The sequence below is a fragment of the Micromys minutus genome, assembly GCF_963924665.1.
Source record: "Micromys minutus genome assembly, chromosome: 11".
NCBI classification, from domain to species: Eukaryota; Metazoa; Chordata; class Mammalia; order Rodentia; family Muridae; genus Micromys; species Micromys minutus.
Genome location: NC_137980.1, coordinates 59,744,218 through 59,888,396, shown reverse-complemented (window position 1 = coordinate 59,888,396; position 144,179 = coordinate 59,744,218). Strand labels below are relative to the sequence as shown.

General features: G+C 40.0%; 3 protein-coding genes and 2 pseudogenes across 5 annotated transcripts; 4 read left to right on the top strand and 1 right to left on the bottom strand.

The window, feature by feature from the left end:
• Positions 1–35,244: 35,244 nt before the first annotated feature.
• LOC308427482 (PRAME family member 12-like) lies at positions 35,245–37,612 on the bottom strand (the record flags this gene model as incomplete). Its single annotated transcript, XM_080925594.1, has 2 exons — positions 35,245–35,611; positions 37,326–37,612. 2 exons carry the CDS (start codon positions 37,610–37,612, stop codon positions 35,245–35,247), a joined length of 654 nt encoding a protein of 217 aa, XP_080781720.1.
• Positions 37,613–47,239: 9,627 nt separating this feature from the next.
• Positions 47,240–49,180, top strand: LOC308427481 (PRAME family member 12-like; annotated as a pseudogene). Its single transcript has 2 exons — positions 47,240–47,829; positions 48,617–49,180. The product of its transcript is annotated as a PRAME family member 12-like (transcript).
• A 3,773-nt stretch (positions 49,181–52,953) lies between these two features.
• On the top strand, positions 52,954–118,301 carry LOC308427480 (exosome complex component MTR3-like; annotated as a pseudogene). Its single transcript has 3 exons — positions 52,954–53,196; positions 98,601–98,712; positions 117,662–118,301. The product of its transcript is annotated as an exosome complex component MTR3-like (transcript).
• A 16,004-nt stretch (positions 118,302–134,305) lies between these two features.
• LOC308427612 (mRNA decay activator protein ZFP36L1-like) lies at positions 134,306–135,727 on the top strand. Its single transcript, XM_080925760.1, has one exon. The coding sequence runs from the start codon at positions 134,432–134,434 to the stop codon at positions 135,446–135,448; it is 1,017 nt and encodes a 338-aa protein (XP_080781886.1). The 5' UTR covers positions 134,306–134,431; the 3' UTR covers positions 135,449–135,727.
• Positions 135,728–138,016: 2,289 nt separating this feature from the next.
• Positions 138,017–139,312, top strand: LOC308427546 (putative protein FAM47D; the record flags this gene model as incomplete). Its single annotated transcript, XM_080925692.1, has 1 exon — positions 138,017–139,312. The coding sequence occupies one exon, from the start codon at positions 138,017–138,019 to the stop codon at positions 139,310–139,312; it is 1,296 nt and encodes a 431-aa protein (XP_080781818.1).
• Positions 139,313–144,179: the final 4,867 nt, after the last annotated feature.

The window sequence follows — 144,179 nt, the reverse complement described above, 5'->3', positions numbered from 1 at the left end:
CTTTCAATGTATACAGACATGAGTTTTTATGAAATATCTCTTTCAGAATCCCATTCTTTTGCAATGAAAACTTCCAAGGACTTGACACCATAGTTCTCCAGGTAAAAGGTACATATCAGTTGAAAAGTTAGTTCCTTTTTCAAAATATAAAATTTCATAGTCTCCATTTCTCCAATACAAGTAATTAAGTAAATATTTGTGAGCAAATGTCATCAGGGCTATTGGAATGTAGCTCTATAGTCCAATTAGCTATCACTTCTCCATTCTCTACCATCCTGAGTTCTCAGGTCCACTCCTGAGGGTGTTGGGAGTTTGGAATATGATACTGTATTTAAGATACATAGGACACAATAGGATGGGTAAGGAATGGAAAGGCCACAAATCTTGTGAAACTTCAATGTTAGTGGATGCATATATTCAGGAGACTTCTTCCTTCTTGACATGGGTGTTCTGAATCCATGGTTAAATACCACCTAATCTCTAAGGTATAAGAGTGGGAAAAAATCATGTAAATTCAAGAGCTTTTTTCGAACTCAGAAGTCCCCTCAGTCTTTCAAATAGTGAGATGACTTGCCTTTATAAAGAAATGTATGACCGGGTAATGTGAAAAGAAATAGAGAATTGATATCTATCTGTTGATATCTGAACCTGGGAAACAGTGAGGAAGCAATCTAAACAAATATATAGGGATGAACCTGTTCCTGTATTGGGTACAGCAGGCACAAAGCAAGCAGGAGACACGACCACCATTCTCTAGACTGTACTGAGAGATCTGCAGTGTTTCTTTCCTTCAATGTCCCTTTCTTTATTTTCATGTGTTCAGGTCTCAGAGATCTGCATTCAGAATCAAGGTTCCCCGATATACCTAAATCATTCCCTGTTAATTGACAAGTTTTGGCTTCTCCAAATTGGTTTTTGGGATCATTTACATGGAAAAGTATTTTACAACACTTTACTCTGGAGTCTTGTCTTTCTTTATCAACAGGGTGTGTTTCTTCTATGCAGCAAAAGGCAGGATTCTTTTTGTTTCCAGTTGGTTAGGCTGTGTCTTGTATTGTGAATTGAGTCCATTGATATTGAGAGATATTAAAACCCAATGGTTTTTAGTTTCACATATTTTTGTTTTTCAAATTAGTATTTTGTGTGTGAGAGATTTTCTTATTTGATGTTCTTTTTTATTGAAAAACTTTATTTTAAAAAATGATGAATGTACAAATTTTCAGCATTTTTGCATAAAAATATACAAATACATTTTAAGGTTGTAATTAAGTACTTGTGGGTATGTATACATAAACATATGTATATATGTAACAATAATATAGGAAAAAGGGCTACTAATTTGAGGGGATAGGTTAGAAAGTGAAAGGTTCTGTAGAAAGAACAGGGGGATGTGATACAGAGCGAATTAATTAAAATATATTCTTTTTTTCCTTAAACTTCATACAGTCTGTGAGTTGTTTCTGGGGTGTTCAGATCTTTCTGTGGTTAGTATCCCAATATCAGTGACTGCATATTATGTCTGTTCTTTTGTGACTGGGTTATCTCACTCAGGATAATATTCTCTAGATGCATCCATTTTCTTAAGAATTTTGTTAAGCCATTGTGTCTGATAGCTGAGTAGTTCTCCATTGTGTAAATGTACCACAATTCTTGTATCCATTCATCTACTGAAGGACATCTGGGTTCTTTCCAGCTTCTGGTTATTATAAATAGAGCTGAAATGATCATTGTGGTGCATGTATGTTTGTACTATGTTGGAGTGTCTTTGGGTCTCTAGGGTAAATGCCCAGAAGTGGAATAACTGGGTCTTCAGGTAGTACTATGTACAATTTTCTGAGGAATCGCCAGACTGATATCAAGAGTGGTTGTATCAGTTTACAACCTCACCAACAGTGGAGAAGTGTTCCTCTTTCTCCACATCCTTGCCAGCATCTGTTGTCATCTGAGTTTTGGACATTGGCCATTCTGACTAGTGTGAGGTGGAATCTCAGGGTTGTTTTGATCTGCATTTCCCTGATGGCTAAGGATGTTGAGCACTTCCTTAGATGTTTCTAGTCATTTGATATTCTTTGATTGAGAACTTTTGGTTCTTCCTGATTTCTGTCATCTCTGGTGAGCAGTCTGATGTAATTCTCACAGATCAGCCTTTGTATATGACTTGACCATTTTTCATGAACCTTTTAATATTCCTTTGTTCTTCTATGCATCTTTTCTTTTGATTAATATGTGATTGGATGATTTTCTACTCTAATCCAATTTATTGGTGTTTTGTGGGCATCATGCACATCTATGGTCCTTTCTTTCTATAGAGCTAAGGAAGTTTTCTACTATGATATGTTTAAGATGTTTTCTGACCTTTTGAACTGGTAACCTTCACCCTCTTCTAGGTCTATTATTCTTAGCATTGATCTTTTCATTGTGTCCTGAATTTACTGGATGTTTTGGTTTAGGAGCTTTTCAAACATTATATTTTCTTTGATTGACTTGTCAGTAACTTCTGTGTTATGTCTTACACCTGAGAGTCTTTTTTGCTCTTCTGTATCATGTGATGATAGCATCTGTACCTCCTGATCACTTTAGTGGGTAATCTACAAGTTTCCCCCAACTTGTGATTTCTTTGTATCTATTTTGCTATATAGATCTTAGAAAGTTTTATTCAATTCCTTTAAGTACTTGAATGAATATACCTGAATTTCTTTAAGGGATTTGATTTCTCTTTAAAGGCTACTACCAGTTTGCTTGTGTTTCCTTGTGATTTTAAATGGAGTTTTTTTTTATATCCTCTTTAAAGGACTTTATTATTAGAATAAAGTGAGATTTTTTTTTCTTGGTTATAATTTTGATTTTCATTTGTGTTAGGCTTGCTGTGATGGGAGAACTGTGTTCTGATACCAAATTACATGGGGACTGTTGCTTATGTTCTTCTGTTTTTTTTGTTTTTGTTTTGTTTTGGGTTTTTTTTTTTTTTTTTTTTTTTGTAGTGTAGAAATCTTTCCACACAGAGAATAATCTCTAACAAATGATTATGAGTTTCTCAGGAATCATTTGAAATATGACATTTATAAATCTAAACATAATGAACAGTATTTTTTACCTGCTTACAGTTTTGGAATATTCTCTTTTTAAATTCTTCTCCTTCTCCTCCTCCTCCTCTTTTTCCTCTTCCTGCTTCTCTTTCTTTTACTTTTTCTTCTTTTTTACCATTTCCTGAGAAATGTTGAAGAATGAGTTCATAGTAGGTATGGGCCACAAGGTAAACAACATTATACCAGTTGTAGCCTTCTTCACTCAGAACCATGTCAGGTTGTGCTGTGCTAACCATTCTGCTTTGTTGGAGAATATAAAATGTTCCATTTCACTAATACTGTTTTCAGAGATTGAACAAATAAAACAATCCACTCTAGCATAGTCTGAGAAATGTCTATTGGATATTTCAAAAGTTCATTGTTTGTATAAATATTGGAATAATCATCCCAACTCTCAGCATCTGCTTGAGGTTAGCTTCACTGCCTGCTTGCATGCCTTGACCCTGGGAGAGATACACACCCCCCTTTGTTATGCAATTTCGTCCAGTCACACTCCACACCTGGCCTTCCTGTTCCCAGTTGCTAAAAGATAATTACAGACTTCCACCCCAGGGGGTGACTCTTACACCCAGCAGCTAGGGAATTTACATACCTCCCCTGTAATTACCTGAGGGTATAATACTGGGACCACTGTCTATATGGGCAGTTCAATATGAAGTAAACTTTCTGGTAACATGAATAATGGACTTGTGTGTTTCTTTCAAACCCTTAGGCCTTCGCCTGGTTTGAAGTAGCTGTTATTGGTACAGGCACCACAAATGGAGGTCCACAATTCCACCCGAAAATGGAGATTCCACCAAGATATGGGAAGGAAGAAACGACCCGTAGGGTTTGCCCCATGGAACTAGCCAGCAAAATAAGTAAGGATAGTGGGGTGGATTGGAGATGGAAACCACTAGTTCTATTTTATGGTTGTTAGATCAGTTGCTGAATTTGCTTAAACAGTAGGGGAACTAGAATCAAGGTAGAAGACTGCAGTAGAATTCACTTGGGCAGCCTAAGTAAATCTTATTGATAGTTAGTAAGAATAGACTTGTGACAAGGATTAAGGAAAGAAGAATTGACTGCTCCTCTCACCATGGCCACATTCTTAGAAATCAAATCCACTGCTGGTAGGTGTGGTGTTTGTGCTTAAGCAAGAAACTTAAAGAGCTAATAGAAAAAGGATATTTCCCATTAGTGTTTCTAAGTCTTTGTAAACAGATTAGAGGTAGTTTATTTGGAAGAGAGAGAAAATCGATCTCGGAAAAGCATGCCTTTCTTTTGTCTTGGACAGTATGGGAGGAGAGGAGGAAAATTATTGTAAACTGTTTCAGAGTTCTTCCAGCAGGAACAGGGGAACAGGAGAATTCCTGACTCTTCGGATCCCACTGGAGAAATGTCCAGTTCTGGTTCTGGGTTCCTAAGGAAGGATATCAGGGTCCTGTTGACAAATCTAGTTCTTGTCTCTCTGTATTGTTGTTCCTTGGTGCCAAGCTGTCCATGTGTGTCAATTTGTGTCCATGTTTCTGTGTCTGAATGTTGCTCGTGCTTCATGTTCAAAAATAAAATGGTTGCTTACCTCTTGACTTATTCTTAACTTGTGTCTAAAAGGGAAACAATAGAAGGTAAAAAAGAAGAAAAAGAAAAAGAAAAAAAAGAAAGGAGGCTTCAGACTCTACCCCTTAAGTCAGCTCAACTGGAGACCCAATGGGAGTTAGATGTCTTCCCAGGCCACTGGTAAAGGGTGCTGGCTGTGTCTCAGCTTAAAGCAGATGATTGTTTTTCCTAGAAAAATCTCTGACTGTGTTTATTGAGCTCTGCAAGTGACAAGGTGCTCATTTCTTGAATTTACTGATAGAGAAAATGAGAATTTTATATGGTTTAAATATATAAGATGTGTGGTCAGTTCATGTTTGCTTAACTAGTTTTAATTGGAATAAATGTGCTCTGAATGTCTTGGTCTTAGATTATTGGCTTATAAGCATTGGGTATGTTTAAAATTTTGTAACTTTGGCAACAAAAGTTTGTTTAAAACTAGTAACTTGGACAGAGTCATCCTAAAGTGCAACAAGTGGCATGAGCCACATGTTTTCTATATATAAGGAAAGGGATTTCTGTGGATACCCCAAACTTGGGACAATATTTGAATAATTCTTCTTCTAGAAAACAGACTTAAAGGATACAACTTAAAGTAATGAGGTATTAAAAGATGCATAAATATATATGAACTTGCAGCCACTTTGTGGCATGAAAGTAGGAAACTTAGGAGAGAGTTATGGTTATGGCCTGGTTTACAGCTTCAAAAATTATCCGTAGATTTAAAAGATTGTTTTTATACCATTCTGTTGCATCCTCGTGATTGCAAAGGGGTTGCTTTTGGCTTGTCTGAGGTTTTAAAGAGCCCTTGAAACAATGGGTATCACTGAATATCTTTGCCTCAGGGAATGGCTGATGGTCTGTTGTTATTTTGCTGCTGCCTGGATGGCAGGAAGCTGAAACTTAAAATCCTCAGTGTTTACTGTTGTAAATGCTTTGTTAGCTAACCACTCCCTAGTCAGACTGTGGCATAGGAGATTCATAAAGTTAATTTACTTGTTTAATGTGATTTTCAAAAATCATCAGATGTTAGCTGGCAAAAACCTCGCCTTAAGCTCACCATAGAATGTCTCAAACCTCTTTCTGCTGTTCTTAAGAGATGCAAATCCTCTGCAGTTAACTGAGAGGCTCTGCAGTGAATATAGAGGAAACAATTAGTTAACAGCAGATATTATATTTGATCAACTGTTGGCTATATGTATTTGTTCTTTTGGCAAAAGGAACCATTAATTTGAATTCATCTTATTTCCTTTTTAAATAAAGTTTTAACATTCTTTGCTATGTTTATGCAGAATTGTATGATAGGTTTTTTTTTTTTTTTTTTTTTTTTTTTTAAGGAGAATGTTTTAACCTGATGAAATATTTGTTCCTTATTCTGAGCAGCAATTAAATTGGTTATGGCTAGATACTGATGTTTGGCTTTTTCAGGCAAAATTCAAAATTGATAAATCATTATCTGAAAGACAAGTTGTTAAGGTTCCTTCCTCTGTGCATGCTTTTTTATTTCCTGTAAATTTATGCATGCAGCCCATTGATAATGCAATTGCTGTATTTATAGATGGTTCATCTATGGAAAAGCAGTATATACAATTAAATCACACATGTTCATTATCTTGAATTTGCCTGCTGCAGCATAGATTATAAAATTTATATACTGGTAGCCACTGTTTTTAGATGTTAAAAAAAAATCAGTTAAACTCTGAATTTATATACTGATAGCATATATATATATATATATATATATAGCTAAAAGCCTGCACCAATATATAATTAATTAATAGTTTATAATTGCTTAAATTTGTTCTGTTTTTAGATATTGCTAATTCTTGAGTTTTGCAATTGTTTATGCAAATACAACTTAATTTAAGAGAGCGTATTATCCCATATTTCATAGGGTATTTAAGAGATACTGGATTGCCTGGATCACATAGAAAAGGCAATGAATGCCACAGCAGATTTGTATACCAGGCAGATTATAATCTCATTTATAGCTTGAAAGACCTCCGAAGGGAGACCCTCACTCAAATCTCAGGAGAGGCGGGCACCCAGTGAGGCACCGAGACCAGACTTGCTGCAATCGCATGAGGAAGTTTATTGAAAGTGAAAGAGTGAGATCTCAGGCCAGCATGCTGGGGTCGAGACTCATACACCACGCAGGGGTAGAGGAGTTCGACCCCGGCCTGAACTTGTAACAGGCTTATAAAGGCAAAAATCACAAAGGAGGGGGAGGACAGGGGGAATGAGGAAATTCATAAGGGGAAGAATCATACATTTTTTTTTATCAGTACACCCCCAGGCACACCTAGGGCGTTGGAACATTCCACAGAGGTCATCCGGACCTTCTGTGGTATTTTGGGAACTCAAATCTCAAGAAAGTGGGATTTCCTGGAAGCGGCAGAGGAAATCCCTAGGGCAAGGAATCAGTGTCCTTTGACAACCTTTTACTCTTCAGCTACCAAAATAGTAATGGCCTGAGACAAAAATTTGAAATTTCTAGAGAATGTGCATGTCAAATTGTAAAGATTTGTTCTGAATGTCCTCAGTTTCTTATACTACATGATGTTGTTAACCCTCAAGGACTTGTACCTAACCCATTATGACATATAAATATTCCTTATATTTCTGGTTTTAGAGAATTAAAATATGTATTTAAATATTAACACCTTTTCAGGCTGTCTAGTTGTAATCACTTTAACTTGAGAAGCAACTAAATGTGTATAGCCTCTGGACAATTGTGTTCTTAAGAGTAATTCTGATCCCATGATTTGGCAAAGAAGTTTTCCATATTTGTAGGGCACATTAGAGCCCATACTGCCCTTCCAAGACCACTATGGAGAGGGAATCGTCTTGCACATGTATACACTTGCCCTTATGCATTGGCTATAAAAGAATCTAATGTGGATAAGGCTATGCAGGTGCATACTAAATTTCATTTGAATGCAGGATCCTTAAGATTTCATTGTAAAATTATAAAAGAACAAGTTCTAGAAACATGTCCCATGTGTGCAGAGTTCATTTCTGCTCCTAATTTAGGAGTCATTCCTAGGGGACTGAATCCCAATGATATTTGGCAAATGGATCTCACACATGTCCCTTCTTTTGGGAATTTATAATTTGTGTATGTTTTAATTGATACTCATTCAAGAATTATATATATATATATGCACATAGTAGAAAATATTAAAAGATGTCAAAAATCACTGCTTACAAGCTTTTGCATATATCAATGCTCCCAAAAAGATTAAAAAAAATATGGTCCTGCCTATTCCAGTAAAAGGTTTAAACAATTTTGTTCATATTATGCTATAATTTATAAGACTGGAATTCCTTATAATCCTCAAGGACAAGCAATCATTGAATGTGCTCACCGCACCATAAAGATGTATTTGTCTAAAACAAAAAAGGGGGAGCATATCTCCCCTCATGTGCATCTATCCTTAATTTTATATATTCTAATTTTTTTAACTGTAAATTCTGAAGGCTGCTCTACAGCTGCTAGACACTGGAGGGCATGCTCAGTCCAGCAAGGAATGGTGCAATGGAAGGACCTTGCATTGTGGCGGGGACCAGACCTCGTTTTGAATAGTGCTCGGGCCTCTGTTTGTGTTTTCCCTCAGGATTCTGAGTCACCTGTCTGGGCCCCTGAGTTCTGTATATGTTCTCTGAAAACTGCAGATTAGCACTATTGTTATTAACAAGGGGGAGGGTTTCATTTGTTCTCAACAGGTATGAAGCCGATGTAGGCAGCCGGTATATGAAGCCAGTGTGTGAAGCCAGTGTGTGCAGCTGATGTGAAGCCAGTGTATGAAGGAGGTGTGTGAAGCCAGTGTGTGAAGCCAGTGTATGAAGCCAGTGTGTGAAGCCAGTGTGTGAAGCCGGTGTGAGAAGCCAGTGTGAGAAGGCGGTGTAAGAAGCCTGTGTGAAGCTGATGTGAAGGCGGTATGTGAAGCCAGTGTGAGAAGCTGGTGAGAAGCCAGTGTGAAGCCGAAGTGAGAAGCTGGAGTGAAGCCAGTGTGAAGCTGATGTGAAGGCGGTATGTGAAGGCAGTGTGAGAAGCTGTTGAGAACCCACTAGAGGAGTTAAAACGTGTAGCGGTGACAAGAACCCCAGAATCTGTACCCATACCTGTGCCCATGGAACGTACCAGAGAGAATCAAGAAAATTTTGGCTGCAGCCCTATTAGTGCTGTTTCAGCAGCAATCTTTGTAGCTGTGATCCTCTTCTCCCCACCTTATTGCCATAGCTGCCCCGTGGAATTTTTAGGAAAAGTGGCTGAGGCCCTCTCAACTTAGGTTAATCTATAATCTTTCATTAACTTGGATATACATTCAATTAGGAATGTTAATTTTGAATTAACTCCACACTGTTAACAGGAACAATTCTGTGTGGTTTCTGAGACTATTAAAACTGAGATAGTATTAGCTTTAGGTGCGCACCCCTTAGAGCACTTTGGGTGAGTATCCTCTCTAATATCCCTCAGGCAAGACAAGCCTGGAGCCAAGCTGTCAGCTGGCAGACTAGCAGTAAGCAACCCTATAGCCCAAGAATGGTAGAGTATGTATAAATTAGGTGACCAATGACGAGAAAACCCACGGGGTGCTGCTCAACCTAAGACCAAAAATCCACGGGGGCCCATGAGGATATTTCCAAGACAGGTAAGAGCAAGTGTTGAGGTCTAAGCCAGTTCTCTAATTTAAAAAAATAATATTGGGGGAGATGTTGCAATAATCACCCCAACTCTCCTCATCCCCTTGGGATAGAAGCCCCCCTTTTGTTATGGTATTTGGCCTAGTCACAAGCCACTCCACACCTGACCTTCCTGTTCCCAGTTGCTAAAAGATAATTACAGACTACCACCCTAGGGGGTGACTCTTACACCCAGCAGGTGAGAACTTACATTCCTCCCCTGTAATTATCTGGGTGTATAATACTGGGACCACTGTCTATGTGACTGTGACTGCAAGGTGTCCTGAGAGACAGCAGTTCAATATGGAGTAAACTTTCTGGTAACACAGATAATGGACTTGTGTCTTTCTTTCAAACCCTTAGGCCTTCGCCCAGTTCAGAGTTGCTGTTTGTGGTGCAGGCACAACAAATGGAGGCCCACAAAGCCTCCTCCATATAATATTGTTATATATACCAATTTCTCCATTGTGGTGTGCAAAAAAGACAGATCCCATGAAAGAAGCCAAGGCTGAAATCTCTTTCGTTGATCACATCTCATTTTGCATTTGTGATCCAGATTCTCTGTGCACATAAATATCCCCATCTTCTAACACTGACTTCTACAGTAGAGTTCATTTTACCATAAATGTAAACAACCTTTGCTATTTGTGCCATAATTTTTTGTCATATATCTTAGTCCTTGCCATGTGTGAGTGAGTGTATGTGTGTGTATGTGTGTTTATACATGTGGGTGTGTATAAATGTTTTCTGGTAACACATTCACAAAAAACCAAACTGATCCCATATCTTTGCATTTGTTTCTGTTGAGTCTGAGAGAAACTGAATACCCAGGTCATCATCTGAGGTGACCAATCTGATCCAGGTTCACCTACATGGAAGGATCACATTTGGGATATTTTAGGACCACATTCCTCTAACCAAAATGATGGTCAGTCCTATCACAATAATACCACAGTTTCTAACACCAAGTTCTGTCTTTGTTAAGATTTTACTGCTGTGAAAAGACAGCATTAAAAAGGAAACAGTTATAAAGACAACATTAACTTTGGGACTGGACTAAATGTTCAGAGGTTCAGACCAATACTGTCAAGGAGATAGCATGGCAACATCCAGGAATGCATGGTAGAGGCTGAGCTGAGTGTTCTGCATCTTCATCTGAAATCCACTAAGAAAAGACTGGCTCCCATGTGGTTAGGAAGAGGGAGGGTCTCATTGGCAGCCTCAAACCCCATAGTGACACAATAGTGTCAATAGGCCACGCCTACTCCAAAAAGACCATAACTTGTAGTACTATCACTCCCTGAACCAAGCATACTAAAACCACCATTGTTCAAATCATAAAATTTTCTATTCATTTGCAGTAAAGTTTGTACTACAAGACATGGCAAATTTCTGTGTAAACGCTGCCTTTTCTGAAGTAAGCTTGGGAATTTAGAGATAGTTAGAGTCGAATACAATTTCAAATAATAAACAGGAAACTCTGATATGATAATTTTTATATTTGTGTAAATCCATGAGGTTTTATTTCTGAAAGCGATGCATGAACTAGATTATAGGCATCAAGAATAGGACTGTTATACAATAATCTGGGAGTTCTGTTTCCACAGCAACATAAAAAAAAAATCAAGGAAACAAAAAACCTATCTTGAACCATTTATGAAATCCATAAATTATTCTTCTTATAATGTTTTATTATTTGAAATTTCTTTTATGTGTCAATTATCTTAATTATATTGATAATTTTAAGAATCAAATAATACATTAACATATTTCATCTATCTTCTCTATTAATACCTTTTATTACCCAAAAATATCATTAACAGATTTTGAGTGATACCCATAGCTCAAGATCCCACTTCTATTGCTTGAGTACTAACTTATGTTTCATAGCATACAAAATAATATTTGGAAATTACACTTAGTAAAAGAACATAAAATATTAAAAATAGAATCATTGAGAAACATATATGATAGCCCATGACATAAAGTGAGAGTATACAAAATGCATTACATGTCTCTATAAATTGTCTAATAATCATTTACTTATTAAAATAACCACATTATTATGAGAAAGTTTATTTAATCTTTAATAATTTTACAAAAATTAAAGTAGGAGAAGTTTTTTGAAATCAGACATTAAGAAAATGCTAATTTTGTTATTGTTGATGGACAACCTAAGTAGTGAGAGCATCCAATTGGTGACCCCAGCACATGTATATTGGAACAAATTTTTCTGGCCTCAGTGGGAAAAGGTATATCTAATCCTGTTGAAAGTTGGTGTTCCAGGGAAAAAGAATGCTGTTGGCCTAGGTGATGGGAGGTTTGGTGGAGATGTTGTGGTGGTGAGGTAATGGCAGTGTGTGGTGTGGGAAGATCAAGATCTCAGATGATAAAAGGAGGGGTAACGGTGTGAAGATCTCTGGGAGCATAGACTGGGAGGGGATCAATGTAAATAAATAAAATAATTTCTAAAGTGCTAACTACATAGAGAATCAGAAATTACTACTAATAATAGTTGAATGATATTCGTAAAATATGCTAATATTTATGTTTTTGGTTTTGTTATTGGTTATTTTATGTATTTAAAGTTCAAAAGTTATACCTCTTACCCAATTCTCCTCTGCAAGCATCCCATCTCATCCCCACTCTCCCTTGCTTCAGCTTCTATGAGAGTACTATGCCACCCACCCACTGGCATCTCACTGCCCGGCTTTCCCCTATTGGGTAAGTCAGGGTTTCTATTCCTGCACAAAATATCAAGACCAAGAAGCAAGTTCGAGAGGAAAGGGTTTATTCAGTTTATACTTTTATATCGCTGTTCATCACCAGAGGAAGTCAGGACTAGAACTCAAGCAGGTCAGGAAGCAGGAGCTGATGGAGGGATGTCACTTACTGGCTTGCTTCCCATGGCTTGCTCAGCCCACTTTTATTAGAACCCAGGTCTACCAGCCCAGGGATGTGACTACCCACAGTGGATTGGGCCCTCCCCCTCTTGATCACTAGTTGAGAATTTGCCTTACAGCTGGATCTCATGGAGATATTTCCTCAACTGTGATAACTCCAGCTTGTGTCAAGTTGACACAAAACCAGCCAGTACAATTGACCAGCCCTTTGTCAACTTGACATGCAAGCAAATCAATATTTAGCTTCCACCCTTACTTTCATGTACATTCCCAAGACCTTGATAAGTTTAAGAGTCCCACAGCCTTTGCCAATTCTTACATTTTAAAATTGCAATACCTTTAAAATATTCTGTCTCTTTTAAAAATCAAGGTCTTTTTACAATTCAAAGTCTCTAAACTGTGGGCTCTTCTTCTTTCTTCAAGAGGGAAAGATATCAGGACAAAGTCACAGTGAAAGCAAAATCAACCTCTAACCATCCAGTGTCTGGAAATCCACTTACAAAATTCTGTCTTGGTTGTGGTTTTATTGCTGTGAACAGACACCATAACCAAGGCGAGTCTTATAAATAACAACATTTAACTGTGATTGGCTTACAGGTTCAGAGGTGCAGTCCATTTTCATCAAGATAAGCACATGGCAGCATCCAGGCAGGCATGATACAGCAGAAGCTGAGAGTTCCACATCTTCCTACAAAGGAAGCCAGGAACAGACTAAGCATCCTCTGGCAGCTAGGAGGAGTGTCTCCAAGCATCACCTCAAAGTGACACACTCCTTCAACAAGACCACACCTTCTAATAGTGCCACTACCTGGGTCAAGCTTATACAAACCATCACAGTGTTGCAAACCCTTTGGGCTCCTTGATTCTTTCCTTTAACTCCTCCATTGGGTTCCATGTCTTAGTTATGATTTTACTGTTTTGAACAGATATAAATGACCTAGGCAACTCTTAGAAGAATAACATTTAATTGGACTGGCTTACAGTTTTAGAGGTTCAATCTATTATCATCAAGGCAGAAACATGGCAGCATCCTGGCAGGCATAGTATAGAATATGAGAATTCTACATCTTCTTCTGAAGGCTGCTAGCAGAAGACTGACTTCCAGGCAGTGAGGAGTGAAGTCTTCAAGCCCATGCCTACAGTGACACATCTACTTAACAAGGCCATAACTCCACACACTGCCACTCCCTGGGCCAAGCATATATAAATAATCACAATCTACTCCATGACCCACATTGGCTTGCTCAAAAACATGAGTCTATAGGAGCTATATCTAAACATAGCATAATACAAAATACATTCAGTTATTCAAAATGACTCCCAAAGTCCTCATAGTCTATAGTTGTCTCAAATGAATACCTCTATGTTGGATGTCAAAGTGGTCTTTAGATCTCTAACTCCATTTTTCACCTTTGTTAACTGCAACAAATTTCTTTCTCCTGGCATGTTTCCACTCATTGTTAGCCAATTCCCTTAGCAGAAATCTCACAGCTCTGGCTTCCTGAATATCTTTGGGCCTCCAAGGCAACTTCAACATTACAGCTTCTTGTCCCAATGTCTGGAATCCACACATGATCTTCTGGACTTCTCTAAATGGATTCATTCACTTATCCAGCTCTGCCCTTTGTAGTATTCTAAGCACAAAATGATCATGTTAGACACTATAACCTTGGGCCTCCCTTTCTCCCCTCACTGAGCCTTTTCACCTGCGGTGGTCCAAACCTGTTTATGCCCTTCAAAGCTGCTTTCTGCCCCATTTGGGGGCTGGGACTTCCCAAATTCAGCTGTTGTTTCTTGGTTTCTCATTAGGTACTTTCCACCTGAGCAACCCTGTGACCTCTGAGATGCACCTAGCACTTTTCCATGGCCTTATACTTGCTTAGTTGCTGCTCCATTTCTGCTTAAGTGACGCATAACCTATAATGGTACTGCTTCTTGGAATCCATCAGAGTCAGCTAAGGAATCTGTATACTTTTATTCAGTTAAGGAGTGGGAATTTTAACATGCTGTCTTCACCATGCATGTTGGCACCCCTTTCTCTTCTTGGAATGCAATGAGACAGAGGCATCGTCTGGGGAGGAGGTTCTCAATTGTTCTAGGAATTTCCTGTTGACCAACTGTTGGGAGATGGAGGATTTTGCTCAGGTTGTTCGAGTTCCTGGTGTGATCCCTGTAGCCCTGGAGGATGATGGCTGCTTCTTATTGTGCTCTACAGACACAAAAGAGACTTTGGCATCACTGCTGCTATTATCACCACCATTGCCATCTCTGCCACCACCACCACAGAGACTGTGGTAGACTTCTCTAAATATGCAGCCAGTACTAGAACTGAGGACAAATTTTCTGGGGAGTTGCTTCAATGTTGTCTGTGCAGAATAATATTAACTCTCAAATTCAGCTGGGCATTCTCAATCTCAACCAGTCACCTGCAGATACTCTAACTGACTTTCATGAGCCACAGGCCTTGTCTACTTTGCTTGTTCTCCCACAATCTGAGATGCCAGAGCTCTGACATTCAGAGCTTGTCCTCTTGTACTCTGGCACTTTTCACATCTGCATATTGAGATCCTCTCTTGTGCTTAACCCCAGTACCTATTATTTACCGTTGGCTAAGTGAAACCCTTCCAGTCTACAACCCAGGCTAGACTCAAACTAGATATGGTCCTGTTTCTGCCTCCATGTGTAGTATGAGCCTTAACCCTGACTTGCTCTCATTCTTGGTGGTGTACCATCTGTAGAAAATGTGCCAAGATGATTCTTTCTGCTTTTCTTCTTAAGATTCATAGAATAAGTGCAGGAAAGAAGTTTAATCAGTCATTAGCATCGGCTATACTTCCAGTGAACTTGGGTTCATTCCCATAACACATATGATGGCTAACAACTGTCTGTGCTTCCAGTTCCATGGGACCCAACACCTTCACAGAAATATACATTCAGGTAACATTCTAGTGCATGTAAAATAAATGATAAATCATAGAAAAACTCAAATGCATATTTATATAATATTTAACTTATTTATTTTATTTTTTAATCTTTGAACCATGGAGTACTGTGTATGTCTAATGGGCATCAGAAGTTATGCTATAAAGTGGGGTTATAGACCTTTGGGAGCTTCTTTGTGGATGCTGGCAAATGACCTTTGTGCTCTTAACTGCTTAATCATTTCCAAACTTTGCCCTTCTTTGTGTTTTTTGTTTATTGAAAATAGATTTTTCCTAAACAACAAATAGGCAGCTAGAAATGTAGTGGATCATTTCTTTAATCCTAGTACTTAAGAGGAAGAGGCAGGTAGATTCTCTGTGAGCTGGTCCAGTATTATTTACAAAGTGAGTTAAAGGTCAAACAATTACACAGAGAAGTCATGTCTTAAGAAACAAACAATCAATTAAACAAACAGAAATGAAAGCTAACAAAGGATCATATGAAATAGAACAAAAAGAAACATATTGGAATATAACAAAATAAAAAAATAGAGGGAAAAGTGACAAAGAAAATACAAAAAAAATACATAGAGATGCAGGACAGGATCACACTCACAAGAATGTAATAAAAACTCAAAATTGGTAGCAATAAGAGACAAACAAAGAAAGGGGTAAGGTCCCTGTAGGAAGTCCAACGGAGTCAATTTACATGGACACTTGGGGCTCTCAGAGATGGAACCACAACCTAAAGAACATACATTGGCTGGACCTAGGTCTCCCCACTCAGATGTAGGAGATGGGGATCATGGTCATGATGTGGATCCCCTAACTTCAAAAGTTATTGCCTCTTTGTGGGATATGTTGTTCTAGCTGGGCTGCTTTGTCTGAACTCAGTGAGAGAGGATATGCCCAGCTTGAAAAATACTTAAAGTACTAGGGTGAGGGATAGCCAGGGAATCTACTCACTTAGATGAGAAAGAAAAGAGATATGGGAAATGGGATGTGAGAGGGTGTGACCTGAGGAGAGCTTTGAGTGTATACAAGCCATCCTCCTGCATCAGCCTTCAGAGTGTTGTCATATTAAAAGATTGTCAAAGCATCAAGTTCATCTCTTTATTCCAGAAGAGTGAAGTGATTGTGTAAACTGGAAGGAAGCCTGCTCAGTCAGTCAACAGGGTCTCAAGGGAAAGAATGAAGATTGAAAAGAAAAAGACAATTAGACAACACTATAACATGATTCCAGACAGTGCAAGGCTGAAGCGAATTTAATTTTCTCCAGACTGCTTACATACCGTTTTACGTACTTGCAAAGAATAAAGTCAGTTTTAGGACAAGAAATAAACAAGGAAAATGCAAAGTCTCCTGATTAATGTTTTACGGACATATCAGGAAGACCAACATAAAAGGAGTACCACACATCTCTCTGCCGAGTTTTCCTTGAGCTTTGTATTAGCCTCCCCTCCCCCAAAAATTCTTATCTGAACCTACTTCACTGTCCTAGCCCAATATTGAATTCCTGCCAAATTCCTACAAGGAGGTCCCCAAAAGCTCTCCACAAAGGGATTTGTCATGTCCTTTTACCATGCCAATTGATGGTTTGTGGATGTATTTACAAGAACAGGTTATGGCCCCAGGTGATTTTCCCTCTGAAACATGCTGCTCACAAATGAAAAAAAAAAAAAAAACACAATCATGTGACTTGTTCCACTTAGTAATCCTTCAGAAGGAAGCCATAGACAAGAGGATCCCTGTGTGATAGAATTCTAAATTATCTCTAGCTATAGAACAAGGCAGTTGTCTAGGAATACAATCCAAATCAAGAATCTCAAGACCATAAAAAGAAAATCAATTATTACCATCTGAATGAGGAAGAAGCATGCTTATTGCACTGGGCTCAGCAGAGAAAAGACTTCATACATTTCTGCTGTGTGGAGATGAAGATCTAGGCTCTGCCTGTTTATGGTATCCAAAAAATTTTGGAGGTTTTCTATCCAAAGCACATAGAGGATTTGGAACTCAACATGACATTGACTGAGTACACAGTGTCACATTTTGCTCCTTTCTTCCGGCAGATGAGGAAACTTCATACATTTTTCATGGCACGCACCTCCATGGAAACTTTTACGAATGGCTGGAACACATATGCTAGAGAACAGATGTATGTCAATGAGTTCATTTCCCAGTTTTCCCATCTCAAGGGACTTCAGCATCTCTCCATGAATGGCATGTGCTTTCTAAGCCATGTGGCAGGTGTTCAGGTAAGGATGGTGAGCTAGGTGAGCTCCCAGAGTAAATAATTCCCTTTTATTTTTAGGACTCATGGTCCATGAGGGAGACATTAGAATGTGGAAGGTATATGTAGCATGAATTAAGGTCTCAAATGGCCATTTATGAAGCAGCTGACTTAAGTGAGTTAAGGAGTAGGGCAAAATAGGATGTAATTCTTGGTATCATGTCAACCCAATCAATACAAAAGGAAAGGAGGGAGAATGTAGTTAGGAGCCTCAGGACTCACCCACACAGAAAACAGGCCCGCAGTTGTGCTGAGGTCAGTGATAGCAGTCTACAGTCTGCACCTGTTTTGTTATGGAAAAAAATGTTTGAGACCCAGCAGGTTTGAGAACATGAAACAAGGGAGGAAACTTTGAGTCTGTATATGATAAAAGTAAATGTGCAGAGTTCCTGATTTAATGTATTTTCTGCTTGAGATGTATGCCAGGAAATGAACTATAGGACTGACTTGTCTCAGCATGATACATACATACATCATACCTTGAGTATCTGGTCAAATTTCTGTTGCGGCAACTACCTAATTTTATTATTTCTACTCTCTATCACCATGTGCTAGAACTAACACTCTGGTTTTCTCTAGTCCCTGATGATGCCCTTGGAGACCCTCTCCATCACACACTACCAAATTTCACAGTCAGACTTGGATTCCTTTTCTTTTTCTCCAAGGATCTGTCAGCTAAAGTATCTGAACATGAGAGGCATAGTCTTATTGTGTTTGGATATTGTGCCCCTCTGAGTTCTCCGAGAAAATGTGGAAGACTCTTGGCAGTCCCTGGATGTAAAGGCTTGTAGGATGAATGACTCTCAACTTACTCTCCTGATAGCGGCCCTCTGCCACTGTTCTGAGCTCACCAAGGTCAGCTTCTATGACAATAATATCTCTGTTCCTGTGCTGAGGGACCTCTTGAAGTACACAGCTGACTTGAGCTGACTTAATGTGTGAGAGAACCCTGCTCCTTTACAGTGCTATGATGACTTGGGTGTTCCCACCAAAGAACAATTTTTCAGCTTTGTGCTGTGGTCATGGTTACCCTCAGGCCATAAGACAACCCAAGAGCATCTCCTTTGCAACAGAAATGTGTCATTCATGTGGTAGTCATTGTCTTTGATGGCTGTAAATGATCTTGGGTTTCAGAAAGAGCTACAAACCACACAGAGAGTAGTACCAGTCAGATACCAGATATTTTGAACATAAACCTGAAGACTTATCTATTAGGGTTGCAGATCAGAAGGTGGACCTAACCTGGACATTGAACATTTCACAGCATAATCTAATCCAGGAGAAAACAGATTTGCTGCTCTATATTGGGCTCTGACTGAAGATATTTTCACAAAATATACTAAATAGTTCTAACTGACCTTCATTCTGATTGGTTGTATTGGGAAATTATAGATGTGTAACTCCATATTAGCAAACCTCAGAACATACTCAATATAACTAGGCATGTACTGAGCTTTATCCTGCCCTTAGAAAGCATGTACAGAAGAAAGAAAGGAATATGAGAGACAGAATGGTTGTTTTAATGTCTTTCTATGCACCCCACATTTACCCAGATGTCTAGATGTGTCAAACAATGGTTGTGTTCCTTTTTTCCCCTCTCAATAATATGAAATATCTGACATACATGAAACAAAATAACTACAGTTTTGGTATAAAAGAAGGCCTCACCAAATGGGAAACTATGACTTTTGAATGTGAAGAAATGGATGGCTTCAGACCGGTTTTAAACTGGGTCTCTCAGAGATGGTGACTTCACATACTGCTCAGAGGGTTGGAAACAAAAGAATGTCCAGTGACTAGGATCTTGGATGCTGAGTTTTACACAGGGAACAGTCAGATGGACTCTGGGAAGAGGGTACTTGTGGAAATAGAAGCACACCTTGGCAATTTTGATTGGATTCTGACAAGATTGTTTAACTGGATGATCTTTCAACAATGTGTAAACTTTTTGTCCTTCCTTGAGGTATTTAGTGAATAAATCATTGATACTTTGTTTAGATGTCATTACTGTTTTCTGAGTGGAATAAACTAACGAATCTGTACCAACTGACCTCTTGAGGAGTCAAAATGTAAACATTGGTTCTGGGCATGTTACCATTGAAAATCATGGGTAGGTGGGTAAAGTTATCAGCTAAGATGGTTCACATGTGGACATCTAGGTTGGCCTATGGTACAAAAGAATAATAGAAACCACCTCTATGTATCTCTCACTCCTTGTTTCTTTCTTTCCTGCCCCTACACTCTCTCCCTGTCGGCCTGTCAGCTTTGCAGGCATTGATGCTTGGAACCTATGGATCTCCTAGAGGTTTGCTCACAATAAACTTCTTTCATGCTCAGCAGAGAATCAAACAAACAAACAAACAAACAAAAGCCCAGGAACTGATAGATGAAGTGAGATTACTCATGTTTTGAGCGCACATGTTTCTTTAAAGGAAAACCAGAGTTTGGTTGCAGAAGTAATATCAAGTGGCTCTCAGCTGGATCTCTGGCTTCAGGTTGTAGGCCCATGTATGTAGATCGTTGTGGTTATCAGGTTTTACAGGCACCATATGCACAACACCTATGTATTCACCTAATTGATAATATCTTGGAAAAAAAATGTTTCACAAACACTTCAAAAAACCAACTAATTAATTAAAATGGTGATGTTCACTAGCAAGGTGTTTGCCAGACTTGGTGTGGCTCCAATATTACTCCAATACACCACAAAGAAGAGAGTTTGTGGTGTTTCATGTGTGTGCTTTGAGCTCAATTGGTGAACAATTGTCTAGACTATACTGGGTTCCAGTTTGTGGTCTGCACTATGGAGGAACAAAAGAGTACAAAGAGTTTATATAAGAAAACTGGGTGTCTGTCTGTTTATCCAAGTCTGTATCTATCCATCTGTGTCTCTGTCTATATGTTTATCCATGTTTGTATATATCCATCTGTCTGCCTGTCTGTTTATCTATCTATTCGGTGAGATCACACTCATGTAGACACCTAGATCACACAACCATGACCCAACAGACAAATTTAAATTTCAGACCAATTTTCCATATAAATATTGACACACAATATTAACTAAAATACTAGGAATCTACATTCAAGGACACTTCAAAAACATGAACTATCCTGATTCAATAGGCTTCATCCCAAGAATGCAGGGATGGGTCAACACAGTAAAATAAACACAGCAGTGTAATCCACCATAGAAACAAACAGAAAAAAGGCCACATTCCATCACATAAGATGCTAAAAAAGCCTTTGACAAAATCCAGCAACGCTTTGTGATAAAAATACTGTAGGGTAAAAGCCATATACACAACCACAAGAAATTAAATATACAGAAATTTGATAACCAACATAAAATTAAATGGAGAGAAAGGTAAAACAATGCCACAAAAACCAGAGATAAGAAAAGACAGTGTACTATCTCCCTATCAATCCAATATAGAATTTTTTATTCTAGCTAGAGCTATAAAAGAATTAAAGGGATTAAGGAGTAACAAGTTGGAAAGGAAGAAGACACAGTATATCTATTCACAGATGATATGTTAGTATAAAGATCCTAGAATTTCTTTTTTTTGTTTTGTTTTTCTTTTTCTTTTAAACTTTATTTTCAAAATCAAAGATAACAGAAAAATATTTTAAACATTTTTGCATAAATGTATACAAATACATTTTTATCAGTGCTAGGCATTTTTTTTTTAAGGTTTGATACTCGGCATTAAGGACATACTAGTTACAATGAGCAAAATGTACATGTAAATCAAGATGTAACCTGGAATTAGTCAACTTTTCCTTGGTGTGTAAGGATTGAGCATAATAGTTTTTTTGTTTGTATGTTTGTTTGTTAGTTTTCTTTCCTTTTCTTTTCTTTTTTTCTTGAAATTTACACAGTCTGTGAGTTGTTTCTGGGGCAGTCTGAGCCTCTGGGGTTAGCATCCCACTATCAGTGACTGCATATTATGTCTGTTCTTTTGTGACTGGGTTATCTCACTCAGGATGATATTCTCTAGATGCAACCATTTTCTTAAGAATTTGGTTAAGTCATTGTTTCTGATAGCTGAGCAGTACTCTATTGTGTAAATGTACCACAATTTTTGTATCCATTCATCTACTGAAGGACATCTGGGACCTTGCCAGCTTCTGGCTACTATAAATAGAGATGCTATGAACGTTGTGGTGCATGTATCTTTGTTGTATATTGGAGTGTCTCTGGGCTATATGCCCAGAAGTGGAATAGCTGGATCTTCAGGTAGTACTATGTCCATTTTTCTGAGGAATCACCAGACTGATTTCCAGAGTGGCTGTATCTGTTTACAACCCCACCAACAGTGGAGAAGTGTTCCTGTTTCTCCACAACCTCTCCAGCATCTGCTGTCATCTGAGTTTTGGATCTTGCCCATTCTGACTGGTGTGAGGTAAACTCTCAGGGTTCTTTTTTTTGCATTTCCCGATGGCTAAGGATGTTCAGCAATCCTTAGATGTTTCTCAGCCATTCCATATTCCTCAAATGAGAACATTTTGTTTAGCTCTGTACCCCATTTTTTAATAGGGTTTTTTGATTCTCTGGTGTGTAGTTTTTTGAGTTCTTTGTATACCTTGGGTATTAGGCCTCTATCTGATGTGGAGTTGGTAAAGTTTTTTTCCCATTCTGTTGACTGCCATTTTGTTTTCTTGACAATGTCCTTAGCCTTACAGAAACTTTGCAATCTCATTAAGTCCCATTTGTTAATCTTTGACCTTAGAGCTTGAGCCATTCACGTTTTGTTCAGAAAATTTTCTCCTGAGCATATGTGTTCAAAGGTTTTCCCTACTTTCTCATCTAATAGTATCTGTGTATCTGGTTTAATGTGGAGATATTTGATCCACTTTCACTTGATTTTTTAACAAGGAGATAAGAAAGGGTCTATTTTCATTCTTCTGCATGCTGAGTGCCAGTTGGACCGACACTATTTGTTGAATAGGCTGTCCTTTTTCCATTGAATGTTTATGGCTCCTTTGTCAAAAATCAGGTGACCATATACATGAGGGGTCATTTCTGGATCTTCTGTTCTATTCCATTGATCCACATGCCTATTTCTGTACCAGTATCATGCAGTTTTCAGCACAATTGCCTTGTAATATAGCTTGAGGTCAGGGATAGTTATTCCCGCAGATGTTTTCTTGTTGTTGAGGTTGGATTTCACTACTCTACTATGTCTTTTATTATTCCAGATGAAATTGCACATTGATCTTTCCAACTCTATGAAGAACTGGGTTGGAATTTTGATGGGGATTGCATTGAATCTGTAGATTGCTTTTCGTAGGATGGCCATTTTTAAAATTTTTATCCTTCCAATCCATGAGCATGGGAGATCTTTCCATTTTCTGAGATCTTCCACAATTTCCTTTTTTAGAGGTTTGAAGTTCTTGTCCTACAGGTCTTTCACTTGCTTAGTTAGAGTCACACCAAGGTATTTCATAGATTTTGTAACTATTATGAAGGGCATCTTTTCCCTAATTTCTTTCTCTACATGTTTGTCCTTTGAATATAGGAAGGCTACTGAATTGTTTGAGTTAATTTTATATCTAGCCACTGTGCTGAACTTATCAGATGTAGGAGTTCTCTGGTGGAATTTTTGGGGTCACTTAAGTACACTATCATGTCATCTGCAAAGAGTGATGTTTTTCCTTCTTCATTTTCAATTTATATCCCCTTGATCTCCTTTGGCTGTCTAATTGCCCCAATCAGGATTCCAGTGCTATGTTGAATAGGTAGGGGGAGAGTGGGCAGCCTTGTCGAGTCCCTGATTTTAGTGGGATTGCTTCAAGTTTTTCACCATTAAGTTTGATGTTGGCTGTTGGTTTGCTGTATATTGCTTTTATTATGTTTAGGTATGGACCTTAGATTCCTGTTCTTTCCAAGACTTTTAACATGAATGGGTGCTGAATTTTGTCAAATGCTTTCTCAGCATCTAGTGATATGACCATGTGATTTTGTTCTTTGTGTTTGTTTATATGGTGGATTACATTGATGGATTTCCTTATGTTAAACCATCCCTGCATCCCAGGGATGAAGCCTACTTAGTCATGCTGAATGATTGTTTAAATGTGTTCTTGGATTCGGTTTGCAAGGATTTTGTTGAATATTTTTGCATCAATGTTCATAAGTGAGATTGGTCTGGAGTTCTCTTTCCTTGTAGGGTCTTTGTGTGGTTTAGGAACGAGGGTTATTGTAGCCTTAAAAAATGAGTTAGGTAGTATTCCATCTGATTCCACTTTGTGGAATAGTTTGTAGAGTATTGGTGTTATGTCCGCAATAAATGTCTGATAAAATTCTGCACTGAACCCATCTGGACCTGGGCTTATTTGGTTGGGAGGTTTTTGATGACTTCTTCTATTTAATTAGGTGTTATAGGGTTATTTAGATGGTTTACTTGGTCCTGGTTTAACTTTAGGATCTTGTATCTGTCTAGGAATTCATCCATTTCCTCCAGATTTTCCAACTTTGTGGAGTATAGACTTTTGTAGTAGGATCTGATGATTTCTTGAATTTCCCCAGTTTCAGTTGTTATGTCTCCACTTTCCTTTCTTATTTTGTTAATTTGGATACTCTCTCTATGCCCTCTAGTTAGTCTGGCTAAGGGTTTATCAATCTTGTTGATTTTCTCAAAGAACCAGCTCTTGGTTTTGTTGATTTTTTCGATGGTTCTTTATGTTTCTATTTGGTCTATTTCTGCCCTAAGTTTGATTATTTCTTGCTGTCCACTCCTCTTGGGTGTATCTGCTTCCTTTTGTTCTAGAGCTTTCAGCAGTGCTGTCAGGTTGCTATTGTATGCTCTCTCCAGTTTCTTTTTGGAAGCACTCAGGGCTATGAGTTTTCCTCTCAGTACTGCTTTCATTGCATCCCATAGGTTTGGGTATGTTGTATTTTCGTTTTCGATGAATTCTAGAAAATCCTTAATTCCTTTCTTTATTTCTTCTTTGACCCTGCTATCCTTTAACAGAGAGTTGTTTAGTTTCCATGTGTATGTGGGCTTTTTGTTGTCTTTGTTGTTGTTAAAGACCAGCCGTAGACCATGGTGATCTGAGAGGATGCATGGGAGTATTTCAATCTTCTTATATGGATTGAGGCTCGTTCTGTGTCCAATTATGTGGTCAATTTTCGAAAATGTGCCATGGGGTGCTGAGAAGAAAGTGTATTCTTTCACTTTAGGATGATATGTCTGTAGATATCTATTAATTCTAGTTGGTTCAAAGTCTCTGCTAGTTATATAGCGTCCTTGTTCATTTTCTGTTTCCATGATCTGTCCATTGGAGAGAGTGGGGTATTAAAGTCTCCCACTATTATTGTGTGGGATGAAATGTATTTTTTGAGCTTTAGTAGGGTTTCTTTTATGAATGTGGGTGCTTTTGTATTTGGAGCATATATGTTAAGGATTGAGAGTTCCTCTTGACAGATTTCCCCGGTAATGAGTAAAAACTGTCCTTCTTTATAGTTTTTGATAACTTTTTGTTGGAAATTTACTTTATTTGATATTAGAATAGCAACTCCAGATTGCTTCTTGGGGCTGCTTGCTTGGAAGGTTTCTTCCCAACCTTTATTCTGAGATAGTGTCTGTCTTTGTCTCTGATATGAGTTTCATGTATACAGCAAAATGCTGGATTTTGTTTATGTGTCCAGTCTGATAGCCTATGTCTCTTTACTGGGGAGTTGAGACCATTTATGTTAATAGATACCAAGAAATAGTGGTTTCTCTTTCCTGCTATTATTGCTTTTGTAAGTTGAGTTGTGTCTGTGTCTCTTTCTTCATTTGGTTTTCTTGCTTAGGGGTTTTCTGGTTTTTACTAGGATGTACTACCCTCATTGTATTGGGTTTTCCACCTATAATTCATTGCAGTGCTGGGTTTGTACTCAGATATTGTGTAAATTTAGATTTGTCTTGAAATATCTTCATCTCTCCATCTATGGTGATTGATAGTTTTGCTGGGTATAGCAGCTTGGGCTGGCACTTGTGCTCTTTAGGGTGTGCATGATGTCTGTCCAGGCTCTTCTAGCTTTCATAGTCTCTGTTGAGAAATCGGGTGAGATCATGATTGGTCTGCCTTTATATGTTACCTGACCTTTTTCCCTTACTGCTTTTAGTATTCTTTCTTTGCTTTGGGCACTTGGTGTTTTGACTATTATGTGTCAGGAGGAATTTCTTTTCTGGTCCAACCTATTTGGATTTCTGAAGGTTTCTTTTATGCTCATGGCCATCTCATTCTTAAGGGTAGGGAAGTTTTCTTCTACAATTTTGTTGAAGATATTTACTGTGCCTCTTAGTTGATATTCTTCTCCCTCTTCTATTCCTATTATCCTGAGGTTTGGTCTTCTCACTGTGTCTTGCATCTGCTGGACATTTTTGTTTTTGCATCTTCTCTGACTGTTTTGTCTATGTTTTTAATGTTGTCTTCTGCCCCCGAGATTCTATCTTCCATCTCTTGTAGTCTATTGGAAATGCTTGCATCTGTGACTCCTGATTTCTTTTTTAGGAGTTCTACCTCTAGGGTTATCTCTTTTAGTGTTTTGTTTATTGTGTCAATTTCCGTTTTAAATTACTTCTTCCATTCCTTCATCTCTTTGGTTCTGTTTTCCTCTAGTTCTTTGAGTTCTTTGTTTTTCTTGTTTCCTCTTTAAAAGCTTCTGATTCTTTTTGCTTTTCTTCCCGTTCTTGTTTAAGGATCTCTATCATCGTCTTGAGGTATGATTTTAGCTCTGCGTCTTCTTTTTCTGGAGTGTTTGGCATTCTGCTGTTTGCTGTGATGAGAGAGCTGGGTACTGGTGTTGCCAGGTTGTCGTGGTTTCCTTGGGATATGCTCTTTCGCTTTCCTCTTGCCATCTCGTTGTCAGTGATATGTTCTTGCCTTTCCCTTGTTTCAGGTCTGTGTTCTGGATCTCTGCTAGTCTAGATGGAAGATGGTCTGAGCCCTGTTCTGGGCCCCAAAGCCGCCGGGTGGGAATGCTGGGTTCCTGGATCAGGCAGGGCAGGGGCGTGCTTTCCGTGTGCACTCGGCAGAGATCTCTCTGCCCCCTGGCAAATCAGATCTCATTCTCAGCAGGCCTTTGTCTCTGGGAATTGACCCTAGAATTTCTAACCATAGAACTGCTGCAGCTGATAAAGCCCTTCAACAAAGTAGCTAGAAAGAAAGTTAATTCAAATAATTCAAAGGCCCTGTTTATCATAAAAAATAAATAGGTTAAGAAAGAAATTAGTAAAACAACCCCTTACAAAAGAGCAAAACTATATATTTATAGGTGTAACTCTATCTGAGCAAGCAAACTACCTATGAAAAAGTCAAATTTCTGAAGAAATAAATTGAAGAAGCCACTAGAAGATGCACAGGTCACATATGCTCCTGCATTCAGAGGATTAATGCAGTACAAAATGCTATCTTACCAACAGCATTCTACTGATTCAATGCAAAACCCATTAAATCCCAACCCAATTCTTAAAGATCTTAAAGGAGCAATTCTCCCTATGGAAAACTAAAAACACCATAAAAGCTAAAACAATCCTCCACAATAAAAGATTTTTTTAGAAGTGTCACCACCATCCATTGGTTTGCCATGATTGCCAGAAGAATGACAATCCATCCTTACCAGATCTGACCGATTCCTTACCTCACTTCAGTCCTCTGATTCAGGAGTGCTTATTTGAGACTTTGAAATAAGATGCCAAAATTTTCAATTTCAGAGTCCATTTTAGTGAACCTGACGTAATTTAAATTCAGATAAACTAAGAGGGTGTTACATAGCTATAGTCTCTAGGCTAATTCTCATCACCACCAGCATTTAAAGTATTACACTCTCAATAAGACCACTGCTTCCAGGTTATTCACAAATCAAAACTGTAGCCCCAGGTTATAAGCCTGCCCCCTGCTTAAGGAGTAGGAGAGCAGGAATAAAGTTAATGTTATGACCAATTTTGATTGGTATCATCCCAATACCAATGAATTATATTAAAGGCCACAGTTATTTTCCAATTAAGTGCTTGCACACATACTCCCTGTTTTTTGCTTACTATACAGCTTTGCCCTGATAGACATTCAGGATCAAACACCATCAAAATCTTCCCACAGGGTGGTGGTGCACTGTGGCAGTGGAGGGACCAAGGCTTGCTAGAATGGTAAAATGACCCTGCAGTGAGTTGTATTATATTTGCTCATTTCTGTTTTGGGGATCACAAGTACTTCCCTGTCACAACATTTTGGTGGGTTGGCCATAAAGTTCTTCATAACATACAAAAAAATACTGATCTGGAGGGCCTTGAAATCACCAAAATTAGGCTAGGAATTTGTGTTTTAATATTTTTAACAATGTGCTAAACTTTCTTCTTCTTTGTGTGAGTTATGAGTTATATGAACTTTCTCTGTGAGATCTGCAGAGCAGAAAAGAAGCAACCTTGTATAGATATAAATGTGGAACCCTCCAGCCACGCTAAGTTGATTTATCTGTGTGGATACTTCGGGCTGGTGTTGCCAGGGTAATCTGTCTATGTATGAGTCATGCTGAAGTATCTGTCAGAGTGTCATAAGCTTTCAATGTGAGGAGGTGAGTGAGTTCTTGGACATTGGTACAGAAGCGTGTGATTGGTTGTCCGTTAAATTGTCTGAATATTTGAAACGTTTTGTGAGACCCTCAGAATGCAAGGGAAAGTAATGTAAAGATGAATGACTTATGTTTCCACAGCGTTTCTCCCAGGTCTGAGTAAGCCTTTGTGCAGTACTGAGTTTGTTATTTGTGTGTAAGCACCGACTTCCGGATGTTTCTTGGTAGTACAAGCTGTATTATTTTTCTGGTTTTGAGATTCTTTTTGTTTGTTTGTTTGTTTTGTTTTATTTTTTGGTGAATCTGTTCCCAGATTCTGAGTGGTGGTACCATATCTGTCTTTTGTGAGCGCCACCTTCTGGTTTTGTCCTGTTACTACAGTACTATGGACTGCATTCTTTTTTTCTTTCCTTTTTCTTTTTTTCTTTTTTTTTTTTTTTTTTGTTTTGGTTTTGGTTGAATTTTGTTTCTGGTAAATCTGTTTTCTGTTCACTGATTCTAAATGATGTCACATCCTTCTGGGTACAAGACCTTGAGTTTGTTTCCACGTCCAACTGTGATTAGGACAGATTTGTCTGGAAGCGGCAGCCATGGTGGGACCAGGAGAAGTCCTGAGCCTCAATTTGTGTTCGGTGGGCTCAGGGCACAGAAGTGTCTACCTCTCTTGTACCAAGGTCTTGGTTTTGTGTCCTTCACGGTTGCAGTTAGGGAAAGAAATATCTAGAAGCTGTGGCTACAGAGGTTCCAAAAGATGTCCTAAGCCTCAGTCTGGGGTGGCTATGGGGGTCAGTGGAGTTTAGACATGCCCACCAACATGTTTTTTTTTTTTTTTTTCTTGTGGGTGTGTGGCACCTTCTGGTTATTTCTCATTTCTGCCTGATAGAAAAAGAATGTTGGCCTTGTGTTTTCCTGGTCATAAAGAGGTCTTTTGCATGAGCATCACTTTCTGGTTGTTTCTTGTTTCTGCCAGATAGACAGGGAAGGGTGTGTGTGTGTGTGTGTGTGTGTGTGTGTGTGTGTGTGTGTTATGTATGTTTTTCTCATTACAAGATGACTTGACCAGATGCCTTTGATAAAGTGAATTTGATTGTGACAGATTTTTTCATATGAAACAGGTTAAGGATACCATATTCTACAGTTTCCCTTCACCACAGAAGAGGCCAGGAAGCTGGTTCCTTGCCCCACACCCATTGGTTTGCTTTCCTCTGATGGCCTAACTGGAATATTAGCACAGTTGAAGGTAAGAGGATATTCCTTGTCTACAGACAGGCTCTGCTAACAGGTCTAAGGTGGTCTAAATTTGGGCAGAGGGTATGATCATAGGCATTGAGAAAATGAAAGTGTTTTAGAGAGGCTCATGGAGGCATTATAACAATAGTCCTACATGGACTTTAAATTAAAAGTAGCAAAGGCAGCTGTCCCTCTAGAGTTAAAATCAGGCAGGCATTTGGTAGGGGCACACAACAGGAAGAGAACAGGAAATGAAGACTTTGAATCCAGAGGAAAGGCTGAGCTTTGTATCTCCATTTTCTTTCTCCAGAAATGTGGCTATCACAGGACACTGACCACATCTAGTGTGTGTCCTCAACCTTTGAAAATCAGGAAACTCTCTTCTAGGTGTGCCTAGAGAATAACCTCCGGGGTCAATTTAGTATGACTTCTTCAGGAGGACAGCATCAACCACACTGGATCCCCTTGACAGTACAGAACACAGATCAGTTCCCTTCCAATCCAGGACACCCTTGGAAAGGCTTGCTAACTACAATTTTAGAAATAACCTGTTCTTAGGCCTGTGACTCACTCTTAGGAGCCATTGGCCTTCTCCATGTTACTAGCTCTCTCACGATCCAGGGTGCTACATCTTCCAACGCCAGAAATTCTGGAATTGTACTATTTTGTTTGTTAGGTCTGGATATTGAGATGCTCTCTGATATTGGTCCCTAGCACCCATTCTGTATTGGTAGTTAGATGAGATAGTATGCATCTATAACTTATACTACACTCAGACTAAAGAACAAACTGTTTAGGCCTCCTTTAGTCTGTCTATCTCCTCTGATAGTTGTAATGTCTGTAGCTAATGTACCAAGCTGACCCTTCAGGTTTCCCTAGTGTGGGCTGGAGAAATAGTTCATCAATTAAGAGCTCTGGGGATAGATCACACAGGAGCTGCCATGTGAATGCTGGGAAATGAACCTGAGTTATTTTTTAGAGCATCCCTTGATCTTAACTGCTCAGTCTTATTTTCAGCTCATTTCTTTGTTTTTCCTTTGCCTAAAATAAATTTTTGATACAATGTGCTGGAATTATGGCTTCTTCTACCCCATCTCCTCAAAGATTACCCTGTACTTCTATTCCATCTCAATCCACACCATTTCTGACTTTCCTAAGAAAAAGAAAAAGAAAAGAAAAAAAAAAGAAATACCCACTTAAAGAGTCCTGAGACAGAGCAAGGTGTGGTGGTACCATGTCTCATCCAACACTTGAGAGGAAGACTCAGGAAGATCTCCAGCCTGGTCTTCTCAGTGAGTTACATAAAAGCTTGATTCACACAGAGACCCTGACTTGAAAGACCAACAAATATAAACAAATAAACAAACAAAAAAAGAAAAACACACAAGATTGAGTATGACAAAATAAATAAACTAACAGAAAAATAAAACAAAAAACCCTAAAAACAAAATGAAACAACAAAATAAAAACAACAACAGCAATAAAAGAGGAAAATATACAGAACACATTCAAAGACACAGGAATCCAAAGAAAACATAAAATTGGTATCTAATAGACAAGCAAAAGACCTGTAATCTCAAAGCAAAACAAAATAAAGAAACCAAAGCACTTGACAATTTGTTCTTTGACAGTGAGCTGCCAAAATGCCAGTGAGTTTGTTTTGTGCTTGGCACTTAGCCTCTCTGTAAGAGTGATATTTGTGTCCACAAGGAGACTCCATTAAATAGGGGGTAGTGATTCATTTTGAAGTCTTTATGGATTGGAGATATCTTCTGGATTAATAATTGGAACTTCTGTCTCCTTCCTCTCTCAATTCTGTCATGTCCTGTGGTGCAAATCCATGGAGTCATGTGCACGCTGCTTCAGTCTCTCTGAGTTCATATTTGCATCAGTTCTGCTGTGATTCAGAAGGCCTGGTGTCTTCAGTTCAAGGACAGCTGCTATGAACATAGCTGAGCAAGTGTCTTTGTGGTATTTTGGGTACTCTTTGGGTATATATATATGTAGGAGTGGTATACATGAGTCTAGAAAGTAGAACAATTCTCAAATTTCTGAAAAACTGCCAGATTGCTTTCCCAAGTTTGCACTCAAACCAGCAGTTGAGAAGTGTTCCCCTTGCTTCATAACCACCCCACAGGAGCTGTCACTGGAGGTTGTGGCCTTAGCCATTGTGAAGTGTGTAAGGTGCAATCATAGAGTTATTTTTACTTGCATTTCTATGATGATTTGGAATGTTGAACATTTATTTAGGTGCTCCTCAGCAAATAGAGATTCCTTTGTGTGCTCTTCAGTACTCTATTTTTAAATTGGGAAAATTTCTGTGTGGGTATCTAATATTTTGTTGTATTTATAGGGTTTGGATGTAGAATTGGTAAGGATAGTCTTCTAATTTTAGACTGCCATTTTGGCCTGCTGATACACTCCTTTGCCCCAATGAAGCTTTTCAGTACCAGTTTCCCTTATTAATTATTTATCTTATTGCCTGAGCTATGGGTTTTTGTTCAGGAAGTTATTTCATGTGCCAATTTGTTCAAGGTTAATCCTCCACTTTCTCTTGTATTAGAAGTTTCATATCCAGTTTTATGTTAACATCATTGACCAAATGGACTTAAGAGTATTGGAGGATGATAAAAATAGAGATACCTGCCTCGTTCTATATGCACTTATATATTTAGATGGGCACCATTTGTTGAAGATGCTGTCTTTTGTCTAATGCCTGTTTTGTTTTCTCTGTTTAAAATTCAAGTGTTCACAGTTGATAGTTGTGTGGCTTTATTTCTAATATTCACTTCCATTCCATTGGCCCACCTGTCTGTTTTCATGCCAATACCATGCAGTTTTTATTTTCCTCTTGCGATTTAATACAACTTGTGATCAGAGATGGTGACACTTCTAGAAAAATCTTTTATAGTGGAGGATTGTTCTAGCTTTTATGGTGTTTTCATTTTATTTTTCCATATGGAGCATTGCTCCTTTAAAATCTTTAAGAATTGGGTTGGGATTTAATGGGAATTGCATTGAATCAGTAGAATGGGGTTGGTAAGATAGCATTTTGTACTGCATTAATCCTCTGAATGCAGCAGCATGAGTGACCTGTGCATCTTCTAGTAGCTTCTTTAACTTATTTTTTCAGAAAGTTGACATTTTTTATACAGGTACTTTGTTTGCTCAGATAGTTACACCTATAAATTTCATATAGTTTTGCTCTTTTGTAAGGTGTTGTTTTCATCATTTCTTTCTTAGCCTATTTATCTTTTATGATAATGAGGGCCTTTGAATTATTTGAATTAACTTTCTTTCTAGCCACATTGCTGAAGGTCTTTATCAGCTGCAGCAGTTCTATAGTTAGAATTTCCAGGGTCTCTATTTATGATATACTAACATATCATCTGTGAAAAGATATACTGTCATTTCTTACTTTCCAACTTGTTTCTCCTTATTCCCATTATTTTTCTTATAGCTCTAGGTGGAATACAAAATTCTATATTGATTTGATAGGGAGAGAGGACACTGTGTTTTCTTATCCCTGTTTTTTTGAAGAATTGCTTTACCTTTCTCTCCATTTAATTTTATGTTGGTTATCAAATTTCTGTATATTTGATTTCTTGTGGGTGTGTGTATGGCTTTTACCCTATAGCACTTTTATAATGAAGGGGTGCTGGATTTTGTCAAAGCCTTTTTTAGTATCTTATGATCCTATGTGGCCTTTTTTCTGTTTGTTTATATGATGGATTACACTGCTGTATTTATTTTACTATGTTGAGCCATTCCTCCATCCCTGGGATGAAGCCTATTGAATCAGGATAGTTCATGTTTTTGAAGTGTCCTTGAATGTAGATTCCCAGTATTTTAATTAATATTGTGTGTCAATATTTATATGGAAAATTGGTCTGAAATTTAAATTTGTCTGTTGGGTCATGGTTGTGTGATCTAGGTATCTACATGAGTGTGATCTCACCGAATAGATAGACAAACAGGCAGGCAGACAGATGGATAAATACAAACATGGATAAACATATAGACAGAGACACAGATGGATAGATACAGACTTGGATAAACAGACAGACAGACACCAAGTTTTCTTATATAAACCCTTTGTACTCTTTTGTTCCTCCATGGTGCAGGCCTCAAACTGGAACCTAGTATAGTCTAGACAATTGTTCACCAATTGAGCTCAATGCACACACATGAAACACCACAAACTCTCTTCTTTGTGGTGTGTATTGGAGTAATATTGGAGCCACACCAAGTCTGGCAAACACCTTGATAGTGAACATCACCATTTTATTTAATTAGTTGGTTTTTTGAAGTGTTTGTGAAACAGAGTTTTTTTCCCCAAGATATTATCAATTAGGTGAATACATAGGTGTTGTGCATATTGGGCCTGTAAAACATGATAACCACAACGATCTACATACATGGGCCTACAACCTGAAGCCAGAGATCCAGCTGAGAGCCACTTGATATTACTTCTGCAACCAAACTCCGGTTTTCCTTTAAAGAAACATGTGCACTTAAAACATGAATTATCTCACTTCATCTATCAGTTCCTGGGCTTTTGTTTGTTTGTTTGTTTGTTTGATTCTCTGCTGAGCATGAAAGAAGTTTATTTCTCTAGGAGATCCACAGGTTCCAAGCAACAAGGCCTGCAAAGCTGACAGGCCGACAGGGAGAGAGTGTAGGAGCAGGAGAAAAAGAAACAAGGAGTGAGAGATACATAGAGGTGGTTTCTATTATTCTTTTGACCATAGGCCAACCTAGATGTCCACATGTGAACCATCTTAGTTAACTTTATCCACCTACCCATGATTTTCAATGGAAACATGCCTGGCACTAATGTGTACATTTTGACTCCTCAAGAGGTCAGTTGGTGCAGACTCATTAAATTTACTTAATTTTTTCCACTCAGAATACAGTAATGACATCTAAACAAAGTATCAATGATTTATTTATTCACAAAATACTACAAAGAAGGACACAAAGTTTACACATTGCTAAAGATCATCTAGTTAAACAATCTTGTCAGAATCCAATCAAACTGCCAAGTTGTGCTTCTGTCTCCACAAGTCCCCTCTTCCCACAGTCCATCTGACTGTTCCTTGTGTCAAACTCAGCATCCAAGATCCTAGTCACTGGACATTCTTTTGTTTCCAACCCTCTGAGCAGTTTGTGAATCTCAGATCAAGCTAGTCTGAGATTTCTTCACATTCAAAAGTTATAGTTTCCCAATTTGTGAGGCCTTCCTCCATACCAGAGCTGTAGTTATTTTGTTCCATGTATGTCAGATTTTTCATATTATTGAGAGGGAAAAAATGAAACTTAGCCATTGTGTGACACATCTGGACATCTGGGTAAATGTGGGGTGCATAGAAAAACATTACAACAACCATTCTGTCTCTCATATTCCTTTCTTTCTTCTGTACATGCTTTCTAAGGGCAGGATAAAGCTCAGTACATGCCTACTTATATTGAGTATGTTCTGAGGTTTGCTAATATTATGGAGTTACACATCTATAATTTCCAAATACGACTAATCAGAATAAAGGTTAGTTAGCACTATTTAGTGTATCATGTGAAAATATCTTCAGTCAGAGCCCAATATTGAGCAGCAATTTTCTGTTTTCTCCTGGATTAGATTGTCCTGTGAAATGTTCAATGTCTAGGTTAGGTCCAGCTTCTGGTCTGCAATCCTAATAGATCAATCTTCAGGCATGTGTTCAAAATATATGGTATCTGACTGCTACTATTGTCTGTGTGGTTTGTGGCTCTTCCTGAAACCCAAGATCATTTACTGCAAGCAAAGACAATGTCAGTTCTCTGGGGCATAGACACAACGCCTACCACATGAATGACACATTTCTGTTGCAAAAGAGATGCTGTTGGGTTGTCTTACGGCCCTGAGGGTATCCATGAGGCCATCACAAAGTTGAACCAAGAGCTCTGTGGTGGGGAGACCCGTGTCACCATAGCACTCCAAAGGAGCAGGGTACTATTCCACATTCAATCTTCTCAAGTTCACTGTGTCCTTCAAGAGGTCTCTCAGGATGGGCATGGAGAAATTATTGTCATAGAAGCTGACCTTGGTGAGCTGGGAACAGTGGCTGAGGGCAGGTAAGAGGACAGTGAGTTGAGAGTCATTCATCCTACAACCCTTTAAGTCCAGGGACTGCAACGTGTCTGCCACATTTTCTAGGAGAACTCGGAGAGGTACAATATCCAAACCCAATAAGACTATGCCTCTCATGTCCAGATATTTGAGCTGAAAGAGCCTGGGACAGGAGGATAAAGAACCCAAGTCTGACTGTGAAATCTGGTAGTGAGTGATGGAGAGGGTCTCCAAGGGCATCACCAGAGACCTATGGAGAAGGAAAGGTCAGTTTTAGCAAACGGTGATGGAGAGTGTGGATAAAAGTAGAAAGAGGTCGCAGCCTCAATTAAAGTTTGACCAAATAGTCAAGGACACTATCTAAGGCATTTTGTATTGGATCCTGCTGAGACAAGTCAGCACTATGTTTCATCTGGCATTCACGTGAAGCAGAAAATGCATTAAATTAAGAACTCTGCAAATCACTTTTGTCATACACAGACCCAAATTTTCCTCCCCTGTCCCCTGCACTGAAGCATTCTTGGCCTAAAACCATTCCTCCATGGGAAGCAGATGTACACTGGAGGCTGTTATAACAGATCACAACACACTTCTGACCACCCCACTGTGTGGGTTAGTCCTTAGTCTCCTCACCACATTCTCTTCCTCTTGTATTAACTGGGTAGCCATGATTCTAAGAAGAATGACATCCCATCCTGACCATAGCTGACCTATCCCTTACCTCATTTCAGTCCTCTGCTTCATCAGTGCCCGTTTGAAATTCACACTACACATACCTTCCATATTCTAATGTCTCCCTAAATGTTCCAGGGACAGGCAGGCATGATGGACCATGAATTCTTAAAATTAAAGGGCAATATTTACTCTGCGAGCTCACCCAGATAACCATCTTTGCTTACCTGAAGACCTGTTTCATGTGGCCTCTGAGAAAGCACATGCTATTCATGGAGAGATGCTGGAGTCCCTTGAGATTGGAGAACTGGGAAAGGAACATGATGACATGCTTCCTTTTTCTAACACTTGTGCTCCTGCCAGGCTTAACGATGTTCTTGGGGGTGGGGGCCAGGGACAATGTATGGAGATTACTCATCTGTCCGAACCAAGGAGTAAAATGTGCCACTGTGTACTCAGTCCACTTCATGTTGAGTTCCAGTTCCTCTATGTGCTTTGGATGGAAAACCTCCAAAATTTTTTGGATACCATGGACAGACAGAGAACAGATCTTCAGCTTTACACAACAGAAATGTATGAAGTCCTTTCTCTGCTGAGCCCACTGCAATAAGCATGCTTCTTGTTCTTTCAGATGGTAATGGATGCAAAAGTCAGTGACCACACTCAGACCCTCCCTCCGCACGTGTCTGGGAAGGACCTTCACTACTTGCTTCTCATCCACAGTCTCTGCTGAGTAATCACACTCCTCTTCACCAGCCCATATGTTCCAGAAGGAATGGTGTATATTCCTCAACTCTAGAACTTGAAGTTTTTGTCTTCTGCGTTTAAAAAACATGAAGTATTAGCAGTCACAACAAGACCCCGAGCTAGCTGTTACTCAATGTTTCTAAATTCAGCACTAACTCTGCCAAGGTTTGTGCTTTTTCAGTTCTGAGTGTCAAACATGTGCTCCTGCATGTAAGGTTTCCCTGACCTGTACATGTAGACCTGAACACTTTCTGTCAACTAAAATGTTTATATTAACTTAGTCCCATGATTAGTGGTTGTGATAATGCCAGGAAAAGACTCCTTCTACTGTTAGGCTTTATTTAGCTACTCTAAGCTCTGATCCATATTCAAATGCCCTTACGATAGATAAACAAACAGCACCATTTCAGCTCCCTGCATCCCTTCCCACTCAAAGATCCTATCAGAAGCATCTTATCTACTGAGGAAGAAACCATTCTCACTACCCCACAATCACTTTTGTGTACTCCATGGGTTCCCTTCAGCAGTAATTGGTTATTGCTCACCTGGGCTGAAAAGTTCTTGTCAGTCGAATGTCTACTCCATCTGGCAGAGCCTGGAAGATTTCCAAGTTGGGGGTCCTCATCAATGCCCCCACAGGGAGACAGGGGAAAGGCCAGACTGCCACAATTGCCTTCAGAATCTTGGTGTGTCTTCCAGCAAAGGCCTCCTTGAACAGTGCGGGTAAGAGCTCATGGGGCAGCTCCTCTACTGCAGAAATGAACAAAGCTTCATCTTTCAGCAGAGCCTGCCTTGCCAGCTTCTGGAGTTTGGGTGGAGTCCAAACACTCATCTTATAAGGTCTCTAATTCCTGGAAAATCAGTCAGGCAGTCCAAAATGTATTTTCAAGATAGTATTCAGAAACCTTCCTCACACCACAGGAACCCTTCCAGGTTAGAGTAACTTCTCTGGAAATGGTGGAGACATCATATGCACCTGCACTTACTGGTCTTCTCTGTCCCAAACTTTCAACTGACGGCATGAGGAAGCTCTTACAAGTACAACCAAGGGCTTCACATTCCCCACTCTTCTATCCAAACCTGAATAATTCTCCACTCAGTCCCATCCCCATTGGAAGGGTTTCCTAGCAGCCTGAAAGCTAAACAACATCTATGCAATGTGACATAGATTATCTGACATGTCCTCAAACAACAGATTGGACCAGAATAGACTGGAAACTGTTTCCACTTCATGATACAAAATTGCCAAATAACTCAAAAAATATGACAGAAAAAAATAGTATTTCTTTCATTATTGACATCCACATATAAAGCCTTTACAAACAAAAAAAAATTAAAGCAAATAAAATTTCTGTCACAATCTGCCTCTAATCTACCCCTTTCAAGTTTTCAGAATCATGGGAAGAAAAGGGACTTACAAATCATGAGCACTGTGAGAGGTCTCTGAATTCCAGTAGAGACTGGTTGTAACTGCAGGCTCCAGGTCTTTGAGTGTGTCCTCTGGTTCCCCTATAGCCTTTACATACTTTTTTGCTTACCTGTCACTATTGTAACGTGCCTCCCAGCCACTAACTGCCATATGGTTGAATATCTGAGTCCTAGACAGTCTATGTAATATTATTCCATCTCTAGATTGAATCAAAGCTTTCTGTGTCAGTGCAAACAAACAACCAAAAAATGACAAGAATGAAAATTATGACTCCACTCTTCAAGCTTGAATTTATTTATTTGCTTGGTTGGTTGGCTATTAATTGAGTGACAATTGATTTTTTTTTTCGTGCTCTTGAGATTGCATTCTGAGACAACTGTTCTATAGCTAGAGATAATTTAGAATTCCAACACACAGGGATCCTCTTGCCTTTACTTTCCTGCTGAAGGAGTACTATGTGGTACAAGTCACCTGACTGTGATCTTCATGTGTGAGCAGCATGTTTCAAAGGGAAAGTCACCTGGGGGCCATAATCTGTTCTTATAAATACATGCACAAACCACAAAATCTGCTTGTAAGAGGACATGACAAATAATTTTGTGGAGAGCTTTTGGGGACCTCCTTGTAGGAATTTGGCAAGGATAGGATATTGGGCTAGGACAGGGAAGTAGGCTCAGATAAGATTGTTTTGTGGGTGGTGTGGCTAATACAAAGCTCAAGGCAAAGTCAGCAGAGGAAATGTGTGACATTCGTTTTATCCTGGTCAACACTGATGAGGGAGCTTTGTTATTGCAGTCTGTTCCTTGATCTAAAACTGACCTTGCTCTTTGCTTGTACTTAGAATGGTATATATGCAGACTGGGGAAAATGCATTCCCTCAGGCTCAGCACTGGCTGAAGTTATGTCATGGTGTTGTCCACTTGTCCTTTGCTTTTCAGTCCGCACTCTCCCTTGAGACCCAGGACTGACTGAGCAGGCTTGGTCACACTTTACACAGTTATTTAAGTGTTCTGGAATACAGAGCTGAACTTCATGCTTTGACAGTCTTCTACTCTGACAGCACTCAGAGGCTGAGGCAGGAGGATGGCTTACACCCATGTACTGCACCCCTTGAGGTCACACCCTCACACATTCCATCCCCCATATCTCCTTCCCTACTCCTCTAAGTGAGTGGAGGTTGCCTGGATATCCCTCACCCTGGCACTTCAAGTATCTAGAACAACATATCCCACAAACAGGCAACAACTTTTGAAGTTAGGTGACCCACTTCAAGATGATGCTCCTCGTCTACATCTGTGTGTGGAGACCAAGGTCCAGCCCATGTATGTTCTTTGGGTAATGGTTTCATCTCTGAGAGCCCCAAGTGTCCAGGTAAAGTGACTCTGTTGGAATTCCTACAGGGACCTTACCCCATTCTGGTTCTTTCCTCATACATCGTGGCTACCAAATTTTGTCTTTATTAGATTATTGTGTATGTAAACCCATTTTGCATCTGCATTTGTTCCTCACGGAAGTTCTTAGTCTCTTTTTCCTATTTATTTTGTCATATTCCAATATGTTTCTTTTTGGTTTTATAGGATTCTTTGTTTGTTTGATTGATTATTTGTTTGTTAAGCTATGACTTTCTTCTGGCTGTCCTGGAACTCACTTTGTAGATCAGGCTGGACCAGCTCTCAGAGATTCCTGCCTCTTTCTCCTAAGTACTAGGATTAAAGGTATGTTCCACTACATCTGGCTCCTTTTTAGGATTCTTTAGCTGCCTATTTGTTGTTTAGGAGTGACAGAAAAGGTGTGGATTTAGATGGAAGAGAAGGTGAAGAGGATGTCAGAGGAGTTGGGTGTTGAAAAGATGTAATCAGAACATATTGGTATGGAAAAACATCTATTTTCAATTAAAAAAAACACAAAGAGGGGCAAGGCTCTGAAATTACTAAGCATTCAAGAGTACTGGCTGCTCTTACAGAGAACCAAAGGTCATTTTCCAGCATCCACAAAGAAACTCCCAAATGTCTATAACCCCATTTATGAGTGTGACTTCTGATGTCCATTAGACATACGTAGTACTACATGGTATAAAATTTTAAAAAGGAGTTTAAATATTATGTAAACCTATTTTTGAATTTTTATATAATTTATTATCTTTTTTTTTTTTTCATGCACTGATGTGCTGCTTGAATGTAGTTTTGTATGAAGGTGTTGGGTCCTCTAGAACTGGAATCACAGAGAGTTGTGAGTCATCATATGTGTTATGGGAATGAACCCAGGTCCTCTGGAATCACAGCCAATGCTTATAACTGCTTAGCTATCCCTCTAATCCCTATTCTATGAATCTTAAGAAGAAAACCAGAAAGGATCACCTTCACACATTGTGTTGAGATGGTACCACCAAGGATGGGAGCTAGTCAGGGTTAAGGCTCATACTACACATGGAGGCAGAAACAGGACCATATCTAGTTTGAGTCCAGCCTGGGTTGTAGACTGGAAGGGTTTCACCTAGCCAACTGTAAATACTAGGTACTGGGGTTAAGAACAAGAGAGGATCTCAATATGGAGATTTGAAACCGTGGACAAGCTCTGAGTGTCAGAGCTCTGGCACCCTGGATTTTGGGAGAATAAGCAAAGTGGAAAAAGCTCATGGCTAATTAAATTCAGTGAGAGTGTTCTACTATCTTATAGAGTTCTCAAGCCCAAAATCCACAAACATCTATTTCAAGTTACTTCACCATTCAGTATTTATAGTCAGTGGATATCCCTAAGAACATATCTATGTTGAACACAGATTCTGTTCCCATTGGTTGGGGTATTTAGCTGTGCCAGTGGACTTGGGATTTTCTAATATTCCTGTCGAATACAATGGGACTTTAAACATGCATATTTTAACTTGACAGCAAGGATGTCAGTTACCCCCATACATGTCTTGCTCTGACAAGTAGGATGTCAGATCTCAGGGACTTCTTGGGAATTTACACTTATCTGGACAAATACCCAGAATAGAAATCTTATTCCAAATACTTTTTTACATGGGTATGGGTGTCACTCTTGTGTTTGGGTTCATCCCAGGAGCAGCTTTGAAAGGCAAGTACCACATAAGCTTATACATCAGTGCAGAAAGTGCTGTTAGGAGGCTGGTTCGGGTCTAAGTTTATTGTGGGTAACTATACAAAACAGATCTACTGATGTCTAACATGATTCTTCTTTAATAGCACTGAACATAACATAATATGTAATTGATTTTGAATTAGAAAGTTTCCTGATAACAGCAGAAACATGAGAAACTTTCCATATACAGGCAGACTGCCGCGTAACATAGGCCATAGCCATCCTGGTCTTCTTATTTTACCTGGGTGTGAGGAATACATTGGTGGGCTGGCAGAGGAGCATGCATGTTGATGTGGGAGGACTAGAACCTGAAGTAGCTTCTCTTCTTACACCGTGATTTAAGGCGTGGTAGCAAGGTCCATGGACCACTGAGCCACCTCACAGCCTACTAAGCTCTTTTAAAGTTTTTCTTAGAGAACTTTTTTTTTTCATTTTTGTTTTTAGTTTTTTCAAGACATGGTTTTTGTTTAATGACTTGGCTGCCCCAGAACTCACTCTGTAGACAAGGCTAGCAGAAACTCAGAGGTCCACCTACCTCTGCCTCCCTCATGCTGAGATTAAAGGTTATAATAGCACCTCCCATCTAAACTAGATTTTGTTTTGGTTTCTTTGGTTTGGTTTGGTTTTTGAGACAGGGTTTCTCTATTTTCTTGCCCTACCTTTCCCACACTTCGTTCTGTAGATCAGTCTGGACTCTAAAGATCTACTTCTCGCTGCATCCAGAGTGCTGGGATTCAAGTCATGTACTACCCTAAGCAGCTCTGGATTAATTCTAAAACATATTCTTACTCCATAGGCTTCACTGGTTAGTAATTAGCTACTTAAATAAGGCTAGCCTTGAACTCACTGAACCTGGTCTACATTTGCCTGCAGAGTGCAGGGATTAAAGGAGTTTGCCACTGTTCTCCTTACAGATATATTTCTCTAAAGATTTGTTCCCGGTGTCTTGGTGATTTCCCTGCAATTATGAATTTGCACCAAATGCATGCGTAGTGCCCAAGAAGGTCGGAAGGAAGCTTCGGATTTCCAGGAACTGGAGTCAGATTATTTTAAGCCACCATGTTGGTGCTGGAAATGGAAGATTAACAAACTTATTACTCTGAAACCTACTCCTCAGCATGTTTCCACTCCTAGTTTTGTCTTGAGTAAGCATGCTGGCCTGATTCCACCTCACATGCTCTCTGTTTTGTGGAACCCAATGGCAGCACCTCCCTCGTACCCTGTTGTCAGGGTTCTCTAGAGTCACAGAATGTATGGGTAGTCTCCATATAGCAAGGAATTTTTTGGTAACTTACAGTCTGTAGTCCAACTCCCCAACAATGGTCGGCAGCAGCTGTGAAGACCAAGGATCTAGCAGAAGCTCAGTCCCACAAGGCAAGCAGGCAAAGAGAGACTGCCTTGCTTGTTCCAGTGTCCTTATTTGGTCTCCAACTGAAGGTGTGTCCCAGATTAAAGGTGTGTACCACCACACCTGGGTCTGCGACTTGCTTTGTCTTGAGATTCATAGCCTCTGTGCCTCAAGATTAAGATCAAAGGTAGGCCTCCTAATTCTGGATTGTGGTTCATTCCAGATATAGTCAAGTTGACAACCAGAAATAGCAACTATACCTATACCTGTGTTTTTTGTTTTTCCTTTGTGTCTGTTTAGAAATGGACACATATGTAAGGCTCAGGCCGCTCTTCTATTTCAGTATGGCTGAGGATAGCTGTAAATTGATCCTCTGCTTTCCAAATCTTGAATTGAGAGGTTCCAGGCATGGTTACCATGTCTGCTGCATGCATTGCTGCAGAGAGGACTCCTGTTGTAAGACCCAGAGCAGTCTTAGCTCAGGAGCAGGACCCACAGAACACAAGTGAATGATAGACCACTGGAACTACAAGAGGTGTTTATTCTATGTACGTTGGGTTTCTCATCCTCACAGAGAGAGATAACCCAGAACTCAAAAAGCATACATTTTATATACTTTTTTTGTGAGGGAGGTGAACTCATATTTTGCTATTAGTCAGCAGTACAATTTTCAGGAAGAAGAGAGGAAGCAGGGGTGGGGGGAGGGGAGAGAAACTTTGGCAGTAAGGTTGTTGACAATTTGCAGATTTCTTTGGAATTCCATGTGGGGGGGGGGGTAGGGTAGCTGTTCCTAAAGCTGTCATTTTTGTTTTGTCTTAACTCAGCTTAGTCAGTATAGCCTGAACTGTCCATTAAAACTTTGTTTTTACATTTTCAAAATCTTCTTTATATATTTCAAAACTTTGAGGTGTTTTGTCCTTGTTTTGTTTCTCAGAATTGGGTGATTAGAGCATGAGTTAATTATGACAAGCATCAGGACCCTATTTAAGGCTTTCTAGAGGACCAGGTGGCTATCAGTCAGTATATTCTGTGTTGTTGATTTTTTGTTTGTTTGTTTGTTTGTTTTATCAGGCAGAGGTGGGATCTCATAGCCTTGGAATGACTGGAAAATCTCCAAGTCTGACTTTAACCATTTCTGTGTCTTTAGGATCTCACATTTTAAGAATGGGGTGATTTGGAAAAGTCTCAGAGCCCCTGAACACTGTTTTTTACACTCCCTGTGTGCTTGGTAGCTCTCTACAAACTGAGTACACACCAAGCCCCTAGGATATTAGTGGAATCAAGCCATGCTCTTGCCTCTGCCTTTTCAGTAGGTGCTGTTGAAGATGTTTATTGAAAATAGCTTCAACTCAGTCCCTGAACTTCAGGAAATATTTCTAACTAGAAAAACTGTTACAAATCCAGTGACAATAATATCTATGACTTATACTATGTCTATTTTGAATAAGAAATTAAAACCCTGAGCTGACTTAAAATCAGACTGATTTTCATCATATGAATAAAATTCACCCAGGTGTAGTGATTGACAACACTAATACTAGCAGGAAGAAGCACACTGAGGCAGAAGGATTGCTAGAACTTAGATTTCTAAAACTACCTTAGCTTTAGGACAAGACACAATCCTTCATACCAAACTTAAAACTATGTAATAATTAAACAAATAGAGGAACAATTCCACAAATGAAGTAATTTGTCATTAATTAACAAATGAAAAGTTTAAGGAGTTGGCTGTTGTAGAAGTAGTCTCACAGTGAGCTCTGATTCAATTAATGAAATGAATGTTACTTACTGAATTAAAAGGATGGAGTTTAGAAACCTAATCCAATTCCAGTTTGTGGTTGGATGTGTGGCTGCAATAGGGAGAGATAGGCCGAGAGGTATATAAAGGCTTTAGTAGAATCTGACAACACACTCAGAGACCTGGAGCCCAGATAAAGCCCTGGTTTGGCTGGGAGTTTGGCCCTATCTGCAGTACACAGAACCGGTATGCAGTGTTTTTTGTTTGTTTGTTTGTTTGTTTTATTTTATTTTTCCCTTGCATCATGCAGTTTGATGTAGAAATATTTAGACTCCAGGATAGGACAGGATTTTTTTATTTCTGTCTCTTTAGAGGAACAAATCGAAGACCCTGTGTTTCATTCCAAATGAAGTTTTAGCCTCATCTCCAATATATTTTTATGATAGTTGTGTATTTCATTAGTGTGCTTGATATATATTTTTTTTGAGATAAGGATTCTCTTTGTTGTTCAAACTCTCCTAGAACTGACCACGTGGCTCTGGGTAAGCTAGAAATGAGATCATACTAACATGTTCCCCCAGGATGTCCTTTATTTGGTTTTCTGAGACGCTGGCTCACTCTGTAGACCTGTAGACCATGTAACTTTGATCTCCTTAAACTAGCATTAGCTGGAATTACACTTGTGAGTTAATCAAATGTGTTACCTTAGGCTTTGCATCATTTTCACAGAGCTGTTTTTCAACAAGGTCTGGTTTTGTTACCCAGGAAACATTGAATATTGTAGGAATAATATTGTGCTTCCTGAGAGTTCAATATTGATCAGTCTACTGGACAAGGATTTTGTTATTGTTGTTTTATTGTTTGTTTTACAAAATTTTTGCTTATTGGTTGGTTTGTTTTTTTCTTATTTTGCTTTTTTTGTATTTTTTATTAAAAAATTAATATTTCTTCAACTTTTTGCAGCCCAGTCGTTATCTTCCTCCCAGTCTGCCCTCTAAATGTTCTTTATCCCATTCCTCCTCCTCATTTCTTTTTCCATTTAAAAGTTGATTATTTTATTTACTTACATTTCAAATGTTGTCCCCCAGCCTGGTCTCCCCTTAGGAAGCCCCCTCCCAACCTTCCTTCCCTTTACTTCTAAGAGGTTGCTCCCCAAACCACCGCCCCACTCCTGACTCACTTTTCTAGCATCCCTCTTCACTAGGGCAACAAGACTCCACAGAACTAAGGGCCTCCCCTCCCACTGATGCCAGATAAGACACTCCTTTACTAGAAATGTATCAGGAGCCAAGGACCTACTCATGTTTACTAATTGGGTAGTGACTTAGTCTTTGTGAGCTCTGAGGTCTTGTTAGTTGATTTTGTTTTTCTTCCTGTGAGGTCACAATTCCCTTCAACTCCTTTAGTCCTTCCCTATCTCTTCCATTGGGGTCTCCAAGCTCAAACCAAGAGTTGGCTGTGAGTGTCTGTGATTGTCTTAGATAGGTGGTGGCATGGCCTCTCAGAGGACAGCCATATCTTGGCATCGGCAATAATATCTGGCTTTGATATCTGCTGATTGTATGGATCCAAATATACTAGTCTCTAGATGGCCTTTTCTTGTTTCTTCAATCTCTGTGCCAATTTTTATCCCTGCATTTTCTTTAAACAGAAACAATTCTATATTAAATATTTTTAAATGGGTTTGGAGCCTTTTTTCTCAAATGGGGGCCATGCCTAACCACTGGGAGTGGTCGCTTCAGGTACTATCTTCCCTCTGTTATATATTTTAGTTAGTACATGTGCATTGAGTACAGGATGTCTCTCGGATTTTTCTATCATACTTTCATTCTTTCTTTGTTTTCAAGAAAGGGTCACACATAATAATCTTTTGAAAATTGAAGATTATGTACTCATTTAAGCAATGGAACAGCTCCCATGGTGCCAGTGTGAGAGTCTGCCTTTCCACCACCTGTTTAGCATGAATAGGTAAATTGATGTCTCTACATTGCCAGAGCAGTAACTCAAACACTTAATAGTTAATATGACAGTTAAAAACTTTGTCTTGAAAGTATATTTTTGCTAACTCCTTCCCCAGGAAGATTCTGACTGGAGACCTTAGAGGATGAGTGTTCAGACCCCAGCCACACTCCAGAAACTGGCAATTCAAACTCTGTTGAAAAATGAGGCTTTGGCCGTGTCCTCTCTTGAGCATCTGTCTACTCGGCTCTTCCCAGCACAGTGTAAGGAAGCCTACGATCGCAGATACACCAAGCTCATGATGGCAATGATGGCAGCCTATCCTTTTCTCTATCTCCCTGTGGGGGCATTGATGAAGATACCTAACCCAGAAAACTTGCAGGCTGTGCTAGATGGAATAGACAGGCGAAAGACAAGAAGTCTTAACTCCAGGTAAGCAATAATCCAGTACTATGGAAGGGACTATGTGGTATATACAGTGGAGAGTGTCAGGAGATTGGCTTTGTCATAAGTGGAAAAGATGCTTCGGAACACATCATCATACAGGGATACAGGGTTCTTGAAAGCTGTTGTTTACTTGTATTGAGGACAGTTAGATAGAGGATTAGAGTTGAATATGGGCTAGAGTAGGTGTAGCCTCAAAATAGAATGAGACTACCCCAGGCCTTCTTACATCCATTAGTAATGTGACTAAGGAGAAATAAAGTTTGCCTTAGTGGAAGAAAAGCAGTCAAGTGTGCAGAAGCCTGGGGAAGCTTCTATAGCAAGCCTGAGTCCATCTTGGATATCAGGTGCTTAAAAGCATACACCTTAGCATGAGAAGAGCTGAGTTTAGATATATGCACTAAAAGCTGATTCAGTGTCTGCTTACATTTATTTCACCCACATGAAAGGGAAACTTCAAGTTTTTGACCTGAGAGATGTGTACCATGCCTTCTGGAACATATGGGCTGGTGCAGAAGACAATGGCTTTTCAGGAAAGAGCTTGGAAAAGAAGCAAGTAGTGAAGGTCCTTCCCAGATATACCCCGAGGCAGCATCTAAAGGTCACAGTGGACCTATGTATCACGTCCTGCCTCAATGAAGCACAGGCATACTTCTTGAAGTGGGCCCAGCAGAGAAACTCTCCCTCCATTTCTGCTGTACAAACATGAAGATATAGGCTCTGCAAGTCCAAGTTATGAGAGAGATCTTGGATGTTTTGATCCAGAGCACATCACAGAATTAGAACTGAATACTGAGTGGACTGTGTCACAGCTGCCACATTTTGCTTCCTACTTTGGGCAGATGAAAAGTTTTCATAAAGTCTTACTGGGACTACTCTACAAATCACCTTTCCTGTTAACAACAGAAGAAGCATCACAGAACTCAAGTGTATCAACAAGTTTATTTCTCAGTTCTCCAAATCCAACTGTCTTCAGCAGCTCTTCATGAAGTCTGTCCATTTTCTCAGAGACAGCATGAATCAGATCCTAGGGTAAGCAAGAATAGAGAGCTGAATCAGCTATGAAAGCATATCTGTCTCTTTTATCCTAAGGATTAGTGGTACATGATGCCAGCCAGACACTAGAAACAAACCATCAGAGACTCATAAGTTTTTTTTCCATGTACACTGTGTTATACAAGGTAAATTTTACAAGTGAAATCAATGTCTCAAATGAGCCATGATGAAGTAGAAATTTGGGGTAAAGCATAGGTCAGATCTAGTAAGAATGGGTTGTAATTCTTCTTAGAATCCTGTCCACCCAATCAAATGGAAAGGGAACAGGGAGGGAAGTGTAGGGAGGACTTTGGGGACTCACTAACACATGAGTTATATGCTCAGATCTATTTGCCTCCATCTATCTTCCCCCATGGTAAAATGTTTTGAGCCCATATAGGTGTTATTGGGTGGCACAGGAGGTACAGGGACTATATGATAAATGGGAGCAAGTGTGACTGCAGACAGAATGACAGAATGAAGATTCACTTAGCCCACCGAAAATAACAAGATCCTATCAGTACTTTTTAGAGATGGAAGTTTTATTGTGAGCTTTCTGGGATTATGGACAGCACTGGTTTTCAGCTTGATAGTGAGCCCAGTATATGATGTGTGGGGTTAGCATGAGTGAGCAGTTTCCAACAGGAAGCATCATTGATGGTGTCCTCGATCATTTAGTAACGTGACATTGACATGGCTGGTTCCTTGTACCACTGCGTAAATCCTCGCCAAAACTTTACAAAAAATTTATTCAGAACTAACTAACCCCCTGTTCTATCCCTAGGAGCCTGAAGACACCCTTGTAGACCATCTCCATTACTGATGACCTAATATCACAGAGAGACTTGGATTCATTCTCCTGCTTTCAAAGCCTCATTTAACTACATCTGAATTTGAGAGTTGTGATCTTACATTCTTTGGATCATATGCCTCTGGGAGTTCTTCTCGAGAAAGTGGCAGACACTCTTGAGACACTGAATTTGCAGTGGTGAAGGATGAAGGACCCCCAGCTCAGTGCCCTCCTTCCTGCCCCAGAAAATGCCCTTAGCTTATCAAGGCAAATTTCTACAACAGTGACTTCTCCATGCCCATCCTGAAGGACCTTTTTCAGCACACAACCAACTGGAGCAAGGTCACTGTGGAACAATACCCTGCCCCTCTGAAGTGCTATGATGAGTTTGGTCGTGTCTCTGGAGAGAGCTTTGTCCAATATTGTCTGGAGCTCATGGATACACTCAGGGCCATAAGGCAGCCCAAGAGCATCTGTTTTGCTACAGATATGTGCCACAAGTGTGGTGAGCACAATCTCTATGGCCAGGGGCCCAGACTTTGTCATTGCTTGCAGTAAACATGGATACAGGACTTCTGGACCTGAATAAATGACACTCTGGGACACATCTCTCACTCAGAGATGCTCGGGGACTGGGACTTTAGACAGTACTCAGATGGTTGGAAACAAAAGGCGGTACAGTGACTGGGATCTTGGGGGCTGAGCTTGACTTAGGGAACAGTTGGCTGGACTGTGGGAACAGGGACATAGTGAATTCAGAAAGACAACATGGCAGCTTTGAGATGCTTTGTCATAGCCTTGTAAACTTTTTGTTCTTCACTGAAAGATTTAATGAATAAATAGAATATGTCTTGTTTGTTTACATGTAATTACTCTTGTCTCAGTTGAATACAGTAGGATGGTCCTTAGCGTAGTTCCAAGTTTCACCCCAAGAAATCCACGACTAACCCTAGTCTCTGGAGTAATCCACAAGAAGACTAGCATTTTTAAGTTACACCCACATAAGCACCAGCATATCAGGGTGTCTTTGACAGGGTTGGGGAGGAAAGAGTTTATTCAGCTTACACTTCCATATTGCTGCTCATCACCAGAAGAAGTCAGGACTGGAACTCAAGCAGGTCAGGAAACAGGAGCTGATGCAGAGGCCATGGAAGGATGTTGCTTACTAGCTTGCTTCTTCCCCTGGCTTGCTCAGCCTTCTGTCTTATAGAACCCAGGTCCACCACCTCAGGGATGGCACCACCCACAATGGGCTGGGCCCTCCCCCCTCCATCACTAGTTGAGAAAATGCCTTACAGCTGGATCTCATGAAGGCATTTCCTCATCCGAAGCTCCTTTCTCTGTGACAACTCCAGCTTGTGTCTTGTTGACACAAAACAAGCCAGTACAGGCAGCAAGCTCATATAATAAAACCTCTGATCAACAGACCTGCTAGGGGATTGAAGTTTCATGACCAGACATGGGACAAGGATTGGTAGCAGGATCTTGGCCTCAGCCAGGCCCTGGGGAAACCCTCAGCCAAAGACAGAATTCACAAAAACAAACGAGCAAACAAAGAACATTAACAACAAGAAAACCTAACAGGTTCTCCATCCTCCTATTCTGAAGCTCAGGGAACCAATGGTCCAAGTCACAAGGACAGAACTACTAGCACCTTGGTAAAACCATGCTGCTCAAACTGCAGAATCTACAGTGCTCCACACTTTGCATGAAATTCCCTGAGGACACCCTGGACTCACAATATGCTGAACAGCTTCCTACCAACTGTCACAATTCACAGTATTGGGAGAGGGATAAAGTTATCAGCTAGAGTGGGGCTCATATGGCTATCTAGGCTGGGCTAAGTTACAGAGAAAGAAAACAAAAATGAACAAAAACAACAAGCCTCTCTCAGGCTCTGTGATGGTTTGCATATGCTTGGACCAGGGAGTGGCACTAGTAGAGGGTGTGGCCTTGTTGGAGGAAGTGTGTCATTCTGGGGACAGGTTTGGAGACACTCCTCCTAGCTGCCTGAGGATAACTCAGTCTGTTCCTGGCTTCCTTTGGATGAATATGTAGACCTTTCATCTCCTGCACCATGCCTGCCTGGATGCTGCCATGCTTCTGCCTTGATACTGGACTGAACCTCTGAACCTGTAAGCCGGCCTCAATTAAATGTTTTAATTTATAAGATTTGCCTTGGTCATGGTGTCTGTTCACAGCAATAAAACCGTAACTAAGACAGGCTCCTTCTTTCTGTCTTCACCCACAACCTGTCCCTCTTCATGTCACGTTTCTTGGTCCGGTTCCTTGGGACCAGTGAACTCACCTAACATTCTCCCACAACAAACATGCTTTCATATTCTTAAAACAAACAACCCATAGATTGGGAGAAATTGCTCACAGGGTAAAAGCACCTGGTGCTTTTGCAGAGGACCAAAGTTTGGTTGCAAAGCTAAAAATCAGATGGCTCTCAAATGGAGCTCAGACTTTAGGTGATAGGATCTTTTCAGGCCTTTGTGGATCCCAGCTTTTACTTGCACTAATATGCACATTGCACATGCAGATATATGCCCAGCTAAAAAATTCTTTAAATTAAAAAAGGACTTAAGTTCACAAAGAAAAAAAAAGGCCCAATAATTTAAAAGGCAATTTTGATCAGTACCAGTTGTGTGGCTCTGTGAACAGAATGTGGAGTTTCAGGTTGGTGAGAAATAGCTTCATTTGCTCTGGGCTCCAGGGTTTGAGTTCCTGCAGCATGGGTGAGTTTGAGAAAACTAGGGAGTTTGTCAATATACGGCATTTATTTCTGCATGTAGTTTATGTGTATTCATATTCTGTTTCCCTTTATGCCGGTATGACAGAAGAAGGCATTAGAATCCTGTAGTTTATGTGTATTCGTATTCTATTTCCCTTTATGCCGGTATGACAGAAGAAGGCATTAGAATCCTGTATGGATGGTTGCGAGCTCCCAGGCACTTGTCTAGAATTGAACTCATGTATCCGAAAGAGCAGCCTGGATTCTTTTCTTTCTATTACATTTCTCCATATTTACATTTCAGATATTATCCCCATTCCCCCAAACCCATCTGCCCTCTCCCTCCCATTGCCTCCATGAAGGTGCTCTCTGTCCCAACCATCCCCTCTCACCTCAGTGCCTTGGCATTCCCTTATACTATGAAAATGAGCCTTGGCTAGATCAAAGGCCTCTCCTCCCATTGATGCCAGAGAATGCTAAGCTCTGCTGCATATGCACTTGGGGCCCGTGGTCTCTCCATGTGAACTCATTGGTTGGTGTTTTAGTTCCTGGAAGCTGTGGTGGGTTTGTTTAGTTGATAATTTTATTCTTCCCATGGGGTTGCAGATCCTTTCAGCTCCTTTAGTCCATTCTCAAGCTCCTCCATTGGGGTCCCTGTGTTCACTCCAATGGTTAACTGCAAGCACCATCCTACGTATCAGTATGGCAGAGCCTCTGAGGAGGCATCCATATTAGGTTCCTGCCAGTAAGCACTACTTGGCATCAACAATAGTGTGTGGGTCTAGTGGCTGCATATGGGATGAGGCAGACTGTGGATGATCTTTTCTCCAATCCCTGTTCCTCTATTTGTCCCTTTCCATTCACTGGATCTCTGAACACCATTAAACAGGTTGTAATAATATACAACAGTCATCTCAGAACCCTACAGATTGAGACTTCTGAGTTGAAACTCAATATCATTCTATTTACTTAGTTTGAAAACCTGATAGGAAAATGCAAGAAACTTCCTCTTGACAGGGAACTAGAGTCCCTCAGCATTTTCTTTCTGGTCTCTCTTGACCTCATCTAATACCTGCTCAGGAATGAAAGACAAACTGTGCAATATATATATATATATATATATATATATATATATATATATATATATATATATATATATATATATATATATAAATGATTTTATAATGTAAACATTAAGCATACATTAATAAGACAGGAGAAAGAAAAGTGTGCAGATGGATGGAGATAAACTAAAATAAATATGACCTATTTATGTCTGTAGGTTCATGTCTGGCTGAAAGAATATTGGTTGTGTAAGTTACATATGCAATTTATCACCTATAAGTACATACTAAGTATAGCCATAAAGCTTCAAAACAATCCTCACAACTTCATCTTATAGCAAGAAATGCAGCACTATAGGCCGGCTGCGTGCTGGTCAGCGCTTAGAGCCACGGGACACGGAGGCGGCGGCTGGTAGAGAAGCTGCTGCAGCGCTGAGGAGACGCGGCACCGGAGCGCAGGCAGCGCAGCGACGTGGACCGCAGGGCGCAGCTCTTCAGCCCTGGCAGGAGGGACCGCAGCTCAGTGCGGCATGGGTACCAAGGGACGCTCTGAGACTGGAGGGGATCCTGGGGCTCTACAGCCAGCCCATCAACTAGGAGCAGGCGTGCACCCTGTGCTTCCCGGGCTGCGGCTCCCTGCGCGCCGCCGGCCGCCGCCAGACACCCTGTCACCTGCGCTCAGCCGCGCAGACCCGCGTCTGGAGGGACAGTGCTGTCACCCTGGCGCCCGCCTGCGGCACGGAGGGAGAGCCGCACCTTCCCTGCCGCCTCCGGTGAGGTCGGGCCCGATGCCCCCTCGCCCAGTGGGAAGTTGGCGGGCGGCCCGGGAGGGTGGGCAGGACTGTGGGACCAGGGCCGGCCGGCCTCGCTGTTTACCTGGGCTGAGCTGGGGATGGTGAGGGCCCAGGAGAGGCTCCTGTGAGGTTCTAGCTGGAAGATGACATCCTTGGGGAAATGAGCTGCTCCTTGGTCGCATTTTGAATTCAGTTTTTGGAAATGGCAGGGAAGCCACGGAGCCCTAGGAATTGTGCTACTCAGGAGAGAAATAGTAGAAATAATGACTCTGGGTACCGAGTGTGAAAAATACGCTCTGGTGGAAAGTACAGGTTTATAAAAAGTAGACAGGCTGTTTAGACGAAATTTCTTTTAGTCTGAGTACCTAAACAGTGACACAGCCAGAAGCTTACTCACGTGTTTTATAGATGGGAAGACTAGTAATAGGTTTCCCCTCTCCAGTTTTATCTCATTCATTCTGTGAGAAGCAAGTCTATTAAAAACAGCAAAACAATCCACCTTCGTCTTTAGAAAGTTGATGGAGGTGTCAAAATGCTTAAGGTGGAAAATGTAATTAGGACAGTCTGTACAACTACATTTCGTGTAAATCCTTCCCTAAATCGAGGGAAACACTCAGTATTATCAGCCCTACTAGAATATTTTCTCATTCTTAGTTCAAGTAAACATAGTTTTACTTACTTATTTAAAGCCATCCAATGTGATATATTAATAACCTCAATGTTGCACTATATTCCGAATACCGTGTGACCTTTTGGTACTCGTGTACCTTGAATGATATTTAAAGCTGACTTTTTGATGTTTTTTTTTTATCTGTTCCCCTCCTTCAAACAAATATCTTTTATTTGATCTATTGTTTGATTTTAGACTTGGCCTTAGAAGATTACAGTTTCAGTTGTAATTTATTTATAAGATGCCATGAAAAGATAACTTTTCCCCCCCCAACAACAAGGCTTTGTTTTGGTCCAAACTTTTGCAGAGGAAAGAGTGTGTGTGGCCTAGCTTCAGAAGAATCTTTGTTTCTATTGAAAGAACAGGCCTGTTTGTGTGTTTCTTTGACAGGCTTGTCAATATGTTCTGTGGTAGGTCCTATGCCTGAGAGTCTCTTTTTGCTCTCTTGTATTATGTGATCTCTTTTGTAGGCAATCTCCAGGATTCCCTCATTCGTGATTTCTTTATTTTATCTATTTCTGTATATAGGGCTTAGACAGTTTGGTTCAATTTTTTCACTTACTCGATTGAGTTTTGCTGTATTTCTTTCAGGGATTTGTTTCATTTTAAGGGCTTCTACCAGTTTGCTTGTGTTTTCCTGTGTTTTTAAGGTTTTTTTTTCCTCTTTACTGAATTCTATCATCAGTGTGAAATTATATTTTTGGTTATAATTTTGTTTTCTACTGTGTTAGGGGACCCAGGGTTTGCTGTGATGGGAGAACTGTGTTCTGATGCTGCCAGATTGCATTGGTGTGTGTTGCTTATGTTCTTCTGTTTGCCTCTCACCATCTGGTCATTGCTGGTGTTAACTGGCCTGTGTCCCTCTGACTGGAGCAGAGGCTTGTAGAGCCTTGTGACCTGGCAGGAAGTGTTGTCCCTTGTTAGAGCAGACCTCCTGTGTCCCTGGATAGCGCAGAGTTGTTTGTGTTCCTGGTTAGGGCACAGTTTCTGGGAGACAGGGGAAGGATCTGCCCCAGTTGCAGATGGAGCTCCAGACTGGAAGAACTACTGGGCTCAAGCAGAGCAGGATAGATCCCATGTATGTTTTGCTCTGTAGGAATCACAGCTGGTGTGGGATTTAAAATGTATATCTCACCTTTGTCCCTGGTTAGGGCAGATCTGGGAGAATGGGAGGGTTGGGTGCAGGGGCAGGATCTGCCTCAGTTACAGATCTGGAAGACAATAAGACTGGGGTGAGGTGACAGCTCTTTAGTGATCTGTGCTGTGAGGGTCTCCATGGTGACATACATATCCAAGTGGGTGAATAACTGGGTCACTGGTTACCACAGACTGGGCTACAGGAAGGCTATACGGTGTGGGAAGGGAGCAGGCATGGTGATCTGCCCTTTGCAGGGGTGAATTCCAGAATGTTACATGATCATTTTTGAGACACCTCTTTTGAGTTTCTGGAAGTCTTTGGCTCACAATCAATGAAGATGGTGGTAACTCTGCCTAGAGTTCATGCCAAAGTTCATTGTGGATTCATGAAACTAGAATATTCTTACATGGTTTTATTACATTAACACTCTCTGGTCATATTAGCCAAGCATGGAGGCTGGAAAAGAGCTAAGGTCCTGTTTAAACACATCTACATGGCCTGGACTTGTGCCTCCCAACACCTTCCCCCAACCACTGAGCAAGTAGGGACAGTAGCGCACAGAGGGCTTCCTAATTCTACTCCCATGCCTTTTTGCAAAAAGTCATTGACAAAGTGATATTTCACTATTGTGTCATCTAACATACATTGGGCACTTGTAAACATCAAGATGAACCAGATGTTTCATTTTTCTTTTTTTAAGGTCCAGCATCAGTTTATTTTTTATTAGATATATTTTATTTACATTTCAGATGCTATCCCCTTTCCTGGATTCCATTCCATAAACCCTCTACTCTACCCTCCTCCTCTTGCTTCTATGTGGGTCCTTCCCAACCCACCCAAACTCCTATTCACCCTCTCCTGGCTCCCTGCCCTGACATTCCCCTATACTATGGCATTGAGTTTTGGAAGTACTAAGGGCTTCTCTTCCATTGATGCCCAACAAGTCCATCTTCTGCTACATATGCAGTTGAACCATCTGTGTGTACTTACTCTTTGGATAGTGACTTAGTCCCTGGGAGCTCTGGTTGGTGGGTTTTGTTGTTCTTATTGGCTGGTAATCCACTTCACTTTCTTCAATCATTTCTAACTCCTCTATTGGAAATCCCATTCTCAGTTCAATGGTTGGCTCCCAGCATCTGCCTCTGTATTTGTCATGTTCTTGCAGAGCCTCTCAGGACACAGCTACATCAGGCTCCTGTCAGCATGCACTTCTTGGCATCAGCAATATTGTCTGGGTTTGGTGGCTGTATATGGGATGGATTACCAGGTGGGACAGTCTCTGGATGGCCTTTGTTTCAGTCTCTGCGACAAACTTTGTCTCTGTACTTTCTCCTCTTAATATTTTTGTTACCTGTTCTAAGAAGGACTGAATCATCTGCATTTTGCTCTTTTTTCTTCTTGAATTCTGTGAATTGTATCTGGGTTAATCACAGCTTTTGGGATAATATCCATGTATCAGTGATTTTACCCTTGCGATTTGGTTACCTTCCTCAGGATGATATTTTCTAGTTCCATCCATTTGCCTAAGAATTTTATGAAGTCATTTTTTTAAAATAGCTGAGTAGTACTTCATTGTGTAAACCTATCACATTTTCTGTATCCATTACTCTGTTGAAGGACATCTGGGTTTTTTCCAGCTTCTGGCTATTATAAATGAGGCTGCTATGAACATGGTGGAGCATGTGTCCTTGTTATACGTTGGAGTATCTTTTGGGTATATGCCCAGGAGTGGAATAGCTGAGTCCTTTCTAAGCAACCTCAAGACTGATTTCCAGATTGGTTGTACTAGCTTGCAATCCCACCAACAATGGAGGAATGTTCCTCTTTCTCCACATCTTCGCCAGCATTGACTGTCACCTGAATATTTTATTTTAACTATTCTGACTGCCTTGAGGTGAAATCTCGGGGTTGTTACAATTTTCATTTCCCTGATGACTAAGGATTTTGAACATTTCTTTAGGTGTTTCTCAGCCATTTGTTATTCCTTGGTTGACAATTTTTTGCTTATCTGTTTCCCATTTTTAATAGGGTTATTTGATTCTCTGGAGTGTAACTTCTGGAGGTCTTTGTATATATTGGATATCATTCCTTTTTCTATATAGAATTGGCAAACATCTTTTACCAATTTCTTTGTTTCCAGTTTGTCCTAATGAGCATGTCCTTTGCCTTACAGAAGCTTCACAATTTTATGAGGTCCCATTGGTTGATTCTTGATCTTCATGCATAAGCCATTCATGTGCTCTTCAGGAAACTTTCCCACTCCCCATGTGTTTGAAGCTCTTCCCCACTTTCTCTTCTATTAGTTTAAATGTATCTGGTTTTATTTGGCGGTTCTTGATCCACTTGGACATGAGCCTTGTACAAGGAGATAAGACTGGATCAATTTACAACATTCTACATGTTGACTGACAGTTCAACCAGCACCATTTGTTGAAAATGCTTTTTCCCCCACTGGATGGTTTTAGCTCCTTTGTTAAAGGTCAAGTGACCATAAGTGTGTGAGTTTATTTCTGGGTCTTCAATTCTATTTCATTGATCTACCTTCCTTTCTCCGTACCAATGCCAGGCAGTTTTTATCATTATTGTTCTGTAATACAACTTGAGGCCAGGGATGCTGATTCCCCTCAGATGTTTCAAGTAAGGACTGTCATTCCTGTGTCCACAGAAGCCCAGTACATGGCACACACCTAATGAGAGTGAGTAAGAATTACTTAACCCTGTAAGACTGCCATTTATTCAACCTGTCAAGAGACTTCCAGGATGTATGGCTGGGTTTATCTTTAGCCCACTCCAGGACAGTATGTGCCAAGGAATCCTAGATACCCTGCAAAGAGGTTTCCACCATCCAGGCTTCTTGTTTAAATAAATGGTTTCTGAAGATTCATTCCATTGTAGCAGGATGGTCACCTAGTATGCTCCCCAGCTTACCTAGACCCAAGGGTATCAGGAAAAATGGAGCAGCACACCCTGGCTGACAAGTCTCTGTGCTGGAATAGCTTAAAACTATAAGAAGGTTTCTATTTGTTTGTTTTAGGGTTTCTTAATTAGAAATATATACAAAGCTGCTCAGAGGTGGCTCATGCCTTATTCCCAGCACTCAGGAGGTGTTTTAAGAATTGATGTTTTTGTTCTTTTTCTCTTGGTTGTGTTTTTGGATTTTCTTTTATATCCGAACATCAGATACTAGTTCAGAACTAGTCCAGCTCATGTTCTGTAAGGCCCTATCAGTCATATTAATCAATGCTTTTTTTCTGGTCACCTATACTACAGACAATCCCATTATTCATTTCAAATAAGAAAAACATCATAGGAAAGGTACTTAACCTGTTTAAACTCACATAACCAATATATCATGACTGTGGACTGACATCACAGTCTTTTGGATTTCCTGGGACTCCTTTTGTTTAGAGGACATTGATAAGTGACTATGAAAGTTGTAACCTTCAATTTCCATGATAAATTCAGAAGCAATAGCCCTCTCTCATCATCAGAGCCATGCCCATCTTGTTTCTGTGTCAGCCTACATTTCGTGCTCTGACATGTCCTAGTATCATTTTTGGCACATAATTCAAAATTTGTTTAGTGTTTCCACAGTATATTTGGCTCCACTGGTCAAATCCTCTACAACCAGCAAACTTTATAGCTTTGTAAGACATTCTCAAATACATACACACACACGCACACACACAAGAAGGCACTCACATAAAAAATAAATATATAACTGTATATGTGTATATAATATACAATTTGGTTTTAATTTGCCACACAAATTTTCCAGAGATACTGAGAATTTAGAAGGACTTGGCCAATCTTCCTAATCTTTTATGCTGTATGCTTTTATGAGTCAAGAAAGTCTTCTTTTTGTGGTGGGAGTTTACTTGAAGAAAATTATTTTAATTTTTATCTAGAGGTAGCCTAAGCCCCAAGGATCAGGATGAATTCATTACCTGTCTTTGGGTTACGGTACTGAACCATACTTTGTTGACAATCTTCAAATGTGGCTGTGGAGCCACACTGATACTGAGCCTTGTTAGCAATTTGGTCCTGACAGTCAAGAAGCTGTTGTCAGGTGCAGTTGGTTTGTACAGGCAGAGCAGACATGGAGCTGGAGAATAGAACAGGATGTGTGGGATGACTATTGAATGGAACACCTGGAGAAAGAAAGCTGGTTTGACAGAGAAACAGGAATTTGATCCTTCTGGCATAAGTCCTTTAGTCCTTCACTAGACAACTGGAAAGGTCTCATTGTTGCTCCACTGCTGGCTTTGATTTAGCTGCCTATAGTCTAATCTCAGAGTCTTAGTTCATAAGAAGGACTCTTGGTATTCTTCTTGGAAATTCTTTGGTCCAAACCTAAGTTACTGGTGTAGATTGTCCTGAAGCTGTTTGTATTTTCATGTTAATTCCACTTCCCCAAGAAGGGCTGCCTAGTACAGTATCAAGGAGTGGCTTCATCTGAACTTTTTCATTTTAATTAATCAAATAAAAGAAAGCTAGTGACTGGGCTGGGTGAGGGAGGTAAAGAGAGAGGAGGTCTGAGGACGAGGGTGGAGGTCATGGAAACGTGGAGATTCACAAAGACTAGGTAGACCCAGGTGAGATTGATTGGCTTTAAATAGCTATGAACATTAGGGAATTTATAAGTCTAATAACTCATATAGAAGGGCAGTTTGTATCTTTGTCTATTTGATGTAATCTTGCTGTGTAGTGGGTTTGTGGATTGAGAGTTGAATATATACACCTGTATGAAAAGCTATCGGGCTGTAGAATTGTATTTATGTAAGATTTTGAGGTACAGAAACACCCGGGGACAGAGGCAGAGAACAGGTGGTAGAAAACTGCCAGGGAAGGGAGTTGTGCTAAAGGAGTGAGATCCGGGTGATGGCTTGGAACTGGCGACAGAGGTATGCAAGGCTCTGAACTAAAACCGGGCCTGAGGAGTGAGATCTCAGGGCTGATAAAGAGATAAGCCATTTATATTTTTTAATATATACTGCAACATACTGGTATCCACAAAGTTGGACACACTGTCTACATGGAAAATATAACACCCTTTGTAGCTCTGGCTGGGTGGGAACTCATTATGAAGCCTAAGCCCTATGCAACTTACAGAGAACCATTTCTGAATGATAGTTCAGAATAAAAAGGTTCCTATGATTGAAAAGTTGAAGATCACATTTTTATTCAAAAGGATAATTTGTCAATGATTTTTACCATCTAATGAGAAACATTTTTTTTCTTTGAATTTGTTAACATAGTGGATTAAGTTGATGGATTTTGTATATCAACTCATTCTTGCATACTGATGTCTCTGTCACATATGTAGCCTTTTCTGTCTTCAGTGGAAGAGGATGCATCTAATTCTGTAGAGAATTTTTGCCCCAAAAGAAGGATGATGTAAGGTAGGGGGTGGCTAAGAGAGGGCAGAACACTGTCTCAGAAGTGAAGGTAAGAGGGAATGGGGTGTAGCACTCTAGCAGGAAGGACTTGGAGGAAGGCAACATTTTCATTCTATTCAATAGAGGCTTAATAGGATAGTCATTGATTACAATGTATAGCCTTGCAAAATAGCAAATCAATTACAGGACAATAGATAACAAAAAATTAACCAAACTTGAAACTGAAAGAAAGAAAACAAAACACCCATAACAATCAAATCTCTAACCAAAAACCAAACACAATTTACCTGCACAAACCTACCCCCTGTGGCTGGCTTTGGAATCATAGTGTGAAGGGAGTCACTGATGGCAATAATCTTTTCAAGATGAAGGTAGCCATGCCTCTTAGGGGGCTTAATGATCCAAGACTAAGCATGAGACATTTTACAGGCTTTGCCTCAAAGTCTTTCAGATTCTCTTGACTGATCTCCATGAACCTATTCTTGAGGACCCATCAAGACAAACAACCAATTATACTCTCAGACTCCTCTTGGATGGCCAGCAGCTCTGATGTGCCTCAGCACTGCTCTGAACCCCACTCAGGTGGGCATTCAGCAAGCAGGGAATTCTTTCTTTGTGGAAACTCACTTCTTTTTTTCTACATGGACCAAAGCAGCTACTTAGTTGAAATCTTTCCATTTCTAACGAGATAAACATTATTTACCTAATATGTACCAAAAAATTTGTAGCCTACACTTTCTAGCAGCTAAAGTCTCACTGAAGCTTTTTTCCTGAATTCCATAACTTACTCATTTTCCTAACACATCCTGCACATAATTCTGCTTGTCTGGATGGAGTGCTTCTTTCTTAGCCCTGAACTTGATGCTAAGTTTTATGCATCGAAGGCTTTAACTATTCACAAGTCTCTGCTTTTCATATTAAGCTGTTGAAAGTGACATTTCTTAGATTCTCTGCTTAAAGAATTCCTAAAGCTCTTACTGTCCCTATAGAGTTATGTGCAATAATGACTTGGTACAGTCCTATAACCTAGAGAACTGAGCAACTGCAGGCACACAGGTAAAAACTGAGCCAGGTTAAAAAAAAAGAAAAGAAAAAGCCTTTTGGTAGTGTTTTGACTGTTGCTCTTTTCAGATCATTCCTCTTAAAAGTTAAAATGTAATCATTAATCATCCATAAGATTAATCAACAGAGTAATATGAATCATGAATTCTTTCCCTGACACTGGATTTACCTTACCTGTGGATTCTTCACTTCATATCCTGGATAAATCCTGCATGCCAGAAAGCAAGTCAGTGATTCATAGGAAATAGGTTGGTGTCTACCTCCTTCCATGGAAAGTCATGCTGCATGTTTTAGAAGCATGAATCTGCAAAGGCAGCACTGCTCTTTTACATGCTTCTTTAACATCCAGCTGCCCAAGACAACATCATTTTCTGATAACTCTGACGAACAATTTAACCACATAATTTTCACCTTTATTTTCTCAACTGGAATTCATGGCTTCATAGTGAATAATTGGTCCTCAGAATCTGTTTTTTTTTTTTTTTTTGTTGTTGTTGTTGTTGTTGTTGTTTTGTTTTTTGTTTTGTTTTGTTTTTTCCAAAAATCCAGAGAAAGTGTTCATTGTTCTGAAAACCCAAATTATCATTTTCTTGACTTTTTTGTCATCTGAGGGTCATGTCCAAATCTCATCAACTTCAGGCAAATGACTGGGGACAAGCTCAGGCCATGCCCCTGAAGATCATGTTTGCTGCAACATCCACCAGCAATGTATGAGGATGTTCATTTCTCCCAACCCTCCCTGAGGCTGATTTTTGAATAACAGCAATTGCAGCGTGGTACAGGCAGAACACAGGGTGAGTGTTTTAGACTATCATGAGCCTAAGGGTCTGTCAGAGGCAGACCTTGTTATTGCACCTCAGCATAGCTCTGGGGCATCTGCTGTTTGCAGATGCAACTCCAAGCAACACAATCTTTCAAATAATAAAATCCAGGCAAAACTACAAGACTAAGGATAAGTGTGTCAAGCTTATGGAAAGCTGGAAAAAATCTTGTAGCAGGCAATGAGGAAAACAAACCAGGAGACTGAGAATATATATTGGGCCACCTGACCTTCCAATAGTCAGGCACTCTTCACTAAGAGCAGAAAAGGGACAGGAACCCTTTGGTAGCCTTTCTTATCTCTCAGTCACATGGATTTTATAAGGCAGCCTGCTCCTGACCACCCTGTTAGACAGTCCTTTGGTTTATATGCAGATAAATAGTTTTGCCTCTACAAATACTTGAAAATATGATGTTACGATGCTTTTAATTCTAGGAACCTGTTTGCACATGCAGAATGATGGCTGCTGCATGTGATGTTTGGTGGATGCACACTGAAATAACAGAGTGCTTTTTTACAGTAAGTTTATGGCTACCATCATTTAAGATGTTTCAGGAGCAAATGAACTTACATATGCGTAGACACAGGAAAGGGTACATGTCTGCATGCACGAGCACGAGTGCGCGCACACACACACACACACACACACACACACACACACACACACACACACACACCCATAAAAGATGACTGTGTTCCAGCACCTTTCCTGAAGTATGTAGGGGTAGTGAGACCTACGCTGTGTACAAGCTGCTGAGACTCAGCCATGCTCTGCTGCCCAGACTCACACTTTTTTCCTCTTCAGGTGCTTTTTCTATACTGAGACCCACTGATTCTACAGGTAAGTTAGAAGGTCTACACAGCTAAGCTGGAAAACACAAAACCAAGTTTTAAAGAAAGAGAGTCCAAAGAAAAGCCTCCATCAAAGTCCCCTCCCCTACCTTCCTTGGCCAAGTAGCAGCAGAGGAAGCCACTAACCCATGATCAATATTCAGTACCCTTTTAACACATTACAGTGCATATGATAGTGAAAGATCCCTAATGCCTTCCAAAGGAGGCTAGTGAATTAACCTGGAATGATTTTTCTGACATGCCGCATTGTGCACAACTACCAGAGACAAAGCCATGCCCATGATATCCTCCGCAGCCTAATATCAACAGAGGGTTGCACTGTAAGATCTTATGCATCCTTACAGTGTGACCAGTGAGATAAACCAATAATTTCCAGGGAGTTATCTCTGTGCAGGAAAAATCGTCTATATTTTTTTAAACACCTGTGTGGCTTGACCTCCATATTGATTTCCAAACATTACAAAACAGCAAAAATGTAAAAAATGTAGAGAAAGCCATTGTGTGCTTACATTCTGGGCAGTTAAACATTGTAGCAATTAGTTGAGGCAAAACAACACAGGGAACCCTACCCAGGAGGTGACCAGATGCAAAGTCTGCTGTCTATCCAGCTTAACCAAGGAGGGAATTTCAAAGTTAGGGAGAGGCCAGGGTTCTAAGGACTAAGCCAGAGAATGACTGGACTAAACTAAATATCATTAACTGGCTTCCCAACCCACCCACCAAGATACAGATTGATATGCACGTGCATACCACATACAAACACACACACACACACACACACACACACACACACACACACCAACCACAGAAACCATGAATGAACAGAAAGCACTGAAGACACCATTCTTGTAGAGGAACACCTGAATTTAATGTTCCAAGTGAGACCCAGAACTCTGCTATCCAGCCACTTGCTGCCTGAAAATGCCGAGGAAACACACTTTTTGGTCAAAGTTTGTTGAGGTAATTGGAGAAAATTTTCTTTTTCAGCATCAGTTCTCTCACAACACTGCTCAGCATGTGAGGTGACTTCCAATACCCTGGTCATCCAGACAGCTCCAGAATATAAGCACCAGGAAAGAACTCCCCAGCACCACTCCTAGAAAACTGACAATTATTCCAGCTCTGTCACTATGAAAAAGATTCAGGCAGGAAGAAGAGAGCATTTGCATTGCAAAGAGAGAAAGAACACAAGTCTCCCATCCTCCAAGAAAGACAACAATGAGATCCACTTAATGGGCATTTACACTGGGCTCTGATCTTGCAAGTTGCTTCCTACTTGTAACCTCACATGAGCTTTGCAAAGAAAATGAGCTACTGGCCCTGACTTCATTACTCAAAGCTCTGTGCTACTCTGAAGGAGGCTCCCACAAAGCATTTCTCTAAAGGAGGCTTCCACAAAGCATTCCTATAACATGTAAGTGTATAATGTATTGTAGAGTAAAAGGTTGTCAAAGGACACTGATTCCTTGCCCTAGGGATTTCCTCTGCAGGAAATCGCTCCCAGGAAATCCCACCCAGGAAATCCACTTTCTTGAGATTTGAGTTCCCAAAATACCACAGAAGGTCTGGATGACCTCTGTGGAATGTTTCAACGCCCTAGGTGTGCCCGGGGTTGTACTGATAAAAAGTGTATGATTCTTCCCCTTTGAATTTCCTCATTGCCCCTTTGAATTTCCTCATTCCCCCTATCCTCCCCCTCCTTTGTGATTTTTGCCTTTATAAGCCCGTTACAAGTTCAGGCCGGGGTCGAACTCCTCTACCCCTGCGTGGTGTATGAGTCTCGACCCCAGCATGCTGGCCTGAGATCTCACTCTTTCACTTTCAATAAACTTCCTCATGCGATTGCAGCAAGTCTGGTCTCGGTGCCTCGCTGGGTGCGCGCCTCTCCTGAGCTTTGACTGAGGGTCTCCCTTCGGAGGTCTTTCATTATGTATGTATGTTAGTGTGTGATGTGTGATCAACCAGTCTCCCTCAATGAAATTCATCTTCTATTTGAGCATGAGGATTTGCTTGCCTATCCTCCAGTTTCTTGCAAGAGGCTAACACCACAGGCAGTCTTGTAAATGATCACATAAATGAACAACTGGATGAGACATAGTAGAGCACCTGGATAAGGAGGAAGATGGTTAGTTACATGGGTTTACAGTTAGACATGAGGACAACCTGCCCGGGTGTTTCATTCATCCTACCTGCTGCTCTTTATCACATAGGTCATAGAACTTCACGCTGGCCTCCCCATAAAGTCCCCATGAATCTTCACAGGACTCTTCCAGAGCAATCTGTTCCCCTCACAGCTTTCTGTGCTAATTTCATGATATCTTTACTTTGTGCTTCAACTCACTCAGGAAGTGGCAGTACCTGATGATTAATTACAAACAAAAAAATGGTAAATCCTAGCCAGCTTCCATTTGTCTCCAACTCCTCCAAGTACCATCATCCCAGGACCCCTAAGTCACCATCCAGGCAGCACATACCAGCTGGTCCAAGACCCTGACACCTACACAGCAGAGGATGCCCAGGAATGGCCTCGATGTGAGAAGATGAAGTTATTCTTTGAAAGACTTGAGACCCTACAGAGTGGAGAGGCCTGGTAGGGTATGAAGGTGTCAGGGGGTGTGAACATCTCACTGGAGATGGGGGAATAGGCTGGATGAGGACCAGACCAGGAGGAGGATAAGGATTGGACTGTAAAGAAAGTTAATGGCCATAATAACAATAAATGAATGAATAGATAAATAAATGAATGAATGGATATATTTTTTGATTTGCGAATGCATATACAGATACAAGTATAAATTAATTCATGTGTTTATGTGCCGTGTGTGTGTGTGTGTGTGTGTGTAGATTCCTACCAACTTGTATGTTTTGCTGGTTGTACAGGATTGGAATAATCAAGCCAAAGATACTATAAAATTCTAAAAATTTTGCCCTCACATGTCAAATGATATTAGTGCACAACAGAGCACAGGATGTAGACTGAAAAGAGAAACATAGGAGAGGTCATGTTTCTGACTGATGGAGGCATGGCTCCAGGTTCTCAGTTGATCTGTAAAATTTCAGGATTCTCACTGCCTTAGTGACCTCTCAAAAAATTAAAACAAGAAAACCTTAGGAAATGCAAAAGATTGGATGGGCTGTCATATAGTCATGATATCTTGCTTATATGAGAGCACACAGATTAACTAACTTTTCCATTACTGTTTTCTTAATTGAAAATAAATAATAGGATTATCTGTGGAGTGGTTAGTAAGAATAAAAGCATTGACTAATATGAATAATAGGGCTCCCAGAGGGCTTAACATTTTCACTACAGAGCTGTGGGGATAAAAAAAATTACCCAATCAAAATAATGGGAACAAGAACAATTTAAAAATTTTTTGCATTCTGAGATTAAAAGCATATACCATGGTTAGCATACGGCAAAAAGGAGAAAGCAAGTCCTCTAACCAGATCCTGATGGAGTGCAAAGGTTGTTCACTGGAAAAGAAGAAGAGTAGAAGTAAAATTAAATAAAAGATATGTACATGCTATACACATGTTCTACAATGCAAACATGCTACATATAATGAACAATTTTATTATAATTTACACTGTATATTGTCCTTCCCAGTCTTTTGAAAATTTAGTCAAAGCCATTTGAACATTGTTGGTGTATTCGGTCTGCCAGTCTGCAGACTTCACTACATAAACCATATTCACAATTACACAGTATTTTTCACATTAGTTTGTTCAGTTTAGACTCATGAAAAAGAGTTCAAATTGATGTTTTTATTATTTTTATGTACTCTCCAAATCCTTTCACTTTTCTTTATTTAAATTAATTTCCTTTATTGTTATTAACTGGTCTATATTAAATTTTGTTCCATAGTTCCAAAAACAAGCATATGCCAATTCTGACAAGTTTGTAGGAATTTCTAATGAACAAACAAATAAACAAAATCTTATTACAGTTCTAGCGGTTGCAGCAGAGAGAGCTGTGAGCTAGTGTGTGCTGCTTCCTTTTCCAGATACTCAGGCCCTCAGACCTACACCAAGTGAGTTGAACCTAAGAGCACCTTAGTTGCCCTTCTTGCTGTCAAGACAGGATTCTGATTCTACAGGAATATCTTCCTTTAGCAACAAGGAGCCTGTATGTAGGAGGCTGCTTGGTGGGTCCTCTGGACCCTGAATGCTGTAGTCAGGTGAAACCTAGCCCAGCTATATCTTTTAGAAATGCCAGCCAGGTGTTTGAGGAAGTTTCTGGTGTGGTGGAGGACCTGCAATGGCTGAAAAAATGGCTGCCCCCAGAGGGAAAAGGATAGATCTTGGAGGCCTATGGCCTCCTACTTTATATTTTTACCAGAGGGTTATTATTCAGATATAATAAACTATGGCTGTGGTCTTAGTAAAAGTCTTGTTTCTCTGATTCTCAATCATTTCTCTGTTGTCACACGATTTTTGATCTTTCTCTATCCCCTGGGGCTTATTCATACCTTCAAATCCCTGTAACTTGGGATTTCTAATATTTGTGTCAAAATGAGTGACAAATGCAATAAATGTTGACCCCTTGCCTGATGTCCAGCACATATAGATCTATGGGGTTAGAGACATGATAAGCCTCTAGAAGGTAGTTTAGGAAAGCAGCAATGTGCTCTTAGGTCACCTGTGTGACCTCACTTAGCTTTGCCATATTTGTAGGCTTCTATACTTCTGAGAAGAATTGGTAATTCCTGCAATAAATGTATCTTATCCCATAACCTTTTTTATTGTTTTGACACTAGTGGGTGTAGGCTTGATGGAAATATTCTCTCATGAATATTAACAAAATCAGTGCTCCTGTGGACCATCTGGATGAAGTACCAAGTTCACTGACAGTTCAGCATGAAATTCCCAAGGCCAGCAAAGTAGAATAAGAAAGCCAAGTATAAAGCATCCATTACCAGCACCCTCAGCACAGGTCTCCAGGACAGAGTAAAGTGGCTTTGGTAGAAGACGGGATGTCCTGAGATAGCTGGTCCTCATACACTTATAGAATAATGTTCCAGGAGTATTGGGGAAAGATTGTAGGAGAGAGTAACTGTGTGTCTGGGGGCAGTGAGCAGAATGCAAATTGATTAACTAAAATTTATAACAAAAAAATGAAATAAAATTCTGTAACAAAATGGCACACTGTTTGTTCTTCTACTAACTCTATTGTGTTTATATCTGCAAACACTTTATTATCTAGAGTGACTGATTTTATAAAGTAAGATGCCTTTATCAGTTACATATTATGTACACAGAAAAGATCAATAAAATGGAGGACTTGAAACCCAAAGATCCATTGTTTCCCTCACATCTATGTGGCTCTGCTCGCCTTTAGAAGGAGTGTAGAGGCCTCTGTTCATCCAGGTCTCAGGACTCATCGAAAATACAGTCTCCTACCAGCTCTGTACAAGTGCTCCTGTGTTTCTGACAGACCTCTGCCTCAGACTGCATAGGCACTGATGGGCCAGCCTTGGCCTTCAGGGGGCAGCCATTCTTTTAGCCATGGCAGGCTCTCTGCCACCCTACTGGAGATTTCTGTGGAGAATTGTAGTTTTAAAAACATAAGATTATGTAATCCAGAGATTGGGATGTGATTATAACTCATGATGTGTTAGTTATCTGAGACCATACATCTTAACTAACTTTCCTATACCTGTTTTCTTTAATTGGATGTAAATATTGTGACCATTAGTGGCACAGTTAATAAGAATTTAATCATTGACTAAGAATGAGTAAAAGGCCTAACATACCATGGGCTTAACATTCTAGATACTGAGCAATTAGCTAGGGGGAGGTACCAAACAAAAACAACAGGAATACTAACAACAACAATTAAGTAAACCTTCTGAGTGCTGGGATTAGGGTATGTATCAACTCTGACCAGTTTTATAACTATATCCATTAAAAAAAAAAAAAACTTGCCCACTAAAAGCCTAACACTCAGAAGCAATTTTCTTCCTGAGCTCATGAGCCCTCAGATCCACAGTAGAGACAGGTTCTAGTCACTGACAACAAGTCCACACATAATCACAGATAACAAGATGGCAAGAGGAAAATGAAAGAACTTAAGCAATGGAAACTAAGTCAACCTGGCAACATCAGAACCCAGCTCGCCCACCACAGAAAACAGTTGATTGCCAAACACTCCAGAAAAAGAAGACTCAGACTTGCAATCATGCCTCAAGACGATGATGGAGATTTTGGAGAAGCTCATTCATAACTCCCTTAAACAAGCACGAGAGGACACACATAAGCAAATAGAAGCTTTTAAAGACAAAGCACAAAAATCACTAAAAGAACTATAGGAAAATACAACCAAACAGATGAAAGAATTGAAAATGAAAATAGAAACAATAAAGAAAACATAAAAACAGACAACCCTGGAGATGGAAAACCTAAAAAAGAAATCAGGAGTCACAGATGCAGTCATCACCAACAGACTACAAGAGATGGAAGAGAGAATCTCAGGGGCCGCAGACAACATAGAAAACATAGACAAAACAATCATATATGATGCAAAAACCAAAAAGCTCCTAATGCAAAATGTCCATGAGATTCAGGATACAATTAGAAGACCAAACCTAAGGATAATAGGTATAGAAGAGGGCAAGGAATATCAACTAAAAGGCACAGTAAATATCTTCAACAAAATCATAGAAGAAAACTTCTCTACCCTCAAGAATGAGATGACCATGAGCACAAAAGAAGCCTACAGAACCCCAAACAGATTGGACCAGAAAAGAAACTCTTCCAGCACATAATAATCACAACAACAAGTGTTCTAAACAAAGAATACTAAAAGCAGTAAGAGAAAAAGGACATGTAACATATAAAGGCAGACCAATCAGAATTACACTTGACTTATCAACAAAGACTATGAAAGCTAGAAGATCCTGGACAGACATCATACAGACCCTAAGAGAATACCAATGCCAGCCCACGTTACTATATCCAGCAAAACCCTCAATCACCATAGATGGAGAGACTAAGATATTCCAGGGCAAAACTAAATTTACACAATATCTGAACACAAATCAAGCCCTACAAAGAATAGTAGATGGAAAACTCAACACAAGAAAGGAAACTACATCTTAGAAAAATCAAGAAACTAAGCAAGAAAACCAAAAGAAGAAAGACACACAGACATAATTCTACCACTAAAAGCAAAAATATCAGGAAATAGCAACCACTATTCCTTAATATCTGTTAACATAAATGGACTCAATTCCCCAATAAAGAGAAATAGACAATCAGACTGGATACATAAACAGAATCCAACATTTTGTTCCATACAGGAAACTCATCTCAGAGACAAAGACAGACACTATCTCAGAGTAAAAGGTTGGGAAAAAAACTTTCCAAGCAAACAGCCCCCCAAGAAACAAGCTGGAGTGGCCATTCTAATAATGAATAAAGTAGATTTTCAACCAAAAGTTACCAAAAAGATAAGGAAGGACACTTTTTACTCATTATAGGGAAAATTCATCAGGATGAATTCTCAATCCTTAACATATATGCTCCAAATACAAGAGCAGCCATATTCATAAAAGAAACCTACTAAAGCTCAAAACATACATTGCATCACACACAATAATAGTAGTAGACCTCAAAACCCCACTCTCATCAATGGACAGATCATGGAAGCAGAAACTGAGCAGGGGAACAGTGAAACTAGCAGAGGTTATGAACCAATTAGATTTAATGGACATTTACAGAACGTTTCATTGTAAAACAAAAGAATATACCTTCTTCTCAGCACCTCATGGCACCTTTTCCAAAATTGACCATATAGTTGGACATAGAACAAGCCTCAATAGACATAAGAAGATTGAAATACTCCCATGCATTCTATCAGATATGCATGAACTAGGGGTGGTCTTTAATAACAACAAAAACAAATAAAGCCCACATATACATGGAGCCTGAACAATGCACTACTCAATGATAGCATGGTCAAAGAAAAAATAAAGAAAGACATTAAGGGGAGACCCAGCAATACAGGACTGGAGAGAAGGGGTTCTGACTAGCCTGGGGGCAGAGAGATCTCTGCAGAGTGTGCATGGAAAGACAGACACTATCTCAGAGTAAAAGGTTGGGAAAAAACTTTCCAAGCAAACAGCCCAAAGAAACAAGTTGGAGTAGTCATTCTAATAATGAATAAAGTAGATTTTCATTATTAGAATGCCCTGCCTGATCCAGGGACCAGGAACCCAGCATTTGGCCCTCTGTTCCCACCCGCTGGGTTTGTAGTGCAGAACAGGGCTCCGACCATCCGCAAACAGAAACAGCAGAGATCCAGGGACAAAGACCTGGTACAAGGGAAAGGTGAGAACCAATCACTGACAACAAGATGGCAAGAGGAAAGCAAAAGAACTTACCCCAGAGAAACCAAGACAATCTGGCAATACTAGAACCCAGCTCTTCCATCACAGCAAACATTGGAATGCCAAACACTCCAGAAAAAAAAAAAAAAAAAAAAAAAAGAGGACACAGAGCAGAGCCTGGCCCAACAGCCAGCCGGAAAGGCAGCTCGTACAGGCTGAGCAACTGGTGAGTGGGAGACCTAGGCTGCGGGGGAGCAGAGGGATCTCTGCGGAGTGCACACGGAAAGAGCACCCCCTGCCCTGACCTGCCCTGTCCTCCCCGATCCAGTGACCGGGAACAGATCTTAGGAACTTCTGTTCCCACCCAGAGACGACTTCAGGACACAGAGCAGAGCCTGGCCCACCTGCCAGCTGGAAAGGCGGCTCGAACAGGCTGAGCAACTGGTGAGTGGGAGACCTAGGCTGCGGGGGAGCAGAGGGATCTCTGCGGAGTGCACACGGAAAGGGCAGCCCCTGCCCTGACCTGCCCTGTCCTCCCCGATCCAGTGACCGGGAACAGATCTTAGGAACTTCTGTTCCCACCCAGAGACGACTTCAGGACACAGAGCAGAGCCTGGCCCACCTGCCAGCCGGAAAGGTGGCTCGGAGAGGCTGAGCATCTGTGACCAGGAACAGATCTTAGGAACGTCTGTTCCCACCCGGAGGCGACTTCAGTACGCAGAGCAGAGCCTGGCCCAGCTGCCACCCAAAACCTGGGCTGCCGGGGAGTAGAGAGATCTCTGCGGAGTGCACATGGAAAGTGTACCAGGGGCACAGACCAGATACAAGGGAAAGGCAAGAACATATCACTGACAACAAAATGGCAAGAGGAAAGAGAAAGAGTATATCCCAAGGAAACCAAGAAAATCTAGCAACACCAGAACCCAGCTCTCCGATAGTAGCAAACATGGGAATTCCAAACACTCCAGAGAAAGAAGACACAGACCTGAAATCATGCCTCAAGACGTTGATAGAGTTACTTAAACAAGAAAGGGAGGAAAAGCAAAAAGATTCAGAAGCTTTTAAAGAAGAAACAAGAAAAACACTCAAAGAACTCAAAGAACGAGACGAAAAGAGAACCAAAGAAATAAAGGAATGGAAGAGAGAAATTAAAACAGAAATTGACACAATAAAGAAAGCGCTAAAAGAGATAACCCTAGAGTCAGAACACCAAAAAAAGAAATCAAGAGTCACAGAAGCAAGCATTTCCAACAGATTACAAGAGATCGAGGAGAGAATCTCGGGGGCAGAAGAAAACATTGCAAACATAGACAAAACAGCCAGAGAAGATGCAAAAAACAAAAAGCTCCTAACCCAAAATGTCCAGGAAATAGAGGACACAATGAGAAGACTGAACCTAAGGATAATAGGAATAGAAGAGGGAGAAGAGTATCAACTAAGAGGCACAGTAAATATCTTCAACAAAATCATAGAAGAAAACTTCCCTACCCTCAAGAATGAGATGACCACGAGCATAAAAGAAGCCTTCAGAACTCCAAATAGGTTGGACCAGAAAAGAAATACCTCCCGACACATAATAGTAAAAACATCAAGTGCCCAAAGTAAAGAAAGAATACTAAAAGCAGTAAGGGAAAAAGGTCAGGTAACATATAAAGGCAGACCAATCAGACTCACACCCGATTTCTCAACAGAGACTATGAAAGCTAGAAGAGCCTGGACAGACATCATGCACTCCTTAAGAGAGCACAAGTGCCAGCCCAAGCTGCTATACCCAGCAAAACTATCAATCACCATCGATGGAGAGACAAAGATATTTCAAGACAAATCAAAATTCACACAATATCTGACCACAAACCCAGCACTACAACAAATTATAGGTGGAAAACCCAATACAAGGAGGGAAAATACAGCCTAGTAAAAACAAGAAAACTCCTAAACAAGAAAACTAAAAGAAGAAAAAAACACAGACACAACTCAACCTAAAAAAGCAAAAATGGCAGGAAACAGAAACAATTATTCCTTGATATCTATTAACATAAATGGTCTCAACTCCCCAATAAAGAGACATAGGCTATCAGACTGGATACATAAACAAAATCCAGCCTTTTGCTGCATACAGGAAACTCATCTCAGAGACAGAGACAGACACTATCTCAGAGTAAAAGGGTGGGAAAAAAACTTCCAAGCAAACAGCTCCAAGAAGCAAGCTGGAGTGGCTATTCTAATATCGAATAAAGTAAATTTCCAACCAAAAGTTATCAAAAAAGATAAAGAAGGACACTTTTTACTCATTACCGGGGAAATCTGTCAGGAGGAACTCTCAATCCTTAACATATATGCTCCAAATAAAAAATCACCCACATTCATAAAAGAAACTCTACTAAAGCTCAAAAAATACATTTCACCCCACACAATAATAGTGGGAGACTTTAACACCCCACTCTTACCAATGGACAGATCAGGGAAACAGAAACTGAACAAGGACACTGCAAAACTAGCAGAGACTTTGAACCAACTAGAATTAATAGATATATACAGAACATACTATCCTAAAGTAAAAGAATACACCTTCTTCTCACCACCCCATGGCACCTTCTCGAAAATTGACCACATAATTAAACACAGAACGAGCCTTCATCGATATAAGAAGATTGAAATACTCCCATGCATCCTCTCAGATCACCATGGTCTACAGCTGGTCTTTAACAACAACAAAGACAACAAAATGCCCACATACACATGGAAACTAAACAACGCTCTGTTAAAGGATAGCAGGGTCAAAGAAGAAATAAAAAAAGAAATTAAGGACTTTCTAGAATTCAACGAAAATGATAACACAACATACCCAAACCTATGGGATGCAATGAAAGCAGTATTGAGAGGAAAACTCATTGCCCTAAGTGCTTCCAAGAAGAAAGTGGAGAGAGCTCACATCAGCAACCTGACAGCACAGCTAAAAGCCCTAGAACAAAAGGAAGCAGATATACCCAAAAAGAGTAGATGGCAAGAAATAATCAAAATTAGGGCAGAAATAGACCAAATAGAAACAAAAAAAAACCATTGAAAAAATCAACAAAACAAAGAGTTGGTTCTTTGAGAAAATCAACAAGATTGATAAACCCCTAGCCAGACTAACTAAAGGGCAAAGAGAGAGTATCCAAATTAACAAAATCAGAAAGGAAAGTGGTGACATAACAACTGAAACTAAGGAAATTCAAGAAATCATCAGATCCTAATACAAAAACTTATACTCCACAAAATTGGAAAATCTGGAGGAAATGGACAATTCCTAGACAGATACAAGGTCCCAAAGTTTAACCAGGACCAAGTAAACCATCTAAATAACCCTATAACACCTAAAGAAATAGAAGAAGTCATCAAAAGCCTCCCAACCAAAAAAAGCCCAGGTCCAGACGGGTTCAGTGCAGAATTTTATCAGACATTTATTGCAGATATAACACCAATACTCTCCAAACTATTCCAAAAGATAGAATCAGATGGAATATTACCCAACTCATTTTTTGAGGCTACAATAACCCTCGTACCTAAACTACACAAAGACCCTACAAGGAAAGAGAACTTCAGACCAATCTCACTTATGAACATTGATGCAAAAATACTCAACAAAATCCTTGCAAACCGAATCCAAGAACACATCAAAACCATCATTCATCATGACCAAGTAGGCTTCATCCCTGGGATGCAGGGATGGTTTAACATAAGGAAATCCATCAATGTAATCCACCATATAAACAAACTTAAAGACAAAAATCACATGGTCATCTCACTAGACACTGAGAAAGCATTCGTCAAAACCCAACACCCCTTCATGTTAAAAGTCCTGGAAAGAACAGGAATCCAAGGCCCATATTTAAACATAATAAAAGCAATATACAGCAAACCAACAGCCAGCATCAAACTTAATGGCAAGAAACTTGAAGCAATCCCACTAAAATCAGGGACTCGACAAGGCTGCCCACTCTCTCCCTACCTATTCAACATAGTACTAGAAGTCCTGGCTGGAGCAATTAGACAGCAAAAGGAGATCAAGGGGATACAAATCGGAAAGGAAGAGATAAAAACATCACTCTTTGCAGATGACATGATAGTGTACTTGAGTGACCCCAAAAATTCCACCAGAGAACTCCTACAGCTGATAAACAAGTTCAGCAAAGTGGCCGGATACAAAATTAACTCAAACAAATCAGTAGCCTTCCTATACTCAAAGGACAAACATGTAGAGAAAGAAATTAGGGAAAAGGTACCCTTCACAATATTTACAAAAACTATGAAATACTTTGGTGTGACTCTAACTAAGGAAGTGAAGGACCTGTATGACAAGAACTTCAAACCTCTAAAGAAAGAAATTGAGGAGGATCTCAGAAAATGGAAAGATCTCCCATGCTCATGGATTGGAAAGATCAACATCTTAAAAATGGCCATCCTACCAAAAGCAATCTACAGATTCAATGCAATCCCCATCAAAATTCCAACCCAGTTCTTCATGGAATTGGAAAGATCAATGTGCAATTTCATCTGGAATAACAAAAGACCTAGAATAGCGAAATCCATCCTCAACAACAAAAAAAACATCTGCGGGAATCACTATCCCTGACCTCAAGCTATATTACAAAACAATTGTGCTGAAAACTGCATGGTACTGGTACAGAAATAGGCAATTAGATCAATGGAATAGAATAGAAGATCCAGAAATGAGCCCTCATGTATATGGTCACCTGATTTTTGACAAAGGAGCAGTAAACATTCAATGGAAAAAGGACAGCCTATTCAACAAATGGTGCTGGTCCAACTGGCACTCAACATGCAGAAGAATGAAAATAGACCCGTTCTTATCTCCTTGTACAAAGCTCAAGTGTAAGTGGATTAAAGATCTCCACATTAAACCAGATACACTGGAACTATTAGATGAGAAAGTAGGGAAAACCTTAGAACACATAGGCACAGGAGAAAATTTCCTGAACAAAACACCAATGGCTCAAGCTCTAAGGTCAAAGATTAACAAATGGGACTTAATGAGATTGCAAAGTTTCTGTAAGGCTAAGGACATCGTCAAGAAAACAAAACGGCAACCAACAGAATGAAAAAAGATCTTTACCAACACCACATCAGATAGAGGCCTAATATCCAAGGTGTACAAGGAACTCAAAAAGCTAGACACCAGAGAATCAAATAACCCTATTAAAAAATGGGGTACGGAGCTAAACAAATCATTTTCAGTTGAGGAACACCGAATGGCTGAGAAACATCTGAGGAAGTGCTCGACATCCTTAGCCATCAGGGAAATGCAAATCAAAACAACCCTAAGATTCCACCTCACACCAGTCAGATTGGCCAAGATCCAAAACTCAGATGTCAGCAGATGCTGGCGAGGCTGCAGAGAAATAGGAACACTTCTCCACTGTTGGTGGGGTTGCAAGCTAATACAACCACTCTGGAAATCTGTCTGGCGATACCTCAGAAAATTGGATATAGTACTACCTGAAGACCCAGCTATTCCACTTCTGGGCATATACCCCAGAGACACTTTAATACACAACAAAGATATATGCACCACAATGTTCATAGCGGCTCTATTTATAATAGCCAGAAGCTGGAAGGAACCCAGATGTCCTTCAGAAGACGAATGGATACAAAAATTGTGGTACATATACACAATGGAATACTACTCAGCCCCCAGAAACAATGACTTAACCAAATTCTTAAGAAAATGGCTGCATCTAGAGCAGATCATCCTGAGTGAGATAACCCAGTCACAAAAGAACAGACATAATATGCAGTCACTGATAGTGGGATGCTAAACCCAGAGGCTTGCAGTCCCCCAGAAACAACTCACAGACTGTATGAAGTCCAAGAAATAAAGAAAACAAAAAATATACATATATTCACAAAACAAGAAGACTTTGACTATTTCCATGTTGCATTTTGTTTTGCATGTACTTTACGCTTATTGCAACTAGTACGTTTTCAATGCATACTGTCAAGCCCTTGAAAAAAATCAAGTACTGACTAAAAAACATATTCACATGGTTTTATGTAAAATTTATTTTAATGTCTGAAAAAACAGTACTGACAAAAATGTATAATTTTAAGCAAAAAATGTTTAAAATCTTTACATTTATCTTTGTTTTGCAAAATAAAGTCATTTAAAAAAATTTGGAAAACCTAATAGAGAGGGTATAGAGTGATGTAATTATAAATTAATAATTTGGAAATAAACATAGGTGTATATGATTATTTTTAAAGGTTTCTGTGGGCCAATTTGTTTTATTTTGTTTGGCGACTTACATTTTTGTCAAATAATTGTAATCTTATTGTGTGAATATATTGTGCAATGAAAGTTTAACATGTAAATCTGATTGATAAATAAAAAAAAAAAAAAAAAAAGACTCAGACATGTAACCCTACCTCAAGATGACAATAGAGATCCTTAAACAAGAACAGGAGGAAAAGCAAAAAGAATTAGAAGCTTTTAAAGAGGAAACAAGAAAAACACTCAAAGAACTAGAAGAAAACTGAACCAAAGAGATGAAGGAATGGAAGAAGGAATTTAAAACGGAAATGGACACAATAAAGAAAACACTAAAAGAGACAACCCTAGAGGTAGAAATCCTAAAAAAGAAATCAGAAGTCACAGATGCAAGCATTTCCAACAGACTACAAGAGATGGAAGAGAGAATCTTGGGGGCCGAAGACAACATTAAAAACATAGACAAAACAGTCAGAGAAGATGCAAAAACCAAAAAACTCCTAACCCAAAAATGTCCAGGAGATCCAGGACACAGAGAGAAAATCAAACCTAAGGATAATAGGAGTAGAAGAGGGAGAAGAATATCAACTAAGAGGCACATTAAATATCTTCAACAAAATTGTAGAAAAAAACTTCCCTACCCTTAAGAATGTGACGACCATGAGCATAAAAGAAGCCTACAGAACACCAAATAGGTTGGACCAGAAAAGAAATTCCTCCCGACACATAATAGTCAAAAGACCAAGTGCCCAAAGCAAAGAAAGAGTACTAAAAGCAGTAAGGGAAAAAGGTCATGTAACATATAAAGGCAGACCAATCATAATCACACCTGATTTCTCAACAGAGACTATGAAAGCTAGAAGAGCCTGGACAGACATCATGCAGACAGTAAGAAAGCACAAGTGCCAGCCCAAGCTGCTATACCCAGCAAAACACTCAATCACCAAAGATGGAGAGATGAAGATATTGCAAGAAAAAACTTAATTTACACAATATCTGACCACAAACCCAGCGCTACAATGAATTATAGGTGGAAAACCCAATACAATGAGGGGAACTACAACCTAGTCAAAACAAGAAAACTGCTAAGCAAGAAAACCAAAAAAAAGAAAGACACACAGGCACAATTCAACCTACCAAAGCAACAATAGCAGGAAACAGCAACCACTATTCCTTGATATCTATTAAAATAAATGAACTCAACTCCCCAATAAAAAGATATAGGCTATCAGACTGGATACATAAACAAAACCCAGCATTTTGCTGCATACAGGAAACTCATCTCAGAGACAAAGACAGACACTATCTCAGAATAAAAGGTTGGGAAAAAAAACCTTCCAAGCAAATGGCCCTGAGAAGCAAGCTGGATTGGCCATTCTAATATCGGATAAAGTAGATTTTCAACCAAAAGTTATCAAAAAAAAGTAAGAAGGACACTTTTTACTCATTACATGAGAAATCTGTCTGGAGGAATCTCAATCCTTAACATATATACTACAAATACAAAAGCACCCACATTCATAAAAGAAACTCTACTAAAGCTCAAAAAATACATTTTACACCACACAATAATAATGGGAGACTTTAATACCCCACTCTCACCAATGGACAGATCATGGAAACAGAAACTGAACAAGGACACTGTAAAACTAGCAGAGACTATTAACCAACTGGAATTAATAGATATCTATAGAACATATCATCCTAAAACAAAAGAATACACATTTTTCTCAGCACCTCACTGCACCTTCTTGAAAATTGACCACATAATTGGACACAGAACAAGCCTCAATTGATACAAGAAGATCGAAATACTCCCATGCATCCTTTCAGATCACCATGGTCAAAGGCTGGTCTTTAATAACAACAAAGACAACAAAAAGGTCATATACACATGGAAACTAAACAATGCTCTATTAAATGATAACAGGGTAAAAGAAGCGATAAAGAAAGAAAGTAAGGATTTTCTAGAATTCAATGAAAATGGAAAGATCTCCCATGCTCGTGGATTGGAAGGATAAAAATTTTAAAAATGGCCATCCTACGAAAAGCAATCTACAGATTCAATGCAATCCCCATCAAAATTCCAACCCAGTTCTTCATAGAGTTGGAAAGATCAATGTGCAATTTCATCTGGAATAACAAAAGACCTAGAACATCGAAATCCATCCTCAACAACAAGAAAACATCTGCAGGAATCAATATTCCTGACCTCAAGCTACATTACATGGCAATTGTGCTGAAAACTGCATAGGCACGTGAATCAATGGAATAGAATAGAAGATCCAGAAATGAGTCCTCACATATATGGTCACCTGATTTTTGACAAAGGAACTGTAAACATTCAATGGAAAAAGGACAGCCTATTCAACAAATGGTGCTGGTCCAATTGGCACTCAGCATGCAAAAGAATGAAAATAGACCCTTTCCTATGTCCTTGTACACAGCTCAAGTGTAAGTGGATCAAAGATCTCCACATTAAGCCAGATACACTGAAACTATTAGATGAGAAAATAGGGAAAAACCTTAGAACACATAGGCACAGGAGAAAATTTTCTGAACAAAACACCAATGGCTCAAGCTCTAAGGTCAAAGATTAACAAATGGGACTTAATGAGATTGCAAAGTTTCTGTAGGCTAAGTCAAGAAACCAAAACGGCAGCCAACAGAATGAGAAAATATCTTTACCAACTCTACATCAGATAGAGGCCTAATATCCAAGGTATACAAAGAACTCAAAAAGTTACACAGCAGAGAATCAAACAACCCTATTAAAAATAGGGTACAGAGCTAAACAAAACGTTCTCAATTGAGGAATATGGAATGGCTGAGCAACATCTAAGGAAGTGCTTGACATCCTTAGCCATCAGGGAAATGCAAATCAAAACAACCCTGAGATTCCACCTCACACCAGTCAGATTGGTCAAGATCCAAAACTCAGATGACAGCAGATGCTTCGAGGTTGTGGAGAAAGAGGAACACTTCTCCACTGTTGGTGGGGTTGTAAACTGATACAACCACTCTGGAAATCAGTCTGGTGATTCCTCAGAAAATTGGACATAGTACTACCTGAAGATCCAGCTATTCCATTTCTGGGCATATACCCCAGAGACACTCCAATATATAGCAAAGATACATGTACCACAATGTTCATAGTAGCTCTATTTATAATAGCCAGAAGCTGGAAAGAACCCAAATGTCCTTCAGTAGATGAATGGATACAAAAATTGTGGTACATTTACACAATGGAATACTACTCAGCCACCAGAAACAATGACTTAACCAAATTCTTAAGAAAATGGCTGCATCTAGAGAATATCATCCTGAGTGAGATAACCCAGTCACAAAAGAACAGACATAATATGCAATCACTGATAGTGGGATGCTAACTCCAGAGTCTCGGACTGCCCCAGAAACAACTCACAGACTGTGTGAAGTTCAAGAAAAAAAAACGAAACAAAACAAAACAAAAAAAAAAAAAAAAAAAAAAAAAACCGTCATGCTCAATCCTTACACACCAAGAAAAGTTTGACTAATTTTGGGTTACATCCTGTTTTACATGTACTTTTTTCTCATTGTAACCAGTAAGACCTTAATGCCGAGTATCAAACCTCAAAAAAAAAAAAAAAAAAAAAAACACAGAAAAAAGAAAAAGCCAAGCACTAACACAATTGTATTTGTATACATTTATGCAAAAATGTTTAAAATTTTTTTATCTTTATTTTTAAAAATAAATTTAAAAAAAATAACTTAAACAACTCAGTAGCCTTCCTATATTCAAAGAACAAACGTGGAGAAAGAAATTAGGGAAAAGATATTCTTCACAATAGTCCCAAAAACTATGAAATACCTTGGTGTGACTCTAAGTAAGCAAGTGAAGGACCTGTATGACAAGAACTTTGAACCTTTAAAGAAGAAAATTGAGGAAGATCTCAGAAAATGGAAAGATCTCCCATGCTCATGGATTGGAAGGATCAACATTTTTAAAATGGCCATCTTACCAAAAGCAATCTACAGATTCAAAGCAATCCTCATCAAAATTCTAACCCAATTCTTTATAGATTTGGAAAGAGCAATGTGCAAATTCATCTGGAATAACAAAAGACCTAGAATAGCGAAATCTATTCTCAACAACAAGAAAACATCTGTGGGAATCACCATCCCTGACCTCATGCTATATTACAAGGCAACTGTTGTAAAAATTACATGGTACTGGTACAGAGATAGGCACATGGATCAATGGAATAAATAGAAGATCTAGAAATGAGCCCTCATATATATGGTCACCTGATTTTTGACAAAGTAGTTGTAAACATTCAATGGAAAAAGGACAGTCTCTTCAACAAATGGTGTTGGTTCAACTGGCACTCAGCATGCAGAAGAATGATAATAGACCCATTCCTATCTTCTTGTACAAAGCTCAAGTGTAAGTGGATCAATGATCTCCACATTAAACCAGGTATACTGAAACTATTAGATAAGAAAGTAGGGAAAACCTTAGAATTCATAGGCACAGGAGAAAATTTCCTGAACAGAACACCAATGGCTCGTGGTCTAAGATCAAAGATTGACAAATAGGCCTTAATGAGATTGCAAAATTTTTGTAAGACTAAGGACACTGTCAGAAAAACAAAATGGCAGCTACCGAAGTGGGAAAAGATCTTTACCAACCCCACATCAGATAAAGGCCTAATATCCAAGGTATACAAAGAACTCAAAAAGCTAGACACCAGAGATTTAAACAACCTTATTACAAAATGGTGTATAGACTTAAACAAAAAGTTCTCAATCGAGGAATATCGAATGATTGAGAAACATCTAAGGAAGTGCTCAACATTTTTAGCTATCAGGGAAATGCAAATCAAAACAACCCTGAGATTTCCACCTCACACCAGTCAGATTGGCCAAGAATCAAAACTCAGATGACAGCAGATGCTGGCGAGGATGTGGAAAAAGAGGAACACTTCTCCACTGTTGGTGGGGTTGTAAACTGATACTACCACTCTGGAAATCAGTCTGGTGGTTCCTCAGAAAAATGGACATAGTATTTTCTGAAAACCCAGTTATTCCACTTCTGGGCATTTGTCCCAGAGATGCTCCAACATACAACAAAGATACATGCACCCCAATGTTCATTGCAGCTCTATTTATAATAGCCAGAAGTTGGAAAGAACCCAGATGTCCTTCAGTAGATGAATGGATACAAACTTGTGGTACATTTACACAGTGGAGTATTACTCAGTTAGCAGAAACAATGGCTTAACAAAATTCTTTAGAAAATGGATGCATCTAGAGAATATCATCCTGAGTGAGATAACCCAGTCACAAAAGAACAGACATAATATGCAGTCATTGATAATGGGATACTAACCCCAAAAAGCTCTGAACAACCCAGAAACAACTCACAGACTGTATGAAGTTCAAAAAATAAGAGTACATTTTAAATAAAATAGAACTGAATCATATCCCCCTTTCCTCCCTACAGCCCCTCCTAGTTTCTCTCCTATCCCCTCAAATTAATAGCCTCTTTTCCTATATTATTGTTACATATATACATATGTGTATGTTTATGTACCCACCAATACTTAATTACAATGTTAAAAATGTGTTTTTATACTTTTATGTAAAAATGCTGAAAATTTGTACATTTATCTTTGTTTTTGAAAAAAAAAAGTTTTTCAATAAAAAAAGAAAGACATTAAGGAATTTCTAGAATTTAATGAAAATGAAAGCAGAACATACCCAAACCTATGGGATGCAATGAAAGCAGTACGAAGAGAAAAACTCATATCTATGAGTGCCTCCCAAAATAACTGGAAAGGGCATACCCTAGCAATTTGACAGCACAGCTGAAAGTTCTAGAATAAAAAGAAGCAGATACACCCAAGAGGAATAGACGGCAAGAAATCCCAGGACCAAAGGGGTTCAGTGCAGAATTCATTTATTGACGACCTATTACCAATACTCAACAAACTATTCCACATAATAGAGTCAGATGGAACACTACCCAACTCATTATTCAAATCCACAATAAATCTCAGTCCTAAACCACACAAAGACCTAACATGAAAAGAGAACTTCATACCACTCTCTCTTATGAACATTGATGCAAAAATATTCAACAAAATTCTTGCAAACTGCATCCAAGAACACATCAAAATGATCATTCACCATGATCAAGTAGGCTTCATCCCTGGGATGCAGTGATGTTTAATATACAGAAATCTATTAACATAATCCACGATATAAACAAACTTCATGAAAAAAAAATAAACACATGGTCCTCTCACTAGATAGTGAGAAAGTATTTGACAAAATTCAACACCCCTTCATGTTAAAAGTCTTGGAGAGAGCAGGAATCCAAGGCCCATACCTAAACATAATAAAAAATATATATACAGCAAACCAATAGCCAACATCAAACTAAATGGTGAGAAACTTGAAGCAATCCCACTAAAATCAGGGACTAGACAAGGCTCCTCACTCTCCCCTTACCTATTCACCATAGTACTGGAAGTCCCAGCCAGAGCAATTATACAGCAAAAGGAAATAAAAGGGATACAAATCAGAAAGGAAAAAGTAAAAATACCACTATTTGCAGATGATGTAATAGTATACTTAAGTGACCCCAAAAATTCCACCAGAGAACTTTTACAGCTTATAAACAATTTCAGCAAAGTGGCTGGATATAAAATTAACTAAAACAAATCGGTAGCCTTCCTCTACTCAAAGGACAAACATGATGAGAAAGAAATTAGGAAAGGATACCCTTCACCATAGTCACAAACATTATGAAATACCTTGGTGTGAAGCAAATGAAGGACCTGTATGACAAGAACTTCAAATCTCTAAAGAAAGAAATTGAAGATCTTAGAAGATGGAAAGATCTGCCATGCTCATGGATTGGAAAGATCAACATTGTAAAAATGGTCATCTTACCAAAAGCAATCTACAGATTTAATGCAATCCCCATCAAAATTCTAACTCAATTCTTCATAGAGTTGGAAAGAAAAATTTGCAAATTTATTTGGAATAACATAAACCCAGGATAGCAAAAGATATTGTCAACAATAAAAGAATGTCTAGGGGGAAATCAGAATTCCCAACTTCAAGCTGTATTACAGAGCAATCCTAATAAAAACTATATGGTAGTATTGCAGAGACAGACTGGTAGAGCAATAGAATTGAAGACTCAGAAATGAACACTCACACCTATGGTCACTTGATCTTTGACGAAGGAGCTAATACCATACAGTAGAAAAAAAGAAAGCATTTTCAACAAATGATGTTGGTTCAACTGGTGGTCAGCACATAGAAGAATGCAAATCAATCCATTCTTATCAACTTGTACAAAGCTCAAGTGTATCAAGGACCTCCACATAAAACTAGATACACTCAAACTAATAGAAGAGAAAGTAGGCAAGAGTCTTGAACACATAGGCACGGGGGAACATTTCTTGTACAGAACACCAATGGCTTATGCTCTAAGATCAAGAATTGACAAATGGGACCTCATAAAATTGCAAAGCTTCTTTAAGCCAAAGGACATTGTCAACAGGACAAAAGGTCAATCCACAGATTGGGAAAAATTCTTTACCAATCCTACAACCAATTGAGGGCTAATATCTAATATATACAAAGAACACAAGAAGATAGACCCAAAATAATCAAATAACCCTATTAAAAATGGGGGACAGGGCTAGACATGAATTCTCAACTGAAGAATATCAAATAGCTGAGAAGCACCTAAAAAATTGCTCATCATCCTCAGCCATTAGGGAAATGCAAATCAAAACAACCCTGAGATTCCACCTCCTACGAGTCAGAATGGCTAAGATCAAAAACTCAGATGACAACAGATGCTAGCAAGGATGTAGAGAAAGAGGAACACTCTTCCATTGTGGATGGGATTGCAAGCAGTTACAACCACTCTGAAAATCAGTCTGGTGGTCCCTTTGAAAACTGGACATAGTACTATCTGAGGACCCAGCTATACCACTCCTGGGCACATACCCAAAAGATGCTCAAACATATAACAGAGACACATCTTTACTATGTTCATAGCAGCCTTGTTTGAAATAGCAAAGAGCTGGAAAGAACCCAGATGTCCTATACAACATTTGACTCATGATACAAAATTAGTTTGTCTCCTGTGATTGGAAAACTAAGCACATGCCTATTATATTGCAATCCCATTGCGGATGGGCTTTGCATGAGATCTTTCATGGGACAACTATGCTAGTTAGCCTTCCGCTATGATGCAGTGCTGTGTGTTGTGTTCTCTCAGGACTGACTGCATTGAATATGCTGAACCTGGAGCTGCAGAGATCTCTCAGTGGTTAAAAGCACTGACTGTTCTTCCAGAAGAACTGAGTTCAATTTCCAGCAACCACGTGGTGGCTCCCAACCATCTTTAATGGAATCTGATGCCCTCTTCTGGTTTGTCTGAGAACAGCTACAGTGTACTTTTATAAATATGATAAAAAAAATAAATCTTTTTTTTTTAAAAAAAGAGATGTGTGCTGTATTTTGTGCACAGTTAGGAAACAGAGAGTGATCAACATTGGTGCTCAGCTAGCTTCCTCTTCTTATTGAGCTCGAGGCTGTGGGAGTTTGCTGCCCCCTTGTCTAATTTTTATTTATAGCATTTAACTTAGGGCTGATGAGATCAGCAGTTTATAGAGTGTGTATTGCTATTACATTGGATCTGATTTAATTTCTAAGCTCTAATATACTGAGCCTACAATGTGCTGTTACTCTAGTTCCAGGGTATTCAGTGCCCTCCCTAGCCTCAAGGGAATGCACACATGTAGAATACATTCACTCACACACACACACACACACACACACTAATAAAATAATAAACAAATCTTAAAATAAACAAATGAATCTTTTTTAACAAACATACTGTACTGGCTGATTTTGTGTCAACTTGACACAAGCTGGAGTTATCACAGAGAAGGAGCCTCAGTTGAGGAAATGCCTCCATGAGATGCAGCTGTAAGGCATTTTCTCAACTTGTGATCAAGGGGGTGGGGCCCAGCCCATTGTGGGTGGTGCCATCCCTGGGCTGGTAGACCTGGGTTCTATAAGAAAGAAAACTTAGCAAGCCATGGGAAGTAAACCAATAAGCAACCCATAGGCTGGGCCCTTCCCAGTTGATTGCTAATTGACAAAATACCTTGCAGCTGGTTCTCATGGAGGCATTTCCTCAATGGAGATTGACTCTCTTTTCTCTCCCTAGCTTGTGTCAACTTGACACGCAAAGTAGCCAGTACCTATCTCTAGACAGATGCAAATGTGTTATCATTTTGTTCTGTTTTTGCAAAAATGGCTTCCTGGGGGTAGGTTGATTTTCACTTTATAAAAATTATATTTCTTGGAGATATTTTCAAGTCAAAGATTTCCAATAAAATGTTGACATTCTCAGCCATGCAGTGGAGGCACATACCTTTAATTCAGGCACTCTGAAGGCCGAGACAGGCAGATCTCTATGTGTTCAAGGACAGCTGGTCTATAAAGTCAGTTCTAGGATAGCTGGGGCTACACAGAAAGCCCTGTAAAGAAAACAACAACAACAAAAAAAAAACTATTGACATTGTCTATTAATTTATATATATATATATATATATATATATATATATATATATATATATATATATATATATACTTAATAAGCAAAGTCAACATTGTTTTAAGTCACAAGCCTGTCTAGGAAGTTGGCAAAATTTAGTACTAATTTTACATAGCTGCTCCTGGCAAGTGCTGTTCAGCTTGGTGTCCAGGGACTCTGGGACACCTTGATTTGAGTGTAGACCCTTCTTTGTAAGAGGACCATCCTGGCTGGAATTTAGTTCAGTTTTAGTGTAATTGCCAAGCATGCATGAGACTCTGTGTTGGTTCCTCAGCACAGCAGAGACCCATGGGTGGTAAAACACACCTGAAATCATAGCACAAGTAACAGCAAGAGGATGGAAAGTCTCAAGTCACCCTGGGCTACACAGGAGTTTCAGGCTAGCCTGCACTACATAGTGAGACTCTTTCAAAACAAAACAAGAAAGAAAAACAAACAACACCCCAAATCCAAACTGAAACAGTTATCTTAACTCCATTAGGTAAAACCCAATGTTATTAAATCTCCCTGACCCATCTGTCTTCCCCTGAATGGGTGGGGATTGATTCCAGATAATACATCCTGGACAGATTTCTCCTTCTGTCTAACACTTACCAAGAACTTTTAAGAAAAAACATTAGTAGGCTGGAGAGATGGCTCAGCAGTTAAGAGCACAGACTACTTTTCCAGAGGTCGTGAGTTCAATTCCCAGCAACCACATGGGAATGTGTTACATTAAAACCATTTGTAATGAGATTCAATGCCTTCTTCTAGTGTATCTGAAGACAGCTACAGTATACTTGTATACATAAAATAAATAAATAAATTCTAAAAAAAAAAACTTTTGCTGAATCCCTTTTTAAAGGATTAAAGAGAGCTACTACAAGATTGCCTTTGTCACCCAGTTGGTCCCAAACATTTCTTAAAAAGTTATAAAAGTTAAAAGGTATTTAAAGAAATAAGTAGTTCCTGGTTGCTGAAGATAGCTTAGAGGTGTTTGATAACAGAGAACTGGTTGGGACAAGACCTTTTACAAAAACAGAAAGCCACTGTTCCCTTCTCTGAGGATGACATGCATTTAGGCTTACAGATATTCAGAAAAATTTTGATGTCTTACCCTCTGTCAGAAGAAACCCAAACCCCAAGATAGTCCCAACACAAAGTTCCTGTAACTGTTCACCTAACCAGTTTAGATACTTCTGTCCAGATTAAACCATAGGCAACAAACCTGGAAACAAAGGGGGAAATTAAAGTTAGTATTGCCTGGCTTGAAAAGACAGGAATCCCAGGCAGTCACCCTGGAGTACACCTCTCCTGTCTAGGAAAAGTCCTGGGACCTCTGACTTCATGAGTCAGATTCTTTCAGAAAAATAGAAGTAGAAGTATACTTGGACCTGAAAAATTAAATTTTTCAGCCTCCCATAGGCAGAGGTAAGTCAACGCATCTTTGTTTTCAAATGGACAGACCCAGTGGGAGGTTACAGCAGGTAATTGACATGAACCAAGTTGCCACAGGATTTAAAAACACTAAATATACACTTTCTGCCTCCCCACTTTTTTGTCAGAGGCTTCCTGAAAAAACAGATTCTAAAAGGGCCACTGAGGGACTGGTATAAGGGTTGCAGACCTCAGGCTAGAGAATGCCAGCTAAACAAGTTGATGGTGGTGGTGCACACCATTAATCTCAGCATTTGGGAGGCACAGAAAGGTGGATCTCTGAGTTCAAGGCCAGCTTTCTACAGAGTGAGTTCCAGGACAGCCAGGGCTACTCAGAGCAATTCTGTCTCAAATAAAATAAAATAATAGAACCAGCTAAAAGGCCCACTTTTGTAGAAGGCTACTTACCTTGACTAACAACTGAAGGAGGCAAAGGGAACCTGTCTCAGAGTAGGATTGCTACCACCCTTTATATCTCAATTCCAAAGACTAAGAGACAGGTTTAAAAGTTCCTAGGTGCAGCTAGATATTGCTGTCTCTAGATACCAGAGTTTGTGGAAAGAGAAGACCTCTATACACCAGCATAAAGTGGGGCACTGAGCCTCTAATCTAGACTAAATAAAAGACAAAAGGGGTTTTAACTGGTTGTGGCCAAGGAATCGCCACACACTGACCACTTGGACACAAATCTCAGATAAGATGAAAGTTTACTGAATGCTTAATTTAGGCTGATCACTTAGGGTCACAGAGAAGACTCAGGAGCCCAACCATGGTGCTGGTCTACTCTAAGGAGAGGATTTTTATAGGAAAACAAAGCACAGAAGATCAGAGGAAGTAGTATTACCAGATGATTATTTAAGCTGATTGGGCCTACCTGAGGTAAGTGAGGCAGGTGTTTGGGGTTTTTCTAGACTTCTGAGATAACAGAGCATGAGTAATAGTCATTGTGACCTTTTAGGAGAAAGTTTCAGTGTCAGGAAGAACTACTTCCGAGAAGTGGAGTTTGAGAACTTGAACTTAATTTTACCTTATGAACTAAATAGACTTACAGTCAAAATGACTAAAGTTATGTTAAAATAAGTAGGTCTTAACATAACCCAACCAAATCTTTGGGGCCTTGGAAACACCCTGTGACAAATCTGTTCAAACAACCTGACTTGTAGCCAGAGGATGGCTCACCTCTCTAAGAGCTGTAGTAGCTACTGGAAGTTTAATTAAAAAGAAAAGGCAAAGAAGTTAATTCTTGGTCAAGTTATGCTCATAGCATCCAACAACACAGTTGAGTCCCTTCTCTGTGGAGCACCAGAATGCCACCTGTCTAATAACTACATGACCCAGTAGCAGACCCTATTCCTAGACCATTCTTGAGTCGAATTTGAGAAACCTACCATCATTAATACAGGTGTTCATTCTTGACTATCAGGAGATGAAGGATAAAGTACGTGGGATCTGTTGTAGTTATTTTAACCAAAATGATTTGAGCTCAAGCAAGGTACCTCAGCCCAGAAAGCAGAACTGATTGCTCTGACCCAGGCTCTCAGATGGGGAAAAGGAAAAGTCCACCACCATATACAAGGACCATCAGTCAGTATTGTCTTACTACCAGCCATATCCACAATGTAATGTATTCAGAAAGAGGGCTTCTCACCACTGGGGAAAAAACATTTAAAAAATCTTGTCCATCCTAGAAACTATTTGCTTACCCTTATAAACTCCTGTCCTCCATTGCTAGGCTTCTTAACTGGATACTTGACAAACAGCCCTAAGACCAGTGTAATGGGTATTTCTGGTTGTCAACTTGACTTCATCTGGAAGGAACTGCAATCCAGAAGTGGAGGGCACACCTGCGATCCATATCTTGAGGCTGGAAGCTCAGGCTCTGACCTGGATCTTGATATGAAAATCTTGAGGTTTAGTGGCCATGAAATATTTAGGCCCAGGCAAAGTAGTACACACCCTTAATCCCAGGAGAGTGAGGCAAGCAGATCTCTTAGTTCAAGGCTAGCCTGAGACAAAACAAGTTCCAAATCCAGCCACGCTGGTACACACCTTTAATCTAGACCACATCTTCTACTGGGGCCTGCATAAGGACAATGGGAGAAGGAAGACTCGCTCTTTTCCATTTATTTTCCAGCACATCTGTTGGAATCTACTTCTTTAGGATTCCAACTTATCCAGAAAACAGTTGAAACAATTAGCTTCATGGGACTGAGCAGATACTAGATTTCTGGACTTCCCATTCACAGCTGTCCATTTTTGGGTTAGTTGGACTACAAACTGTAAGTAATTACAATAAGTTCACTTCATAGACATAGGCATTCTATACATTCTGGGACTCTAGGGAATCCTGACTAATACAACCAGTGAGGCCTACTAATAACATAATGATGTGAGTTATTGCTGAATGACACTTCCTGTAAAGGAAACAGCTCAAACCCACCCAAAGACAGGCTGATGGAGGAGACCAGAGGGAAAGCCAAGATTCTCTCAGATATAACTGGTAGGACTGCTGATAACTAACCTTCACCAGGCTTGTCTCTGGTTCCAGACCCAGGACAAGGGGCTAAGATACATATTTCACATATCAAAGCATACCTGGCCTCCAGGTTCTCCCAGAATCCCTCACTCCCTCCTGGCATACCCTCCCCCAAGCCCTTGAACTTTACAGCCTAGAGGCTGGACTGCCCTTCCCTATAGAATCTAGACATTTTGGTCTCCCCACCCTCTTTCATTTTCCCCGCTTCTCTCTTCCTCCTTCCCCTTCTCTATTTCCTTCTCTCTCTCCTCTATCTTCCTCCTCCTCCTTCTTCTCTCCCCCCTCTCTCTGCAAAGCTCTTTCTCTCCCCCCTCCCCCCTCTTCCCTTCCCACGGCCTCCTTCCTTGGTGCCAGTAAATTGGCCCAGCTGACAGCAGCATACCAATAAACGTGCATTTAATATAATCTAATCTGGCTTGAATTTGCTCCGTGGATAAATAATTTATCACTACTTATCTGGGGTCAACAAAACTTTCTGAGTTGCTCAGATCAAGGTATGTTTTACTTTAGACTGGATAGCCTAGCACAGGATGTCTCAGCCACACTTTTGCTCAGATGATTCTAAAACAGAGAACCCTTACTCGGGAAGAAGTCGAAATGAGCAATCAACACCTTAGCAAACTCTTGATTTAATCAGATCCAGCCTGCTGGGTGAGGATAAAAGTACTTGCTAGTTTGTAATGACACCTTTTCAGGGTGGATAAAAGTGTACCACACACAGGCTGAAAGTGCTCAGATAGGTTAAAAAGCCCCCTCAGAATTCAGATTCTCACTGTGAATGGGGCCCAACGATGGCCTGGCTTTCGTAGCCCAGACCTATCAATTAATACCTAAAGCTTAGAACACATTAAAAACTTTATTGTGCATATAGATCTCAAAGTTTGGGCCAGGTAGAGAGAATAAACAAGACATTAAAAAAGAAAGAAAGAAAGAAAAAGTTAGGCATCATTCCTTTGATTCAACTGTTCCATACCATGTAGGAATGAATTTACTCTCTGTGAGATGACGTTTGAAAGACATATCCCACACCCCTGCTTCCAAGACCAGCAGTTGGCAGCATTCTCTTACCATCCCTTTCTCAAGCCACTCTAGGTACTTGAGAAGGCCCATCATTAGGCCTTCTCAGAGATCCAGCTGACCTTCCAGTCCATTTCCAGTTTTCCCTTGTTCCAGTCCAATGATACTGTCTGGGTCAAATAGGTAGCCAAAGGGTCACTGAAACCACCTCAATAGAACTCTACATGATGATTCTTTCCACTCCTATTGCTGTGCAGGTATCTGGCATAACACCATGGATCCACCACACCTGGGTCAAGAAAATGGAAGTCACACCGCTGCCAAATGAACTGTCTCTAGATTATGGACTTGTTGAAATTAAGATTTCATTGAGCCCTGGGCTCTCCCACTCTCTGACATTATGCCTTCTTCTGAGTTTTGTGTGTTGTATTATGGGTATGAATACAGGGTCCTAGTCCAACCCGTACTACTCTCAGGCTTGAATTAAAAACTGAAGACAGAGACTGGAGAGATGGCTCCGAGGTTAAGAGCACTGACTGCTCTTCCAGAAGTCCTAAGTTCAAATCCCAGCAACCACATGGTGGCTTACAAACATCTGTAATGGGATCTGATGCCCCTTCTGGTGTGTCTGAAGGTAGCTACAGTGTACTTATATATAATAAATACATAAATAAATAAATATATTTAAAAAACTAAAGATAGACACAGAGAAGTTATTAGCTAGTGTGACTACAAACTAGCAAATCCATATTCCATCTTGACCTTTACTTGCTGATTCCAATTTTATATGTCTTCTTGTATATGGAAAAAAAACACATGGAAATATATCTTTTAAGATAAAATATTTTAGTTTACATTTCTATATCATCATCTTATGGATGATCCCTTTATTACTAGAAACAGGGGAGTTGATGTTACAAAATTTGAAATTGTAATATGAGACTTCCTAAAACAAATTTCTTTAAAAAATATTCTGGCCTTTGGGAAACAGGAAAAAAAATCTGAGGATTCAGAATTTTTGCCACAGAAGGCACCCTGGGGATAGAATTAATCATTCCCAACCAAAAATCAGTTATTATTATCCTTATTAATTATCAGATTATTAATTATGGCTAGATAACTGACCCCTGTACTACACAGAAATAGAAACAGTTCAGACTGTCAGTCATTAACTGACAAAACTCCCTGATTGAGGGTGACCCATATCAACTCATAAGAGGACTCATAAGAGGCTAAAACTTCCCTAATATTCAAACTTTTAACCTAGGCACTTCCTAGTGGTCTGATGCCTGCTGCTCTGCCTTATGGGTTAATTCACCTGGGTAACAACAATATTACCAAGCCAGAGACTAATGTGTGGACATGTACCAATGATTTGACTAAATGTGCCTCTTCTGATGCTTTTCAAACTAAATTGAAAGGTTTATCAGGACCTTCGGGTGTTAAAACAACCACTAGATTCCCTTGAAAAATCTACTCTACAAAACTGGAGAGGTTTATTTAGACTCAGTTCTCATGAGCTAAAGAAAACTATGTCTGGCGTTGGGAAAAACCTGTTGTTTCTGTGCTAACTTATCAGGATGAGTTTGGTTTTAAAAAATTCAAAAAAGCAAAAGAGACAAAACTATAAATCAGATAATTGATATCAGTCTCTGTTCTTTTGGGCCCCCTACCAGCACTAACTAGGCCTTTAATTCTCAGTCTTACTGGGTTAATGACAGGTGCCTACATCTTAAACTATACGGGTAATTTGTATCATTAACCTAGTCATTTCCCCTAACTCTGAGGTATGCTACTCTGCCTTATCTGTTAGTTTATCTGAATAGCAACAACCAGAGATGTAGGACCAACTACACCTCATTGTAACGGGATGAGGAGTTCACAATTTGTCTCAATACTAAGACCAGTATTTCCAGGCATTTCTAGACACTGGTTAATTGAGTTACATGCAGTGAACTCATAGCATCTAGAGATTAGATAATAGCAACCTTGGCTTTTGAAAAGGAAATCTTAGTATGAACAGTTTTCAGGCAGAAAAAAAAAAAGAAAATAGTTTAAAAAACAATAGAAGGTAGCAGCCATCTGCCACTGTTGCTGGGTGTGAGGAAGATAGATGGAGTAGGGAGGGAAGGTCATTCTTTTTTTTTCTTTTTAAGATTTATGTATTTATTATATATAAGTACACTATAGCTGTCTTCAGACACACGAAAAGAAGGCATCAGATCTCATTACAGATGGTTGTGAGCCACCATGTGGCTGCTGGGATTTGAACTCAGGACCTCTGAAGAGCAGTCAGTGCTCTTAACCACTGAGCCATCTCTCCAGCCCAGGAAGATCATTCTTGATAGCAGAGCCTGCCCAGAATCTTATACATCATCTTATAAATTATTTAATGGTAAATTATGTCACTGCTCAATTGAGGAAACTCTATAATTCTTCTTTGGAGACACAAACCTTTCAACTTATCCACCAGTACAACACTCATTTCTTTCTACCGGTTGTTAAACATTTCTCATTAGGCATATGGTATTGTTAAAGTGAATTCCACAGTATTCACTCTCCTCCCACTGCTCTTTCATCACTTAACAATAATACCATCACCTGTGTTTTCCAGCACAGTGCTGAATGCTCAAGTGTACATTCCTAAGTGCTTGTGTCAGGACCATGAGTATGAAGGTCACTTTGCTAATGAATATAATCATCATTGAATTCAAATTTTGTCTGATTCAATTTTACCTTACTGAACCACTTACTCTGATTCTGGGAAGGTCTTATTTAAGGACCTAAGTGCCAAAGGTAGCCTAGACTGTAGTGTTGTCTAAACCTAGTCATTGCCTTTGGGACTTTCAGGGCTTTCCCAATGAATAAACACAAATACTGGAATGTAGGAAGGGTGGAGGGCTAACAGTCATCCAAAAGGCAAAGCCAGTTGCTGAGGACTTTCATAGATCTGCATTATTTCCCCTCATTGTGTGCGTACTGTGAGTAGGGATTGCCCACTGAGATGTCTGCCATTTGTACAGTTAGAAATATATAATCATCTGATGTCTGCCAGTTCATATGTAAATGCAGTTAAGGGAATTCTTATCAGAATGTTTTTATCCTTACATGTGCCAGACACTCAGTGGAAAGAGATTCTGTATTTTATTCATAGACACAGAGAAACAATGAAAACAATGTATTCATTCTTATGGAATAGACATTTCAAAAATAGTTTGAATATCTAAAACTTTGAATGCTCAAAATTTGCTGCTTGGTGACTCTCCTACAATATTAAATCTTAATTCTCACAAGATATAATTTACATTGGCCTTGTGGATATTATTTAACAGATATAGTAAAAAAATCTAAATTTTTATATTTGTAACTGATTTTTTTCTTCCATTGACCAGAATGGAATAACACTGTGACATCCTCAAATGACTCTTGGAATAATAACACTGTAAGTATTCCTCCCTAATTGATTAGCCATATTTACTTCAATATCTTCCCAGAAGTACTTTGTATTTAAAAACTGTGTCTATAATATTAGTCCACAAGCATTTGTGTTGAAAGAGAAGAAGAAAAACTAAAAAAGAGTCAAATATAGTGTTTTATTCCTTAATTTTAAGACTCAGGAAGTTAATTCAGAAGTTTAAATCCAGCATAAACCACGTTGGGTTATGTAATAAGAACCTATCTTAAAAGTTGTAGAAAAAAAATTTATAAGAATTTGATGCTTACAAAGGGTCTTTAAATTCAAGATCATTCAGGAACACCCAATATTATTTTTCTACCCACTGACCACTGTCTATTGAGCCCACTGGTGATTTTTCTTTTCTACAAGCCTCTACATAAGATCTTAAGTCTTAAACATTCTCAAATTTGCATGACATTCCCTAGACTTTGTCTATGCCAAGCTTCATTTCTGACTCTACAGAAGGCATAGATACATTCAACAATGGAGTGTTTTCCTCTTGGCTCCAGAAAAAAAGCAAGGTTTTTTTTTAGTATGTATAAGTAGCAGAGGAGAAATAGGGTTAGAAGTAACAAAAAATAGACAGATATGGAGAGGTGAGGATTATTTGACTATGGAGAATAGCAGAGCCCTTGATTGACAGTCAGAACATAACAAGTAGACACTGATAGAAGATTCTTCTGTTGGTTTTTTGAGACAGGGTCTCATGTAATCCAACTGATCTTGAACTTACTACATAGCTGAGGATGACCCTGATCTCCTAATAGTGCTACCTGTATCTACCAAATACTGAAATTATAGTTGTAGATGCTGCCATCATTGCCCTCATCCCTTGAGACATCACCTTAGGCCTACAACTCATAATCTTTCTGCCTCAGACTACTGAGTACTAAGACGACAGGCCTGTGTCATCTTGCCCAACCAGATACTTTTTAAAAAAGGCCGAAAATACAGTAAAAATCTATATATACTGCTTAAATACCACAAACCACTAGCCAATGTGGCTAAAGGAGGAAACTGTGATTAGGTATAAAACAAAACAGCCCTGAACACAGCTTATTCTTGCCCTAAGTCAAATGTGAAACATCCATGGTTAATAGCAAGGAGAAACAATTTAAAGGTAAGTTCAAAACAAGTAGTAGAAAAATCTAGACTCTGAAGAGGTCAGTCACTCAGTGCATTGAAAACAATGCACGGCAGCACACAGCATTGTTTTCCAGTGTTTGCTTGGGTGTTTGAGACAGAATCCCATGAAGCTCAAGCTGGCTATGGAACTGCTCTGTAGCTGGAAGGGATCTTGACTTCCCAACCATCCTGCTTCCACCTCTCAGGTTCTGAGAGGAAGGTGTGGTTCCCCCATACCAAACAACAGCAGCTTTGGCCTTGACTCAGGAGATCAGCTTCCTGGCCTGTATCTCATGAAAACATTGAAGGAAGTTTGTAAAAGTGAATGAGAAAGGATAGGTGTTGCTGCCATTCATGCTCAGGAAAATGTTATGAGGTAGATAGATGTTCCTGTGGGCATGGCAACATGTTGTAGGCAGGAGGATCAGAGGTCGAACATCAGTGTCAAGTAATGGGTTCCAGTCCAGTCTAGGATACGGAAGACCCTGTCAGAATAACAAACAAAGCCTTTTTTTCTTCTATATGCCCCAGGGTGTTTGTCAAAGTACCCAAGAACCCCACTGAGAATATCCTCTGTAGCTGTATGACAGAGCTCACAGAGCTGAGCTAATGTGTCCATGGTCTCACTGACTAAGCAGAGGAGCTGGGGTTGTGATCCAGAGATGAAGCTTATACAAGGCAAAGAGCTGATCTCCTGCTCCATTTCTGGCAGTTACAGTCATTTCCAGCTTAGAGCCAGTAGATCACCATTGAACAATGAAAGGACCTAAGGTGATGCGCAACCTGTCTTATTCCAATATGTGATAATGCCAGGAGGGGGGGATATTCTCCACTTCTGTCTCATCTAAGGTGCTATTTAGGCTGCACCCATGAGTAGAGTCTTCCTAGTTTTGTTTTCTTAAGTTATTAAATGTAATTCTATAAATTCCTCTTTTTCTTCCCCTGCTCCCAAATCCTTCCATATCCCCACATTCCCTCTCCTTGCTTTTTCTCTAATTCATGGTCTCTATTTAAAAAATTTTTAATACACACATATATAATATGTTAAAAATAATATACATATGTTCCTAAAGTATAAATACAACCTACCCAGGATGCATATATTATTTGTGTATTTGTTTTTGGTGCTGATCATTTGGTATTGGAATTTTATAAAGATGTGAAATCTTGAATTGTATTCACAAGTAGAGTCTTGATAAAAAAAAAATCTAGTAGCTGAGCACCCTGAGAACAAGTACATTTAGAATTAAATTACTTTTTCTTTTTTTATTATCCTAAGATGATACATTTATAGAATATACTACTGACTATTAAAATAGACATAAAGCAATACATGATATGTCAGCACACATTAATCATGCAGTCAGAACGTTGACTGAGTTATATACACACATCATCAACTTGAGTGACACAGAATAAATTTCTATCATCTTCAAAGACATTTTTGATTCACATGTCTCTATGTTCCCCTGCACATTATCACCTTAGCTTTTTGGATCTTGGTACATATTTCAGACTAGCCCCAGGCCAGTGAAAATGAAGGTTTAAGTTTATGGTCTAGCTTATGTTTTTTGTTTCTCTCCCTTGGTGCCCCTTGGGTTTACTATTTATTTATTAGTTTGTCTATTTATTACTATTGTTATTTTATTGTTTCTTTAGGAAGCAATTCCTTCACTGAAGCCACAGAAAAACCTGACTAAGGGCTTCTATGTTGGCATGTTCATTGTAGCCCTGCTGCTGCTGCTGATTGTGAGCACTGTGGCTATCACCAGTAAGTAATTTCACAACTGTCCCCAAGGAAAGAGAGTCAGTGATCTCAGTCCTTCTGACTGCCTTTAAGTAAGTGTACATGCCACAGGGATTTTGAGTTCACATGACTTCCACATGCCCAGATCCAAGACACAAAGTAAGCCATCTATTTCCCTAGGGATGTGTTAGGAGGACCTACAAGCACTACAGGTGATTTCTGGTACCTAGAGAGTGTTTAGTGACCTTGAAGCTTTGCTCCATGACTCCAAAGACCCCTAGTCTATAAAACTGTGATTCTGAGGCAGACCTGGTCCTCAGAGCAAGTTCCATGACACACCAGGCTGTACTGGGAAGCACTGTCTGAAAAAGAAAGAGAGAGAGAGAGAGAGAGAGAGAGAGAGAGAGAGAGAGAGAGAGAGAGAGAGAGAAGGAAGGAAGGAAAGAAAGAAAGAAAGAAAGAAAGAAAGAAAGAAAGAAAGAAAGAAAGAAAGAAAGGAAAAGAAAAGAAGCAAAAATAATCAAGAATATGCTGGTTTGGTATGTTTTCCTCTAATTATTTAGAACATGTTTATCTGAAATGTTTATTTATGCTAGGTCTAGTGCCAAATGCTTTTATCCTGTTATTCCAATTCTGTGATTAGACATCAAATCACATAGTGCCTAAAGGGGAGAATTAGAAATAGTAAAATGCCACAAATTTGTTCCCTTCCTTTGTCCAAAGTTGTTTATTCTCCCCCCAACAGCTTGTTCTCCTGCAGTTCATTAGAAAAACCTACACTTCTTGGTTTCTTTCTGGGACCGTTACTTTACAATGTCATTCTAGCAACTCAGGCTTGGTGGGTGACATACCAATGAATAAGAAGGTCCTTCTGTGCAGCATAGTAAGGAATTACCCAACATTACCAGAGAGTGGATCAATTAAAAACAAAAACAATATCCTTGATTAGAAGAAAGGATCATGAGAGTTTCTGATTACAGTTTATCTTTCCTTTCAACCTCTCTTACCATCTCGCACCCCAAAATAGGATACATGGTTATGAGAAAGAAATCGGGCTCTCTGAGGTAAGCTGACATGGACTGTGTTGACTGTTTTTGAACTCACTGTCTTAAACGTTCCTCCTTATGCTCTCTTTAGCTGCTAAATCAGTTTTTACTGATTTGTTTGTTGATTGATTGGTTGATTTGACACAGGTTCTTATGTGGCCCAGAGTGATTTGAAACTTTCTATGTAACCTAGACCAGACTGGAACTCACAAACCTCCTACCTCACACTCATTAGTTCTGTGATTACAGGTATAGTCCATAATGCTTGGCTCTCATTTTGGACCTTTCGTTCAAAAGTAAAGTTTAATACACACGCATATTTTGTTTTCTCCCCATGAACCCATGGGTGTCAAGGAACTCATTGTGTACACCAGGTTGGACTTGAACTCAGATCTGCCTGCCTCCCTCTCCTGGGTGCTCAGTTAAACCATGGGGCCACCACCCCCCTGGCAAGACCTTTTCTTGCTGCTCTCACTTCTCAGAGATACTTTCTGCAATTTACCTTTCCCAATATTTATGTCAGGACAGGAACAGAAGATCCCTTAAGATTCAAATTAGAATTCTAATCTCTTCTAGGCAGACTACACTACACTAGTGTCTGTCTTGTAGGTTCTTCAGTTTACTCTACTTGAGAAGATTGTTTAGTCATCTCCAAAGTACGTGCCCTGTACCTCCCTATGTCACATGTTTTCCCTCCCTCTTATGAAGCCATCTAGTTTCCTTCACTGGGCTAAATATTGGCTTACATAGGGCCATTTCTTTCAGTCAAAATCCATGTTTCAGGCTGTCATCCATATGTCTCTGTCAATCACAGGACATACCCATAGACTGTGTCTTGGACAGTGTCAGCCCATCATCAGTACCTCATATACTTAGCTCTTGCTAACTCCCAGTCATATGTTCTCTGCACAGTAATAAATCTTTAAGGTAGAGCTACTGTCAGTCTCATCTTACAAATTAGGAAACAGATTCACAAATAGGAAGGAACATCTGAGGTCTCAACTTCAGGAGCCCATGCCTAGAATTCTAAGTGCTAAATGAAATATAATATAAATATAACCAATTGCTTCTTAAACTAGACAGGAATTATACCTTATGATTAAAAAAAAACAACATCATTTTAGTTTATAATTTTTGTTCCTGTATTGGTAAGATATCTTTAAAAAATAATTGGTTTAAATGTATTATTTGTGTACACGTGAGAGAAAGGGGTGTAGGAATGGGCAGGGAAGTACAGTGGAGCTGGGAGAGGGACAGTGGCAGGGAGAGGACAGGCATGGTGTGTGCACGACACATGCATGGAGACCAGAGGAGAGAAGTGAATATTCTTCCCTGTTACACTGTCCTTTGAGGAAGTTTCAGTCGGACCTACAGTTCCCATTGCTTGCTTTGCCTGGCAGCCAGAAAGCCCTAGTAATACTGTTTCCATCTCCTCAATCCTAGTGATACTGTCTCCATCTCCCTCAGAGCTCAGGTTCTCCGAGCTCTATCTCATGGTTGGCCCAAGTACCCACATCTGCATTGGTCATTTGCTGGCAGGACACTAGGCTCCTGTGAGCAAGCACTTCTTGACCACTGCAACAGCGTTGGGTTTGGTGTCGGTCCCTGGTTGGCCTTTCCTTTAAGTCTCTCTGTCTCTCTCTCTCTCTCTGTCTCTGTCTCTCTCTCTCCCCCCCCCCCTTTTTATTTCTTTCTTTTTCCTTATTCTTCTTTCAGACAGGAACATTTTTGGGTTAAAAACTTACAAAATGAGGGGTGTCCGCATCCCTCAACTGAGGGCTATACCTACCTACTAGAGAAGGTCTCTACAGGATCTATCTCCTCCTTTTCTGTCCATTTCAGCTAAAGTCAATCCTCGTTGGGTCCTAGAAGCCTCAAGTTTCCCTGGTGTCTGGGATCTTCCGGTGGCTATGCCCAGTTTTCATCCCCCCTGCAACATAGTTTTATTTGATTTCCTGACCCTCTGTATCTCTCTCACATCTCCACATTCTGATGCCTTAATTCTTCCCTCTTCTTTTTTCATCCTGGGACCCTCTTTCCCTCCACCTCCCACAATCATCCTCTTCCCCTTCAATTCAGGACTAAAGCATCCACACCCTGGTCTTCCTTTTTTCTACACTCCATATTTTCTGTGGGTTGTATCATGAGCATTTTGGGCTTTTGGGCTAATATCCACTTATTAGTGAGTACATACCATGTGTGTTCTTTTGTTTTTGGGTCCTCTGGTAGAGCTATTTCAAATTTTCTTGGGAACCATTGATTTCCAAAGTTATTTAATCAGCTTGCAGTCCCACTAACAATGGAGGAGTGTTCCTCTTCTCCACATCCTCCACAATATCTACTGTCATATGCATTTTTGATCTTAGCCATTCTGATGGATGTGAGGTGGAATCTCAGGGTTATTTTGATTAGCATTTCCCTGATGACTAAGAATGTTGAACATTTCTTTAAGTGCTTCTCCATCATTCAAAATTTCTAGGTTGAGAATTCTCTATTTAGTTCTGTATTCCACTTTTTAAATATGGTTACTTGGTTCTCTGGAGTCTACCTTATTGAGTATTTTGTATATTTTAATATTAGTCCTCTATTGGATGTAGGTTGGTAAATATCTTTTTCCCAATCTGTGGGTTGCCATTTTGTCCTGTTGACAGTGCCCTTTGCTTTACAGAAGCTTTTCAACTTTTTTGATATCCTGGGTTTTGTTGTTGTTGTTCTAAATGAATTTCCAAATTGCTCTTTCTAATTCTATAAAGAATTGAGTGGAAATTTTGATAGGAATTCCATTGAATCTGTATATTGCTTTTGATAAGATGGCCATTTTTACTATATTAATCTTGACAATCCATGAGCATGGGAGATCTTTCCATATTCTGAGGCCTTTTTGATTTCTTTCTTCATGATTTGAAGTTCTTGTCATATAGATCTTTTGCTTGCTTTCTTAGAGACACACCAAAATAGTTTATATTCTTTGTGACTATTGTGAAGAGTGTTGTTGCCCTAATTTCTTTCTTATTCTTTTTATACTTTGAGTAAAGGAAGGCTACTGATTTGTTTAAGTTAATTTTATATCCAAGCACTTTGCTGAAGTTGTTTTTCAACTATAACAGCTCTGTAGTAGAATGTTGGGGGTCACTTATGTATACTATCATATCATCTGCAAATAATAATATCTTGACCTCCTCCCTCCCAATTTGTATTCCTCTCATCTGTTTTTGTTGTCTAATTGCTCTGGCTAGAAGTTCAAATACTATACTGAATATGTAGGGAGAGAGTGGGCAGCCTTGTCTTGTTCCTGATTTTAAAGGGATTGCTTTGAGTTTCTTTCCATTTAGTTTGATGCTGGCTATTAGTTTTGCTGTATGTTGCTTTTATTATATTTAGCTATGAACCTTGAATTTCTAATCTCTCTAATACTTTTAACATGAGTGGGTATTGTATTTTGTCAAATGCTCTCTCAGCATTTAATGATATGGTTGTGTGCTTTTTCTTTTTTTGATTTTGTTTACATAGTGGATTACATTTATGGATTTTTATATATTGAACTATTCCTGCATTGTTGGGATGAGGCATACTTGATCATGGGGGATGATGTCTTACTGGATTCCGTTTACAAAGATTTTATTGATTATTTTTGCATTGTTATTCATAAGGAAAATCAGTCTGTAGTTCTCTTTCTTTGATGGGTCTTTCTGTGGTTTAGGTATCAGTGTAACTGTGTCTTCGTAGAAACAATTACATACTGTTCCTTCTGTTTCCATTTTATGGAGTAGTTTGAGGTGTATTGGTATTAGATTTTCTCAGAAGGTCTGATAGAATTCTGCACTAAATGCATCTGGCCTTGGATTTTTTTCGGTTGGGAGATTTCTAATGACTACTTCCATTTTAGATGGTTTTTCTGATCCTGATTTAACTTTGGTACCTAGTATCTCTCTAAAAAATCATCCATCTCATCCAGGTTTTCCAGTTTTGTTTGAGCATAGACTTTTGTAGTAGGATCTGATTATTTTTTGAATTTCCTCAGTTTCTGTTATTATGTATCCCTTTTCATTCCTGATTTTGTTAATTTGGATACTGTTTCAGTGCCCTCTCCCCCACAGTTAACCTCGTTAAGGATTTATCTATCTTGTTGAGTTTTCCAAAGAACTAGCTCCTAAATTTGTTCATTCTTTATATAATTCTTCTTGTTTCTACTTGGTTGACTTTAGCCCTGAGTTTGATTATTTCCTGCCATCTCCTCCTCTTGGGTATATTTGCTTTTTTTTTTTTTTTTTTTTTTTTTTTTTTTTTTTTTTTTTTTTTGTTTGTTTGTTTGAGAGCTTTCAGATGAGCTGTTAAGCTGCTAGTGTGTGCTCTCTCCAGTTTCTTCATGAAGGTGCTCAGAGCTGTGGGTTTTCCTCTTAGCACTTCTTGCACTGTTGCATCTCAGAAGTTTGGATATGCTGTGCCAACATATGAACTCTAAAAAAAAAAAAAAACTTTAATTTCTTCTTTTATTTCTTCCCTGACCAAATTATCATTGAGTAGATTGTTGTTTAGCTTCCACATGTATGTGGGCTTTCTGTTGTTGTGTTGCTATTGAAGACCAGTTTTAATCTGTGGTAGTCTGATAGAATACATGAGGTTAATTTACTGTTCTTGTATCAGTTGAGTTTTGTTTTGTGGCCAAGTATATGGTCAGTTTTTGAGAAGGTACCATGAGAAGAAGGTATATTCTTTTGTTTCAGGGTGAAAAGTTCTGTCAATATCAGTTAAATCCTTTGGTTCATAACTTCTTTTAATTTCACTGTGACTCTGTTTAGCTTCTGTTTCCATGATCTGACCATTGGTGAGAGTGGGGTACCGAAATCTCCTACGATTTGTGTGAGGTACAATATGTACTTCAAGCTTTAGTAATATTTCTTTTACAAATGTGAGTGCCCTTGGGTTTGGAACAAATTGAGAGTTCATGTTGGTGATTTTTCCTTTGAGTATGTCATGTTCTTCCCCATTTTTTAATAACTTGGCTGAAAAATCTAATTTGTTAAATATTAGAATGGCTGTTCCAACTTGTTTCTTGGAACCATTTGCTTAAAACAAATTCCCATTTTTTTTATACTTTGAGGTAATGTCTGTCTGATTCTGAGGTATGTTTCTGGGCATTTCTTTATTTAGGTTAGGAAAGTTTCTTCTAGAAAAAGATGTTTGCTGGCCCCTTTGAGTTGTGAATCTTCACTTCTATACCTAGTATTCTCAGGTTCAGTCTTTTCATTGTGTCCTGAATGTTTTGAATGTTTTAAGGTAGTAGCTTTTGCTTTTTATGTTTTCCTTGACTGTTGTGTCAATGTCCTCTATTATATCTTCTGCCGCTGAGATTCTCTCTTCTGTCTTTTATATTCTGTTGGTGATGCTTGAATCTGTGACTCCTGTTCTCTTTCTTAGGTTTTCCATCACCATGGCTGTCTCCCTTTGAGTTTTCTTTAATGATTCTATTTCTATTTTTAGATCCTGAACAATTTTGTTTAATTCCTTCACTTGTTTAATTGTGTTCTCCTATATATTTTTAAAGGGATTTATGTGTATCCTCTTTAAACCTTTTATTTGTTTACTAGTGTTCACCGGTATTTCTTTATATCCTTCTTAAAGTCCTCTATCATCTTCATGAAATGAGAGTTTAGATCTGAATCTTTCTTCATAGGTGTGTTTGGGTATCCAGGACTTGCTGTAGTGGGTGAGAGAACTGGGTTCTGATGTTGCCAAGTCAAATTGGTTTCTGTGGCTTATGTTTCTTTGCTTTCCTCTCGCCATCTGGTTATCTCTGGTGTTATCTGGCCTTCCTGTCTCTGACTGGAGCCTGTCCTTCCTGTGAGCCTGTGATCATGGATGTGTCAGAATACCTGGGGATTCTGGGGAGCTGCAACTGGTATATAGGCTGTGTGGGACCAGGTCCAAGCACCTGGGCTGCACAGGTGGGAACTGGAAGGTAAGTGCAGGCTTCTGGCTAGGCAGGGAATCTGCTTATCTTGGTTGCAGAGGTCCCGGTACACCATGTTATATAATTCTTCTTGTTTCTAATTGGTTGACTTTAGCCAACCAAGGGTTTAGAGTCTTACCTGTGAAGCTCGGTGTGTCAGAATACCCATGGAGAAGAAATGTAACTGGGGTGTGGTCTGTGTGGGATCAGAACGAGCACCAGAGCTTTGGTCCCCAGCACATTTAGAAACCAGAAGCTCTACTCAGACTTTAAAGGTAGTCTTTTTGTTCTTTCAACATTCTCTCTCTCTCTCTCTCTCTCTCTCTCTCTCTCTCTCTCTCTCTCTCTCTCTCTCTCTCTCTCTCTCTGGCTTGCTTGCCTTCCCAGTGTCTAAGAATGGAGCTTCCCAAAAAAAGGTGCTCAATTGGGACAGAGTTGAAGACAAGGTCTACATTGCTGAAGACAATCCCAACCCTGAAGAAGAGTTCTAGTGGCCTCTGAAGTGCCTTCTGCCTGAAATTAAAAATATTGTCACTAATTTTACAGAGTCACACTTATTAAAAGTCCAAGGCAATTTTCTGTGTTGGTTCTTTCAGCTGCAGTGAGAAGAGTAACCTGCTATTGGCTATACTCAAAACTCAAGGTTAACATCATCCACATTCTTGTATCAACACCATCTCAGTGTCTCCATTCACTGTAGTGATTTTCTCAAATATGAATGTTTTAAAAGGTTGATTTTTTTGGGTCAACACAATTACTGGTAATACAGAAATAATCTTAGTTATTTAAACCATTAAGAGAGGAATAATATTTAAAAGTTTAAAAAGGTATGGGTGGGAGGGAGGACTTGAATTCAGTAGACTTTTGTAATCATATTTTATCTATTTTATTATATTTTGAAATGTTATTTCCTCCATCTTCCCCAAAGGGATTCAATGGGAACATGGAAGTTTAAAGGGAATCTAATGTTGCTTTTAGAGGTAGAAAATTTCTCATAGCTATGGAAATATGATCATTTATTATGCTGTTGATCTTAGGATAAGGATGAACAAGAGAAAAATAGAGAGTAAAAGCTAGTGGGAGGGATCTCTTAAAATTAGAAGCATTTCATGAGATTCTGTTTTATCTATTTTATTGTAATTTGAAATGTTACTTTTGCCCTTCCCAAGGGGTAAGGTTAGGGGAGCATGGAGGTTTTAATTGCCCTCATATATAAATAAAAGAGAGACTAATGCTGCTAATATAGGTGGTTATGCTTTCTTATAGCTCTAGAAATATGACCACTTATTATGCCATTCATCTAAAGATAATGACGAGTGTTTCTCATTAAGGGAAGTTACCATGGTGTGTATAGACCAGACACACTCAGGGGAAGAAAATAAAAAGCCAAGGGACTGAGTTCATTAATGTTTCTTCTCCACTTCTGTTTTGATGCTTACTGTCCCTAAACTCACATACTGAGATCTGAATTAGGTGCTAGGAGGACACAAAGCAGAAATGAAAGGGGGAAGAAGAGAATAGAGGACATAAGCTCTGTTGCAGTAAATATTAAATAAAAAGCTGACTTATTTCTTTATTAGTCCCCATGATCTTACTTCGAGGGCATCGTTTTAGTATAAAGCTGAGCACATGGACTCTGTTACTTGGACCATGAGCTACACTCTCCATGAGATTTCCTTCCCAGGTGGTTCACTCCGGCAGCCCTGGTGTTTCTGCCCCAGCATGTTTCTCTACCCTACTGCCCAACACAAACATGACTCTAAGGCCCAAAGCTTTTCCTATAGGTGTATATACTAAACTCTCAATCCACAAACCCTCTATACCATAAGATTATATACATATCACTTTTTTTATTTACTTTGAAAACAAAAACAAAAACTTCACCTTTAAATGTAAGCTGTGTACAACTATTACCAGTTGTACACAGCTTACATTTCTAAATATTCTAAATATTCTAAATGACTTGAATATATTCTAAATGACCATGTTTTCTCAACGTTAATTATCTTGGATAGGCCATCAAACTAAATTAGTCTTCAACTCCATCAGAAATCTGAGAGTAGACAAATGACTAAAAACATAGGAAGCATAACATGGTTTCCAGAGCTTAGAGAGGTTGTAGAGACAAATCTCCTCTAGCAGTACCCTGTTAGCAACATGTGGCCTTCTATCTCAGGATCACAGACAGACTTTGAAATGCAGAAATCTTGAAGGGCTGATAATTTTGGCTCAGCAAATATTTTAAGTCAACTATTCTGCACAAGGTCTCCCTTTCTGGACAGTATTAATCTGTTGATGAATATTTCAGTTTCTGCCCAGTGGATGCCTAGCCAGAAACTATACCTCACCTCAAGGTAAAGTTGCTCAATTTCTTCGTTAATTCCACCAGAGGGGAACCGTAAAAAGCATTTTTAAATTGTTAAACCTTGAATATGCTTGCCCACAGAGTCAAATCACTTTTTAAAAACACAAAGACAAAACATTTCTCCCAAAATAGCATTTTTCTTAGTTGGCAACTAGAATACCTTGTATTCTTTTCCAGAGAAATAATATAAACACAAAATTCACCACCATACACATTATAAAACAATATAAGGACACATATATATACTCTCCCTGGTGTACAAACTTCATTTTTAGATCTGAACTGCTGGTGAAAATTACCACGTGATTTGGGTAAACTCTATACTCTACCGTTCTAACTAGAAAAACAAAATTGACCTGTATATCAATTCTTTATACCATATTAAAACAAACAAATATGCTTTTTAATTTTTGAAAACATTTAAAGAATCAAATAGATACCTCTCTCTCTCTCTCTCTCTCTCTCTCTCTCTCTCTCTCTCTCTCTCTCTCTCTCTCTCTCTCTCTCCCCCCCCTCCGTGTGTGTGTGTGTGTGTGTGTGTGTGTGTGTGTTTTCATGGTCACCTGCATTTTCACTGCTGGACACCCACAGCCTGCCAGCAAAGGCTGTCTCTGTGTTTTTGTTTAAGGGTCCTGTGCTTGAGATATCACGTGACTCAACATGGTGCTGCCCCCTCTCACTTAGGAAAGAAGAAAAAAACCTTTTTAACTAACTCTTAGGCTGATAGCTGTAAAGCCTTTAGTGGATTCTTGCCTAACACATTGATGTGACACCTGTTGCAGTAAATATTAAATAATAAACTAATTCAACTCTTTATCTGGCCCCAAAGTCTCACTCCGCAGGTGCCACTTTTACTGTGGAGCCGTGCACAGAGACTCTGTCACGTGGTCTAAGCCTTGGCCTCACTCTGTCCACATGAATGCCTCAGTCCCGGGTAAAATTACCGCCCCAGCATGTTTATTTATCCATTGCCCAATAAAAACATGGCTCTAAGGCCCTGATAGCTTTTTATATAGGTTTATATATCAAACTCTCAATCCACAAACCCTCTACACAATGAGATTACATCGAATGGACAAAGATACAAACTGTCCTTCTATATGAGAGAAATGACCTATAAAATCCCTCAAAATATTTATATCTACCTAGTGCCAATGAAGTTCACCTGGGTCCAGCTCAACCTACTCAAACTCCATCTTTATCTCCTCTTGAAATCTTCTCCTCTTCCATTTTTTTTCCTTTTCCCCACCTACCTCTCCACTGTCCAATCATGTATTGACTTAACATAAAACTACAAGGCTCTCTGCTGAGAGAAGTCCTATTCTGGGTATGACAGTGTTTGGGACTACCATAGGTTTTCTTCAGACTTCTAAATTTCTAAATTGTCTTCAGGCCATGTTTATATTTGAAATTATTTCAGAACAACAGCATATTTTTCATAATGAATTAGTTTGTCACAAGCAATAAAATATTTAGTCCTTTGAAGTATTAACAAAGGCTGTTGCTGTTTTATTGTTGAAAAGAGCAGATTAGCTAGATTTTGTTAATGTCTACTTTAGTTGAAGTGATTCTTGACATTCAATTATGATCAGAGACATCCAATCCATGGTTACCAACAAGAGCAAGGTGATGGATCTCGTTCCACATTTCCAGTGCTGTTCTACAGAGTCCTAGTAAATGAATATGTATCTGCCTGTGTTTTGCTTGGTTTTTTGGTTGGCTAGTCGGTTTTTGTGGTTGGTTGGTGAGTAGGTTTTGTTTTTTGGGTTTTTTTTTTTGTTTTGTTTTGTTTTGTTTTGTTTTTTTTTTTTTTTTTTGTTTTTTTTTTTTTTTTTTTTTTTGGTTTGGTTGTTTTTGGAAAGTCAAATAGTGGAAAGTTGCATTTTGTCTTGGTTTGCCAAGGAATCTTCCATCATCTGCTCTAAAAAGATTGTGTTTAAAGTACATCGTTTTGTTTTTCTTAAATGTACATCAAAGAATGGTTTTAGCAATGACAGAGCTGATTTGTAGCTTTCCTAGAGAGACTATGGATGGGAATGGTACATGAGTTGTGGTCTACAGCTTGGTTTTAGAAGTAGTATTGAAAGACCAAACCTATTCCATCTTAGGACCAGCTTTCATCATAAAGGAAAAGGAAGCCTAAGCAAATGACCTGCAGCTGAACCGAAGCTACATCCAAATACCAGGAATGACCTCATGGCCTGTTTGGTCCATAACCCAGAGTTACTCCTTGGCTACTTCCTAGCTACAGTTGAAGATAATTCTGACTGTTTCAGATGTATTTTCAGAGCATTTGTGAATATCATGGTCTTGCTTCAGAGCACCCACCTGCCAGCTTACAGTAGTCATTCTATTAGATGCTTGACAGCTGAGACACCGCCTCACTTGCTCCTATTTTACTATAAAACTCTTTCCAAATGAGGGTTCACAGCTACTTCACCAAACTGTCCTATGGGTTATCGGTGAGTAAGCCCAAACTCCAATTCAAAATAAAGAGACCCTAACGGGTGTTGACTCCTTGGTGGTCTTCTGAGATTCACATTTGCTTCTGAGCACATCGAAATTAGAAGTTAAACTTTTCATGTGTGTCCTTTACTCAGTCACCCTATTTTATCTTTGTAATTAGCTGGAGGAGAGTGTTGAAGTTTAAGGAAATAATAAGGGCTCACCAAGACCTGTAGTTTGTCATTTTGGCCACTCTGCTGACTCATCTGGAGAACTGAAAACTGTCCACTGACCCACTAACTGCAATCTTGGGATATCAGTTGTTAGTGTCCTGCATGTTTAATTTCTTTGGATATTTATGTATGTGGCACAGACTAAAACCCATTGACCCAAAAGGACAAAGGACAAATGATGTCTGATTTAAGTTCTCTGAAAGAACATACATAACATGAACAAAACAAAACAGGACAATGCCAACAATGGGCAAGGGCAGGTGTAAAACCAAGTCATGGAAAGGGTATGAGGTCAGTTAGAGCAGGTTTGCCCCAGGTCTAGCTTCCAGGAATTAGAATTGGGAACAAGAAGTCTGAGTGCTTCCATGCATCTGTGAGGCTCCTTAGGAAGTGGGTGCCCAGCAGTTAGCTGACTCTGTCTCATGGCCTTCACAGGACTCAAAATTTCATCATAAAAATCAAAGAAAGAAAAAAAAATCATACTGTGCTGTAGGGAGATGCTCTGAGGTAACCCCTTCCTGCACTGCAGGATGCTGATATTGGCTGGCTGTTTTCACCCGTTTTGCACCTGCAGGAGCTTAAAAATGTTCTGATGACCAACCAGTTGTAATTTTAGCAATTTTTTTTAAAGAATAGTTTCATGTTCATAGCAAAACTAAATGGAAAGTATAGTGATTTTTCACAAAACCACCTTCCCCAGCCTACATAGACTGACTGGAAAACAGAGAGAATGAGATAGAGCAGGAATAAGAGCGAGAGAGAAAGAAAGAGAGAGAGAGAGAGAGAGAGAGAGAGAGAGAGAGAGAGAGCAAGAGAGAGAGAGAGAGGGTGAGGGAGGAAGAGGAAGAGGGAAGAGAGAGGGAGTTGGGAGAGGTTTGAGAGGAAGAGAGGAAGAGAGAGGAGAAAGAAGGGAGGGTAAGGCAGAAAGGCCCTGCCACCATCAGCACTGCCCATCATTGTGGCACAGATGCTGAACCAATGTTGGCACAATTGTCAACTGAAGTCCTTAGTCTCTTTCTCTTGCTCTTGTTCATTCTGAGATTTGACAAATGTATTATGACAAATATTCACCAATATTGCTTCATAAGGAATAGTGGGGGAAAGCTAGGAATTAACCCCAGAAGTGACATATTCCCAAGCTTTACAAAAAACAATAGATCCCTCCAGAATCTGCTTCACTCACTGGCTCAGACATAGAATTAGGAAACTCTAGTCTCCTTGATAAATGATGACATCTATCCTGACTCTGAGGATGTCATCTGGTCATCCCTCCCTCTCCTAAAGCTGTAATTTGTTTGTGATTCTTCTTTGTTTTTAAAGTTTTACTTACAAGTGTGTGTATCCCTGCCCCGTGAAAACAAAAAATAGAGTTCAATCCCCTGGAACCAGAAATACAGGCAGCTATGGAACATGGGTTCTGGGAATAGAATAGGTTCTTCTGTAAGAACAGCAATCACTCTAACTTCAGCCCTGGGGTTTTACTTTTCTGAGATAGGTTTTTCCTATATAGTAGGTGAGCCTCTAACTGGAGATGATGTGTGCATGGCCAGGGCCAGCTCAGCTCCAGACTTTATAGATGAATACCATTTATTTCAGCACTGGAGGATATTAAGGCATATTAATTCATTTGCTGTAGGAGACAGTTGGGAAGTTTCCCAGTTCTGAAAGTTAAGGTGTCTGCTATAAGTATTCCTGTGCAGAGATTTTGTGTGTGTGTGATGAGTTTTCAACTGATTTTGGTACTTAGAGTACAAGGACTTCCAGTTGAGAAGGAAGATTAGGCTCTTTGTGAGCCTGGGAAGGAGTCGATTAAAATAAGAAAGAGAGGAGCTGTTTCCCAAGGAAAGATATACAGACCTTGAGAAGTGCAGCAGGAAAGGATCCCTAAAAGGGGGAAGAGAGGGATATGCGATGCAGAGAAGTGCACAGAGGCCTGGGTCTCCTCCCTGCAGTTTCTCAGGAAGCAAAGGCAGGAGAAACTGCTTCCTAAGCGAGCAGGAGCAGAGATAGAGATGGGCTGTCCTACCACAGGACAGGTCCACAGCCCTCACAAGCCCTGAACCCAGATGTGGGATTTTATTGGGCTGATTTCTCTGGCATATGGTTCAGCAGGAGAGAAAAAATCCCATTTTCTCACTTGAGACTTAGAGGGCCTTAGCCAGAAGCCATCTTGAAACACAGCCTCAGTTTAGCCTTCCAGTCTACACTGGGGGAAGACATGGAGATGCAGTTGTGGGAAGGATACAGACCAGGCACTGAGTGGAACAGACAGCAGGAGGCTGGGTTCAGACTGAGAACATAGAGGGAGGTTGCCTAGCTTTGCTCAGTCAGAGCAGACTCTGTGGTTGTAGTTCTGCTCCAGAGCCAGTAGATGGAGGCAATTCTGGAGGTATCTATTGTTCAATTGTTGGAAAGGCTGGAGATTTAAAACTTTGCGGTGATGCCTGATAACCACACTGAGTGGCGCTCTAACATAGACCCCGGCTTTTCAGGATAAAAAATTCACACTGAGGAGAAGGGGGTTAGGTGTATGGCTGAATGCAATGGTATTCACAACAAAAAGAAGAACTAGAGATTCAGTGGTGGTGACAGGTCTGAATGTGTGACCAGGGGACAATGGAGCATGTCCTTGCAGAGTAGAGTGGGCTCCTGGGGTGCCAGGAGACTCAGGCCACCACTGTGCCAGCCTTGTCCCATCAATACCTGTGGCAACTGCTCTATCGACTGACCCTGCCAGCAGCCACTGCTGCCTCTGCTGCCTCTGCTGCTGCTGCTGCTGCCTCTCAAGCTGCACACCCTGCTGGGGTGAGGAAACCTTCCATCCAGGAGCTGCCTACGTGCAGGAAAAACATGTCTTAGCCTGGGATATAAGTAGGAAACTGAGCATCGAGAAGTTGGTGTATAACAGTCTGGGGCTTGCACAGGTTCTGTCCTGGAAACACTGCCCAATGGCAGGATCACACTGACTCTGAGCAATGAGACATCTGAGATGAAGAATAGTTTGTAATCCGCTGAGTTCCATGCTGCACCATGTTGATGTTCGTTGCCTCTGGAAACCATGAAGACCATGATCTGTGCTGCTGTCTGCTTTGTGCAGGGAAACTTGTGTTGCAGGGGCATGGTTGACTGCAGACTAATAACTGAGAATGAGAGACAGGAAAGGCTTCTGTGACAACCTCCCCCACCCCCAAAAGATACAGTCCAGACATGAAGCTCCTAAAAAGAGGCCTTAGAAATTGTAACAGAGATGCTGAAGTATAGATACTCACTATTGATGGCTTTTGAGGGTGTGGGGAGGATTTTATGGTTTGTAGGGCTGGCCAAGGAAGGGAATTTGACCATGCTCCAATGAATGTGTGGACAACACAAATTGGATTTTGTATATTTCTTTTCTTTTTGTTTGCCTTTCTTTCTTCTTTCTTCCTTCCTTCCTTCCTTCCTTCTTTCCTTTCATTCCTTCTTCCTTCCTTCCTTCCTTCATTCCTTTCTTTCTGTTTTTCTTTTGTGTGTGTGTGTGTGTGTGTGTGTGTGTGTGTGTGTGTGTGTGTGTGTGTACAGGAGGGTGAGTTTCTATTTTTTAAAGATTTCTACACATACAATGTATATTTTTGTATTAAATTTAGAAATGTACATTTATTTCATGCTACCACTGATCTATGAAACACTTAAGCTTTCACTTAATTTTTATTTATTTTTTTTTTTTTTGCAAGGAGGAGTTTTTATTTTTAAGTAAGATCAAGCATAAGCAGGAGCTTCAATGCTTTGGATTAGAAAATGATTCTTAGCAATAACACTAGAAGCATAAACAATTGAAATAATAGTTACGTTGATGTTATCAAAGGCAAACTTAGTGTGTCAAAGGATGCTAGCAAGAATGTGGAGAGAGTGGTTCTGTAATCCTGGCTAAGAACCCATGGCTGGGAAGGTCCAAGGTGCTCAGGGAGAATCTACAAGATCAAGTCAACATGATGAGGAAGCCCATGCCTATTTGAACTTTGTAGCATTTGAAGGATCCTTACCTAGGGAAGGAGAGTCCATTTAAGTTGTCCATTCTCCAGTGGATGGTTCTCTATGCATGTACAAATGGACAATGATTAGACTCTGGACTATTAAAGAAAAAACCCAAACAAATATAGAAACTGAGTGTGATGACACATGGTTTTAGTCCTAGCACTCAGGGAGAAGAGACTACCAGATTGCTGTGTTTGTTAGCCTGGTCTACAGAACTAGTTCCAGGACATCCAGGGCTACACACACACAAAAAAAAAACTTGTCTCAAAAACAAAACAAAACAAAAACCATGAAGTGGAAGGAGGATGGGGCATTCAAAACTTTTAGGGTACTGGGAGCTCTCTTAAAAATGTTGGAACATGGGAAGCAAATAGTACCTAAATATATTATATTCATGTTTAAAATTACCAAAGAATAAATTAAAAATAAAATATTTGAAGTATAACAAAGAATAAGTGGAAACAGAAATAAAACTGAATGAGTGCATGAATGAATGAATGAATGAATGAACTTACTAAAAGAGTCAACATAATGGACAAATATATTCATGAATACTATACAGTAGCCTCCTTCAGCAGAGGGAACTTTCTGGAAAGTTAGGGAACACTTGAAATGCAGAGTCATGCTAGGTGGGACAGACACATCTTGCAATATTACAGAAGTCCGTTTTGAAATCACATATGACTTATACTGAATGATGATGCTGAGCAACAGGGTGACTCACATTTCAAGAAGAAGATGGAGAACAGGCTAACACGCCAGCACCCTACTCAGAGTAGCTTATAAGCAAGACTTTACAAATTGTTGATTCCTGAACTACTTAATGTTTTCCAATTTTGTTTGACTTCAGGTAATAAAAACCATGGAGAGTGAACTGTAGCCAGGAAGGTCTACTGTGTCCTTAAGAGTATGTGATCCCATGAAGCCATCAGGGATGAATTCAGAATTACCTCAGTGGTTACTTCTCAGTCCTTAGACTCAATCTTCTGAGGGATTAGCTCTCACAGACCATCCCTCAGTGTTATAATTCTCTCTTCCTTTCCTCTCAAGAGGATTGTGGCCTTCCTCTGGGCTCTCCTACTCTTCTGTAATTATTCAGTGAACCCATACTTGGTTTCTCTACTTTCATCTTCTTTAGTATTCATCTGATAGTATTTAATTTACTGCCCATCCTTTCTTGATATAATCTTTCTTGGGGACCCCATTCCATACTTATTAGAGCCAGATCTCTACAGAGATTCAGATCAAGGTGTGAACTACTGGTTGGATTTTTTTTTGTTGTTGTTGTTGTTGATGATGTGGGATTTATTGTTGTTGTTGTTTGTTTGTTTGTTTTATGTGGGGCAGGGGTCTGGATTTTTCACAGGCAGCTTCAGCCTTCTGTTCACATCTGAACTTGGCATCTTTTAGTCATACTTCCAGAACTGCTTCTACCCAATGGATTCTGAGAAAGTCAGACAGTGGGTGGCAGTACTGTTGAATTCAGCTGTGTCTTACAATTCCATGTCAAGGTCAATTATTCCAGGAAAGACAAGGCAGGAACTTAAAAGTGGCTAAGAATGTGAATATCCACAGCTAAAAGCAGAAAGAAACAAATAAACTCATGCTACTTGTTACTTTGTTCTCAGCCAGAACTGTCTACATTCATATGGCCATGGACCCCCTTTGGAAATCATCCAGTCTACAGTGAACTTGGGTCAAGTATCAAGAAAATATCTCAATAAACATACCTCTGGTCAAAGCCAGTAGATTCTAGTCAGTCCCCTCCATTGAGATTTTCTTACATGATTCTGGGTGGTCTAGGATGGAGGTGTAAATAGAAGTTGCTGCTCTTCCATGATACAGGGTCTTGTTCTGCCATATTAAGAATAGTAAATTTAGCTTTCCCATCAGCCTTTTGAGTGCCTTTGTCATCTAACACTTCCTTCTGTCTCCAAAGGTGACATCCTACATGCAAGGCTGTAGGAAGAGCCCCTGCTTTCTGACTCCATTCATGAGTACAGAATAAGCTCCTCGCCCTCTCAACCTTCACACAAAGAAGTTAGATGTTCCTCCTACTCCTGTGACGTCAGGCACGAGTTAAGGACCATATCCTTGCCCCTCTGCCTTTATTTGTAGGTCTAAAATTAGCTTCTTCTCTTAATGCATGAATGTAAAATCAGTGCCTTGCTGTTTCTATACATGGCTGTGGGATAATTTCTATGCCCTTGTGTGTTAGTGCATGGGTGTGGACCAGTTCTCTGCCTACCCTTGAAGGCAGCATGATAAAGTGAAGCAAATTCTAATTATCATCTTATCTAACTACTTCTGTCTGTTTGTATAAGTGAATATTTAACATCTGTGATGTCTGCTAATGTCTCCCATTGCTTTCTTATGCTTCTTGGCACTGTTCACATAGCAACAGGAAGGAGGAGTGGGGTTGTTGGGAGGGAAGAATGGGGACTAGTCTTGCTTCCCCTGGCCTTGCTCTCTTGGAGAGTAGAGGCTAAAGTAACCACTATGCCCCTCTGACTGGGGATAGGTGATGTAAATTAGTGCCAAATAGTCTCCCTATCTTGTGCTGTATGATGTTTTGAAACTATTTTTTACCAGTTTCATAGCAATAATAATTATAATGCAAAATTGAATTTGAATGGGCTCCAAAAAAATTCATATATTTGAATACTTGGTCCCCAGTTCTGAAACTGTTTGGGAAGGATTAAGAGGTGTGACATTGGAGCAGAAGAGCCAGTGTACAAGGCAGCACATCAGGCGGAAGTAGCTCCTATGACCCTTACTGCCACGCCCAGAGATCACCACTGCATGCGCGGACCAGAGAAGTTCCAGCCACTGCAGCTGTATGCTGCCTAAGAAGACAAAACACTTGCTGCTGGAGACCAGATGGCTATGACCTGTGTATGCGCCTGCGCTGCCGGCTGCTGAGCCTTTCTGGAGGCGGGAGGTACCAAAGTGCTGTGGGCCTTGGCGGGTCCGCAGCAGGCTTAGGGTCTCAAGGGAGCATGGAGGCGGTCCTGTGGGAGCGGGAGGTGAAGCCCCTGTCCTCTGGTGTCTATGCTCTGTGATTTCCGCAATGCGCCCTTCTCTGATCGCCAGCGTCGCGCGCCCTAGGGCAGTGGCAGTGAGGAGCACAAGCTAGGTCTGGCTCTGCAGAAGGCTCTGGAGCCCACTGTGCGCTTGGGATGCTACCCTCCTGCTCCACTCGAGGTGTCCTCGCTGCTACTGGATGACAGCTGCTCTGCTCTGGCTGCTGCGCTCGCCCTGGCCGACATGGGAGTGGAGATGTGTGATCTGGTAGTGGGCTGTACCTCACACCAAGGTCCCTCCCCGACTTTGGGGGCTGGACCCCACTCGGCTCGAGGAGGAGCATTCTGCGGCCGGCCTCATGGTGGTGCTTATGCCTGTGCTCAATCAGGTGGCTGGTCTTCTGGGGAGTGGAGAAGGCGGTCAGACTGAGAGCTGGACTGATGCACCTGGGCCAGGAAGGCTGCCAGTGCCTCTGTCCCATGCTGCAGCAGTGCTTGGTGCTTGCTGCCCGCTGGAGGGATGCCAACACCCCGTCCTGATTGGAAAACCTGAGGGAGGAGGATAAGACTGCTATTGCCCTTCTCTTTCAAAAGAACTAGTCTCCTGACTTCACTGAGCTGAGAAATGCTGTTGTGGAGTAGTAGTGTGCACAGCTGTGTTGGGAAGAGTTTTAAAAGGCCATTGGAAACACGATCCAGTTGGAGAAACTTGAAAGCGGCCATACTCCTAAGTTGGAAAGGACTTGGTGTGGATTTACCTAGTAAATGAGACCTGGGGCAACAGTCTTGTAAGGGATGGAACCTGTGTAGGCCAACCATCAGCTCCAATATATAATAAACTGATTCTTTTGAGAGGATGGACAAGGAGACTTTGCCTTTTCAGTAATCGAAGTAAACATAAAATACATTTTTATGCCTGGGGAAAAAAAGAGGTGTGACATTATTAGAGGTGGTGTTTCACTGGGGTGGCCTTTGAGATTTCAAAACCCATGCCATTCCTAACTACCTTTCTCTTGCCTTTGCTTATGGATTAGATATAAGCACTCAGCTACTGTTCCACAGTCATGCCTGCATGCCTACTGCCAGACTTGCCAACATGGTGCTTTTGGACTCACCCTCCGAAACTACAACCTCTAATAAAATCTTAGTTCAGTAAGTTGCTGTGGTCACAGTGTCACATCACAGCAATAGCAAAGTCATCAAGACAAGAACTTTCCCTGCTGCAGCTGGGTAGTGAATGGATAGTCAACTCCTCATTTCTTTATCAGGAGACTAATTCTACCATGTGCTTCTGCTGGGCGTCAGGTATATCACATGCTTCTACATAATAATGGGATGGGGATAGGTCAGACTGGTACCTCCTCTAAGTTCTTTAGCTGTCATGGAAGCTCTGCTTAAACTATTGGAGCCTCTATAAAAGAAACAATACAAAGAAGGGATAGGTCTGTAGTACAGTTTTAAAGTGCATGTCTTCCATATACAATGGTCCAGGTTTAATCTGATGTTGAGCCAAAAAGGAATAAAGGAAAAGAAATTACAAGCTACAAACAACATTGTATGAAACTATTGTTTGTTCTCCATCTCTCCCTCTTTTCTGTAGGTCATTTGCATTCTTCCACAGTAGGACATAGAGTGCTGGGTCCCACTGAGTTTCAAATTGACTGAGGTACTAGCAACTGAACACTTGTTTTTAGGGTACTGACTTGAAAATAAGATATGACCTGTTGAGGGCCGAAGGCTGCGCCCTTACAAGATGGTGCTGGTTTCAGGTGCCATGAGTCAGCTAAAGTGTGGTAAATAACCACAGGGCACATGTGCAAACAGTGGTGTGAGCCAAGTCACCGCCCATCTCAGGGCATCACGATCAGACCACTGGCGGGCAGCCAATCACACAGCGACACACCACCCTTGGGGGCTATAAATTAGGGTGCCTTTTCCTGCCCGGTGTCTTCCTCTTCAACGTACAATAAAGGTTGTTCGCAGAAGAATCCTGTGGCCGCACGCCTTTTCCTGCCGGCGGGAAGTGGGGCGCGCGACAACGACCCTTTACAAAACAGGAGCAAGGTGACTGTCATGTAGGTTGGTTGGTAAAAGACTTAGTTGCCAAACCAGTTCAATCCTGGGCATCCATGTGGTAGAAGAGAACTAATTCTCTCAATCCTATCTACTCTACATATGGGCCATTGTAAGTGCTTCCCCCTCCCCCACCCCCACATGAATAACTATAATTCAAAAATATTAAAGGGAGTTGTCCTAGACTTTCACTAATTTCCTTCTGCACATGACTGTTTTCCATCCTTACAGGAAAAAAAATTATCTACATTCCAAATTGCACTGTAGCTCTGACAGAGAAACATTCTCAGAGTTTATTCTCCTTGTGAGCAGAGTTAGACTGAGGGAAGCTGCTCGCTAGGATAAATGTCAGGTGACACAGTATGTGTACCTGCTAGAGTGTCATTGCTCCATTCCAGATACCACTGTCCTGTTATTCAAGTCTTGGATCTCCATGTACACTGAGACCACAAGTAACACTGGGACTCTCAGCACTTCTACTGCTGCTGATTTGTGAACTATAGGGTGAATTTTCCTAATCCAAATACTCAGTTCTGCAGCACTCCAAGCACAGAATTGTTAATTCACCTGGAAAATTCATACACATAAAAATTTTATGCACAGAAATATCAAGTTAATAAATTTTACATTAAGTTACATATGTAATGTATATGCATATGAATGCTACACCGATTCATATTTAGACTTGAACCTCATGCATAAGATATTAGATATACACAAACAATCCAAAAGAAATATCTAATTCTGAAACTCCTTGTACCAAGGGTTTCTGCATAAGGAATATTTTCTCTGTTTTTCTTAGATTGGAAGAAAATGTAGAAGACTGTGTCCCCTCTCTATGAAAATGTATAAGCCTTTGTGTTGGTCCTTCATGGGATCTCTCTTAAGGGCAGTGGAGCTAGCTAGCTTTCAGCTATAATGCAGCACTGCATGGTGTGTCCTGACAGGACTGACTAAAATAAGCATGCTGGGCCTAGAAACTGGTGATGAAGTCACTCACCCCTGAGGTAAGACAATCAGTCCACACCCTCATACCCTTTCAGTCTCACAAGATGCTGAGAAAGATCTTAGGATCTGATACCTGTCACTCATCAAGTGTTTCTATGGAAACATGAGCCCTGTTCTCATCTCAATGCAGATGCCTCCCATTGGTGAGCCAGTCTCCACTGCCCAGTCCTGCCCAATCCTATGTGGTCAGAGACAACAAAACAGAAGTTCATGAGAGGAGCCTTTGACTGGGGACTTGCGGGTGCTAAAACAGAAGCTCTCATCTCTTTTTGCTTGATTGATCCTTCTTTTCTTCTTAATTTCTAAACCTAGAAATTCCATGAAATCCTCCAAAGAGACTCACAATAACCTAAAGATCCACAGAAACTTCAAAAAGACCTGCAACTACCACAAAGCACATAGCCTCTTCAACAAGACCCACAGATGCTCCAACATCAGCCAGGATCTCTACCTTTACTCCTCTATGACCAGCACATGCACAGACTCACAAACCAGGTAAAACCCATGTGTTTCAGCAGTCAGAGGCCTTTCAAGAAATGTGGTAGGACACACAGGATCACAATGTATTCTTTAGCACAATCTTCATGAGGTATTCTTCCCTGGATTCCAATGACTAAACAGTATCAAAGGTTCTCCTGCCTTTTGGTGTTCAGGCTCTATTGTGTAAAAACTTGAATATGGATGACATTAATCTCTCCTTATCAAATTTCCAGGGGATTCACTACTAACCAAACTAATTTTTTGGGTAGTGGTGGTAGTGGTGGTGGTGGCAGTGGTGGTGGGTGTACTGATGGTGGTGTTGGTGGTGTGTGTGTGTGTGTGTATGTGTGTGTCTAGTGGGGCAGATTAAGCAGGGTCTCATGTATTAACGTTGGCCATGAACCACATTGCAGTGTAAGATGCCTTTAACCTTCTAATTGTTCTATAGCTACCTTCCATTGTTGTGGTCAAAAGTGTGCCCATGTATGCCGACCTGAAAAAATTCTTTTGGGTAAAAGTGGAAAAACTCTCTGGACCTGGTGCTGACCGAGCTGTGGTAGCAGAAGGCTCCAGTGCTCATTGTGAGGGGCTTTAAGGTCTGTCTGTTCTAGGAAACAATGAAGGCCCCTTTAGTTCTCACTGTTTCTTACAACAGTGTTAATAACCATGCTCCTTGAGCTAGATCTTCCTCATACACATGCAGCAGCCTCATCTTCCTGGAAATTTAAGGGAAGACTATGTCACAAGGACACTCTGGGCAGGGCAGCCAGCCTGATGCTAATGGCTTTACATAGCCTGAGAAGATACAGACCTTGTTGGATTGTTTATTTTCCTTGTGCTATTGTTCAACTTCTTATTCTGAAATAATTTCAATTGGCTCAAAATCACACATTCCTGTAATCATTCAATTTCCACTAATGTTTTCAGTGAACACACGATGGGACGATGATCAGTTTCATGAAAAAACTGGCAGGATACTGCTAACTGAGCCATGGTCCTTACTGGGAGTCCTGGGACCGGCTAGTCCAGATTTAATGCTTTGATTGGGTGTGGTTGCAAAGGAACCTAATTCCAGCACTAGGCAGGGAGATAGCTGATGTGAGATCAGCCTGATCTACACAGCAAGAACCTGGCTGCAAATAAACAAACTAACCAAGGATAAGACTATAGCTCCATGTTATACAAGAATAAAAATCAAACATGCTAAGTTTATGCTAATCTATATTGAACTACTTCAAAAATTAAAAGTAAAGAATACAGTGAAGAAGACAAACCTGGCAGTGCGTACTTTAGATCTGACACCCCAGAACAGGAACTGTGAGACTCCACAACCAGTCTTTCCTGAATAGACTTGAGGTCTCTGGGTTACATGACACCTCATCTCAAAACAAATAAACAAAAATCCAGCCATGCAAACCACAAAAAAGAAAAACAAATGTGAAGTTTAACTTTAATGCTAGGATCCCCCATTGTTTTCTCTCACTAGAATTCCCACATTCTTTCTGAATGATATGGATAGTTGCTTTGTACTTTGCAACCAGCACTGTCCAATATTAATACAGCAAGAACTACATGAGCACCTTTTATAATTTCTACTGTCCATGTCTAAAAAAACTGTCATGGTGCTTGAGATTGCACAGGAGTTAGATGTATTTGCTACACAAAGATGAAGGCTAGACTGAGTATCCCAGCATCCATATGAGAAGACACCACACCAGAACATCAGAATCCCACCTTCTGGGTGAGGAACAGAAGATGAAAATTGCTATTCCAGGTATAAACAGAGTGATAGAACTCCCCATACACACTCATCTGACCTAGATCTGCATGTATCCACACACATGCACACATACACTCACACACACACACACACACACACACACACTCACACACACATACACACACACGTTTAAAAATAGAAATAGCTTACATTAATTTAAAAAACATATTTTCCTTAACTCAATGTACTATAGGTATTGTTTTCTCAAATGAAAATAGTTAGAAAAATCACTCAGGAGAGTATGCACTTTTTCGTTTTACGTCTTAGAAAATCAGAGTGAATTTTACATTTCTTACATGCTTGAGTGAAGGTATCTTCACCTGAGTGAGTACTTTTGAGATAAAAATTGTTTTGAAATCAGCTGTCCAAGATAGGGAGTGGACTTGGGATGAACCATTTGTTGCTATAGACTGAAGCTATAATTGCAGCTTGAGATTGGAAGATCTGAGGGAGCTTTTCAAATCATCAGAGAGGTTTCTCTAAGAAAGGGACCAGCTGTGAGATAGATATATGGACCAGGAAAATGTGGGAAATCCTAGAAGCAGACAAGAAGACAGTGTGACTGAAATAAGGAAAACAAGAATATATATTTCTAATCCCAGCTATGTGTGTAGCTCAGTTTTGGATGACTTTCCTTGAATACATGAAGCCCTAGAACTTATAGAAGCCCAAGGCACAGCACACACCTGTGATCCCAGCCCCCACTCAAGAAGAAAAATCAGAAGTTCATTGTCGTCTTTGATACAGAGGAATGACAGGCCAACCTGCATTATATCATGAGACCCTCTCTCATAACAAAACATAAATCATAACAAAAAACAACCAATTTTAAAACTGAAATGATTCCTAACACCATTCAGTAAGGTCTGATATTATCAACTTGCTCTGAGCCATCATTCTCCTTCCCCCAAATGTGTTTTGGAGGCATCTTCAGGTAACTCAGATGACAATCATCCAGATATTTTACCTGAAACAGATTTATAACATTGTCCTCTGTATCTTTATGAAGACTATACATGATTGGTTGGTTGGTGGTTAATTGGTCAGTGGGATGCTTGCTTCGTTAGTTTATTTACTTATTTGGTCTGCAGAGAAAGGACACTGTCAAGTTTCACAACAGCTCTGGAAATACTTGCTTGAATGACATTTTACCTTCTAGTTGCCAGATGGGAAAAATAGTCATTCCCAGTTTCCCATCTCACATGACTCCAATTCTTCAGGAGCCTCTGTAGACTATTTAGTAACAAGAGAAAGGTGGATCCAGGTTTGGGGATGATTGCCTTCAGCTCTTTAAAGATCTCTTCTCACCAAGCAGCCTCGACCAGCCTGGAATCCTCCCTATAGGCCATGCTGCCATACAGTATAGACACACCTGCCTATGTCTCCCCAGTACAGGCATTAAAGGTCTGCATCCACGTACCCTGCAGTCCCTAACCTTTGGAAGCAGAGTATGAGCTAGATTTATTACCTTCAACTCCCTCACTCTTATTATGGGCTGCTAGTAAACATTGATTAGATGTTAGCTGATGGCTTCTGGGAAGTATAACAAGAGACAGATGTCCCTTCTGCTCTTGTTTCAGTGACTCCTGGTTTCTCAAATTCAATCTTCTTTTTGGAGTGCTGCTTATTCTCCTGTAAATCTAGAGGGTTGGGCAGGTGTCAAAGTGAATTAAACTCACCAAATATGTGAAAAGCAGTAATGTCCCCAGACCTAGAGTCACACCTCACGTGATGATCTTTGCTGCACCTTGAAAAACAACCTAGGGCACACTAGTGGTGGTCCCACTTATTTAGGCTCTCTTGCAGTCTGTTCATATCAATGAGGAGATGCTACCTAGTGGTGGATTGGAGAACTGGAGAACTCAGTTTTCACACAGAACAGGTGAGACTGTGGCCAGGAGATAAGGATGGAATTACAAGTGAGACTTGTCTTTATCCAAAAATAGCTCTGGGAGAGTCCATGGGCAGCAGAACACCAGAAGGAGAGACCAAGAAGAAGTCACTTTCCCTTAAGTAAGAGGTAAGAATGGATGTCTATAGCCTTATGTTGATGAGAAATAATCAGGAGGGTGATCCTTGGAGTTTTTGTACATACTACTGAATTACTTTAGAGTTGATGTGTGGTTGAATGTGGGACATTAGACAATGATAATTGAGTTTGTAGATATTCGGTGACTTAACCATCCAGTAGGGATTTGTGAATTTTTGGAAAGTGAATCTTTGTTTAAATGGATTAACGGGCTTTCCTAAATGTCTATATGATAATATATAATAATATAGGTATCGGGCCAGGATGGCAAGGGCACACATATGTTTGAAGTTTTGCTTATTGATTTCTGTGGTTTGTAAATTGGGAAATTTTATAAGAAAGAGCTTGTATGCAGTGTGGCTTTTGTGTTAGAGGTGAGGTAGACAAGGGCAGGAGGAAGTAAATTTTGCTTTAGTTGCAGTGTTGGAGATGGAAAAGGAATGGCCATTCTGGGAAGATGGGCAGCTTTTAGACTTGTTCACCAATGACTTGGTAGTTACCAAGTTCTATAATTATGGGGGAAATGTTTTGAGAAAGGCTTTAACACCCCCAGCTTGGAGTTTTGGTGGCTCAGGCCCTTCATCTTGGGCTGTCTGTCTCTTCTGATCATGTGTTTCACCAACAACCAGATATTACTGTGTCCTTACTCTCCCACAGCACCTCTTTTACCCTACATCCTTCCTCTGTCCCTACACTGAACTTAAACAAGAGTCATAGAATAAAACACTTATGCCTCAGTGGATACCCATTAGATCCTCACAACATTTGTGAAGCCTTACTCTGCGCTTTCTATTCTATTACTTGTGAATGTGTATGGGGTGTGGTGGGGGGAGAGGGAGAGAGAAATGGAAAGAGACTGTGAGAGAAAAACAGAGAAAGACAGAGAGAAGAGAGAGTATAACTCTTGGGAGCCTATTCTGTTCCTTAACCAATGGGTACTAGGGGATCTGATTCAAGTTATGAAGCTCAGGAGGAAGTGACTTTACCCACTAAGCCATCTTTCTGGTCTTTGATTAGTTTATTCCTTCACTGAGGAAGCCATGTAGCCACAACTTCTGCAGACACCTCTGGACTCAACTCATGTCTAAGCTGACAGACTTTACTTAACTGCTGGATCTCTTCCTTCCATTCCTCAGCAAAAATCCTCTTACATGTTGTCCAAAACAAACTAACTAACTAACAAAAACAGAATTCAAGAGTTGAGGCAGAGGGATGGTGAAATACATAACTTGCTTCAGTAATCTTCAGATCATACAAATATACACACTGATAAATGGACTTTGTGTTTATTCTTTGAGTTGGAACTTATTTTGTATCCAGACTGTCCTGGATCATATTGGAATCTCCCACTTTTAGTCTACTGACTGTTGATATGGTCCACATACATCACTGTATCTTATATTTTTGTTTGATTTTTCCATGTCTTCATGTAACTCAGTCTGGCCTTCACATAAAAGTATCTAGAAAGGACCTCGATCTTCTGATCCTCCAGTACTAACATTCTTGAATTACGTATAGGCAGACACCACCATGTCTGGTTTATCAGATGTAGGTGACTGAACTAGAGGTTCATACTCACTGGACATAGCATCCCACATACCCAGTTTACATACTGGTAGTTTTATCAGTTAAAAAGAAAAGAGGGAAAAATCTTACGACATTGACAAATATTTTCAGTCTCAACCTTTGGGAGATTGAGGCTTAGGATTAGAGGTTCAAGGCCAGCTTTGAATTAGGAAGGTATCTCACAATAAAGTATTCAAACCCCAGATGCCTCTTCCAAATTTTGTGGTGAGAAGGCTGTTCCCTCCTCTGTTGATGGCCCCTCCCCCCTGCACAGCTCAGGCCTGAGTAACTAACTCATCCTCTGCAGACCCCCAGCCTACAGGAAGCCCACTTTGCTCTGTCTTCTGAGCTCACACTCTGAGAGCCTTCATTCTTTCAACCACGTTATATCTACCATAGTGAACTCCTGCAAAGACTCTAAGGTGTCCTTGCTTTTCAACCTAGCAGTCACAGCAGTCCCCACAGGGCACTAGCTCCTGGGGCCACCACATCCCGGCAATGACTCTCTGTATTCTTGGAAAAAGAAGGGTCCTCACAAAGTGACTCTTGAGGCCTGTCTTTGCTCTGCCTCCTGGTCTTCTCTATTGCTGCTCTCACTGTCCCAGCTGCCCTGTCCTCTACCCTGCTACAGGCACTCTCCTGCATCTGGGCCTTTCTCCTCTTTCTTTTCCCCTCACAGCTCTTTCTAGATGGCTAACTATCTTCAGCTTTGTTCGAACACCTTCTGTGTGGCAGTATTAGAAATACATTTAAGGCTGACAGTGCAGGCCAAGGTTGCACCCAGACCCCCTCTGGCACTGCCACCAAAGCTTCTTTATCTTGCTGGATGCTTCCTTTGTAGTTTATCAGCACTTTTCTTGAGTTCATCAATACAGGAAAACAGTGAATTCTATATTTTATGCTTTTAAACAAATATTATTTTGTATATGTTTTCTGTGTATTACATATAATAGTCAATAAACAATCCACATTTTCTTATATTCTTATACCTATATCCTTGATCCATTGATAGAGGCTGGAGTCTTATAATCTTGTTTTCTGTTAAAAACCATAAACAAATTTATAAAATAAAAAAAATGCATTATGTTACTATTTTCTAAAGTAAGTTGGCCACCTTATAATTTTTATAAATTAATGGGATTAAATTATTATAAATATATTATCATTTTAACATTACGTTTATTGTTTTAATTGTATGTATCTGTGTGTGTGTGTGTGTGTGTGTGTGTGTGCGTGTGGGTGTGGATATGTATATGTGATCACAGTTGTCCAAGGAATGTTTGATGCTTGTATATCTCCAGTGATGTTGGCTCTGAGTCTCTCAACCAGGGTGCTGGGAGACTCCCAGTTTTCACCTTTTCTGTAAGAACATTTGGAACTCTTGACCAATGAGTCACTGCAGCAGCCTAATGGTAGTGTTCCTGTGAGAGTAGAACATGATTGCACTCCCTCAGCCTTGGTCTATGAGAGCTAACAATAGAACTAAAATGAACATCTTTAAAACCCTTGTCTTTGATGTCTATGGGACAGTGTCCTTAGACACAATGCTTCACATTTTACTCAGTCCCTGTTGCTAATAATGAACTTGATTGAGGCTTAGGGACCAGCCCCTGTGGCAGCTGAGCAGGAACAACCCAGAGTCAACCAGAGGGTAAGTGGTTAGGGTTCTATTTTAGGTGTGAATATCTACATCTCATATTAATTCTAAATTTTATATTCTAATCCCTATTGCATGAGACTATGGAAGCTCATTAATTCTTGTCATAAATTTCTATAAATTTATCATCGTAATATTTATTATATTTGTGAACATAAAAATATATTTGCAAAAACTTGAGAGATTGATGTCCCAGTGAGAAGTACACACCCATTACACACTCATTTTATACAACAAGAAAGATGATTTCTCCAACTATGTCCCAAATGTACAGGTTAGACATAGGCTGCGCTGGAATGTAGTGATCACACCGTGAATCTAACAGTTCAGTGTTGTTTGCTTATTCCTTTCTTCCTGTGCTGGGATCCAGCCCAGGGGCTGGCATGGGCTAGGTGAGCATGGCATCCTTGAGCTGCGTCTTCAGTTCTCAGACTCCCTTTACTTGTAAACTCACAATAGGGAATTCTGCCCATCCTCTCAACAGATACATATTAAAGTTGTTATGCTAGGGTTAAAAGTTGCATGATTTAATCCTGATTTAGTATTCTGATTTTGTGGTCTCATATTATGAGTCTTGTTTCTAGAATGTTATCAACACAATTCTAGATCTTAGAGCATAAGATATTGTTACTCTGTTCGGGAAGTTTTACCAGGTGCCTATGTGTTTTAGGCTCTTCCACACTTTCTCTTCTATTAGTTTCAATGTATGTGGAGATCAAGTGACCGTATCTGTGTGGGTTCATTTCTGGGTCTTTGATTCAATTCCATCGATATACCTGCCTGTTTCTGTACCAATACCATAGAGTTTGTATCATGATTGCTGTTTTGGGGTTCGGGATTGTGATTTCCCCAGAAGTTCTTTCATTATTGAGGATAGCTTTTGCTTTCCCTGTTTTTTTTTTTTTTGTTATTCCAAATGAATTTGCAATTTGCTCTTCCCAAATCTATGAAGAACAGAGTTGTAATTTTGATGAGGATTCTATTATATTTGTAGACTATTTTTGGCCAGATGGTCATGTTTCTGGGGAAATCACAGATACGGTCACTTGATCTTTGACAAAGGAGCAAAAACCATCCAGTAGAATAAAGATAGCATTTTCAACAAAGGGTGGTGATTCAACTGGGGGTCAGCATGTAGAAAAATGCAAATCTATCGTTTTTTATCACCTTGTACAAATACAAGTGGATTAAGGATCTCCACATACATTGAAACTAATAGAAGAGAAAGTGTGGAAGAGCCTAAAACACATAGGCACCTGGTAAAACTTCCCGAACAGAGTAACAATATCTTATGCTCTAAGATCTAGAATTGACAAATGTGACCTCATAAAATTACAAAGATTCTCTAAGGCAAAGGTCATTGTCAATAGGACAAAACAGCAACCGACAGATGGGGAAAAGATCTTTGCCAATCCTACTTCCAATATATAAAAAGAACTCAAGAAGTTAGACTCTAGAGAATCAAATAACCTTATCAAAAATGGGGGACAGACGTAGACAAAGAATTCTCATTGGAATGATATTAAATGGTTGAGAAACACCTAAAGAAATGTTCAACATCCTTAGTCATCAGGGATATACAAGTCAAGACAACCTGGAATTCTATCTCACATCAAAGGCTAAGATCAATAACTCAGGTGATAGCAGATGCTGGTGAGGATGTGGAAAATGAGGAACACTCTTCCACTGATGGTGAGATTGCAAACTGGTATGACCACTCTGGAAATCAGTCTGGTGGTTCCTCAGAAAATTGGCCATAGTAGTGTAGGACCCGCCTTTCAGGGACCCCCACTCAAGTCTCAGGACACAGGGTTACCCAATGAAATGCAAGAGACCTTCTTGCTGCAAAAGCACGAGGTAGTTTAATGATGGAGCTCCGGGCCGATACATATCTCACACAGGAGACAGAGGCATCGACCCTGAACTCAATTAGAAGGACATATTTATAGTGAAAATTACATAAGTAGTTAGCAACAAGCACATAATAATTTCATTGGTTTATTCAAATTGGCACTCTCTGTCTGCTTTTAGATATGATTTAACTCTAGACCACTTTGTTTTGGGGCACACTGACCTTCATACTAGTTTTTCTCAGGACTGCAAGGCCAGCCCAGACCTTATTGAGTCTAGCCAGTCTGGGTTTGGGCCATTTCTTTAAACAAGTTATTTTGTTCTTAACCTTGAAGTATACTTGTCCTCAAAGCAGGGTTAGTGGGAGATAACTTGAAATTTTAACTCTTTCAGTAGTACTTGAGGACCCAGCTATACTATTCCTGGGCATATACACAAAAGATTCTCCAACATATAACAGAGACACTTGCTACACTATGTTCATAGCAGCCTTGTTTGTAATAGCCAAAAGCTGGAAGGAACCCAGATGTCCTTCAACAGAGGAATGATACATTTGCCCAATGTGATACTACTCAGCTATTAAAATCAACACTTTATGAAATTCCTAGGCAAACAGATGGAACTAGAAAATTTCATCCCGAGTGAGGTAACCCAATCACAAAAGAACATACATTGTATACATTCACTGATAATCCCAAAAGCCTAGATTACCCAAGATATAATTCACTGACCAAATGAAGCTCAAGAAGTTGGAAGACCAATGAGAGGATGCTTATGTCTATTCTAAAAGGGGAACAAAATATCCACAGGAGGAAATACAGAGACAAGATTTGAAGTAGCAGCTGAAGAAAGGGCCATCCAGAGACTGTGAGGATACAACCTATATCCTGTCATCAAACCCAGACAATAATGTGGATGTCAAGAAGTGCATGTTGACAGGTCCCAGATATAGCTGTTTCCTGAGATGCTCTGCTGGAGCCTGAGAAATACAGAGTTGGATGCTCTCAACCAACTATTGCTCTGTGAATGAGGTCCCCAGTGGAGGAGTTAGAAAAGGACTGAAGAAGCTGAAGGGGTTTGCAACTCCACAGGAAGAGCAGCAATATCAACCAGACCTCCCAGAACTCCCAGAGACTGAACCATCTACCAAAGAGTACACATGGCAGGACCCATGGCTCTAGCAACATATGAAGTAGAAGATGGCCTTATCAGGCATCAAGGAGAGGAGAGGTCCTTTAGCCTGTGAGGATTTAATATGCAGTGTAGGGTAATGGTGGGGAATAATAGGGTTTGGGAGGGTAGAGGAACACTCTTATAGAGGCGGGGGAGGGGGAATGGGATAGGAGGATTCAAGAGGGGAAACCAGGAAAGAAAGTAACATTTGAAATGTACGTAAATACATTATCCAATTTTTTTAAAAAAGGAAAAACAATCTACGGATTTAGTGGTTTTTTTTGTATCAATACTCTAATACAATTTTTCCAGATCTTAAAAGGTCAGTTCTCAACTTCATATAAAAAAATAAAACTGGATACACTAATTTTAATAGAAGGAAAAATGGGAAATAGCTCTGAACACATCGACATAGGAGGAAATTCCTGAATAGAAGATCAATGGCTCAGGATCTAAGATCAACAATTGCTATATGGGACCTCCCAAAACAGAAAAGCTTCTGTAAGGCAAGGAATATTGTCAACAGGAGGAAATGTTAGCCTACAGACCGGGAAATATCTTCACTAACCCTTCATCTGACAGAGTGATAATATCTGAAATATAGAAAGAACTCAAGGAGTTAAAGTCCAACAAACCAAATATCCCAATTAATGGGGTACAGAGCTAAACAGAAAACTCTCAAGAGGGGAATCTTGGATGGCAGAGAAGCACTTAAAGAAATGTTCAACTTCCTTCATCATCTGGGAAACAGAAACCAAAATGATCCGGAGATTTTTCCTTATACCAAGCAGAATGGCAAAGATCTAAAGCTCAGAGGGCAGCACATCCTAGTGAGTATGTGGAGAAAGGGGAACACTCCTACATTCCTAGTGGAATGAAAACTTGTACTCTATAAATAAACTTGGCAATTTCTTAGATAATTTGGTAACAGTTCTACCTAAATACCTAGCATATACCCAAAAGATGTTGTACCATATCACAAGGACACATGTTCCACTATGTTCATAGCAGCCTTATGTGTAATAGTCAGAAGCTGGAAACAGAGGTATCTGAACCAAAGAATGAATACAAAAAAAAAAAAATGTGGTTCATTTACACTATACTATTCAGCTATTAAAACAAGGTCTGCAGGAAAAATGGATAGAACTATAAAATATCAACATGAGTGAGGCACCCAGGACTCAAAAGAGCATACACGGTATGTACTTACTGATAAGTAGGTATTAGCCATAAAATACAGAATACCCATTATACCCCATAGATCCAAAGACGTTAAACTAGAAGGAAGGCCTGAGTTAGGATTAGAAGGGAGAAAAAAATAACCATGAGAGGCAGAGGGGAGAAGGAAAGTAGGTAGGAAAGAGGATAGGGAGTGAAAGGGGAATAGAGGGGCAGGGTCAGGAATTGGGGGAAAACAGGAGAGAGGGCCAGAGGGGTCAGGACAATGAATGGAAATGTGCAGCCGTTGGAAGTAGCTGGAGAATCTCTGAAAAATTCTAGAGACGTAGGATAGGGGAGGCTCGCAGGAATCAATGTGGGTGAACTTTGCCAAGATTCCTAACAATGACTACATGGAACCTGAAGAGGCTACCTCCTGTACCCAGTGGAGGGGTGAGGACACCAACCCACACACAAAACTTTCACCCTAAAATTAACCCTGACTAAAAGAAATGAGGGATAGGGTGGAGACTGTAGGAAAGGCCAACCAATAACTCGCCCAACTCGACACCCTTCTCACTGGCAAATACCAATCCCTGACATTATTGATACTCAGGAATCTAGCAGAGAACTGTCCTCTGAGAGGCTCTACCCAGCAGTGTGTTTAAACGGATGCAGATGCCCAAACACTGAAGAGAGGTCAGGGACACTTATCGAAGAGTTGGGGGAAGGTTTGAAGGCCACAGAGAGCATAGGAACACCACAGGGAGACCAACAGAGTCAACTAACCTGACTCTGGTAAACTCTGAGATACTGAGGCACCAACCAAAGAACATGTATATGGGGAAAACAAGGTAACAGACATGCAGCTCAGTCTTTATAGCTGCTCCGTCTGACGTCAGTGGGACAGGATGCACCTAATCTACCAGAGATGCCATGTGCCACGGTGGGGTGATTCCCTTAGGAGCCCACTCCCTCAGAGGAGAAAAGAAGGAGGCCCACCCCCTCAAAGGAAAAGAAGAGGGGGCCCACCCTCTCAGAAGAGGGAGATGTGAGAGATATTATGTGAGGAATGGACCAGGAGGGAGAGCAAGGATGGAAAGAAAGAAAGGAAGGAAGGAAGGAAGGAAGGAAGGAAGGAAGGAAGGAAGAAAGAAAGAAAGAAAGAAAGAAAGAAAGAAAGAAAGAAAGAAAGAAAGAAAGAAAGAAAGAAAAGCAACTATGGGTACAACACCACCTAAACATGTAAACAGGCATGTCCAAGGCCTCTGAGATTACCTATTCTTATAAACTATGACACAGTTGTTTAGAAAGACCATAAGCCAGATTTGCATTGAACTTTTCATCCAAAAGATTGCAAAGGAGGGAGGGACTGGGGAGACTGCTCAGAGAATGGTTTAGAACCCTGGCTGCCTTTACAGAGGACCTAGATTTTTGTAGTACTCATATGCTAATTCACAACCATTTGTAACAACAGTCCTCTGAGATCTGACACCATCTTCTTCACTCCATGGAGATAGTTACACACATCATATACTGATAAACAAAATAATAATAGTAACAAAACCCCCAAATATTGCAAGTATGAAAAAAGTTTATTTGACCCTACAAAGCACTGTTAGAAAATAAAAGTGTTGCTGTAGAATATTTTTTACAGATTTTTATATAAAGAGAGAATACTTAACAACAGTATAAATCAAGGCCATGTGAGGTAGTATTCACCTGTAATCAGCTTTCTTTAAGAAGAGTTTCATTCGGGGAGAGTCAGAAAGGCGAGGGGCGCCGGGAGCAGGCGTGTGGGACTCCTGACCGGAGAGCCGGAGGCTGCGCCTTCCCCGCACTGGGACCTTCACGACACAACAGATCCTAGTCCTTGCCCCGTGCGAACGCCCACGATGACCACCACCCTCGTGTCCGCCACCATTTTCGACTTGAGCGAAGTTTTATGCAAGGGTAACAAGATGCTTAACTACAGCACTCCCAGTGCTGGGGTCTGCCTGCTGGACAGGAAGGCAGTGGGCACCCCTGCTGGCGGGGGCTTCCCTCGGAGGCACTCGGTCACTCTGCCCAGCTCCAAGTTCCATCAGAACCAGCTTCTCAGCAGCCTTAAGGGTGAGCCGGCCCCGACCCTGAGCTCACGCGACAGCCGCTTTCGAGACCGCTCTTTCTCCGAAGGGGGCGAGCGGCTGCTGCCCACTCAGAAGCAGCCTGGGAGCGGCCAGGTCAACTCCAGCCGCTACAAGACGGAGCTGTGCCGCCCCTTCGAAGAAAACGGCGCCTGTAAGTACGGGGACAAGTGCCAGTTCGCGCACGGCATCCACGAGCTCCGCAGCCTGACCCGCCACCCCAAGTACAAGACGGAGCTGTGCCGCACCTTCCACACCATCGGCTTTTGCCCATATGGGCCCCGCTGCCACTTCATTCACAACGCTGAGGAGCGACGCGCCCTGGCGGGGGGCCGGGACCTCTCCGCTGACCGTCCCCGCCTCCAGCATAGCTTTAGCTTTGCTGGGTTTCCCAGTGCCGCTGCCACCGCCGCTGCCACGGGGCTGCTGGACAGTCCCACGTCCATCACCCCACCCCTCATCCTGAGCGCCGAAGACCTCTTGGGTTCACCCACCCTGCCCGATGGCACCAATAACCCCTTCGCCTTTTCCAGCCAGGAGCTGGCGAGCCTCTTTGCTCCTAGCATGGGGCTGCCTGGGGGAGGCTCCCCCACCACCTTCCTCTTCCGGCCCATGTCCGAGTCCCCTCACATGTTTGACTCTCCCCCCAGCCCTCAGGATTCACTCTCGGACCAGGAGGGCTACCTGAGCAGCTCCAGCAGCAGCCACAGTGGCTCAGACTCCCCTACCTTGGACAACTCAAGACGCCTGCCCATTTTCAGCAGACTCTCCATCTCAGATGACTAAGCCAGGGTAGGGAGGGACCCCCTGCCTCCTTCACCTCTCCCCCCTGCACCCCATCCCATACCTTCACCTCCCCACCTCCTAACTTTCCCTCAAACCCTACATTGATACATTTAAGCTCAACCCCTTTCCCAGAACCTTGGTATGTTACCCCTCCCCCACATAAGGACAAGTCAATTTGTGGTAGCTTCTGGCTTGAAAACCCCCTCCCTCCATTTCATAGCCCACTTAACCACGCATAACAGAGTCCCATCTTTGTCAGTAGATGCCTTTTTTTTTTTTTTTTTTTTTTTTTTTTTTTTTTTTTTTTGGCTTAAGCCTTCAGTGCCAAATCACAAAAGAAAAAAAGCAGTAACCGTTTACAGAAGCAACTTAGTGCCTTGTAATCATAACTTTGTCACTGTGACTACATTACCTCTTCAACGCCAGGGGGCACCCGTGGGCCTCCCAGAGCCTCTGCCCGTGGGGCTGGGGGGAGGGGCGGTGACCCGCAACCAGCAGCTCCCCCAGCTGGCCACACAAGTGCACCTTCCTTTCAGTCTCCTGCACACTCTTCCTTGTAGATACTCACCTCCCTCAGAGAACTGTTGCTGGACTTGGGGTTTTTTGTTTTCTTTTTTTGGGTGGGGGGACCTATTTTGACATTCAAAACCTTTTTCTTCCCAGCCCGAACCCCTGTTGACTAATCTTGCCTAGGTTTGTGTAGGTCTCCAGGGACAAAGGTTGAACAAGTTGGACGAAGGTTTTGACATAAATGGGACTTTGTGATTTAATTTCTTTTTCTTTTTTTAAGTGGGGAGGAAGGGGAACTAGATGGACTATGAGAGACTTGATTTTGGTGCTAAAGTTCCCCAATTCATATGTGACATCTTAAAAATGACAACAAATGAGAGAAAAGCTTTAAAAAAAAAAAAAAAAAAAAAAACTTGTAAGGGGTGAGCAGTTAATGGTATTCATTCCACATACAATATCTGTGTAAAACGATTTCCCGTAGAAGTAGCTTTAATGGATTTTGCTCTAGAATACCTTAGGTCTACCTTAGAGCCCTCACACCATGCTTTTTTCCCTGGGTTTAAACTTCATCTAACTTTCAGAAATTGGAGAGCAAAAATGTTGCTTATCACTGCACATCAATATAAAAAAGCTTATTTAACTTATCAAAACGTATTTATTGCCAAACTATGCTTTTTTTGTTAATTTTGTTCATATTTATCGGGATGACAAATCCATAGAATATATTCTTTTATGTTAAATTATGATCTTCATATTAATCTTAAAATTTTGTGACGTGTCTTTCCTTTTTTTCCACAGTTTTAATATATTATTCTTCAACAACATTTTTGTAACTTTACACTTTTTTTGGTTATTTTATTTTTAAAAAAAATGAAAAATTAATTTAAAAAAATGCAAAAAAGTGTTGGATTATTTATTTTAGAAATTCTCCCCTTTGTGTTGGACTGCAAATTGAGTTTCTTTCTCCTTAGGCCTTTCACAGGTAGGACTGAGAATGTATGTATAAGTTCTGTGACAGTACAGACGGAACAGCATTTATGTATAGCTTCTAAAAGGGAAAACAAAAAAGAGAAAAACCCTTTGAATTCCATGTGCCCATCTCAAGACATTCTGCTCGAATATTTGAGGTTCTGGATTCCAGGTTGGAGTTTTCCAATGTTAAAACATAAACAACCGGCGCACACACATAAAGATGAATGTAATTATTATTCCTCTTGCTGGTCACTACCGTCGCTTTCTATTTCTCTTTCTTTGTGTGAATTTATTTAAAAGAAAAAAAACTTTTTGTAACGACTATTTGCAGTTTAAAAATCAATAAACCCTGTTTTTCAAGAAAAAAAAAAAAAAAAGAAGAGTTTCATTCATGCTGGCCTTATCTACAGAATAACTGTCAAGCCCATCAGACCTAACTACACAGCAAAACCTGTTCTCAAATAAAAAAAAAAAAAAAACACCACCACAGCAAAAGCTCAAACAAAACAAAATAAAAATCCAGCGAAATGGCATCAGAAGGAACCAGTTTGAGTCAGGCTGATGTACGTAATTGCTCTGCTCTTCAGAAAAGAATGGATTCCCCATCAGTAAGAATATGGTAGAGTTCATACCTAACTTCCTTAAATTTTATTCTTAAAGTCGGTCATTACAGTATAAAAACCATAAAACAGCTGGGAAAAAAAATCAGAGAAGGAAAAACATCGGGAAAGATGTACACTAAAAACAAGATAATACCAAGACAAATTCAAATGGAAATGTGCATTTTTATAAGTCAGAAAATCTATTGTTAAAATGAAAGTAAGTGTATACAAAGATGTGAAAACAATATTCATAGAAGCATTGCCTGAAATATCAAGAAGGAAACACTTTAGAAAGTCCAGTGGAGCAATGAAATAATTTAGTCCACAGAATGGAAGGACCCAGTGAAGGGGTGGCAGGGGTGGGCGAGCACATGGTTCTGCCCATTGTAGTGGAATTTCAGCCATGTGGTCCTCTTAGCAACCTGAGCAGCCCTAGGAAAACACACTTTTAAGGCTAGAGCAATTGCCTGAGATCCAGGGGCCCATGGGGGAGCAGTGGCTGCCTTGGAACCGCCCCCGACAGGTACTTCAGCCAATGCCTCTGGGAATGACCTGCAAGCCCTGGTTCAAGGACAGGTTGCCTTCTAAGTGCTTTGCGAAGCACAAGCAGGAGCAGCTCAAGTTCCCCACCTCTCTGGATGGTCGACGCTGGCTGTTTGTGAAGAAAGGGCTGGATGATTTCAGGAAGGGCTGTCCGCCCAGTGAAGGTTTGATCATTCGTAACCCCAGAGAGGGTTTCCTCCCCATAGTTTCTCACGAAGTCCACCGGGGCTCGAGAAAGAGTCATCCAAAACGGTGCCAGGATTTAAGCCTGTTTTCCTCTCCGTTGTTGGCCCAGCAAGCTCCCAAAGGCTTTGTGGAGAGATCAGAAGCAAACCTGACCCAGCATCCACTGGCTTTCTGGCCCCTAGAGGAAGGAATTCCTGGTGACATTGATCTCTTGGAAGATGTGCTGGAAGTTCTTGACACTGAGCAGAAGTTGGAAGGGAAATTGGATCGCTGTGAGGACCGAAGAAAATCTATTAAATATGTTCGTCTGCCTAGTGTGGCTGAGGATTACTCTGAAAAACAAGAAGACCCGAATCCTCCCAAGTTTCCTGGGTCACGTAAACACGGCGTGCTTCGTGAAAAAAGGCCTCGCAAAAAGAACCCCGCCAAGGACTCTCATTATTACCGCCACATACCCAAAGGAGTCTATGACTTCTGCGCATGGGTTCAGTCATTTGGAGACTTGGGCATTGACGAGCATTTCATGATGAAGCAATTTGACATTGGTTATGAGTGCAAACCGGTCTATACCGACTCTGCCATCAAGAAAATCAGCCTGCTTCCTCCTGACCTCAGGTTCTGCAGGAGACTCAGCAAAGTGAAGGAGATCAGATTCTCCATACAGGAGGCAAACTTTGAAAGGAAGCTCCGCAAACCGCAGGATCCTTACAAGCCTTTCAGGGATAAGATTAGATATGGAGCATGGTACCTGAAGCCACGTTTGTGGAAAAAGCTCGTGAATAATGAACCTTTGATGGATCCCAAAGAGTTATTTGATCTTGAGGGTGGAAGCCCCGATAAACCAGACATCATTGAAGATCTTTATGGAACAATTGCCTTTAAGGATTTCATCATAAGCAAAGGCTATAACATGCCAACCATCCTGGAGAAGTTGTTTCTGAGGAAAGGGTGGGATTACAATAGTGTTAACACTCCAATTCCAAGAGTACTAAAAGCACATGAGTTGGTCATGCAGCAGAAGGATGAAGATTATGACGACGAAAATGACTAGCTGGTCTTCCATTTTACTTGGCTTTATTCTACTCTAATTTCAAGTATTAAACAGGATATATATGATGAAGATATCACTAAATGTGACTGCCATTTTGGACAATATTTATAAATGTGATTCTTAACGTTTATAAAAATTCTTAATGAACTCAAGTGCCTGCATAAATATCTTATCCACCGCAAGATCAACGTTCATAGAAACTGTTCTCAAATTTATCTGCTATCGAGAATATGGCATAGTCACATCAGTTACTTATAAAAATACAAAAATAATAAAAATCTGAAATACTACTCTTAGATTCAGTGTGATTGATTATAACACATGATAAGTCTTAAAATAATGTAATTATTCATGTAAAAGAAGAGAAAACTTTCACAGCTTCAGCTCAATTTTGACAATTTTTTCCTCTCTTATAATTTTATTTTTTTATAAAAAGGATACATATACATGACAATTTTAAGGGAACAATTATAGAATCATATTTTAACTAAACTACAGCTTAACCAATGTCTGTCTCCTTGATTTTTTTTTTTCAGTTTGATATTTTAAAGAGAAGCTTTAGTTTATTTCCAGTCATTTGTGTGTGAGTGTGTCTGTGAAAGTAGCTTGTGTGGACACTCAAGAAGGTCTTAGGCATCAGATTATTGAAGCTGGAGTCACGTAGGATTGTGAGCCATCGGAAGAAATAATATAAACCAAACAAGCCATAAAGAAAACGGGGCAAAAATCTTTTCCACATATTCCTCAGTTTGTAACATATTACATACCCTTTTTATAAAACTGTATTTGATGTGTGACTTAGTCAGGGTTTTTATTCCTGCACAAACATCATGACCAAGAAGCAAGTTGGGGAGGAAAGGATTTATTCAGCTTACACTTCCATATCGCTGTTCATCACCAAAGGAAGTCAGGACTGGAACTCAAACAGGTCAGGAAGCAGGAGCTGATGCAGAGGCCATGGAGGGATGGTACTTACTGGCTTGCTTCCTCTGGCTTGATCAGCCTGCTTTCTTATAGAACCCAGGTCTACCAGCCCAGGGATGGCTCCACCCACAATGGGCTGGGCCCTCCCCCCTTGATCACTAGTTGAGAAAATGCCTTACAGCTGGATCTCATGGAGGCATTTCCTCAGCTGAGGCTCCTTTCTCTGTGATTAACTCCAGCCTTTGTCAAGTTGACACAAAACCAGGCAGTACAATGTATATGCATGTGAGTGTAGGCATATTATGTATGTGCACCATATGCATTCAGGAGCTGATTAACATGCAGAACTCAGAAGAGGGCTTCAGATCCCTCCCTTAAAACTGGGGTTGTTGACATTATTAGTCCCCATGTGGCTACTGGGAATTTGAACCTGGGTCATTTGCAAGAGTTACAAGTAGTCCTAACTGTTGAATCATCTCTTAAGCTCCTCAAACAGCTCTTCACAAACACTCTCGTTGATTGATGGTGGTCGTAGGTTCCACAGTAGAGACAGAAGCTCACCCATCCATATGCTACGTCTTCTTTTTCTGAAAGAGCAGAAATGGTGCGCCTTCTCAGCAAAGACTGACACCAGCTTGCTCATGCCAGTTACTTATGCAAACAGCATACAAGGTTAATTGGGGCTGGAAAGGTTCTAGCCCCAAAGTTATCTTATCCTTGCTCCTTGTGGGAACAGACAACTCCCACAAATCTCAGTCCCTTTTGACCCTGGCTATCCTTAATCAAAAATAAAAACTTTATGTTTTTCAGGATACCTCAGAACCAAGGATGGTGCAGCTGCAAGCTCTCACATAGCACAAAGTGCAAATTCTCTAAAGAAACATTTCTACAAGGTTTAAACAGTCTCAAAACAATTTCTCAGCCTCTACTAAGTAACCTAAACATACCAGAGATTCTGTCCATTCCTTGACCTTTGTTCTTAAATATGTCAGGGGATATTGGTTAAAAATATTTTATCACAATCAATATTACTTTAGCAAATTACATAATTTAATAATACAAATTGCACAATGTAACAATATTACAATATTATTTAGTGATAAATTATTACTAGCTCTTAATTCAGTTAGACAAGCATTCAGCAATGTCCTTTGAACCATTTTATTTCCACATAGAGATCTCACTGAGGCATCATGTTTGTCCTGGAATGTTTGGCAATAGGAAACATTTTCTAAGCTTTTAGTGCAGTTGGAGTAAATTCCAGGGTTCAACTGAACAAAATGCCCTGAGCCCCTGCTGTTGGTTGCTGTTCTGCAAAGCTACATGTCTAATAAGCTTTAACATGAGCAGGATGTAAAACATAGGGACAAATCAGAAAATCGTAAGCAACAGAAAAAAAAGACCTAGAAGACACATGATTACACCTTCCTGATTAATAAGAAGGCAACGAAAGGCCATGCTTTCGGGTTTTATCAACTGTTTTCTACTCTCGGTCAGCATACCAGTCTTCTAGGTTGACCCAAGTTCATAAAATAAATAGCCCCATTTTAGCTTCTCTGTCACAACTCCTTTGAGATACGCACATTTGAGATGCACACTCACTCATCCACTTGGTGTCTCTTGTTCTTTTTCTTAGTGTATTTAGTCTGCTCTTAAGTCTAAGTTAAACTTTCTTTGTAACATATTCCAGAACGTCTTCATGTTGGATTGTACTATAATAGTGTGTAGGTATGTGTGTGTGTGTGTGTGTGTGTGTGTGTGTGTGTGTGTGTCTGTGTGTATTACAAAGTCAAGTATCTACCCTTTATTTGAAGAAAGTCCTTAAAAAGGTAAGAAAGGGACTTCTGTGTGATTTGTGGGTTGCACAAATAATTGGTTGCACCTCAAATTGGCACTTTTGATTTTTAATAGGATCCACTCTAATACAAGTGCTTTTAGTTTTAAGGTTTTTTTAACTTTATTTTAAAAAACAAAGATAAATGTACACATTTTTGACCATTTTTGCATAAAAGTATACAAACACATTTTTATAAGGTTGTAATTAAGTATTTGTGAGTACCTATACATACACATATGTATATATGTAAAAATAATATAGGAAAAGAGGTTATTAATTTGAGGAAATAAGAGAGAAACTGGGAGAAGCTGTAGGAAAAAAAGGGGGATGTGATACAGTTCTATTTTAATTAAAATATATTCTTTTTTTTTCTTTTTTTCTTGATCTTCACACAGTCTGTGGGTTGTTTCTGGGGTGTTCAGGACTTTCTGGGGTTAGTATCCCATTATCAGTGACTGCATGTTATGTCTGTTTTTTGTAACTGGGTTATCTCACTCAGGATGATATTCTCTAGATGCATCCATTTTCTTGAGAATTTCGTAAGGCCATTGTTTCTTGTAGCTGAGTAGTATTCCATTGTGTAAATGTTCCACAATTTTTGTATCCATTCATTTACTGAAGGACATCTGGGTTCTTTCCAGCTTCTGGCTATTATAAATAGAGCTGCAATGAATATTGTGGTGCATGTATCTTTGTTGTATGTTGGAGTATCTCTGGGGTAAATGCCCAAAAGTGGAATAGCTCGGTCTTCAGGTAGTACTATGTCCATTTTTCTGAAGAGCCGCCAGACTGATTTTCAGAGTGGTTGTATCAGTTTACAACCCCACCAGCAGTGGAGAAGCGTTCCTCTTTCTCCACATCCTCGCCAGCATCTATTGTCATCTGAGTTTTGGACCTTGGCCAATCTGACTGGTGTGAGGTAGAATCTCAGGGTTGTTTTGATTTGCGTTTCCCTAATGGCTAAAGATGTTGAGCACTTCCTTAGATGTTCCTCAGCCATTCGATATTCCTCCATTGAGAAATTTTTGTTTAAGTCTGTACCCCATTTTTAATAGGGTTGTTTGACTCTCTGGTATCTCACTTTTTGAGTTCTTTGTATACCTTGGATATTAGGCCTCTATCTGATGTGGGGTTGATAAATATCTATTCCCACTCTGTTGGCTGCCGTTTTGTTTTCATGATAGTGTCTTTAGCCTTACAGAAACTTTGCAATCTCACTAAGTCCCATTTGTCAATCTTTGACCTTGGAGCACAAGCCACTGGTGTTCTGTTCAGGAAATTTTCTCCTGTGCCTATGTGTTCTAAGGTTTTCCCTACTTTCTCTTCTGATAATTTCAGTGTACCTGGTTTACTGTGAAGATCTTTGACCCACTTGCACTTGAGCTTTGTACAAGGAAATAAGAAAGGGTCTATTTTCATTCTTCTGCATGCTGAGTGCCAGTTGGACCAACACCATTTGTTGAATAGGCTGTCCTTTTTCCATTGAATGTTTACAGCTCCTTTGTCAAAAATCAGGTGACCATATACGTGAGGGCTCATTTCTGGATCTTCTATTCTATTCTATTGATCCACATGCCTATTTCTGTACCAGCACCATGCAGTTTTCAGCCTTGTAATATAGCCTGAGGTCAGGGATAGTGATTCCCCCAGATGTTTTCTTGTTGTTGAGGATGGATTTCGCTATTCTAGGACTTTTGTTATTTCAAATGAAATTGTACATTGCTCTTTCCAATGGAGTGAAGAACTGAGTTTTGATGGAGATTGCATTGAATCTGTTGATTGCTTTTGGTAAGATGGCCATTTTTAAAATGTTGATCCTTCCAATCCATGAGCATGGGAGATCTTTCCATTTTCCGTGATCTTCCTCGATTTCCTCCTTCTTTAGAGGTTTGAAGTTCTTGTCATACAGGTTCTTCACTTGCTTAGTTAGAGTCACACCAAGGTATTTCATAGTTTTTGTGATGATTGTGAAGGGTATCTTTTCCCTAATTTCTTTCTCCTCATGTTTGTCCTTTGAATATAGGAAGGCTACTGATTTGTGTGAGTTAATTTTATATCCAGCCACTTTGCTGAACTTGTTTATCAGCTGTAGGAGTTCTCTGGTGG

Bases quoted from the DNA above. Each gene is read 5' to 3' on its own strand.
- LOC308427612 (XM_080925760.1), top strand. From the start codon at position 134,432: ATGACCACCACCCTCGTGTCCGCCACCATTTTCGACTTGAGCGAAGTT.